Below are 144,179 nucleotides of genomic sequence, written 5' to 3' on the forward strand. Positions count from 1 at the left end.
TACAAACAATATATTGGCCACCCTTTTGCTCCACCATCACTGGTCGGGACCACTTCTTATGTGGTTTCTGCTTTTCACAGTTTCACAAAGCAGCAGACTCAACTGTCTGGCATGTTTGAGCCATCCCTTTGGTCACACAAGCACAGTGCTGCCAAAGATGCATTGCAAAAGCTGGACTTGAAATTCTTCTATTGTGATCTCTCACTGAAGAGGTCAACTGGAGGAGGAAAAAAAAAATAAATAAATGCTCCCTTCAGCAGGGTTAATGGTGGGGTGGAAACCCCGCAGGCTAAAGTCAATGTTTACCTAAGGCTGTAACACCTTTTGTGGCCACTGCCAATCATGAAACCCACCCCTGGTAACACCCTGCTCAGGGCTGAAGCACCCTGGGGTAACTGGGAGAGCTGGGCAGCCCTGCCCCAAAGGAGATGGGACTGCACATTTTTGCAGTTGTCTCCCCATCATCTCCCCACAATAGTGTGGGAGAGGATGGAAAGGTCTGGGAGAGCCCAGTCAGCACACTCCCGCAAAGCACCAACGCAGCAGACACAAAGCCCTGAGCACCAAATCTTCACTCCATGGACTGTTTCTACAGAGGAGTAAGTTCAGCCAGGTTTGGACCGGATTTTATTCCATTTAAAAGGGACCAGCACGAGGTATCCAGGCACACGCTGATATCTCTGCGTAATTCACTCATGCCTTTCTTATAAAGTGCCAAGCTATTTCTCCTTTTAAAGCACAGATCATTTTGTGGTTTTCACGTTTTTGATCTCCTGCAGGAGGTCAGACATTAGAGTGAGCATGACTAATGTCATCATGAAATCTTCAAAATCAATTTTGTTCTCTGGCTCCTCATCCAAGTCAGAAATTATCTCTTGGTATTTTGGTTTGTTTTCTTGGCCCTATGTAGGATTTTAAATGAAAAAAAAATATTAAGAATAAAATAACTTTTTTATTGCATTGTTAAAAAAAGAGACATCTACCTATGTAAACATTAATGTATTTTTCTATCTTCCAATTCATGTTTTTATATCAACATTTACAGTAGTTTTTCTGAAGGTATACCAAGGAGCTCAAACAGACGCATTATTGCAATCAGACAGGAGAACAACCAGTCCTCAAAGTTTCCACCAGAATCCAGAATATATCTTTTAAAAGACACCTAATCATGACTGAAAATCTGACAGTGATGATGACATAGATGGTAACTGCTGGAAAAAAAGGGAGTCCTATGTCTTGATAAAACTGGGGGGAGGAAACAACCAATCAACCAACCTCCTAAATTTAATATTTAAATATATACAAATATATACTGTGAAGGTCTCAGAAACTCTAGATTTTACGGGCATAACTTCAGTACTATTCCCTGTCCTGTTGAGCATCACTGTTGGAATGGATTATTAAAATTACGAAACTATATATCATGTTTGTTATTCATATTTCCTTATAAAAAAACCTTGCTAGAGTTCCAGGATGGATTTTTAGTTTAATAATCTCCAAAACATCTCATGATCTCAAGTATGATTGGCAATTGATATTTTTAATTCTTTTTCTGTAAGGAGCCTAGTTTCTTATTTAGTGCCAATTCCCCCTCCCCAACGAGTCATGTGATTTTGTTCTTTTTGGAAGCAAAAGTATTGTCAAGAACGTCTTTAGTACTAAATACCTTTCTTGTTTACTTAGTTGAGCTTTTTTTATTAGTCCCACTAAAGTGGTAGCTTCTCCTACCACTTGATAAAACTGGTTTTTGGTTTTCTTTTTGTTTTGTTTGGGGTTTTTTGGTGTGTGGTTTTTTTTTTCTTTTAATTTAGGGAGGGGAAAAAAAAACATGCAAGAAGTTTACAGCCACAAGTGCCAATATGGCTGTTTTTCACCATACCCAGCTGGATGGGTGAGGGTTTTCTGCCCCCTCTATCCCAGCAGCCCCACCAGTGACCACAGTGCATGTGGCTCCACGGCATAGGGTTGGCTCTCACAGTGCTGGGTCAGCACTCTGGCAAATCATCAAACACCTCATTAAATGCACTGGGTTTCCCATGGACTGATGTTTGCCCAGCTGCAGGACAGAGCCTGAGGTGCCATCCCTGCACCCAAAGTGCCTGGTCAGTGCTGTCACAGTCCCACCCACTCACCCAAACTCTCTCACCTGTATGAAGTGCCAAAACTGGGTTTGCAGCAAGCTCTTGGTTTCAGCTCTGCTGAGCTTGCCCTCCGGGTCAGCATTGTTGTTATACACCAAAGCCACTGTAGCAAAAGCTTTTTCAAGGTCTGAGCCTTGTCCTAGAGCTGGAGGGAGGAAAAGTTATCAGTCTACCCAAAAAAGCGGCATTTGGGATGTAATTGAAAGCTATCTGTTAGAACCATCCTGGGTGGGTGGAAATCTGCGTAGTTTCACTAAAGTTAATGAGACTGAAAGTGTTTATACCACAAAGGACCCGGCCCAGATTTTATTTGGAGTGGGCCAGCAACATGCCTCGTCCTACAGAGTCACACCCTGAAGGAAGCTTTCCTTCGGAGCTAGGGCAGTAACACAGGGCAGTGTGTGAGACCCTTCTGGTCTACCCTAACCCTGGGCATCCAGCGAGGACCTGCCATGCCATGGGGACAGGCCATGCTGGCTGTCCAGGTGCATTTGGACTCCCAGGGTCCTCTATCATGGAAAACATGACCCAACTGGGAAGCCTGGCTGCACAGAAATGCCCGTGCCTGAGCACCAGCAGCGCATTTCAGCATTATGGTACACTTGGGATTTTGGCTGGATTCATTGCCCCTGCTCCTGAGCCTCATCCTAAAGAGTGCACACTCACATCCCTCAGTTAGTATCAGGCACCACAGACAAGTTGGGTTGTGATTTTTAATGAAAAGGCAGGGGAGAAGTGATCAATACAGGAGCACATTGCCCAGGGACACGAGACTCTCATCTTGCCCCAGCTGAGGGTCCGCACAGCCTCCGCAGCTCTGTGACATTACTGGAATTTTCTGCACGTGGGCTGTAGAAGACCTGAATCCCCAAGGGGTGATAAATTGGTGCCCTTACCTTTTATTGATGCCAGCTGCTTGGCTATGGGTATGCTGCTAGCAAGAGAGAAGAGAGGTACAGTTATCACCTGGTGAATTGTGTGAGGGTACATAGTTTCTCCATGAGTGAGATTTATTTAGTCCCCCAGGAACTCAGGGCTTCCCAAGGGAGACTGGTTTTCCTTCACAATGGAAAGTGGCCTCTACAACCAGCACAGAACATCACACAGCTTCTAATCCCTCACCTAAGCAAGTAGGCTGGAGCTGTTATTACTAAAGCTGCTAATTAATTAATTTTAAGAGAGGGGCCCTGCAATACACTTCATATAATTTCTTCAGAACGTGAAAGAGGTCCAGGAAGTTTCTCAGTTTTAAGCCCACCCCCAGGAAAGTGCAGAGGGGTCCATCATCCCCTCCTCATCAATGCTCTCAGTTTGGAGCAGACACATGACTTTTATTCCCAGCAGGACTCACAGCTGTGAGAAGGACATCCTTGCTTTCTGTTAAAATCTAAAGCCTGCTTACCTTTTGCTAAAGTGTTGAAACTAATTACAGAGCAGCCAGCACAGAGCAGAGAGGTTTGGCTTGTGATAGAGACAAACACATCCAGATAATGAGTTTCAAGACAAATGGCAGATCACCAAGATGACAGAACAAAGCAGTGACTTACCACTTGGGCATGCCTGCAGCAGACAAAGGGCTTTTTTTGGTGGAAGCAGGAGCTGGCTGATTGACCGAGTACTGTTCCGTGCTGGGAATGCTTGCTCTGCAGCCACACATCTCGAGGCCAGGGTGTTTATGATCTCCAAGCAACTCGAGTAATAGCAAACAGGTGTATTCAAGCTCTGCCCTGTGGAAGCAACCTGCCTGCAGCCATGCCTGTCAATAATGTAATCACTACTTGGCTAAATACACCAGTCTACAGCAGCCCCTGCTGGGCTGGCAAGTAGTGTGGCTGGTATTTACACGAAAATTTGACAGAAACAAACCAAACTAATGGAGCCTGGATCCTCTTAGACCTATAGGGATGTAACTTTACATCAAGACTAACTAAGACACTGAATCCATTCAGCCATACCATTATAATTTTAATGAGAAACTTCCCTGGCATCGGCTAATGTAACTTGTCCCAGGCTATAAAGCGAGTTGTTCCTATAACTAGAGTCAGAAACCAAGTGTTTCTCAATTCCTGATCCAGACTTTATCCTAGGTGAGCGCACTCCTGCTCTAATACATTCTATTCCCCTGTCACAGTGCAAAGAGGAGATCCATTCTGCTTCCAAACTGCTTCCAAAGCAGCATCCAGCACAGAGCCTCTGCAGATAGTGCCTGCTTTCAAAAGCAGCACTGAGCCATATGGCAGAGCAGTCACACATTAGAGGAACTGGAAGGGTTCCGATGAACTTTGTTATTTATTGGCATGGATATCACTATTAGAAAACACACAGCTTGTCATGCTGCCTATCTCTGTGCATGGTCTCCTTTCTGCAGATCCTTTGCCTAGAGGTGTCTAGACAGGATAACTTCAATCTAGAAGATCAAGCAGCCATTTTAATCCCAGGGTGGTCTTTTAATAGGTAGTGACTTCAACTACCTCATCCAGCTCATCATTCCTGGTGAAAGGATACAATACTGATGTTAAAACTATCCAAGATGAGACTTTATGTAACAGGACACACAAAGGAGACTGCAACAGATGGCCTAGAGAATTAAAATGTTTTCCTCATTTAGTAGAAGCTAAATTACTGAAGGCTAATGAATAAGGATGTTCACCACCTTACTGTTCCTGGATTTTAATTATCTTAAAAAGCATGGGAAAAGAGAACCTTTAATTTTCCATCTAAGAGTGTCATTACTCAAACAATTCAGAGCCTTTTTCTGAGAGGTTTAAGCTGTCTTAGATCTCTAGTGAATTCTTTGGGACTGGCTCATGAATAAAACAGAGCCTGTAATTGCAATGACGCAGCCAAAACACATATAATCAATGCTCATTATCCCATCAATTAACACACTAAAATTAAACAAGAATTCAGGCTTAGTAATCTCCCATCAGCTAAAAAAAAAAAAAAAGGAGTCTTGATATCATGTTGAAGTGATAATTCCCTTTCACATCTGTTGAACCATACAACAAGGCATGAAAAGCCTTACATCCCAGTTAATCCATGGAATGAGAATGTTTGGTCTTAGCATCCAAGGTAAAAAATGAGAGTGAGAAACAGATTCAGTTTCATGTTTATCAGCGACAGGCAGTGCTGTGAGTGGGCTGGCAAACCCAGCCCTCTGTGTTTTGGGCACTTTTCACTGTAGATCAGATTTCAGCTCACAGTTGTTTTAATCTCACCGACTTTTGAGAGCCTGAGCTCTGGAACAGGTGATTTGCTTTGCTGGGGTAGTAACAAGTTCAAACAAGCCTGGGGTTCATTATCCCTCTAGAATACACTAATTAGTGTATGCAGGAGTGTTTTTGCCTGACAGATAAAGGGTAGCATGAGGATAACCCTTGCCTTTGCAGATGATCAGCTTTGAAGACAGCGAGATTTTTGGCTGTGTGTGTTGCTCGAGTATTCTGGTCAGCAAGGTGTGCAGGGAGCCAGGCCATCTGCTCTGTAGCTATTTTGATACACACTATTTATGTTTGAAATATCCAGGTGCTTCTATCGGTCAATTTTTAGCATGTTTCACACGTTAACAATCTTGTCTGCACAAAATACGCAACCTGCCACTTCAAACTGCAAAATCTTTACAGGCAGCCACTGCAAAAAGCTGCAGCCTCTGCTTTGCTTTCGGTATGTTCCCAGAATTTTCCCATTCTTTCTCAAGTGCTTCTTGCATTTCAAGGTGACTTATGTTGTGAAGGGTATATGTGACAGAGCCCTGGCTCCCTTAGAGATGACCCTGGGCAGGGGCAGGTGCGGGCATGCCTGCAGCAGGCAGGCAGAGCCGAGGGACACAGGCACAAGGGAATACCTGAAACAGGAGATGCATTCACATCATTGGCCACTCAGAGTTCATTTCCTCAGCAAACCCTTCAGTAGCTGCAGGAGAAGCACTGCTAACTTGCACCCAGGGAGGCAATAGCTTGATCTCTTCACCCAGAGAAGCTGTGGATGCCCCATCCCTGGAAGTGTTCAATGCAGGTTGGATGGGCCTTTGAGCAAGCTGGTCTAGTGAAAGGTGTCCCTGCCCAGGAAGGACGGAACTAGGTGATCTTTAAGGTCCCTTCCAACCCAAACCATTCTATGATTCTTTGTAAACAGAATATGGCCATTTTGATCTTACATGATATGTGCAATATCTTCCCAAGAGCCAAGACCGAGAAGCCCCCCACTCCATCTTAGCCCAAAGCAGGACTGGCTTCCACAGCCCAATACTACTTTCCTGTTGCTCCATTCCTTTGAAATGGATTACTTAACATGGGAAACACTAGCAGAAGCAGCAGGTCTGATGTGCTCCCTGCAGTTGGTCTCTCAACATCAGCCACAAGCTGTGGTGCCCCCATGGGCTCCTTCTCCTCCTCTTCTGCTCAGTGACATGCAAAGAGGAGACACAACCCATCATTGCAGCTTAATGGGAGATTTAAGCAGTCCAAGGAATTGAGAACTGTGCTGCTGCAACACACAGGCTGCTTTGGCAAGTATTAATTAGCTATTGGCCATGTACCCCCACGGTCACAGAACTGGCTCCTGCTCACCCGTAGCTGTTTTTCCCATGCTAACATACTGCTCAGCACCCTGAAACATGAACTCCTGCATTTATTCCAGGAGATAGGGAATGAGAAGGATAAATAAAATCATGGAGTGAGTGTTTCCCACTCATTTATCTTTCCATCACCATGGGGTGTATGCTGCCTCCACCTGTGCTGGGATGCTGTAGGGGTGTTCTGTGTGTCCCAGAACAGTTGCCTCTTGGCCATCACTGTTTTTTAAAAGTATCTCTTCATAGTCAATTTGATTTCAGTCAAGGGTGAAATCTGCACCAGTATTTATCTGCTGGGAGCCGTTTGCTGACTGGTGCCTGGTGCTGGAGGTGTGACCAGTGCTCCCCCAGGTAACACAAGTGCTGCCATGTGGGGTACGCTCAGTGGGTCTGTGAGGGGCAAGGAGGGAGAACCCAGCTGGGAGCCACAGATGGATCAGCCCAAGTTCCCTGTCACACATACAGGAGATAGCTCAGCCTGGAAATTCAGCTCTGGAGTCATGAATGACTGAAATATTTATGAATCCCATTGCTGAGACAGAGCAGGTAAAATGCCATTTAAGAAAAAGCTATTAGAACTGGTCTGTCTGCAGGGAAATACGTTTAGTCACATCAAGTCCAGGCATTTTTCAGAGGTGGTACAGCATTTTGGCCAAAAATATTCTTGTGCCTCATATGGGGGCTGTCAGGGTGGCTGTGGGGGTCCCCTGTGAGGAGGCACACAGCTCCCTCAGTTTCTTTGACAATCTAATGGATAAGGGAGGAGCCTAACATTTTTGGTATTGTACTAATTTTCAGAGCAATGCCTGAAAATAATATTACCAAATAATTTTTCCTCTGAGAAATGTTTTATTATAGGACATTTAGACTTTAGAAAGGCAGCTATACTCCTACAAACCTAAAACCTTATTAAAGAAGGACACAATAATAAAAATGTAAGGACAGAAACTGGTATCAAAATGCAACAAATGGGATGCCTCTCTGCTTAACTATTAAAATTTCATATCAAAATGCTAAGATCTTCATACTAAGGATATATAGCATTGACAAATGATGGGCTAATCAGCACCAGATATTAATAGCAAAATACATATTATTGCTGATGTTAGAAAATTCCAAGAGGAAAAGCTCTTGAATTTAGCAAAAGGAGAGAATAAAAAGAAATTCTTAAAAAAGAATAGTTAAATCAGGGAGAGTACAAGCTAAGTAGCCCATCCATTCCCATATACAAAGACTTTTGACTCAAATCTATCTTAAAACTAGTAGACAGAGGACTAAATGTTTGTGACATGATATGGTGTAATATGAGAAGAATTTTTTCAGAAAAGGATAAAAGAGTACGTACCGGTTTTTACTCCGTAGTTCTTCATCTGTCTGTCATATTAACTGTGAAAACGGAGATATTGTCAGGAGCAGACTACAGGGAGGTGCAACGTGTGTTGATGCCACTGCCTCTTTCATCAGTACCTCAGAGTTTCAGCCAAGAATGATCCAGGGCTATAGCCTGAATTGCTCATTCAATTTGAGAGCATATAAAGATTGGAAATAATTAACCTAATCAGGTCAGGCAATTGCAACATGAATTCATGCAACAGGAGCACAAACTGTCTCCAAGTCCTGGCCATCACTGAGGCTCTGTTATGGGCAGCTCAATGGCCACAGTGAAGGAGATTTGATCAGTCATCAGGAAAAATATCAAGCATAAAACCACCCAACCCCATCAAGTCAGGGCAAACTCTGTGGGCTGGGTTTGCATCTGAACTCATCCTTGTCTCCTTGATGTGCTGGGCAGTGAAGCAGGCTGCAGAGCCACTGGTATCCAGAGTCATCCTCTCTGCCCTGTCCAGCACCTTCCCATGGGCACTATGCTGCAGCTCTGCAAAGTGCATCCCCTCCCCAGGCAAGAGCAATAGGGAAACCCCAAACCAGCAGGTGAGTGTGCCTCTTCCTTGGCCTCTGAGGCACCTGGAGAGAAAGACCTGTGCTCCCACCTCCCCAGATGCACTCACAGAGGTACCTGCCTCTCCTCCACAGCTTTGCACTTGATAATGCAAACATGCTCCCATCTTGGGTACTTTGAGAAACGGGCTATAAAGAGAAACACACTGGAAAACAGGAGGGACAGCACAGAAGATCAAGGAACATGGTTTTTTTCCAGGCTGACCTAGTTATTTAACTAACTGGCAGAGATACTCACTAATGATGAAGTGGGAAAGCAATCAGGCTGCCAGCAGTAGTCTCACAGAGGATGCTTGAGTTTGCTTAGCTATTTGTCTGAAACCCAGGTAACATCAAATACAGTCTTTCTCATCTCCTGCTCAAGCCTTTGCTATACAGTCACTGTCTCCAGTTCAAATAAACTTCCAATTTCTCAACAACTGCAAAAGGATGTGATAAGACTTGAATCCAGAGGAACACAGAGGAAACATTCAGACACATTTTCTTATATAACACAGACAAGTTTTTGTTTTCACTTTTGCTGCTGCCATACTATATTAATCCAAGAAGATATAGATGAAGAGACTTTTCTCCCCTTGTAATTCAGAGTGAAGACTACAGTCCCCAAAGGGTAACAACCAGCTCAGCTGTTCTGCATGGCAGCAAGGATGTACCTGTGAAGATCTGGCCAACTGGGTAAAGCAAACAGCAAGTCTTTCATGAAAACATGTTGACTTTTGTCAACTCTTCCACCAGCTCTGCCCTTCATGAGAAAAACTCATGAGTTACACAAATAGTACCCAAAATAAGACATAATCTTAATTCTGTTCCATTCTGTTCCCAGTCTTGTATCAGAAACTGCTCTTCCTCCAGGGGTGTGAACTCCTGAGGGTTTGAAAGCTGCAGTTCCTGTGTTCAATGGTTAAACAAGAATTTCAGTTTGTTGAAAATGCAGGAATAAACTGAAGCAAAACTTGTTTCCAACCCCCAGCATTGGATAGAAAAGTTTGGCAATGGAACCCTGCTGGTCTGGGGAAAAGTTCATGAAGTGAAAGCTAGCTGACACAAAAAAACTATCTATTTCTAATGGAGAGGCTTAGACAAACCAGCTTGAGATATTTCTGATCAACTAATAAGGGAATTTGAAAGAATGACAATAAAAAAGAGAGTGGGAGCAGGAGGTATGAAGAGCACACATCCCATCTCACCCCTTGCCACACACACGTTTCACTTTTTCCTGACTTGCCTGTATCTAAATTTTTTACAAACTTAAAAAACCCCCCAACCAACCAACCAACAAAAAAACCAAAACCAAAAAAAACCCATCCCAAACCAAAATCCCCAAAAAAAGAACTGAGAGTCAAAATAAATTTTTTCATTTTACCCAGAAAATTGTATTTTGCTGTCATTTGAAACAGGAGGACATTTAGATATTCCAGTTTGTCTTCTTTATAACTCAAACACGGCTTTCCAGCAACCCACAGAACTGGGCTGGTTAGCACAGTACTGGGCTAGTCCTACTGACCGGGGGAAAGAGGTAAAGAGGCAGGCAGGTATTAAACTGCACAATTTTAATTTTTTTTTAGAACTTGTGATACTGACCTTTAATAACAGGTGTCTGTAGAAGTGTTGTACTCCACTGTACATTAAAACAGTCTTCATAAAAGTGTTGGAAAACAGTAAGAATATGACCAATAAGGTCAGGCACAGCAATAGTTATTTTTCTTTAATAGCTATCTTCATCATTTTGCAGTGACATTTCAATATTAACATACTCTGAAAACATGCATTGTATGCAATAACTTTATTAGGGTCAAATAGATATCACAATATAGATTCATCCACCGAGTAGCCATAAATTGGTTACAACAATCATAGAAGAGACTAAGCTGTTTTAAGCTAAGATGCTTTCAACATTACAGCTCATACAATAAGATTATATACTGATACACTTTGATCTAGAAATGCAGATGATCAGTTTTGATTAGTATATTGTGCTTCAGGCTTTCATTCGTGTCAACGCATCCCATATGCCATAGTGAGGGAGGGTTGAATTTCCCAGGGAGGAATCCAAACAGGCTACAAGTCTGGCTCTGGCTATTTTAGGATGAGTTCCTCTGAGCCTGGGTTATTTGGTCAATCCAGTTACATTCTCCAGTAGCACCAAGCTAGCGCTCAGAGCAGCGACCTAACAGAGGGATATCTGACAACCTCGAAACAGCACGGACAGAAAGGTTTTCTTCTCTTATAAGAGGGCATAAAGAAATATTTATGCTTTGTAAGGTCACAACAATACGTGCGGTTTTCATGTTGCTGTATCAAGCAACAGGGCATTTTCACATGGTTTTGTATACTGATATCTGCACCTCTGTTATCTTAGTTAAATAAATACCTTTGTAAACATATAACACAGTTACTTGGTCCTTATTCTCCACAGCTCACGTTAAAAGATTCACAAAACATCCATAGAAATAGTGATTTATAGAATGAATACTTAGCTGAGTTAAATGGAATAAACATTGGTCAGGTACCATATATACTACTGAATGCCATTTCAAGGAAAAACAGTTTAGTTACAAAGCATTCAGAACTTGGGTAAGCCATATATTCAACTCTGCAAAATATATAAAAGATGCATACTTCTTTTAAACAGACATTTAACAAAATGCAATGGCAGAAGTCAAGAAGTTCCATTTACACAGTCCAGACATTTGGTAGTATGAAACTGCTTATCCATGCACTAAATTACGGATGGATGTCTCAGTTAACTGAAATAATAGTAAAATCTTCTGAAACAAAAAGGTATAACCAAAACAAATGCTCTGAAGAGTCACAGACAGGCAGTTTTGAAAATTTAGGTGCAATGTTACATGCATGGATATACAGAATAATCTGTAGAAATTATAGTAAAACACTTCCGTTTTTCACCAAAATGCAGAAGGAAATTCAATTATATTATGCATATTAAATACTACAGACTTGAGGCTACAAAATGCTTCTACCATCTTGACACATACAAAACTACCATAAAGTTATCTCTACGGTACGTACTACAACACTGACTCCAGGTCACCACCTGTGAGGAGCACATCCCCTGTATCTGGCTAGTCAGGGAAAAAAGGCCAACTCCAGCCCATCAACCACCTCCCATCTGCCACAGGAGGTGGGCTTAGACCTTCAAGAGAGATCGATCACCGTGTTGTAGTATTAATTTATGTAGAACCCTTAAAAATCTGGTGCCACTGAAACTTGAGACCTGTTAAACTCTCTACATGTGAGGGATGCAAGAGCTTGCGCTGCGTGAACCCTAAATTTGATTAGCAAAGGAGGTTGGCCCGCTCTGGCCGTAGCTCTGGGACTGGCCATATTCACCCACCTGGCCATAGGAGCCTGGCTGGTTGTAGCCACCAGCTGGCCCGTAGCTGTCTTGGTTGTAGCCACCTTGGTTGTAGCCACTGGGCTGCTTCTCCATGGTGTCCGCAGGGTGCCGCTGGCCTGAGGAATGCCAGCCCGTCTCCTTAAACACAAACCAAATGTTGCCTGCCCAGAGGATAAAGTTCAAGTAGCCAAAGACCTGGGTGGGAAGAAAAGGAGCTCATCACCAGCAGCCACAGTCTCCCAGCCCAACCTAACATTATGGACCCTGCACGGTCCTGGGAGAAGTCGAAGCTGCTCCCAGTCTGTCTTTCTCAAGGACAAGTGAAAATGTCCTCAAGTTGTGCTAGGGGAGGTTCAAAACTGATATTAGAAAAAATCCCTTCACTGAAACAGTTGTCAAACACAGAACAGGCTGTCCAGGGAAGAGGTGGGGTCACCATACCTGGAAGTAATGTAGATGTGGCACCTGGGGACATGGTTTAGTGCTGGACTTGGCAGTGCTGGGTTAATGATTAGACTTGATGATCTTAGAGATCTTTTCCAAACTAAATGATTCTATGATTCTCCCAAAATCTGATGGAAAATCTTCTCAGTTTTGGAGCAAATCCCCAAATTTACCTCCCTTAGCTAGCTGCAGCTCACAATGTGCCTGCTTTCCTCTTTGTTTCCAAAAAAAAAGTAGAGTTTTTGGGCCAAAATACTGTTTTGTTTGAAAACATAATCTAGTTTAAAGAAACTGTGGAAAGATAAAATTGAAAGAAACTAATTAAAAAGAGAGATGTTAATTGGTCATCTGGCCTGGAGGGGTTTTTTTTCTGTGTGTGTGGGTTTTTTTTAAATATTCCAAAGACCAATTTTGTGTTGCTTTTTTGAGGATTTTTAAAGGAATCTATAAGGCACAAAACCTTTTCTTCCTAAAGGAGCTCACAGACTCCTTTTCAAAAGCGTTGCAGCGAGCAAGTTAAAAGCAGAGAGGCAAATCAATGTACTTGGACAGACACTGCTTCCTCCCCATCCCCATCCCAACCCTGCACACTCATCCCGCTGCCGCTCCACGGCAGAGCTGCGGTGAGTCACAGCCTGCCTTTCCCCGCAGCAAGACTGTACTTCCAATTAAATCATGTCAGCTAACTGGTTTGCACCAGCCAATTTAGGTCAATACACGGGTAAAAGATGAAAATACATTGCAAGGTAAGGGTGAAGAGCAGCAGTCAAAGTCACTTACAACCGAAGTGTTGAGGCTTGACATAACAGGGCTGCGAACAGGCAAGCATTTGTTGGACTGCTGTTTGCAGGCAGACATCAGCAACAGCACCTCGTCAGGGTCAGTCGCAATCTTTACATCTGACAGTCCTTTAGCCCAAGCAGATGAGCTCACTAGCCACAAGAACGAGAAGACCACTGTCACAATGAAATCCTAAAAGACAAATTAGTTAGAAGCATTATACTGGTGTGTCCGTTGGGAGGAAAAAAGATATTAAAAAGCACCAGAAAACTGAAAGCTTGTGTCAGAGGGGAGAGAGAAACCAAGAGCTTGTTACTTAGTGGAAGGTTGTTTTACCATCATCACCCACAGAGCTAATTTTCAGGAGTACCTGACATGCCTAATGGGACAGGGCCCTTTGGCTGACATTTGCATCTCTGACCTTGAGGCCATATTTCCACAAACACATGGCCAGTTCCCAGGATGCTGAGCTGCCTTGAAAATGTTGCTGTTCACAGCACCTGGACAATGAATTGTAATCAATTACATAATGCACATACCTGTAAGGGAGCTGGGACCCGAGGGCTGGGCCTTGCCCTGGGTGCTCCTACAGACAGCCAAGGTGGGTTTCCAACGGGAAGTGTTTCCATCTCAGGGAGAACCTGAAACTGGCTAATCCTCAGCTACCAGATGAGGAGTTTTCTCACCAGCCACAGGTAAGGCCAAATGTCTCTGCTGCACAAGCCATGCAGCCACTAATTATCATGAGTGAGCAAATAAACAGCAAGACTTGCCAAGCAGAGACTCCTCAGCTCCTCTCTGGCCCGGTAGAGCATTTGTTCCTAATTCCCACCCATGTGAAAAGAGGGGAGAAGGTGTGGCAGTCCCTCCAGGATCGAGCACCTCTGAGCAGCTCTGCTCTGATCCACTCTGCTCACTTTCCCCTCGGAAGACTCTCAGGAGCATGCACAGGCATAAACTTCTCCTTGTCTTAGCCAGAACAAGTGGCCAAGTGACACTGTTGTTGTGTGGGTTTGGGGGGAAAGGAGGGAGGAGGTGTGATTTTTCAAGCTTTCTTGTGTCTTGCTAAAACAGAAGAGCCTTTCTGCTGTCATATTTCATCCCATCTGTCAGCCCACAACAGATGGCAGAGGTGCCAAAGTCTAACATACCACTAACTGCATCGCTGCGTCTTGATATCCCACCTCCCATGGGGCTGCTTCCCCTTCCCCCTGGCAAAGTAAAGGTGTACATGGAAGGAAGGGAAAACGCTCATTAAGAACACAGTGTTTTGGGTCGCTATCCAAAGAAAGAAATGATCCCTAGGAAACATCATTCTCATCTTCTACAAGCATACCTGACATTTGGGAAGGAGCTCTCCAGGGCACTGCAGGAATGGAGGACACGAGTCTCCATCAAGAGGGAAGAGGCACCAGTCAAAAAACCCACTGCACAAGCAAGCCATGAACAAAGGATGTCTCTGCTCACACAGATGGGATTAAATTAACTGTGCTTGGATGCTTTCCCAAAGGATACATCCTTCTCTTTTAACAATTTGTTTTCTGCAGGCCTGTATCTGCCACTGAGCTTTGAGTTCCTCTGACCTCCTTCATGCTGCCCAAATGGGCTCTCTTGAAGAGCGTGAAGCCCAGGAGCTGACAACTATCTTAACACCAAAAAAGACTCTGCATCAGCAGAGGCATACAGCCCAGAATAATTTTTCTTCTCAGGGAGATTTCCAGCAAAAGAAATTATTGTATCTCATGTGTCTTAGTGGTTACTGAATGAGAAATGGACTCCTAGAGGCAACAGCTCAATCGCAAACGTTTCCTAAAAATTCCTGCTGGTAGAAACACCAGATATCTGCTGAGCTGTGGATCATGATGGGAGATGCTCTTTATTTGCTGTGAGGCTTGACATGCTATCGACCCAGATGCCAAGCCCCCATACAGGTTCTGATTGACAAAATGGGGATACAACAGAGTTTTGGGGACTACATTTTTAAAGTGACAAGCAACCCTCTCCCAATGTCACCATACTCAGAGCCTTTGCAAGCTAAATTCAGCTCTGCAATCAGTCCACTGGCAATGCCAATAAATTAAATGCATAACAGCAGGTAGAAATTTGAATCAAACAGAGACAAACTGACTAAAACTAATGCAACACAGGAGGTTAAACTTGCTAAAAAGAGATAAGTTTTAAAAGCAAGCCAAGTTCTTCAAGCAGGTGACAACAGCAGTTCAGACCTGCTGTTGAACTCACAGACCCTGACCCCATATTGGTGAGGCCTTTGCACAACTCATGGCACAAATGACTGTATCTGCAAGAGCCCCTCACTAGCTGCTGGTAGCCCATGTCCTGGGCTGCAAGTCCTTCTAGGAACATCCCATAGCACTGTGCAGTTGAGGGCTGGTTCTACAGGCATTAAGTATTTCATGTTATTTCTCAGGACTTGTCTTCTCCACCACACCCCAAGCTCCAGCCTTCTGCTGACTTCCTCTGTTCCCCTGTGCCAGGGTGTTCACAGAAGCCTAATCCTGCCCTCTCTGCCACTAATTCCCCTATTTCAGAGCAGGTCAGAGCCTTAGAGAAAGGGTCCTTACTCCTGGGGTGCGGGGATCAGCCCTTGTATAGATGAACTCCCAAAAACTGTAAAGTCTGGCCAAGAGGGAGAGATGGCACAGTGGGACTGAGAGAGGAAACCATGCAGCCTGTTTGCCAGCCAGACAACAGCTGCTCAAGAAGACAGGACAGGAAGGCTAATGGACCACTTGGATTTCTTTAGCAGGTGCTCTCAAAAAGGCTATGTGGCTGGACTCAGGCTCTTGGAGAATTTGTTCTGCCTCCTCTGCACTAGGGAAGGAGCAAAATGTATAATTCTATGATTCTATGACTAGAGTAAACTTGCATCTTCCTATTTATTTTGAATCTTTGTGAACCTTCAGCTTTGGCTGGAACTTGAACCTCTCGTTTTCAAGTGGGTTTGGATTTCTGGCTGAACATTTTCACAGCTCTGGGTGGAACAGAGTTACAAGATAATGACATGCTGAAAATAAAAGTGAATTTCAAGCTAAGCTGTTCTGTGGCTTAATGTCTATCTGGGGAATTTCTCCTTGGTAATTAAGGCCAGAGTGCCTGCATACTAAAACAAATCTTGCATTTCAATGTTTAATATCCCTATAGCATGGGTGAGTCTTTTTTTTCCTTCGGAACAAAGTAATTTTTGTAGCTGCTCTCTTGAAGTGGTGTCTACAGATCTCTTCAGTGTGTATTGTTATACGATAGCACTACATTCCTAATTGCAAAGTTTCTCTCTCAGATCTCAGCTGAGATACTTTGCTCTGCCTACAGGTGCCTTTGGGAAGGAGGCAAAATAAGAACGTGTAGGGAAAAGCAAAAAAACCAAAATTTAAGATACAGTGAATATCCAAGGAGGGAGTTTTTAAGATCCTGAAGTATGTGCAATAACAACAACAACAACAACAAATTCTTGCTGCCTTTTTCTAGTTTCTTGAAACTTGTTATTACTGAGTTATCACTGAGTTTTCCAAAAACATCTACTTAGAACAATTTAATATATGTTTTAGAATAGAACTGTGCATGCCTTTTCTTTTCACAGTAACTGAAAGATTCCTTCTTGCTATCAAGCCAGTGGCTTTTGCAAAATGTCCCTCTTTGGAGGAGGCAGTCAGAGTCACTTAAGCCTCCTGAGCACAGTTTTGGATTCCCCAGTGTCAAGCACAACCTCACCCACACAAAAGCATCTGCAGAAGCTGCTTGTTCACTTGGAAAGGGGATGTGTTTCATCTGCTCCGAGCTGGTTGGTGGCTTCACCAGCCCCTGGAGGCTGTGACACACATGTCCCTGTGTGCACTCTGTGCCCTGCTCTGCCTCCCAGCCAAGTCTGCCAGGATGATCTTGGCCTGTTATGCCTGAAAACCAGCAAAGCCTCAGCTCTGGCCTGGCTGGGGTGTGTGTGGCATCCCTCCTCCCTTGCCAGCTCACAGCTGCTGCCTCGTAACTGGCTTCCATGTAGGGTTCCTGCTACAAAACCTCTCCATTCAAGAAAACCTCTTGTACAGTTACAGCATCTAAGGGAGCAACTCCTCAAATGCCAAAGTCCATAACCCCTCCCAGCCAGCGCCTGTCTAGTGCTGCCAACAGGTTTCATGGCCAGCCATGCAGGAGCAGAGGGACATTTCTTTACCCTAGCAGTGGCAAACCACTCAGAGGATTTGCTTTCACAGTCACAACCAACCTAAAAATTCAGGAACTACCCCAGCCAGAGCCACAGTCCCGGTCCCAGCCCGGGAAAGCGGCCAACAGCAGATTGCTGCAGGCAGCAAACACCTTCCTACAATGGCATTTTAGCTCTTTTCTGGTTTGAATGAGGTCCCACCACAGATTTTCTGCCGAATGAAGCTCTGAAAGAATTACATGCTTCTTGCAATAGTGTAGGGCCTTGCAAGCTTGCTTCTGGCAGAGAAGTGCAGGGTCCTTTGGGAGGCACCAGCATGTACAGCAAGGTCACCCTGGCTTGTGTTTCAAAAAGATGACAACAGCAGGCTGAAACAGCTCTTTGAAATGCAAAGAATTATTCAGATTCTTCCCAATTTAATTTTTTTTAACTGCAAAGTATTCAGTCTTTGTTTTCACAGACGGCTCTTTATTCTTTTTCTCTCTGTTTTCTAGAAAGCTGGAGAGAGGTGAGGAAATATAACATGTTTAATCAAAGAGATCTCCAAAGAGCAAACCAGGATGTACTTAACTCACTCAATCTGCAACATACGTAAAGAACCAAATGCCTTTCTGCTTAAGGTGATTATTCACAGGACTCCAGATGCAAAGGAAAGATCTCATCTTCTTAACATGTAAGCATCTTTATGCACCATAAGAATGAGATTATCAAGTAATCACTATAAAAATGAAATATCTCTTTTCAGGGCTATATCAGTCACCTTTCTTGGCTAAATAATTTTATGCTTCTATATTAATTGATTGGAATATTAATAAAGTGATTTACACTTACATTTATACCTGACTGCATGTGTTTTTTCATGGCCAATCTGTAACTTCCCAAAGGCAAACCTGAAGGCACATAGGGTTGTCAGAATGGGGATTTTAAATAGAGCACATATGGGGTAAAGAAACTATGGAAAAAGTAAGAAATCTGAGTGATGGGGACTACTGATACACATTGATTGTGACTATTCTTTATTTTCTGAGAGATATATGGAAGCATCCTATCCTGATGCCCTAAAACTTCAGCACAGGACTGTTGAGTTGGTTACTCTCTGCTTGCAAGCAGCTCCAAATGTACAGATATGAGGCAGAGCATCAAGACAGGTGTTAGGGGAGGCAGTCCCATGGTGCAGCTCATCTCTGCTCTCATCATGAACCAGCAATGCCCCCCCCAGGCACATGGTGTTATGTGAGTGGGAACCAGCTTAGGTCGGTGTGAGAGATTGGGATATAAAGAAAATTGGTGGGATTTTGTACATCCCATTCATTAAAATCTAAGTCACCATCTCCAATTAATTTCTTTAGAACGTTTCTGGCTCTTGAGCACTTATCAGTCATTTGAGAAGCTGCCTTGCACTTGTAGTAACCACCGAGGCGAGTCCCCAGCTGTACCACGTGCATTATGAGGGAGTTTGCAACAGAATTAAAATCACAGCTGTGCTTTGTAGACCTCAGAAACACATTGCACATATCTATTAGGTATTTAACCCCTGGTAACCTGCTTCTTGCTCCTTTAGAAACTGGGAATCCAAGGTCCTCTCTAGGGCTCATCTATCTGTACAAACCCCCCTACATGACCTCTCACAGAGCCAGTGAGGGAAGCAGAGGGTGCACATGGCAAGGGCTTGCTGCTGCCAGCCCCAAGGGATGGGGAAACTCCCACCTCCATCACAGATGAGCAACACAACCAAGGCCCTGTGAGACCAGAAGGAAGATTTTTTTATCCCCAGAACCTGACAGGCAAAGTTAGCAACAGAAATGGCTCACTGCATAGTGAATAAAACAGGCTGGTGCCATTCAAACAGGCAGAGAAGGAGTTAACTGCTTCTCCCACTGGAAGTATTTCCTTGCCATGATGTCTCACTTCACACTGAACACTAAAGTATTTTTCCACAGTTAAAGTGATACTTTGCTGATATATCAGCACGTGCAGTTCTTTTCCCTGTATCTGTATAAACAAGGTAAACTTGAAACATTTGTGACTGAAATTTTCCCTGCAAGTTTCTCATGACTTAGTGGTCATTAAATTCCTTATAATCTTATTTTTGCACCCAGTCAGGCTGCTGCAATTTGCTAATACATTGATAGTGCTCTGACTGCCTGTGCAAGGGCTTTTGAAAAAATATTTAAAGATTTCAAATGAAAGGGTTTTTTTTTCCTCTCTCCATTTTTTCTCTCATACTCGTTTTTCAAATCCCAAAAATTCTTTAGAAGGAAAGGCAGCTCTGAGAGGCTGCTGCTTAAAGGCAGATGTCATCCCAGACTGAGGAAATATCAAGCCAAGAGGAAGTACAAGGCTTAAAGCAGGAATGGTTTTAACTATGAAATTGTAATCAGGCACTGGAGTAGAAGCAAGGATGGATGAAACTATCATCTTCTAACTCTTCACTAAGAGGCAAAACACTGCTAGTCTGGAAACAGTGCCTGATGCACAGATTCTGCCTGGTGATGAAAGGGAACAAGGGCTGCCCTGCCTCCTGCACCAACACGTGCTGGGGACTGGCTGCTGGACTCAGGAGTGCACGAAGCACCACGGATTTCTGCAGCACTTTTCTTTGGAAGGAAAAATCTCAGGGATGAGACATACTCACACATCTGATCTGATACACGTCAGTTCTGTGCAGCATCTGCCTGGAGCTGGAGGATACATCGCCTGCCTCCTTCGCACAACGCGTGACATCCCTTAGGTGAGCACTGCAGCTGTAAGGAACTGGTTTTCACTCCTAGTTCTCCTTGACCCCTGAATTCCTTTTAGCTACAGCTGCCAGCTTTTTCTCTGCCTGGGGCTCTTCATTTTGCCTACAACTCTGCTGCACAGAGGGACTCACACCCTGTCCCCAGTCAGGCTGTGGTGCTGCAATCAGTGCACTGGGCAGTCTCCAGGGAGACCAGCAAGGATCTGCTCCAGGCAAAAAAGGTTCTTTTTTCTAAAAATACCAAATACAAAAGATCTGGCAGTGCAAAGGAGATGCTGGAGTGTGTGGCTGGAGCTGATGGGACTCCCCTCCTGTCAGGCATAAGCTGACAATAACCCTCAGCCACTTCCCAACACCACTGACCGGCAGGAAATGCTCTTGCTGTAGAACAAACTCAGAAGCATCTTTATATTCTGAACAAATAAGATCATTTAGGCTTGGTTTAAAGACTGGAAAATTGCAAACAGAGGCTTTGGTAACAGACAGTGGTTAAATTTAACCTGTAGATTGAATTATAACCCACTATGCAGAACAAATCAAATCAATGCGAGGTTAACGCTGTAGCGGATTGTGCCGTGCATCCTGTGACAATCATCACTGCAGCAGCTGTTTTGGGAAAGTTCTGGACACAGGGAGATGGCCACACTGTGATCTGACATATAGTAGTGTTTGTCTTTCCTTTTCTTATTGTGACAGAGGATAATGCTGCTGGTCAAAAGAAAGAATTATCTGCTGCAAGAAAATTAAGATGGCAGAACTCTGCAACTTACTCTTTGATGGGACAGTTTGAAATGAGATATTACTTGATGCCAACTGAATCAAGCAGAAGCAAGGCACTTTATTTATTTACTCTTTCGGTAGGGATCCCTTCATCTTGCCTCTTCTCCCCCTTCTCTGTGAAGGTTTTCCCACCTTTCCTCACCATTTTCTAGGAGAGGAAAGGTCCCAACAACCCCCAAATGAAGAGGATTAATTTCCTTTGATATGAAAGCAGAATTTTTTTGTAACAATTCATCAGTTCTGAATTATGCAAACTTCAAGAAAATAGCTCCTTGCAGCAGGAAAATCTTTCACTCAAAACCCCATGATGCTAAGTCTACCTTCCTACAGTTTAATCTTTTGCTGACTGTTACTGTAGTTATTTCCTTTAATAGGTTCAGCTTTCCTGCACGGGTGATTTATTTTTCTTCCTGTTATACTTTTCTGATATTCTTTATTGGTGGCTTTTAGTTACTTAAGGCACAACTCTCAGCCAAGTGTCTGGTTTCTGTTAGTCATAAGCTTCAGATTTTTCTGAAATCCAGGACTAATTCTTTCCTGATACTGGTCCATGATAAACTCCCCACATTCCTTTGGAATCACTCTCTTCACATCAAGACTTCAAGGAAGTATTTTCTCTCCCTTAGTGTAACCTTGTCCTTGCAGTCATGGGGGAGAGGGCTGTCCATGGAAGAGAGATTGTGAGGCAATCCACAGATGAAGAGACCTGACCCAACTTCAGAGCAGGTGAGGGTCAACACACAGCCCTCAGCAGCCCAGCAAAACATGGGGTGTACCGTGGGGCACGATACACTGACAGGTAACAGACACCTGGAACAAAACAGCCTTCACTGGCTTTACTGTCTCAACCTATGAGAAAATAAATGCACAGCAGCACTTGCTTTTTATCACAAGCCTTCAGGAATCAGTAAAAGAAAAAATTAAGGCACGAACAGCCACAGCTTGATGGGTGCAGATGATGATAACTGGAAGGCTCATAAACCAGCACAGAGACACAAACATGCTGGGAGCTCAGTGTCATACTGGAAAAACAGCCACATAATTCTCCAAAGCAAAATAATTTGACTGAACCCAGTAGTAATTAGCAATAAGCAATCTCTCTAGCTAGGCTTTGATCAGGGCATGTTTTCATCTGTCTGCCAGGACATGCCCAAGATCTACTCTTTCCTTTTTTCCCCACCAATGAAACTCCGCTCTCAGAGCCATAGGGCTCAGACCCTGATCCTGCAATCACTCAGATACACGTTCATTATTTGTCTGAACATCATCACTGCAGGCAGTGGGAGATAAGAGGGAATTGCATAAGTACATACAGGATTAGGACTAAACTCCATCTGCATATAGACTCTGTTACCCTTTGTGTTAAAATTGTAAGTCACCATTAAGATGAAAAAAAAAAGCAGATGAATGCAGAGATGCTTTGGGCATTGGGCCACCTGGGTCTCCCAGTCCACGCCACAGCCTCAACCACCAAAAAAGCAAGAGGTAAGACCTATGCCCGAAAACACTGCAAATGCACACTTACAATTAGAGGCCCTCTGTTGTTTTCACGGTACTTGTTCTGGAAGAAGATATAAACCACAGTGGCAGCCAGTGAGTAGAGGAAGGCGAAGACTGCAATGGTGACGAAGAACTCCGCCGAAGACGAGAAGTCCCCTATCAAGGCGAGTGTTTCTTTGCGCTTGCCTTCACAAGTGGGAGCCTCGAAATTTACTTGATGCAACCTGGAAAACAACCCAAAGAGCAGCAGGTGAAGTATAGAAAATAGAAACTGTCATCTGAATAAAGATAAATACGTTTGCTCTGTCTCCATCTCATTCCTGATGCGCTTCGACCCCCGTGAATAACTGGCCCTCTAAGTAGCCTTGTGGGCCGCGCTCATTCAGAGCTGCTCGTACACGTGAGGTTACACGTGAGTGTCGAGGTGAGACTGAGCACCTGAACATATCTTTTAATCAGTCCCAGAGAAAAGTTGATGTTCCAGTGGTTTGGTACAACCCTCCCCGTCCTCTCTGGGGTTTTGCCATGGCAACAACTGAAAAAGGATAAAATGAGAAACAATTTGATTCTCGAATTCTTACAGTTAAGGCAGCAGAAAACAGGTCTAATCCTCTGCACTAAGCCCATGAGATGCCCATGTTTGCATGTTCACGGATTCCTTGTGTAAAATTGCCTAGTACAGAGCTACCTGTGGCTGTTAGCCCATAGGGCTAAGCCATACAGTGCTTCTACATTAAAGGCTTTTAAAATCAAGCTGCAGCAAAAATATATAACTTAGATCAAAGAAAAGGTCTGCATGCCCTCGTTTAAGCAAGGTAAGCCCTAATCTTGTACTCATGTACTGATTTGCAATCAGTGACCAAGCTAATAGATTTGTGGTTCTGTACAAATGCTTCTGCTAGAGTCTTATTTTGCTTCAATAATTTTAATTTCTGATTCAGAAGAGGAAAGAAGATCCACAGAAGATGCATTTTGGCAGGTCCTAGTGGATGGCCCAGATTAACATCAGTGGGGACGAGGGACCCGATAAAGGATCACACTTTTCCAAGGGGATGAAATCAGCAGCAATTACAGAACTGATGATCTGGTGCTGAGAAAGGATTAGGCCTTTGGGGAGACATTCCTCTGCTCAATGGCAATTAATGTGTGCAACAGCAAGCCAATGGTGGCAGCAGCCATGAATATACACCTAAATAAAAAGCTAGGTCCCCAGAGGAAAACAAAATACCCACAGCAGAAATAACAGAAGATGGATTAATGGACATTGGAGGATTGCATGACTTTTTGCTTTTGCTGGTCCAAACTAAATGTACCCAAACATGTAGGCAGAACTTTTTCATCAGCAGCTGATACATAATGCCTGTTATTTGCCTCAGGCATTTACTTCTCTGAGCTTCTGTCATTGTTGTAGTGGTGGGATGAAAACAAGAAACAAGTTTGCCCAGATTGTGGAGATGAGCAGTGGCTGAGCTGCATTCCCTGTGCAAACCCAGCAAAGCCTGATGAAAGCTGAACACATCAGAGAGACCCGAATGCTCATGATCAGTTTCCTGACTTGTTTTCTAAGCTTCCTGGCATCACTGCATACACACTTTCTGTCAGGGCTTATTGTTCGTTTTAAAAATTCGGGGAAAAAAGGGAAAGGAAGATTTCCTACTGCTTGTCATGCCAATTTTGCAGCCTAGAGAGAAAGTGGCTTTGTTTTAACCATCACCACGATAATGGAAAGATTTGCATGGTCTAAAAATAAAGCTTTCTCTGCTTCCCTCATGCACAGCTGCTTGGGTGCTGTATTGAAACAGAACGAAACCAGGAATCTCTTTCAAAGCCCCTTGAAAACAGCCTTTATGAAGCTCTGGATCAGTAAGAAACGTGGCTCCATCCCTCTTTCCCCAGAGGAATGCAATGCTGTGCAGCCAGAGCTGTCCTCACAGTCCTTGTCAGGGCTCAAGGCCAGGTTTCACATCCCATCCAGACCATGGGGCTGCAGTCTGGGGTAGGAAGGACACCTGCAGTGGGGAGCCAAACCAGAGGTGGGGATCACCCTGTGCTCTCATCTACCTGCAGAACAAAGGTCTCTCTGTCAGCCCAGACTTGGCACCAAAACACTTAAGGTTGGGTGGGTTTTCTTTGGTTGGCTGTTGTTGTTGGTCCAAACCTCCAAATGCTTAATCAGCCTTTTCTGGTTCTGACATTTGCTATGTTTGAAGGGTCACATTCAGGTACCACAGCTGCTGTTAAGGGGTCCTGCTGTTGGATGCAGGATCTGCTTTTCCAGCTGAGCACAGCAAAAGCCAGGCATTGCTGCAATGAGGGGAGTTCTATGGTTTTATGTATGCTACCACCTCCCCTCACGTCACTTGCACAAGCACTACGAAACTGGGCTGAGCTACATTAAATACAATCCAAGTGCCCTGGGAGGAAAAAAAAAAAAAAAGGCAATTCTGCATGCATTTTATTGTGTAAAACACGTCTTTGTGGTATTTTTTTTTCCTGTACTCCCCTGGAGCCCTGAAACAGTGCACCAGGCAACACATGGTGTTCAAACTCCTGTGCATATCAAAGAGGAAATAACTTAAGGAATGCTTCTGTCAAGGTTTAGACTGGGAGTTGATGCCCATCCCTGTCCCTCTGACTGTCCACAGTCACCACAGCCCCATCCAGTCTCATCATCAACAAACACCAGCCTTTACAAAACATGGTAAAGTAACTGGGACTATTTTCCTTCTCTATCCCCTGTTTTCCTGACTTTATCTCAGTTCTGAATCATAAGTCAGAAAAAAATGTTAATATATGAACATCACACTCATATCTTCCCAGCAGTGCTTTTGTGGCCAGGCATCTGTCAGGGATACAAGATCACAGAAACCTTCTTCCATCAAGTTATTTTTATTCACTTCCTTTTCTTTGTAGATTTCCCCATCCTCTAAGAATATGTGCAGTAATTGGTGCCTCTTGTGGCCACCTCACCTCTGCCCAAACAACGGAGATCTCTGTTGTGCAAAGGGCCCCAAAACAGACCAAGATTCAGAGCTGGGAAGAGGAGATGTGGCAGGGAAGAGAGGTGAGGGAGCCAAGCCCTGGGGTGGTTAGGGTGGATGCTGACTTTACAGGATACATCTGAAAAGTTTTTTTAAAGCAGGGGAGGATCAGTGACAGAAAATCCAGTTTCACTAATAGAAACCTCTTTGATCTGGAATGGCACCTTGGAGAGAAAGCTCTGACTTTTTCACTGATGTTGCTGAGTCAGCCTTTCTGGGGGCAGGATAGTTTGGTGATGACTCACAAAAAATTAATTACCTGTACCTCTGCCTCCCACTTTTGATGTAATTCTACCTGTTGTGCCTCTTACTTCCTCTGACTTATTCTTCTTTCATCTTCTCTTATCTCTCATTGTTTACACCCCAAGTCATCCTTGGTCAAGATCTTCCTCCCACTGCATTTCTGATTTCCAGCACCACCCCTGCGTTCCACCTTTGCCTCTCCATTTCCCACACAAAACCAGGAGCACCAAGAGTGACCCTTTGCAATCCCATCCTCTGCACTTTGTTAACATCTGACAGTACTGTTGGGCTGCATCAGCAGAAGTGATTCTTCACTGATTATTGGACAATGCAAATAAGGAACACGACAGCAATAAATTTACTTAATTAGGGAAACAAGTAATGAAAAACCTTTCCCCCTCTAAGTTCCTCCAGTGTTTTTTGCTTTGTACCGCCTTGAGCATTGCTATTTACTCAAAAATAAAGCTGCTGACTTAGGAATGTGACCTTGCACTCCACACTCAGCAGAGCAGCACTAAGGTCATCCTCACTGCCCATTGCTACTGGCATCATCCCCTTCACTAACATCAGCTGCCATTGCCAAGCCATCCAGGCCTGAATTCCCTCAAATTCACTTCAGTCTGAAGCAAGTCCACCAAACGCAGTCAAGTTTCACTGATGAAGTTACAGTAATTAAGGGCTTCTGAGGTTTCCTCTACCATTTGGCAAACTTGCCGTTGCCGTGGGAAATACGATGACAAGACAGCTGTATTGTCTGGTTTGACAAGATCAAAAGAGGGCAGGAATGTTTTACAGTGAAAAAAAGGATTTTTACATTGTTCCACAATAGCAAAGAGCAGTTACATTTTCAGACACTAATTACCCCTGCTCTGAAAACAATATATGAAGCCAGACACACTGAACAAAGCTACAGCTGTTACGTGTGCGTGTGGGAGCAGAAGCTGTGCTCTCTCCATGTAAATGAAAAGTTGCCTTTCCTTCTTGAACTTCCCCAGCACAATATTCAAGCCACAGCTTACTTTAAATCATAGCCCCTCATTTTTTCAAGCAGTCTAGTTCCATTGATGATCCTCTAGCACAAAAATGGTCAGACCCAACAGCCCCAAAGACCCTTCCTGTCCCATGTCCCACTCCACCAGCAGACACAGAAGAGCCCAAGCAGGGGAGTAAGCACCCAGTGATCTAATCATGTCTGACTCACCAACCTCTCCCTTCAGCAATGCACCCAGGGCTTAGACTTGAAGCCAACAGAACACACAATTAACAGCAAATATGTGCTCAAGTGGTATTGATGAACCAGCACAGATTTCCACTCCTGGGCTTTGATCAGTGTGTGGATTAATAAATAACAGATAAAGTTCTACTTTCAAAAATTCTCAATGAGGATTAGTGTTTATCCATTCCTTTACTAGGACATGGTGAAAAACAGGCAGAAAAAGCTTTCTGTTTTGGCAGGTTGTCCTATTTTCTGAAAATAGCATCTTGTAATCCACCCCCCAACCCGTCTACAACATGCTGGAACAAAATCTGCAACACCCACACACGTGCTTGCAAAAACCTAGAGATCCATTATCCTTTCATTGGGCTTTATTTCCCCCTCACTTGTTTCTGGTAGTCAAGCTGTCAATTGTCTTTACTGTCTGCAAAGCCCCGAGAGAAATACATCGCTGGAAACGAGTTATTGCAGGTGGTGCTCACAGAGGGGTTTCTTGGGAAATGTTTATCTTGGCTGATAATCTCCAAAATGAGGGGAAAATGAAATTTCAAAATACAGTAGTGAAATGCTGACATGCACAGGGCCCCTTAGCAAATCAAACTGTTCTGTCGAGGCACAAAACGTGACAAGGGTTTACACCTTCCTTTCTCTAGGATGCAGAGTAAAGGCATTTCTTCTAGTTAGCCCTGAAAACACTGGAATTCCCTCATTTCAGAGGACTGTGTTGATGTGCTTTCACATCACTGCCTCCAGCCAGCCAGTCCCTGGGCAACTGTCCCTTTTTGAGGTGCCATATATGGATTTTTTGAAGGTTTAGTGAAAGAACAAAAACAAATGGGAGCCTTTCCTCTCACAGCAGAGCTCATCATCCCTGTAAAACTTCTCTAGAGATATTACCTGCATTAAGAAAAATACTTCAAAAGTAATCTTTAATACTCAGGTGAAAGTAGAAATCTGTCTAAAAAGGAAAGGTCTTTTTTTTAAACGAAAATTGAGGTCCATTGACTCTTCCAACACTCTTCAATACCTGTTCCCAAGGAGGAAGTAGCCCACACAGTGCTCCTCAATACAAAGAACATTTCCTGCAGTGCTGGGTATCCCTGTATACTCAGTGCTAAATCCTGGCTATCTTCAAGGCTGCTCATACAGTAAGGAGCAGGTTTCCTTCCAGCCTTTGGGAAGATGGATGGAGTAAGCTCTGCAGCTTTCTTTTCTTCCTCCTCCCCTCAGATCTGCTCTCCAAGGACAGACTCCTAAGGGGGGGGGAGCCCTGCAGTGATGAACCCATGTCACAAGCTCTCATACACACCACAAACTCTTGCAGAGGGAGCCACTGCTAAGCAGCTGCCCTCAATCCATATTTTCTGCAAATTATCAACATTATCCAGCAATTCCCGTAGGACCTGAATTTTTGCACCCAGGTATCCTGGAGCTGTTGAAGTTAGTCTGAGGCAGCCAGCCTGCTAATACCACATTTGAACAGCTTGAAGTTATTTATCCCAGCACTGCCTGAAGGCATTTGAAACAGTGAGGTGCTTATCCATCCTTTCTAACTGTCCCAGCAATTTTCCATACCTCACTCTTCCAGCAACACCCCTCCAGACTCCACAGCACCCAAAGGTGCCTTCAGTATCCTCTTCTCCTCAGTCTCCTCCCCTTCCACAGCAGAAGCACTTGCCCTTATGAAATCAATTCATTTTTCTTTGGAGGCTGAAAACAAAACTAAAATTCTCCAGCTGACTCAGCAATCCAAGCCTGATCTTTTGTTTATTTGCTTTCTACAGGAAGAAAGAATACAGCCGGCTGATCAAAGAGTATTTGAAAATATTTCACTTTCAGCTTCTGTGTGCCTGATGAAACTTCTCCATTTATTAGAAAAAAAAAATCCCAAAAAAGCCCACATCACTCTAGATTTATTCAACACTACCAGTAGTTTCACACAAATACATACTTCATCTTGCAAACATTTAATCCTAGCTCCTATCCTGGGCATCTGAACATCCTAAAGATCTCCCCCTTGTCACAGCTGACTTCAGTGTCTTATACCCATCCAAATCCATGTCCACAGCAGCATCACCAGAAAACCCCCAGAAGATGCTGGTGGGAAGTTGACCAGGAAAGCTGTAGCAACTTACACACTCTTCTGGTTTATGTTTAGTCTAAAGAATGGAAAGTATTTCCCCTCTTCATATTTCCAATTTCTTAGGTTGTCAGGTTCCCAGCCCTCACTAGCACACCACTGTGGTGCAGATGTTTGGCCAGCACTGGTTTCACAGGACAAGGTGCCAGGCACAGCTGCTGTCCCAGCACATCACAGTGTGTGCTGCACTGGGAGAGGGGGCACACCCCCATGCCTATCCAGAGCTGGGCACCATGCACATCCTTCTGCTCCATCCCTCTCCACCTCACATCTCTTCTCCTGCTAACACAGACCCTCCAAGGTGCTCAGGCCTCCAGGAAGGGAAGCTATAAAACCCTTTTATGTTGAGATCTAAAGACATTGGAAGGAGGACAACCCTGGTGGTGAGGAGAGGACACCAGTGCCACATCCACAGCTTTAGATCCCTCCTGCAGGACCTGCTCCCAGTGACTGAGTTCACAAAGCTCTTGGAAAACAGCCTGAGCAAAAGTTTCATCGCAATCCCAGGGGAAGAAGTGTCCCTGACGCGTGCCAGCCGTAGCAGTGAACCTCCTCAGACTGAGCACGTAGCAGCACTGCAAACCCTAGTACTCCATCGTAGCACCAGAAGAGGAAAAAAAAAGGCTCGTTATAGAACACATGCCGCCGGGAACGCTCGGAAAGCTGAGTGGGTGATCCCAACCCCACTTCCAAACCTACATCCAAGACCCAGATTTATCTCCCAAGATATTTTCACAGCTCTTCTCAGGAACACATGCCTTTACTTGCTGTGCAAGCAGAGCACAGTGCTCAAAGACCAGTCTTTACAACCCAAATACCTTCCCAGATTGGGCACTTACGTTCTTTGTGGTACAGACTGGTGGCATTATGCTCTGATTTCCCCTTGCTGAGCTATATTCTTGGGGTGAACTACTTCCTAGTCCCTGGGAAGTTTAGCTACTACCTCTGAAGGAAAGTAACCCTTAATTATTCTAAAAAAATGTCATCACATTCATGGAATAAGGCAAATTAGGAAGCCTGAAAACACCACAGGCATGCCTTTACATCACCACATACACAACCATCCAATGTTACCTGGTCCCACCATGAGATCCTGGCTGAACACATAGTAATTTTCTCAAGTATATTGTCCTAATGTGCTCTGTAGAGTTTTTGTGCATGACTCCAATGAAACTCCCAGTCACAATATTTACATTGGAAGGACATGTCAAATCCTTTTCTCAGGGAGCTGGTGGGTTCCAGTGCAGACTGAGGGGCCCACGGGGCAGGAGCCAAGGAGACCTGCAGGTCTGCCAATGGACCTGTGGACAAACTGCCAGCACCTTCATACTCTGAATAGCCCAGGAAGTATGAATCCAGAGAGGACAGGCACTGAGTGGGGCTATGCTGGATGGGGTTGGATACCCATCCTCTCCAGAGTCTATTGAATAAGAAATATTGCATTAATATTAGTAAATAAATTCATGTAGAATCCAGGTGTGAGAGGAGATCAAAGATATCCCACATATCCCATTGCCTACAGTCCTGGTGAAACCTTCAGGGCTGCTGCACAGTAAATGCACATTTGGGAGCAGGGAAAAGGGGAAGGACATGTTTGATTGTTCCCTAGCTGGGTCACTACACGCCATCTGGGGTATGGGATCAAATGCCAAACAAAGCAAAGCTGAAAGGTTTCTGCTTTGGTTGTTTCTGTACTGACAGCATGAAAATGTGCAAAAAGAAATTTGCAAGGGAAGTTGTCTAAAGTCTGACTTTTAGGAAAAGCCTTTGTGGCAGGCACAGATAAAACACCATCACTGCACAATACCGCAGAGACTATTCATGAATATATATTAAAAATTCAAATTGTGAAAAATCTGCATATATTAACAAATCCAACAGTGACTTCCACTTTAAGAACAAATTTGGCCTAAAGAACTAATGAAGAATTTTTCTGGCACTAAAAGAGTATTAAGCATAAAATATAGCCTCTGTGAAGAAAAATCAGCCAAATTCATCAAGAATCCAATGGCTTTGAGTGCCAAGAGAAAAGCTCTACAATTTAACAAAGATTTAAGAAAGTGTTCTCCCTTATCTGCAGCAGACACCATCTCCAGAAAGTTGCTACCACTTTTCCCCCCACCTATGTGTCCACGGGCTCTGTGTCCACACAGTGTTTGTATGTGGACATCCATAGCAGAAGACAAGAACTGACAATTCTGAAGGGCAGCAGAAAAAGACAAGTCTCCTCTATGGCCCCAGTTCATCACCCAAGGACATGTTTGCTTCAAGTTTTAAGGAAGTAAAAACTACAAAATAGAAGCTGAGGATAGCGGCAACTGAGACAACCTCAACACCTGGAAAAGTCATGTTGTCTGCAGAGCTGCTGCCTCACGACAAAAATAGTGCCTGGGCCAATCAGCTTGTCCTTGGTTGTGCAGTTGACTGGAGACTTCACAATTTTACACATACCAACAGCCAGACCTTCTCCTCTGACCTATTCAAGCACTGCCTGAGCAAAGGCTTTGCCACCCTTGGACTGTGGCTCCTTGGCTGTGTACAATCCAGTTTGGCCCAGAAGCAAAGCCACTCAGACCAGCTCTCAAATTGTGGGGGCAGAGAATGATGTCTTCCTTCAATGGCAGTGCTGAGGAGCAAATGCACAGGGTCAGCCTCAAAGAGAAGCTGAAGATGTGGCTCTATCGGATTTCTGGTGGTTTCCTATAGATCTCAAAGGGTCAAGTGACTGGAAGCATCTCCCAGTCCCTCACTTGTGCGAAAAGGCTACTTGAATTTATCCACAGTTCAAACAAAACTGCAAACTGGCAGTAATGACCATTCTTTGGCCAAGTTGCCAATCCTGAAGATTTCTACTAAGTGGGTTTTGAAGACTGTAATTGGGGTCAGGAAGAGGTACTCAAAACTAGAAAAGTCACAAAGTCATCCTTATTTTTATCTGTTGTAATCAAACCAGCAAGGATCTCATCAAACTCTGACAACAGGAATTAAATTGTACATTGTGCTCTTGGACAGCTGCTATCACAGACCACAGCTGTCCAAGTAAAAAAGCACATTTTCTTCCATTCTACTGTACTCTTGGTTTGAAGATAGTATCCCCAGAGCTGTGAAGACCCATTGGAGAACACTGATTTGCAATTTTTAACTACTTCAGTAGTCTGTAGCCATGCACAAGCAAGCAAAAATCATATCATGGCATTCACTCTCTAATAACTAGAACCAGTTACAAAAATGTGAAATATTCTTTCCTAAACAATGTTCACTCAAAGCTGAAAAGCAAAGTATTTATTCTGCAGACCTTTTCCCCAGCCCAGGAGACAATGTAAGAGCAAACAACTCTAAGCCAATAGCTCATTGATCAGGGCGCTCAGCTTGGCTTTGAGAGCTCCACGTTCAGGTTGCTCATGGGCTTGTTTCAGTACAGAGACTTGACCAAGGTCTTTGATGCCTTCACTGCCAGGGAGGTGCTGGGGCCATACTTTAAATAGCTCAGAAAGCTCTTGCATTCATGTCACAACGGAATGAAATCTTTTTACTGGGTTTCCACTGGGGAAAAAAAAGATTTTGAAAAAATTGAGCTGCAATTTTCTGGTCAGTCGTACAAATTACCAGAATGTACAGATCACAACTGAGGGGGAAAAAAAAAGTCTGTATTTCCTAGTTAAAAATACTTCTAATGCTTCAGCTTGCATCATCAGGCCACATTAAATATGAGATAATTTCATGAAGGTGTCATGATTAGAGATATCTGTGTCCTGAAGGATTTCCTGAATTTTGCTCAGCAGGATTCAATGTTAGCTTCCTCATCCGCGTAATTTCCAGTTTCCACTAGCAGTAGTTAAAACCTAGAAGCCCTGGTCAGGCAAATTATTCTTTAAGAGGCAAAAATTACGTAAAAAAAGCACTGATGAGATCAGGGGACCAGATGAAATTCCAGATGAAACTTATGAAAGATAATTAAAGCCATGACCAAGCCCTCAGTGTCCTACAGAGATAGTTTACATAATCAGGGTATTGGTGAAAATCTTCAGCTTCACTGATGTACTGTTGAAAACTTTTCCTCTGCAGTTCAGCTGTTAGCCCCCTGTCTGCAGTGCTAGACAAGATGGTCACAGTTTGGCAAGAAAACAGACTAAATTGATGCATCTTTCATGGACAAACCTATTGCAGATCCAGAAGGAACCACTGTCAACAGACAGCTTGTGCTCTTCACTGCTGAATTCCACCCCACCGTCCCTGCAACTCCTGCTTGTGCAAAAGCACAGCTTCTCAAAAGCACCAAGTCTTGTTCAGAGTTCCAGGATGGAGATTTCTCCCTTTGTTAATCAGGAATGGGTCACGCAGAGTTTAACCAGCCCCTCTCACCTTCCTGGGAGCTCTGCCAAATTCACCTGGGAACTGGGGCATCTGCATTTTGGCACAAAGCACACCTGCAGCCAGAGCAACTCCTGCTGGCTTGCTTTTGCTTCCATCTACCCCCAAAAGGTTTATGAGGCCCCAGTTTGCTTTTCTAGAAGGGGCATCTTCTGTGAGATGAACACATCCAAAAAAACCACAAACCTTAAGGAGTTCAGTTCAATCGGTGACTTTATTCCTTCCTATCTCTCGCCCTCCCAAGACATCTGGGAAGACAGCCTGCCACAGTTGACTGAAAGTCAGTGCTGCAGGCAACTACTTGGTTTAGAGACTATCCATTTATCCTGGTCTCCCAGCCATAATAAACACCTATAATCTTTCAGCCAAAATGTTTTTTCACTAAATTCTGAAGCAAGATTTACTACAAATGGATGATAAAAAAAAAATAGAAGGCTAGTACATTCTGGCACAGCAATGTGCTAACGTTAACAGAGGCCTTTTCCAAAGAGAGATACGTGCAAAGCTCAGAAAGTTAGATGCTTTCTCCTTAATTATAATTTGTAACTTCTAAGTAGGCAATTCAGATCTGGCTGTCATATTCCACATGGAAGACTAGCCTACCCATTGCATGCAGATGAGGTGAACACTTTAAAGAGTGCTCAATGGGAACTTCTTTATTCAAATGAGACACTTAAAGTGAATGAAAAGCTCCCATAAAACACAATTTCCTTTTCCTTCAAAAGCAAGGATTACTTCAAGAGACAGCTTTACTAGCACACTGAAAAGATATTAATAGGTGATTTAGAATGAAATGGAAAACATTTGTTTTGCTTACTTCTGTGACACAAAGATGTGCTCAGATATATTTTCATTAGGTTCTCACATTAGCACCACCAGGAAATTCCATTCTCTCCCACCAGTAACTGTGACTCAGTGCTCCCAGCACCTATGCATATGCTTAACTTAACCACTGTCTTAAGTGAGACTGTTTAAAATTTAACCATGTCATTCTCCAGGCCAATATTTTCCAAGCAGTTTACAGGATGAATGCCACAAGAAAAGGCAAGAAACACTCCAAATAAATTCCCATGCAGCATTTAACTTGGGGATACACTGTGCATGTAGGCTGGGCTTAAGAACCTCCAAAAACTAAAGACAAAGATTTTAGTCCAGGACCTCCTCAAGACTTTAAAGAGAGCAGAGTTATGGGATTGTACTGAGATAGTTCTCCTTTCCCATTGTCCTGCAGATCCATCCAGCACAACACCTCCACTCTGGGGACACACACGAGCCACAGACCTCACCAGCATCACCCACAGGCAGGGTCTGGGCACAGCATTCCTCCCCTGGTCAGGACAGGAGGTAACCACAAAGCAGTAAAGAATACCTTTCACAGCACATCATCTTGAGAGCACTTCTACTGTGCAAAGGTTCATTTAAATCAGTAGTTGAAGAAGCCCAAACCTTTCAGTGCAACTCTGCCAGTTACAAGTAAAATGTTATGTTTGTGAGACAAATAATTATGTAGCAAAAAATCTCCAGTAGAGACTCAGTAAGTCAGGCAACCAAAAAAATTAGATTTTAGGAGGACTGGTGAAAAAGCACCTTAAAACAATGAATACTATCAACAAATATGTGCAGAGTAGGTATACTACTCCATCACTTGCTATCAAAGCAACACCAAGGAATAGCAAAGTACAAGATAAAAATGTTGCTGGGATCAGAGAAAATAATAAACGAACAGGACCTTTACCAGGCCTCTTATTACAGAAAAAAATATTGCTTCAGGGCATTTGGATGAGTGACAAATCCAATCTGAAAGGGTGATGGACTGCAAGAGGAACAAACAATTCCAAGATGCTGATTTCCTCCCCCCTACCCCTCAAAGAATCATTTCTGGGGTGAGGGTAAAGCTGATGGACATCCTAATATGTGCCAAATTTACAAGATACTGTACTAAACACAGATTCTAATGCTGACAAAAACTGCTAGTGTGGAATCAGAAGTTTTTTGAAGTTGTAAAGCCTCTGAAATGCCTATACAGGTATCCAGAATAATGGCTGATTTGTGCTTTAAAGCACAAGGAAGGAAAGAAATTCTTCATAATAAAACTAGAACCAGAAAGAAATGAGAAAAAAACTTCCAGTGAATATTTGAAACATCCTTATGAATATCAGCCTGGGCATGGAAGGCTCTGGCAGGATCCATAGAAAAGTGTGGCAGAGATCCAGGAGACACCACTGGAGGGTATTAGGGTTTGGACTACAGGCTTATTTCCACATTACAGGGTGACTACAAGGTCATGGATGTGGATTGCAGAAAGCTTAAATTAATTAGTTTAGTTGTGGATGGAAAAGCATTCACCTCATCTCCTTTTCCAGAAGAGATGGTGGAGCCAGATTTGGGGGTCAATTACCCAGCAGTGACATTGGGGAGACTCTTCTGTGGTTACCACACCCCAGCAGCACGAGCCCAGAGCTCTGTCTAATAGTATTAATGATTGCTCCTGAATTAATTTATATTGCTTGCTGGAGACTTTTGAAATTTGTAGGTTGGAGATTCAAAAAAATCTCAGTAAGAGGGTATGAAGATGCTCCTTTGTTTCAGGAGCATCTGGAGCTACCTGCTGTGGAGTGCAATGCTTCTTCAGTACCTTCAAGACTGGCCTGGGACTACATGAATCACTGGTTTGAAGTCGCCTTGGCATTCAGTATGTTTTAATCACACATCCCCAGACCCCACGAGAACTGGCTTTGCCCTCCTGCACCTTCCTTTTCTTTATCTCAGGTGATGGGCCCCAGAAGCACATGGTCACAAGTGCAGTGCCCCTTCTATTTGGTCTGGAAAACTCAGTCCCCATTCTGATCTTGCTCTACTGGGAACATTTTCAGGCTCCTTCAATCTCGTTTCCAAAACATCCAAGTCTTCTTTGCTTTGCCAAGCTGCCCTGTTGAGCCTCACCACTTTGTTTATTTGCTTAAAGCTCTTGACACTTGTCATCTACTTGCCAAGGTCTAGCAGTTCATCTTCTAGGAGAAGAAAACAAAGCCTCAAACCCACACCAACAGGAATGAAAGCAGCTGGTAGCACAGCTGCATGGCTTTCTTCATTTCAAGTCATGCTGGAAGGAGCAGCTCATAAAAAACAGTGCTCAGGTATTCAGCTTGTCACTGCTGACAGCCACACCAGCAGTGGGGTGTCAGGTGCTCAGCAGCATCCCTTCCTTCCACCTACACCTCCCCCAGCTGACAGCCAATAATCAGGACTCTGAAGGTATTTGAAAGGAAAATGCCATGTGAAGACGGACTTGTTCAGATCTGAATGCAAGACAACTGGTGGGAAACTCATCCTGTCTACACAAAGCCTACGTGCCCATGCAGGGATATGAGCCTCAGGAGCACAGTCTTGATGAGGGAGCCTGGACTTAAAACATGTCTCCTTTTTCCAAGGGTATTTGCTCCTCTACTATGAGATGTTACCTTTCCCAATTAATCTCATTTCTGCTTTTTAGAGCATCCCACCTCCGCTCTGCGGAGGGAGCGCTGGAGAAAAGCAGAAAGAGCAAATACACGAGGAAACCACAGGAATATTTAGACGAAACAATAAGACGACACCAAGTTCCACAGGTAGCACTGGGCCAGATTTTCCAGGCACACATCTGCTGCCCCATCTAGTCTGCACATCTTTGGACACTTTTTGCACGTGCCTCAGGTTCGCATACAAAAATCCCAAATTGCACAAAACCAGAGTATCTCTATGCTTCTCCCAAAATAGCAGCTGGATGAGTGTCATCTCCCTTCTCATCTGCACATTCCAGGTGTATTTATACCACGTAGCCAACCACCTCACTGTATATGCCACAGACCCCATCTGTGCATGCTGAGTTCAAGGGCCATCTAAAGCCTCAGTTGGATCCCTCCTGCAGATAAGCCCTATTTTGCATCATCTTTGCAACATGCTGGAATGTAACAATTACCCATCAATTAATCCAGTTTTCTAATAAGCAAGACTGTGGGAAATTGCAGATCCAGCCACTTCCTTCTAGGAAAGATGGTGAACCCGCCTGGTAAAACACCAGGAGATACTTCATGGCTACTTCTCTCCCTTTTATTAACTTTTAACATAAAATACTATTTTATAATCATGCAAACTAAAAGCACTTCACTGTAGGGTGTATTTGTAATGAATGTTGGAGAAATGACCTATTTGGAAGTGAATCAAATTACAAATTCACATAACTCAATTTTCAGGATCTCTCTTAGGCATACCAAGCAGAAATGAAAGAAAATGTAGACAAGTTCAAGACAAAAATAAACATTTGTAATACTAGAAAACATGACTTTTTTGAGTAATAAATATGTGTCAAACAAGAATAACGTTTCAAGGAATCAAATTCAGTTCCCACTGTTTGGAATTTGCTATATTTTAGAACATGTTAAAGAAATAGATGTGTTCAAGTCTGGTCTGTGCATAATAATCATAAGCAAAACAGCATGTGATTTCCCAAAGAAGCATAATAATTTTAGAGTCATAGTGTACTAGACTTGAGATTGGATTATGCATCCTCTTCTTAATCATATCAATTCCTTGAAGAAATCACTTATATAGAAGTGAACAGTTTCTACTGACATCTCTAAAAACAGAAGACTGTCGATGTTCTTTTGAAGTAGGATCCTAAACAGCATGAACATTTTATATATATATATATTTAAATGCACTACAGCTTTCAGATGTACTTAAACAACATAAAAACTGTTTTCTTACATCACTAGGTTTAAAGCAGTCAGGCACCGAAAGATGCAGACAGGCAATTAGTAAAATTTTCAAAAGCATTTCAAAATTATGGTTCAAACTGGTTTAGGTTTTTTTGCTTCCCCTTCCCATGGAATAGCTATTTCAGACCCTTGCTACTCCAACAGATGGGAATCCTCCCTCATTTCCAGCTTAGCTAATGGCTACACTACAGTTAATGGATATTTTATCCCCATTTTTTTCCTTGGGCCGATGTGCCGTTTTGTTTTTCCTTGCCTGCCATTCTCCACTCCCTGAGCTGTCCTGGCCTTCACAGGGCTCTGCATGCTCTCTTCTCCTTCGCTGAGCCCCGATTTCCCAGAGGTTCCCACAGCCCCATCCAGACCAGGTGTGGCCAAGTTCATTCCTCCTTCACACCCAGAGCCTAAACGACATTGTGAGGAAAATTCAGGAAGCCCAGACTGGTGTTTAATCAAAAGCTGCTATAAATGATGGGACACCCCACTGCAGCCGGGTTCCACCCCAGCCCCCGAGTGCCTCCCTGCCAACGCACCGCCGCGAGCCAGCCGGGGTTACCTGAAGGGGTAGGCAAAGGCTATGTCAATGCTGAGGTCACTCTCTGACTTGTTTGCACAGTCCACACTGAGGCGCAGCTCTCCAGAGTACCCACCGCATGTTGCAAACGCAAAGATTGCAAAAAGCTGTCAAAAACAAACAACATTTTTATTTTATTTCATTACGGCAACCCCCACAAGCAGATCCATGCAGTAGCTCTTGCTGCAGCACCAGCCCCCTCAGGTCAGGTTATCCATCACTCCCTGCATTCAAAGCATTGCCACACAATACTCCTGCACCCTTCCCAAAAGCAGATGCAAAGAACCATGAAAAGTGGAGCTCTGTTGCCACGCAGACAGAAGCACCACCATTTGTCTATGGCAGGCATCTCAGCCCTCCCCTCCTGTCTTAAACCTCATTTGGGATTCACAACCCAGGTAGCTCTTTAAATCATCCCACTGACAGGAGAGACTGGACAAGAAGAGAAGGATGAATATTGACTGAGCATAATGAGTCAGTCTTAACCAAACCAAAAACACTGGTAGAAGTATTTACAAGTTGCAATCAGAGTAGAAATAGTAGACCAAGAAGTGGCCGCCATCCCACTGCCTGGCAAAACACAGAATTGTGTTCCCCCTCTTCCAGTTGATGTATGAGTTGGCAAAAAACCCACTTTTTAAAAATTATTTTTACTAAATCAATACCATAATCCAAGATGGATATAAAGGTGCATGAAACTGACAGCAAAGCAGAAAAAAAATTTCCAAACTTCGGATAAAAATCAGGCAAACTGGAAAGGAACAAAGAGCTTGGGTGGGTATGATGCAAACCCATACCATATCTTAATCTTCCAGGAGAAAAAAAAGTGAAGGAGGCAGTGTAAAGGCCACAGACACATCAGCATTTATACAAGGGTTCAAACAGAGAAATTGGAACCAGGCATAAGTGTCTTAAAACATCACTGACATAGACTTCCCTGGAAGACCCCGAGCAGAAGTAGGGACAGTTTATTTATGCAGTTGTAATTTAAATTAAAGGACAACGCAGTACTATAGCTCTGAAGTAAGTCCATCAGCTTTAACAGAGTTACTATGAGATCTACAGAGGGGCTGATATGGGAAATGACAAGCAAATGCCCGATTCCAGCCACAATTAAATAAGCTAAACATCAGCAACCCTCAGGAAACAAACAGTGGACACATCTGGGAAAGAAACTATGTTTTTAGACACTGAAAAATTATGTTGCAAGTAGATGTATTGGCAAAATAAAAAACTAAAAAGTAAAATAAATAGAAAAAATAGATCTATTCTTGCTGCACAGGGCTTTGCAAAACACAACATTAATCTTAGTTCTTCCAATTCACAGCACAAGCAAAGCCCCAAGTTTCAGCTGCTGAAGCAGTTTAGCCTGTGCACTTTTTCCCCAGAGACTGCCAGATTATAGGGGTGTCTCCTATTATGGGGAGACCCTCCCCAGCTGCAGGGTGATGTGCTGGGCATGATGGAGCACACAGCATAACAGGAGAACAACGCAAGTTCTCCTCCACTACTCACTTCCAATGTGATCAGGGCATATCACATACGGAGGATAGATTTGCAAAGGTATTTAGGTACCCAATGAGGAGGAAAGTTGATAAAAACTTTGACTGAATCAATTCTTCTTCCTGAGCTCGCTGAAAAAAAGGAAAGCTGAATTTTACTATGAATTGACTTGTTAAGTATGTGCCGCTATAACTTAAACAGTGTTCTCTCATCCTAAATGAGACGATTCCTCTGTACACAAAAGAAGTTTCTGCCCTTACATGCAGCACAGCACTGAAAATCAACATTAATCATTTCAGGTTAATTTGTGAGGTGAGGTAAGAAAACAATATATTAAGGAGAACAGGAGAGAAACCTGACCTGCTTTCTGGCCTAATTAACAGAGTTGCAAATGCAAATGTTTTGCAGGTACACAGAGAGGCACAAAGATTAACAGTGATATATAAAGCGGGAACTGAAAGCCTGTGTGTTGAGACCAACCTGCCTTAAAGGAAGAGCCATCACCTCTTAGCTACAGCTCTCAGCAAGGGGACAAGTAGAGGAAAGAGATGAAATTGAAATGCATTGGAAATCAGCATAATGACTGTCACCATGTTTTATCACCAACGGCATAGAGCCATGCCCAAAAACACAGCTCAGGCCAGTCCTTCCCAGAAAGTATCTCCTTCAGAGTTTCCAGTTTTTCCTCTCTCCTATTGAGAGCACCTCTGACAGCAGACTCGGTCACCTGGAGTCTCTGACGCTCAAATAGTTCAGATCTAGCCTTTACTCACCCTCTAGCCCCATGTTCAGCTCTTAAACAGCAGCTTTTTAGATGCCTTCACTTATTCAGCAAACCCTCCAGGCACAACCACCAGCTTCCATCCTTGCTCAGTACACATTCTGCTCCACTCACCCAGTCATCACCCACAAGGCAGGTGGGAAAGCAAAGAGGACACAGCTGGAGACTTTTATACCAAACTTCAGCAATGCCTCAGCCAACTCAAGCTTGGCTCCTTGCCATGGCTGGATCAGAGGCTGTTGATGGATGGGATCACCCAGCTGCCAGTAATGCCCAGCCAGTCACCACAGCTGCATGCTGAGGCCACGAAGCAACATTTGGAAGCATATTTACATTTTGCATCAAGGGAGAACAGAGTGAGGGCTGTAAATCAGTGGTATTTCCCTGGGGTATCTTGGTGAAACAGCGGTGTAATTCTCCTTCTCCTCTTGCCTCTGCATTTTCCCTTTCCCCCCCACCCCACCCCAGGTTGTGCTGCTTGATGTTGTTAGAGGAGTGCCCAGTGCAATAAGCCAAGATTTACTTGCTGTTTTTTGTGCACACAGTAATTGTGTGGCAGTTTCAGGGATGCTGTAAACACCACTGTATTTTATTATAGCAGGATTTGTGTAAATGGCAGTTGTAAACCCCATAATGGGAGCTTTATGGGCCAGATTCAATAAAACCTCCATCTGCGAGATAATTTTATTGAACCTGGCCTCTCTGAAATTGAAAAGTTTATGGAGAAAGGGAAAGTGTTTCCCTGTGTTCCTATTTACTCTTTGCCTATAAATCCACACGCAGCACCACTCCTATCAGCAGTGTGCCTGCACACTGCTTCTCCCCTTCACATGAGATAAATCTCCCCCGCATGCAGTTACCCCCGGTTATCGCATGGCTGCTGCCTCCCACAGCTCAGCCCCGATGGCCAGTTCTGTGCTGGCTTCCCTGGAGCAGCCATGGAGAAACACGGTGCCCTTGAGGCAACAAATCCTTGTTGCCATGGCTGTGCCAGGCTACTCCTGCCCGCTGGCACGGGAGCAAGGCAAACCCTGCCATCCCCTGTGCACCCCGTCCCTCCTGCAGCTGCAGGTATTGCCTTGACATTGCAATGCTATGGGGAGGTTGGTGCCTTCACATGTGCCTGGACTCTTTCAGGGAAATGGAGAATGCCTGTCCACAGCCTGGATCAATGTTTACCCCACATTCCGTGGGGGAGAACATGCCAAGCAAGCATCCCACTCGTTCGATGTACACTGTCGAAGCAGTTACCAACAAGCCCAATGTGGTCATAGACTGATGGGAAAGAGAGAGGAAGGGACATTTTTTGTTCTCCCTAGCACAGGATGGAGCAATGCACGTCTCCCATGTCCAGTCCAGCCTGGCTGGAATATCACCCTTCTTCCTCATGGACTCAGACACATCTGTGACAAGGCAATCAGTTTCTGTATAGAGATGAGCATCCCATCCCCTGTTCCTGTTACAGTGATATTCCCTCTATGACTTCCAACCTTGGCCTGGACTTTGCTATATTTTTGTCAGGAACTCAGGTAAATCCCATAGTCTAACTTAAACCAAGAGAAATTACATTTTTTACGATATTGTGGAACAATAAACAACCTTCCCTGTCAAATCAGATGAACATGTTTTAAAGTTCAGTTGGCTCCTTAGCACTTTAAGAAAAAAACAGCAATATAATACCCAGCAAAGCACATGCTTCTCACACCAGAGCAGGCCAGGGAAAGGTTCATCAGGTGATTTATGGCATCAGCTCCTTTCTTCCAATGCCAGGCTTCAACGCAATGGCAATAGATCCTCTAATTTGGTATTTAGGTGCTGCTATTTATCCAGACTCAAGGCTGGTCTCCTTGTTTCCCAACCCAGCCATCCCTGGTGGCCAGGGACTCAGGGCATGCAATGCCCTAAGGGAGCCAACGTCCCAGCTGTGCATGAGACAGTTGGTTGCATCTCAGCACTCAACCCTGGACATCACTCATCCCACTGTGGAAAGGAAAAATGGGATCATTTTCCATTGCTTCTCCGTGTTTGGCTTTCCGACAATTCCCCTCAACGCCTGCTGAGCGACAGGTTCACTCTGCACACCAGGAGAAGGCAGAATGACTCCTGACAAGGCGAGTTAAAAGGCTTATGTAGCACATGTTACAGCTAAAACGTCCCGGTAGGAAGATAACGCTGTCATTTAAAATTGATGAAACTTCTATATAAACCACTTGCTTTTTCCGGGAGCACGTCTGCCCTGCGCAGCAGCCTTTGGCAGCTTGCTGGCAGATGAGATGGAGCCATGCTGAAGGCGCACCCCAAATCTATCCCACTGTAAAGAGGAGAACCCTGCTCCGCCTGAGGGCTCCTCGGTGAGTCCTCCAGGAGGGCAAGATCTGAAAAAAAATGTGTCAGTCTTGCCTGGAGCTGTGGTGGCCAAAAACAAGCTGTGAGGGACATAGTTCACTATGTGGGTTGGTCTCCGATGCTTTCCCTTGTACTTGAGGGAGGAAAATGGGAATGAACCTGCTGGACACTTTCCCAGAGAGGTCTTACCCGCAGCCCCCTACTCCTGCCCTAGCACTGAAAAGCCAAGGGGAACTCCTGACACTTTCAAAGAGCAACCTGAAATATCCAAAACGCCTACTCTATTATTAGTCATTTTACATGTTCAGAGTGTTTTAAAAAAAGACCTATTTTCCTGGCATCATTTCTGGATGTAAGACTTCCCTTTCTCCATATTGCCATAATAAAGAGACTGCAAAACCCTTGCCAAATGTTCTACTGCTTTACACTTTCTGCTGCTCACTGTGGCCAAGGGCATGCATGGAGTAGGGAGGGAGTGCATTGCTCTGAGGGCTCTGGAGATGTCCCCCCTCAGCCAGCATCACTCACACAGCAGTGTCTTGTTAAACCGAGATTATTTATTTATAGGGCAGACTAGTAATTGAACATTATTATTAAGGCTGTAAAGGGAAGGTATGAAGGCACTAAATGACTGTACGGGAAACATTTACTGCAGAGCTGATGGCCCAAAATATGTCACCAGTGAAGGATTAGGAAGCACTCTCTCCTCCGGGTCTCTGCCTGTTTCTTTTTTAAAATCTGGCATTTTTCCTGCACGGATCTGAGCTGCAGACTTCCTGGAATCACTTCTCCTACATACAAGCCTTTGTGCACTGGAGATTATCAGATTATTGACTTTGGAATTCCTAATTATATCAACTTGACTGGTTGATGAATTGGAGGTGGATGGCATCGCAGCCGACGCAGTGCTGGGGGGGAGGCGATGACTAGCAGGAGTCATTTTCCTCCAACAGTTATACAGGGAGAAAGCTGAAATATATTCTACTCCTGCTGAGAAATAAACCCTAAAGCAATACTTCACTAATTGCTGGGATTTGGTGTCCCCTCCTCATAAATAAACAGCAGCATTGCTAAGAACACTCCTGTGCCTGTCCAGACCTGGTCTGTGTGGAGGGAAAAGCCCAGGGATGAGGGAGCAACTCCGAGTTCGGGCGTGAAGAACCACATAGGCCACTGCCACCCACCTGGAGGAGAGACCAACCTGCTTTACAACTTCCTCACATGGCTGTGGGGTCTTCGCTGGGGCATTGCAGCAGTAAACCCTTGTTTGCCATTTTAGGGCACCTGCAGAGAGCAGCCCTTGATGCTGCTGGATGGATGGAAAGACCTGACCCCACGGCGGGCAGGAACCTCGCAGCATCCTCTGTTTAAAGCACAGCATTTCACTTAATGCTAAGCATTTTTAAAATGAAAAAAGCCAAAATACTTAATTTGATTTTTAATGGAAAGATTTATGGAAATGAAATTGGGGCATTTTTAGTGAGTAAAGATCATGTTATAATAATTTGGTTCCACAATACTTTAATCCCAAAAAGACAGATTTCTCTCTTTTTCTTTGAAGAAAACCTTTATCTTTTTTATTCATCTTCCATTGATTATTCTAAAAATCCCATTTAGTTCCACCACATAATGGTATGGTAGTCTTTCCTCATTATATTTTAATAGAATAAAACCCAATTGTATATGAGAGGATTAGATAGCCATTCGTTGGGGTAAAGAACATTGTTCCTCCAGATGGCCAGACAGAATCTATGTAATGCCTTTCCTATTTATTAAGTTCAAAATGTAATGCAAGCTGATGAGATGTGTTTCATCCAGTATTTAATGGGTCAGCCACACAGTTGAAAGCTAATGCTAAGGTTGGCAGCATGCATGGAAGAGTTAACAGCCAGAAAATAGAGACACATTTAGAGCATCTCTTCTTGGACTCAGTGAAATAAAAAAGGGGGAGAAAGGTACTTACACAAGCGGGGCAGAGATGCTGAGCTCTCCTAGCCCCTCTAACCATTAGTCAAAGGTTCGAGGTAAACATTTACAAGGGCCTGAGGGTTATTTTAATTTATTGTATAAATTGCTTTCTGCACAAGGACACTGACAGATTGGCAACAAGTCTTCCCTGAAACAACAGACACGGATATGTGCTGCAGACAGGTTTAGGAGTACCTGGAGTAATTGGTGTACGTGGCCTCATTTGGGATATATCACAGGTGTATCTACAGCCTGCAGCCCTTTTCCCCTCCGGCTGCAGAACAGCCTGGAAGTTATGGCTCTTCCTCTCCACAACTCCCCCTTTGTGTCCCCTTCTTTTAAGGACATGGGAGCACAAATTGGACAGACATGTTTAGAAATGCACATATAATCCCCGAATGACTCATGCTGTGACATATGTCACTGCAGCAGAGACATGTGCTCTTTTTTGGGCCTGAGAGCTTTTCTAGTCCCAGACAGCAAAAAATGACAACTATGGTGGTCTCTATGAGGATCCACATTGTGACAGTGCCTAGAGCATCACAGGTGCCCAGAGTCCAGGAGAGCAGCCACTCCTGGGCTGTGCCCCCTTCCTCTCGACCATGCCAGCTGTCCCCCCACATGCCCACATTGTCTCATGAGCTGCTTTGGCATCAACCAGATGTGATCACCATGGGCAAAACCAAGGAAAGTCATGGTGAGGTAAAGGAGAGGTTTTCTAACAGGTCATGTTAATTCTTATTTTAATAACAGGTAATGTGCAACAACCTAGCAAACAGGTTAATGAATAAATGTAACTCTGTTCCTGCTTCCTCCTGAAAACACAGGTTTTGTGCAGACTTTACAGCATCATTATATGGGATTTATTGTGTAACAAGTGTAAACATTTAATTATAAAATAAAAAAGGTTGGATGGCTGCTTGTTTCCCTGTTTGCTGGTGGGTTTAAAAGCATATGGGTTTAAAATGGCCAATGATGTAATATAAATGCATACAGAGCACGATCCAAGTTATTACTAAGTAGGATTTACTCCCTCTAATAATCACAGGGATTTACATTATGGCTGAGTGACATCCACACATGGGAAGCATTCTGTGAAGAGAAAGTGCCCACGAACTTAATGTCGCTAAGCCCCTGATGATCGATAAAGCCACAGGGGCTCGGGGACAACCAAGACTACACCATACCCTGCAGCACTGGGTGGCAGGGGACCACAAACCCAGCTTGCAAAAGCAGTGTTGTACATAGTGCACATACTATCAGCCCTGGGCTGGGGCTGGGACAAGGCACCTCTCCTAGCTGGAGAGACCAGCCCCATCCCCAGCTCTCCTAGCATCACCACCAGGCACCACTGGGTGGGTTGAGTCCCCTGGCAACACTCTCTGATGGCTGCTGGGACTGCTTCCTCACCTAATTTGTGCCTTTTTTCTTTCCATTAGCTTTAGCTCCTTTCCCAGCACTACTTGGTAGACCTGGGCTCCAGAGGAGAATTTTTCTGCTCTGGTGACAGATGCACACAGCGGAACTGAGAGGCTGGAACACTCCTCTGACCAGAAAATGCTCCGACAGCTGGGTCCCCACACTGTGGCACAAGGTGGGGGCTGCAACCAAACTGTCCCCGGGTCAGCACCCACAGAAAATGATTATTACAGGAAAGGCTCCTGTCCTTCAATCATGCTGTATTATTTATGACCTAATGATTGCCCATTGACCAGCTGGGATTATACGTTCTTGAAGATGTTTCTGGGTGAATGAAAGGGCATTAACCTCATTATTATCACGTCTGTGCTCATCAGAGGCCATTAGTAGCTTCCTCTCAGCTCCCTGGGCTGCTGTGTAGCTCTCTGGTGTCATCTGCTGCCTCTTCACCTGACGCCCCATATGCTTGCACCAGTTCTGTCTCCTTTCTCAAACAGATTTAAGGAAATGGGTGAAAATTATTTAGCTTGGGAAGGAATCCATAAAGCCCTTGGGATTAGTAATCCGGCGCAACAACTTTTCCCCCATGAGGATTTGAGAGTGCTTTCAAATTGCTAAGCACTGGAGCCTCCAATCCCTTCTCACACACCCAGCAGCCCTATTTCAGTTCATGTCTGGCCCTTTTTTCCTTCTTTTTCAGTCGCACAACGCCTGTACAAGCAGGACCACTGGGAACAAGGCTTTGCTCTTGGAAAAGCACATCTGGTTTTCTAGGCAGTATGTCTGCAAAGCCCTCCAGGGACCACCCAGCCCTGGCCACTGATGTCCATTAAGAGTGTCCCTCAGTAGCCTGACCTTCACAGATATTCCCTTCTTGCTCCAGACCCAGCCTCACCATGATATCATTTACACTGGAACATGGTTTGAGCCCTCCATACCAGAGTATCCCATGCATGTGGGACCCAAACATGGGCCACATTGCCTCATCTCAAACCAGTTTTGGATGGAAAATTCCATGGGAGATGACTTTGACCTCGACACCCACCCCTGCGCAAAAGGCTGGAATAAGAATTTGCTCCTGGCTAAATATCAGCCCACATGGTAAAAATAATTTATTTTTTAATAATTAAGATGATGGGCTATAAATGAACATTTGCTTTGCTGAGCTCTGGGAATTCACAGGGAACATTTTGAGCAAGAAACATTTTTAAAATTAAAACCTCCCTCTCCTCTTCTTTTCCACCACTCCTATTATACTCTGTCCCCAGAGATGGCAGTGCTCTCCTTCCCACATGTAATCATAAAAAGCAACACCTAAACACAAACATATTTAGGAAATGCTAATAACAGTGTCCTTAAATTGAAATAAAAATGTTCTCTATCTCACTAGCTCCTGACACACTTCATCCGGATACCTTAAGTTGTCCTCTTTCCTCTGCACTCTTCCCCTTACTGTTCTGCTCCACACCTCTTGCCTGTCTCTTTTTTTTTTCCATGTTCATTCACACTCCCTGAAATCTGCACCCATATCTGCTTCTAAACACAAAAAGAAAAAAGCTTTCCAAAAATCTCACCTGAATGTTCTCCATTTCCTTTATGGTTCAAAATACTTAATTCTGAGACAACCAGTCATCCTTCCCTTTCTCTCAACTGTTAGCAGCTGCTGCACATCTTCTGTGCCACTTCCCAACATACTTCAAATCCTTCCAGACCCCAGGAAAAAAAGCAGGCACTTGTATAAAACCACTAATGCATCAATATATTTTTGGCTATTGCAATCTTTACATCTGCACTGCTGGAGATGATTATCCAGCTTTTTTTTTTTTTTTAAATCAGTAGATTCAGGCCTATGGAATAAAGCCAGGACCACTAAAATAAGGAAGGAAAGAAAACACAAGCAGAATGGAAAAAGCAATTGAACATGCTATAAACTCAGAATCAGGTGAAAGCTAATTATGGCCATGCTCACTGAAAAGATAAGGACACAGCAAGGGAGATAGACTTATTAATTATTTGTGTTATGGTAGCACTTAGAAGCCCCAATCCTTTATCTGGGACTAGCTGTGCTATACACGGCAAACACTCAAATATACCTTTGGGTAAATGTACAGGGTTTTAAGGAAAATGTGCAAATGCTCTCTTCTTTCGCCTTCAGCAGTTTCTGGTTTGTTAATGCTGTTAAAGGAATCTGAGTCCACCATCAGTCTCATTCTCAGCAGCTCACAGGATGGTTTCATGGGTCAAAGTACAAATAATTCAGCATGAGGGCAGCCTCTGCCCATAGCTGGATTGGGGAAACCCCAGCAAACCCCCCAAAGTGGGCATGAGCTACATCCACTGCCCATCCCCATCCCTTGGCATGGGGGACAGAGTACTCACTCTTGCCAACAGGGATGTTTCATCCTTATTGACTCCGTGCAAGTTTGATTGCTTTTCTAATTAAGATACATTTTATGGTAATCTACCAAGCCCCTTTGACTAAATCACTCACTTAATCTGTTGTTAGTGCCCATATGTTTACAGCTTTACAGCCTGCTGCAGCATATTTGCTTTGCCACGGCGCCAGGGAATTTCGGTGACAGATGAGCTGCTGTTCAGCCGTTCAGGTGGTGCAGAGCTCCTCCACCCAGACAGCCCGTGCATGGAGGGACGGACAGACAGCCCTGGCACCCACCCCGCAGTCTGGAGAGGAGAGGGAAGGCACAGCACTGCAGATGCTCCATGCTGTTCACCTGTCTCTTCCTCTGTCTCTACAGAAGGGCTTAACACATCTTCCTCATTTTCTTTTCTTTCCTTGCCTTTTTTCTTTTCTCCTCCCAAAATAAGAGGTTGTACATGACAGCCCTTTGGTCACATCTGCAAACTAAGGCAGAGCCAGACCCTCCATCTGCACTGGACACTGAATTAAATAAAGGCTGAGCAAGCTCCACAGTTCTGCTCTCACTGCCCCTGAGAGCCTGGGCAGGGGTGTATGTCCCCCCAACCCTGCCTGCAGCCCAGACACACCAACAGGTCCTTCCAGCTTCTTCAGGGCTGGCACTGTGCCACCACATGCACTGCTGAGGAGCCGGATCTCTCCTGGGCTCTGTAGCAGCCCTGCCTCCTGTGTACGGACACACGTGTGCTGTGCTGGCAGGCAGCAGCTTCATCTCTTCATCTTACACCAGGCTGCCCACACCAGCTCTGGATGAAGGAACGGAGATGTGCTGAATGGGGATGTGGTTCTTACCTGTGCCCAACCCACGGCTCTCCTCCCACATGCCTGCATCCCACACCTGCACGGGCAAAGCTCAGGAGGAGCCCTGAGACCCCAGTTCTGCTCAGACTAGCTGGGCTAAGTTCCTAGCCCACCACACACAAATGTGCTGAATTCACTAGGGTATGACTGTTTGAAACAATTTGTGTTCAGCTTGCCAAGGGAAAGAGAGCCCGAAAGCCAAACCAGGGAAAACCAAATTCCAGGTCAAATTGCCATCTGCCATCCTACGTACAGGGAAATATTCCCTGGAAAAAACGGTCATATAATTGTACCAGAACTCTTAATCAAGAGTGACATGAAGAATAAAATACCACCTGCCATCACCAGCAATGACAGGCAGCTGCTATCCAATATCAACACAAATACCTTTCCCCCTGTAGAGTGTCCATTGATCTGAAAAGGATTAACAGAGGTGAGGAAAACACTCATTAAGTCTTCCAAGGACTTGGCTAAAAAAAGCGTATCTGGCATTCAGGAGGAGCCAGATATTTAAGAAATCAATGTCTTTAAGAGTTTAAGGAATTTCTCTAGGAACTGTTTGAGCTGCTAGAGGAGCAGCCAAGAAGACAGGTCTCAAAGGAAATGAAGCTCCCAGAATCCAGACACCCCTAAAATAATGCTTCAAACCACTTTCAAACCCTGATGCACCTGCTAGAAGGGGACGGTGACTCCTCTATCCCACTGGCACAAATCTAATGTTTTTAGCCATGAGGCTTGCAAAGCACAATGATGTGAACCTGCAGACACACCAAGCCCTGGTTTGCACGTCAGCCTGAAGTCACCTTGCAGATATCACACTCCTGGGGAGGTGATGGAGGCTGCTCCAAGGTCTGAGAGGTAAGTGGTGATTGAGGGTACTGGCCTGGGGAGCAGCTGCCCCCAGACCTGCTACCACCAAGCAACTGGAGATGAAGGAGCAGCGCACATTGTAACGCTAGGATGGGCAAAAGGCCACAGATGGAAAACACTGAAGACTTCTGTATGAACAACACAAAGCTTGCCTTGTCTCCCTGAGTTTGTCTCCCCATACTCTGTAGAGATAGCATGTAGGGCTGAAGGGATCATTTCTCCTCAGCCAAAAGCCAAGGGAAAGTTTTGAAAGCAACGGACTTAACCACATTTTCACTTTATGCCTCACAATCCCTTGGCTGCTGGAGACCTGCCCTCAGGGACAGGGGTGAGACTTGCCCCCGCCTGCAATCAAACAAGCCATCCCAGGCCACCTTTCCTGCTTTAAAGCTACTAGGATGAGATCAACTGCCTTCCCTAATAAACCACAACCAGGCTTCAGGGCAGTCTGGCACCCCTGCTATGATGAGTTATGTGCCACGAAAAACCCTAGGCCCTTGGTTTTGTGGGATTGGAGCAGGAACTATGCTCTTCAGTTCACATTACCCAGCCCTGTCCCCTCCAGGGTCACCCAAACGTGCTCTTTGACCATCACCCTGCTCACCTGGAGGACACTGCACTGAGCCAGATACCAGGGCTTAGCAAAGTCAGAAATGCTCAATGATGTCCTCAGGCAAGAGGGAGTATGCTTAGAAAGTGAGACGTGCACTGCTCAGACACCCATGCCCTCCACACCTGAGGAGTTAAATGACTGTGAAAAAGGCAATTATTGTTTTGTGCCGTGTTCTCTAACACTGTGGCACACAGCACATTTTATGTACCATGTTTTCTGACACTGTGCCAAGCACATGCATTCAAGCTACACAGCTGGTCTAAATATACATGGTCCTTATGAAACAGCAATCATGCAAACACCAGAAAGTCACTGCACTGAGTGCTTACTAACTACATTTTCAGGAACCAAGTGCATGGGCTCGCCTGTGGAATGCCCTGTGCCCAGTTGGCTCCCTGTGGGATGCTGTGCACTGGCACTGGCTCACCCCAGCCAGGGCACAGACGCAGAGGAGCTCATGAGCCCACTGCTGAGGGGCACACCACCAAATATTCCCATCAGCTGCTCTTTAGGCAGGTGAGAAGGCAAGTGCAACTAATACATTAAAAAAAAAAAAGGAACAATTAAACTAGTCCAAAAGCAGCTTAAAATGACTAAGCAGTTATTGCCAATCTGAAATTTCTCTCTGGTAGAGTTTAGCTCGGGCTGGCAGACACAATATCCTTACCCTCTCCTGTGGGTTTAATAAACTCAGTTACAGACTTCTAATATCTTATTCAAGTACACTTCATATACCTATTAGTGTACCCTTGTATCATGAGCGTAGCAGATTACTCTGGGTCTAATCTGTTGATTTTCTGTGCAGATACACACTCAAGCATGTTCTCACAGCAGCTCCAGCTTATGCTACAGCTGGAGTTCTTAAAGACTTCTGAAAAACCAAAGCGATCGACTCCCATGGACGTGATTCAAGTATGAAAGAATTAAAGTGCCAATAAATTAATCAATATAATGCTGCAAATTCAAGTATTATGTAGTCTGAAAGTATTACAGCTATATATCTTGCTTTCCTCAGCCTACTATTGCAGTCACTGACTTGTGCTGCCTGGAAAGCTCACCAGGAGCTGTGACGGGGAGAGATAAATAACTGCACCTCACTGTTATTCACAGGTAACAAAGAGGTCTCCAAGTTAGCCAAGAGGGCTGAGGAATGAGGCTGCTGAGCTGTACAAAGCAAAGGCAGGGCACCAAAAGTCAGAGCAACAGTCTATTGACCTGTATTAATGATGTTACACTCTGAAAAGCAAACTATTTTCTTAATTAAAGATTTTCGTTATTTCATTAACACATTTCGATGAGAAGCATGTTGCTGCCGACCTGTCATACTTTAGATTGATCTTTCTAAGGTAATAGGCAGTCAGATTTCATACTTCAGCTTGATTAATATTAAATAGCTCTTATTGATTTTTTTTGTATCAAATATTGCTGCATTATTTTGGAGGCACCTTTGATTTAAAATGCCGGAAGGAACACGATAAATCAGAATTTCTTTTCCCTTTAATCATCACTGTCCACTGTCTGCTGTAAAATGAAGTGCAAAACAAGTTTTCAAAGCAGGTATCCCCCTCTGGAAAGCAAAATACAAATTGAAAATATTTCAACGTATCTAAAAACCATGGAACAGTTTGGCTCAGCATGAGACTACAAAGAAACCAAGCCTAAAAACAATTTTGTGGGCTTCACAATTCCTGAAAAACCCCACTTTTCCCCCAACCAGTACAGTAACACAAATAAATAGAGATGCATATAACTTACCGGAGCAAATATCACCATACACATTTACAAAAGGATCTATAATCCAACTTGCTTCTCCTGAAATAAAGCAAGGTTTGTCTCATACTAAAAATAAAGGCTCCCAAAAGCTTCTCACAGGAGAGAGAGAGAGAGAGAGAGAGGGGAGGGAGGGAGGGAGGAAGGGAGGGAGGGAGAGGGAGCAAGCGAGCACCAGCTCCTTGCCTCGCTTTTTATGAAGCAAATAAGAGGAGCAAGAAAATCAATGCTGAGAGAAAGTGAGATGATATACCAATCAGGCAGCAGCCTCAGCCTTGTTTGCAGAGGGATGGCAAAATGCTCATATTATTAGACACTGACTACATACAGCCTAAGCAGAGAAAGCAAATACTTTCCCCTCGGTGAGGGGCTGATTGCTTTGCTGTGGTGCAGGTACCACCAGGGTGGGCTGGGAGGTGCAGCCCCTTCCCATCCACTGCTAATGCAGCATCACTTCAATCCTTAGAAAAGAAACAGTTCACAATTCTGGGCTAAAGTTGAACTAAGCTTGAAGACCCTCCAGAACGCTGCCACTTGTAGACTGTCACCAGAGCAGTGCTGCTCCATTGTGCGGTTTGGGGGCTGTTTGGACTCTGTTACATTTTGAGATGTCTTTCACTGCACCTCAGGCAGCCACCCTGCAGCTGCAGCAAGAAGCCCATCCAGGAGGGGGAAAAGACCTCCTAGGTCTCCCATACTTTCATTTGTACTGAGCTCTGCCTGTGCTTGCACAGGAACAGACCTTCAAAGTGCCCTTGTGTAATTTGGGCTTTCATCCCATCAGAGAAAAGCTACGGGAAACCCATGGGTTCCTTTTCACCAAAAGGGAAAATTTTTGTGCTATTAACCCACCCAAACAAAACTTCTGCTGTGCCCCATGTGTGCTGGAAGGAGGAGGAGGTAGCAGGGGATAAGCTCATTGCCTCGACACACAGGTACCTGTTTGCTCATAGGACACGTCCGTGGCAAACACACATCACTTCTTCGGGAAGGTGCCACATTTGCTCCCCCCAGCAGCTACACACAGACACAAACCTCACACACTGTCACAGCAAACCTCCTCATGAGAGGGGTTTCAGGCCAGTCTCATGGTCCCAGCTCTGCATTCAGGATATCAGCACATTAAGGGCAGGAATGGATTCACAGGTCTCTCTCAGCAGAGCCTTACCTTTGCCCCACCACCACTGTGATGTTTACTGATCATTGTTTTGCCCTCTTTTCTACACATGGCATCAAATATTTTCAACTACATGTGAGTTAATGGCTGAGACATAAGGTAAACTTTCCCTTTTATTTGGAGACAGAAGTTACATGCTGGTATACAGAAACACCTGCAGGGTGACAACAGTTCTCTGCGCAGCAAAATTGCAGTACAGTTACTTCTCTCCAGCAGTTTCGGATTTATGTTGTACAAGAAGTGCTGGAATTCACAGGGAAAATCCTGAAGACAAAACCAAGGAGGCTGAATTAATCTGATAATTCAGTTCATGTGTTGGGGGCTGGCACTTCTAGCACAATCCAGGCAGAGGAGGCTCTGACAGCTCTTTATGAGCACAGTACTCCAGGCCCCTTTCCCACAAGCAGGAGCCACACTGCCAGGCTGACAGATGTCACTGCTGACGATGTGGCCCTGTGTTTCCAACAGATACAGCCTGATGCTGGCTGATGCTGTAACGAGGAGACACTGCGATGCTCAGAGAGTTCTCCAGGATGAAGCACTGCTCTGCTGCGTGGTGCATTTTAACACACATGAAAACATTCACCAGCTATCTGCACGCTGCCTGAGTCCCATCCATGAAGGTTAAACTGCACAGCAACTCTGGTCTGCAGAGCTGGGCAGTACTTGCCTCCCCCTACACCGTGAGCAGCCCTTTGATGCCTTATCACTGCAGGAGCTGCACTCTGCAGTGACGCTCACGCTGCACATGGGCAAAGATGACCAAGGACCACACAAAACTTACCACCCACTGCATCAGCACAAGGGGTGATGCTGGTTCTCCCACACCCCTGGGAACTCTTCTCCAGCCTGCGGGTGCCTGGGTTGCTCCCACACATTGACGGAGGATGGCAGGAGGACGCTCAGCCTGCCTCAGCTCCCCAGATGATACATATCATTGCTCCTGGCCCTCTTCATTGCATTCAGCTCTCCAGCTGGCACTCAAATGCGCTGTATCTCATGGTGACCAGCCTCTTGATGCAAGGTGTGACAGTAAGTGAAATGCAAACACCTCTCGTATCATTTTCCAGTGAGATAATTTTATTTTCCCTTCCCACAGCTAACAACTGCTGTTACTTACACTCACTGAAGTCTTCTGGAAACTTTAAAAACATACATTAAAACAGTTTTGCAGAGCTGAGAGCTGCCATTTCTCCGTCCTCTAAAACATGTGCCCACTTGGTCACCTGTGTGGGATGTTCGGGTACAGGATGCAGCTTTAGCCAGAGCATGATGGGTTGCAGCAGACAATGGCCTGTCCTGTTGCCCACCTCTTCCAAATAATGCTGCAACACGGACTCCATGGCATACAGAAAACAAAGCCTGCTTTTTTTTTCCCAAGTCAGTGATATACCACGAATGCTGTGGATCTGGTCTAACATGAAAGTGGACATGTCAGTGTTTGCTGACAAGGCAAAACACTTATCGGGCTGCGGCAGACCCTGAAGCACTGTAGGCTGGTCCTTTCCCCAGCTTTATGACATTCCTTTTCAAAAATTCATCTGAAGTACTGGATGGGGCATCTGGCATCACTAAGCACAGAAAGAACTGCTGCCAGTGCTATGCCACGTCTCTGCTGTATCAGAGCTTTCCACTTTTGATTTTTGAGTTGAGAGTTTCAAAGGAAACTAAAAATTTCTTTGGATTTAAGCCCCAAACTACTTCAGATACTACTGAAAAGCAGTACACATCCAGCAGATTTCCATCAGCTTTGCTACATGACCTCTGGGTCTCAAGAGATTTAATCACTGCTCGTGTGAGGTTCATGGCCAATGCAGCTAAAAGGGATGCAGTGACACCAGTAACAGGGAGGGCTGCAGCCTGGGGAGAGACTTCTCCCCAAGTATAGCAGGACTCAGGGGAGGCATCTGCAGGAGGACAGCACAGAATCATAGAACCATTAAGGTTAGAAAAGACCTCTAAGATCACTGAGTCCAACTGTTAACACTGCACTGTGAAGTCCATGACTAAACCATGTCTCTGAGCAGCACATATGTGCCTGTTGAACACTTCCAGCAATGGTGATTCCACCACTTCCCTGGGCAGCCTATTCCAATGCTTGACTACCCTTTCAGTGAAGAAACTTTTCCTAATATCTGGCCTCTCACCCCGATTTGCTGTTTCTTCTCACCATCCCAGCCCAGCACAGGGTACCCAGAGCCCACACAGCAGAAGCCCAAAGGCACTGGTTACACTTAGACCCTCTCATTGCTGTGTTGCTTTACTCTTAATGTGCTTGCTCATATTACCCCAGGAGCCCTGTTCATGCCTGTATGTGTGTGTGTGCAGATTTACAGATGCCTCTAAAATCATGCACTGCATGGTGGAGATGAAGTTTCATTGGTTTAGTCATGGAGGATCTGAGCTGGAGATTTTCCACATCACGGTCCTCAGCTCTGCCCAAGGGTGCATTGCACCCACTTTCACCCTGGCCAGGTGAAGGCAGGAGCAGCGGCACCACTGCAGGCTCTTTGGGCCATGCTACTACATCTGTGCCCACTCCACATTTGGAGGAGCTAATTAATAACATCAAAGCCTCCATCCCACCTGTGCTGCAGAGAAAGCATCAATTAAGGCAGCAGCAACAGCAGCGTGTGAGCAGGTTGGAGCCTGGGAGAGGGGCTGGAGGCCCAGCTGGGAGAGGAGAATCAGCCAACCTGGAGCTGCTGCTGCTGCAAACAACCAGCACAGGAAATATTAAGACGGGCTGCCTGTTTGCCAACATAGATTTTAACATTTCCCTCTCAATCTTTATTTAAATTTGGGAAGACAGAAAATTAACGAAGTCTGAGATATATAACTGGAAACCATTTGTTTTTCTTGTGGAAATGGAACGTTTCCTAATGAACCTCCCCTCCCCCTGTGCCGCTCGGCTCCGGATGCAAATATTGCTGCGAGTTTATCAATCTGCAGCTTGTTTCACGCAGTTTGCAATGCTAATGAGTAAACCAATTTTGACATATTATGTAAGCCAGTTTCTGAAACAGAGATTCTTGGCAGGCCAAATGTAAACACAGACACCCTCTTGCATCCAATTTAAATGAGCATGTTGCTGAAAGCACTAAGGGCTTGATTCTGTTGACTTATTCCTGATTTACTCCAGTGAAAAAGAGGGAAAAAAAAAAAAGAAAAGAAAAAACTGACAAAAAGTACCCCTTCAATTCAATTACTAGTGCAGCAGCAATTTCCAAAATGGATCTAATTTTGTAACAAGGAAATGTGCTGGAATAAGCTAATGCAGGGTGGTGACTCGGGCACTGTGTGAGCATCAGCACAGCGCACGCCCAGGAGCACACATACCATTCCAGATGGAGCTAATGGGGGAGATGACAGCTCTCCTCTCCCTCATTCTCCCAAGCTGAAATTAGGTCCATGTAGTGACCCATGGGAGGGACCAGCCACAGAAGGTGACTCCTTTCAGCTTCCTGCCCTTCCACCATGACTTTGCAGAAGAATGTTGCCTAACTGGACAGCAGACAAAGTCCAAGCACAGCACCAGCTGTTTTGAGCCACATGCTACCCCTGCTTCAGTTACACTGGGAACTCAGAGCATGAGGGAATATTTGTTTTAGCACACACTAAATGTCTGCACCTCACCAGTACATGTCCAGACCCTGTGAGCCACTCTCTACCTTGTCCACCCGGCCCAAGCCTGGCCACTGGCCCCACCACAGAGACAGCTGGACACCCTGATTAATGGATTATATCCTGTTTATACAGACTGTGATCTTAGCATTAGAACAACATGCTGGAAGGCACATGCATTGGATGACAGTTTGCACTAACCAGCAGCACACCTTCCAATGATACAGGGATGAGCTGAAGATCACAGGTTCTGAGGCAGAGGTAGAAGAAAAGAGAAGAGATGCGTTTTTAAAAGCCCCTTAAAAAAGAAGGCTCTATCAGAGAGATGAACAGGATTTTATTAAAGTGAGGAAGGGCTGAAATCAAATCTTTCATTTGCACTTTTCCCAGCACCATCTGGACCATTTGCATCTGCCAAAAGCACAGCGCACTCCTGTCGACAAGTGGAAGCAAACGGCACAGAGGCATACCTGGAGGTGGCCTTTGCCCTGCTATCAACTCTGGGCATTTCCAGAGTGCTTTAAAACTAACACACAAGTGTGAAGTTGAACTGTGATGCTCCTGCCATGACAGAGAAAAAGAAATAAAATAGGAGTCATGTTCTGCTGTGAGGTCAGGTGAGCTGCCGCAGAACACATTTATTGCATGCGTCAGGGACCCCATCAGGCACCAGAGCTGCAAAACACCACCTCATACTCAATTCTCTGCACAACATCACGACTAGGATATCATTCATCACACCTAGCTCTTTTACATTATAAGGTAAAGGAGAGCAAGAGTAAGAATACTTTTAATCTCCAAGCAAATATCCCATCCTGATCTTTCAATAGTGAGAGCACACCTGAGAGCACTTCCTTTTGTGCTGTGCAGCACTTTCAAGCTACGATCATAAGCAGCCAAAATGCTACTTGCTGGCTCATCAAGTTTCACCTTGTAAGTTTAGCAACTGCATATTTCCAAAGTAATTCAAGTTTTTATGGCATAAGAGAAAACTTACTGCTGTCTAGACACAGAAAAAAAAATGCTTGAAAGGAGGGCAGCAGACAAGGAAGCATCACTTGGGATATGGACAACAGGGACATAAGATGTCTCTACAGTCCCAGCACATCAGAACACATCCCAAGCACTGCCAGGCTGGACAGAGCAGCAAAGACTGGGAAGAGAAAGTGCCCCACAGACCTGACGGACCACACAGGCTCTTGTCTAATTCCAGCTCTTTGCCAGCCAACAAACCCCCATCACACTGCCAACCCAGCACAGAGCCCAAGGTGGGAGGAAAGCCCAGAGTCAGATCATGACATCCCACCAGAGAGGTGAGGGCAGCAAGCAACCAGTGTACAGACTGAGGCATCATAGCACCTCTCTCCCTCCCTCCTGCTTATCTACACCTGGCACATTATGGTAACAGGCAGGCAAACGAGGGCTTAATTTCTAACACCTCATTTTTACTGTAATTTTAAATGATTTGGAATAACTCCTGTAGTTAGAAGTCCAGCTGTTAGTCAGGATTAGTCAATTTGGAAAGCCCTCACTGTCCATTCAAGAATCTCCTGGATTTCTCATGTTCAGAAGTTGTGTTACTGCCACCCCTTTATTCCTAGCACTTTCTGCATGTTTTTCAACATTAAGTCCCATTTTTGCATGTCTTAAATACCAGATACTAAAAACATATAAAAGAATAATCTGAAGGCCAAATGGACACAGACTGGATGATGAAAACAGCATGAAATAAAAGAGAATCAGATTATTTCCTCTTGTAATTTTTAAAGCTATTTAACAGGAAGAATGAAAAAACCTAATTACTGCCAACTGTAAGTTTTCAGCTATGCAGCCAGCAGCACGCTGTTATTAAACTACTGTATAATTGCCTCTTTTACTCTGCTTCCCACAGAAGTTGTGTTATTTCACTCATAGTTAAACTCATAATATTGGCTTCATAACTAATCCTGTCAATCGAAATCCCCGGGGGCTGGTGCAAGGATAAAAATAGCAAGGAGTTGTTTCTTCTCTCAGCTTTCCTGCAAAGCCCATTTCTGCAAGTGCTGGGGCTGTGGCTCAGCGGTGCCACAGACCTTTGCACCCACCACTGGCACGTGAACGCTGCTGCTCCGGCTCCAGCGCAGGGAGGGACGGACGGGTCCTTCCAGCAGGTGATTCAATCTCTTGCTCTGCGTCTATCCCAGGCAAGATACATCCCACCCCTCTCCCCCTCCCGACCCAAGCAGCTCTGCTGGATAGTTGAACCCCACCTCCAAGCCCAGCCATGACTGCCCTACCCTGGGGCTTTGGGCCAGCACTGAAGTTCAGCTGACACTCATGAAGCCTGTGGATGCATAAGACCCACAGGTTTGTTCCTCCCCCAAACACCAAGCACTGGAATGGCCTCTCACACACAACTTCCCCCCTCAACTACATGTTCAAGCACTAGAGATACCCTGATACGCTGACATGTCTGTTGGACTCGACATTCTTAAAGGTCTTTCACAGACTAAGTTATATGATTCTATGAGATTAGTACAATTTGTCTATGCACTTATACAAGACTGCATAAAGCACCAGATTTTACCCTCCAAGTTTTTAAGCTCTGTCTGAACCCATACTGTGCATTGGATTGATGTCCCTTCCTAACTCATGGCATGGTCATTCCCTGGAGATGGCATTGGGTTTGCTGCAGAAGACCCAGGGAGGGTCTCCTGCTGGAGCTTCACATGTCAGCATGTTCCCCCTTCCCCGTGGGATACTCCTCTCACCCAGGACAGTGTGCACAGTGGGGTTAAACTCACTGCTCAGCTCACATTAGGGATGAGGCGATAGGGCTGGAAGGGGTGAGGGAAGATGGATTTGACCTCACACCCAGACCTACAATCCCTATCTCTGTCTCTCTGGAGACAACAACCCTGTGCTGGGGTTGCTCCCTGGTGGGCACGCACAGAAACTGCTGAGAGCTGGTGAGGAACAGACAGGAAACAACAAGTTTCCCAAAAGTGGTGTCCCAGAGCAAGGGCCCTGGGTGCCCATGCCAGGAGGGAGCCAGTGCTGGGGTTCTGAATGCACCTGGACCAGCTCTGGAGTCATCACACTTGCCTCAAGGAGCCCCTCACTGTGCTGGAACTGACACACACAGACAACAGCACAAAGCACACCAGCACACGTGCTTGCACCACTGGGTCCATGAGGGAATCATGGGAGACTGGTTCATTCAAGGTGTTTTTCCTCCTGGAAGAGCCACCACCCTGCCTATTACAGCCAGAGACAGGTGGTACAGCACAGCAGTACCACAGTCTTCACTCATAGCTGCACCTGGAGCCATCCTTGGGATGGATGGCAGCAATGTCCATCAACCCAGGAGTGAGAAAGCCAGAGCAGTAGTTTAAAAATGTGCAAAAAAAAAAAGAAATATTAAAAAATTGCTCACCCTTTCTCCCACCCCACAGCAAGCACAGACTGGCCCCAGCACAACACTTTGCAGCTACACAGAAACTACTGCTTCCCACGCAAGCCTGAGACACCCTGACCAGCACTCCAGAGGGACCCCAGGGTTAAAAATCCCTTTGTGTGCACTGTAAGAGCATTGACTGTGCCCAGAACAACCCTCTAAGAACACAGCTCTTCCCTGAGCTGCATTACTCTGTCCTCTCTCCTGTCACTGAAACTTACTTCACTGTTTCAGACAAAAAGATAAAAAAATAATTAATGGCATTGCCTGGGCTGCCAAGCAGCACCACAGTGCTACTAGGCAAACCAGGAGAGCTCCCACCATGTCCACCCAGGAGAGTCCTGGTGTTCCCAGGGGCTGAAGGACTGCCTTGGTCAACACAGCTCTCAGCAGCCCTTAGATATAAAATAAACATGGCCCAACACAGTGTTAGATTTCTCACCCATGGTGTTTGTGCAAATGAACCCTCAGGCAGGCAGATCTCCTCACCCAGAAAGATCCAGAGACCCAGAGAAACTGTGTTATGGACAAAGTCACTCCAGTGATGGCTCTGTCAATGAGCTGCCAGCCCCTGGACAGCAAGCAGAGCCCACAGTCTCCTCAGCTGAGCCAGGCATAGAGGGGATGGAGGAGGGAAGCACCAAAATATCAGGGCTGAAGCGAGCCCACGAGCATGACTGAGAACTACCCCTGTGCCCAAGGACAGCATGAGAGAAGGAGAATAAAGAGCAAAAAGGGAAAACTGAAGCTGTCAGGCACAGGAACAGCAAAATTTCCTATAGGAACAAGTATTGGTGATGGCACAGCATGCAGAGGAGTTCAGCATGAGCATGAGCCAGCCTGCCTCAGTGGAGATGATAGCACATGCCCCCTATTTGGATGCTCAGCCAGGTCCTCAAGGAGAACATGGCAAAGCACTCGCTCTTATAAACACAGGCCACACAAGACATCAAGATGAACATCCTTGGGCTCTGATTCTTCAAAACTTCAGAACCTGACTGGGCTCCTGATCTTCCTCCGTCTTCCCTAGACTCTAGTGCTTGTGGTGTGTCCATTTAAACTTGTCAACTCTTCACTGTCAAAGAAAAGGAACTAGAGTCCCAGGTTGTCCTGTGCTTCTCCTGAAGTGGCTCAATGTGTTTTGAGAACTTCCCATCAAACAGCAGTAGATCCTTCAGGAGGAATCTGGAAGAGGAGAGCACAGGCTGTATAAGCACTGGGTAAATCAAGGTCAGTCCAACTTCCCATTTGCACAGGGATCCATGTATGCAAGAAAACATGTGCACGATCTCACTAGTCCCCAAATTAAAGTACTATGGATAAAAGGATGAAAATGTATTTCAATTGACTCATTGGCCAGGGGAAAATGAAAAGAAAGTACATTACTGCTTCCATGAGGTCTAATTATCAGTGGATTTTAGATGCAAGAGCAAAGCATTCATCTTGCTACCTACTTTTCATTAAACATAGTGCAATCAAAGAGGCCATCAACTTTCCTAGATGGAAGTAATTAAGGAATTCAAGGGCTATTGTGTTTGCAGTGGAGACAGGAGCCTTTCCTTTGGCATTCCTTATTCTCCCAGCCAAATCCAACCCACCAAAAGCTTTCAGCCAGCTGTTAGCCCAAGGCTTGTTCCCAGATGTGGGGCACCCTGCTGCTTAGGCAATCAACCCCCACAGCTCCAGCTCCCTCAGAATGTGCAACCCCCATTGCACAACTACATCTATTATGGGAGCAAAACGCAGCTGCTTCTGGCAAGGTCACACCATGCAACAGATGTGCCCTTGTGCCTGGGCACAGCAGAGGGGAGTGACCACCTCATGATGCACTTTGAATCTGTAATGGATGGCTTTCTAGTCCCACCCAAAGGAGAACATGGTTCTATGTAACAAGATCAGGTACCCCTGAAGAAACTCCACATGGAGAACAAAGCTAAAGGAAAGTAAGGGCTGGGCCAGAGATTACATCTCTCCAACTGATGCTCCTGCAAGTGCAAGACTAAGAAGGGGGCTATGCCACCGTGCTGGGTATCTCTTTAGTTCTGCCTGAGACATGCTGACCACTGAGTGTCATCAGGGTATCTTGTATTGTCCCAATGCTCATAAAAATCAGTCATGCACCTAACAGTGAGTTATATGCCTGATGCAAACACCAGGCAATGTCTTACCTGAATCAACATCAGCAGGGGTCTTCCAAACTTCAGCTTCAGGAAGGTCAGGGGGTGAGGAACTGTATTTCCCCTGTGAATGAAGGGGAATGGTGCATTTTTTAAGTTTCACCTTAGGCAGCCACGCAAGTGCTTTAGGCCGACCTTCCCTGTGGATTGCAGAAGACCATCCTTGTCCAACAATCAGAGGGTTTCTGTGCAAATCAGCTCACTGTCCTTGGGCTTCTGCACATTTTGAGCATGCAAGGTTCAAATACTTGTTATTATTTCTCGAAATGAGGAACCTGTGGGAGCAGCACTTAGTAGGTTTGCATGGAGGACAACATTCTCACAGACCAGTCATTTCCAGTAAAGTATTCCACAAAACTCTGGGTGTTCAGTACATGCTTGTTGGGAATTTATGCAAATCTATTCTACAAATAATCTTGACAAATAATGCTAAGAGTGAATTTGAGCTGAGGCTGTCTGAGATCGAAGGTGTTAGTTAGGTTATCAGACACAGTGGGTGGCATGTTAATGAGTTCACTTCTTAACTAGTGGGTATAAGTGAGAGGCTTGATCTACAACTGAAAGAAAAAACTGAAAGAAAAATTGAATTTAGAGCACAACAGCTATTGCTGAACAGATTTGCATGTGAGTACTTGTTTTATCGCAATGCCTACATAAATATGTATGGAGCAACTGTTTTGCAGTAGCCCTGTGTATGGACAAGCCTGTAAAATTAGTTTTCTGATCTCAATATTAAAATTGGCCCTCAGCAAGTAATATAAGGTAACAGTCTCTCACAAAATCACTGTTTCCATTAATTTTACTGGCATCACCTTTGTTTATCTGTGTGAGAAGGAAGCATCAAACAGGCCTGGAAGCCAGCAAAATAAATTCAGAGTTATTTTCAAGAGGTCTTCCTGTCTCACAGTTAAGAAAATGCACCATGAGATGGAAGAACAAATGTAAATCCCATCTCTGCCAGGGTCTAATTTTTCTGCGTAGAAAATCAGGATGCATTTCTTGCAGCAGACACAAAGCATTTTCTCTTACAAAAGTACCTTCCCTCTTCCTTAAAGCCATTAGAAATGTCATTCACATTACTCTGTGGATGTGAATTGAGCTATTCCCAACAGCCACTCAAAAAATACATAATCACCATAATTACTGGTGGCAACTAATTAACATTCAGCTTCCTCTCTACAGCAGCTACAGCTGGACAACCCATTTATTTCAACCTAAAACTAATGCTCTCCTAATTATTTTCCGTCACGCTAAGCAGCCCACCTGTGTCCGTCTTCACCGGCCTCTCCGTCTGGCGCAGTGCGAGGGCAGAGCCTGGCGAGCACCTCCATGTGCACCGTGTGTGCTCAGCCTGCAGCAGCCTTGCTAACAACTGCCCTGTGCAAACACAGGGACCTGCTCCCACTAATTATACAGCTGCTGGCTCTATTAGCCTGCTTGAGGGGGAAAAAAAAAAAAAAGAAGGAAGAAAAAAGGCAAAGGAGTTGCCTACATCAAACATCCCCTGCTTGGCACCATCGCTGGGGAAAAACCCTGCAGCCACCCCGAGGTGCTTAGTGCTCTGGATTTGACCTCATGGGAGAGGGCAGAGGATAAACAAGCCCATAAAACACACGTGCCTCTGGTTTGATGCTGGGGGCTATTTTCCAGAAGGGAATGGGGTCAGGGTGGGCACACCGGTGTGTGGTCCCAAACCTTGAGACATCCTGGTGCTGGTGTCAAGGCTGGGGCAAACCCCCTGCTGCCACCTTTGTTCCCCCTCCCCAGCCACTCTGTTGCAGCAACAGGACCAAAACTGCTCAACCTAAATATTATTTTAAAAATAAAGACAGCTAAGGATGAGATTGAAGCAGTCTGCTTTTATGAACTGCTCAATATCAGTCACTCACTCTGAATAAACACATGGAAATCCATGATACGTTGCTTGTTTCAGTCTACTCCTCGTTCTTTCCTGTAGCCCTTTCAACCCCTACACCACTAATCAGGCAACTTTTTAATCCTCTTTTATTCTCCAGACATACATCACCTCTCTTGGTAGGAAAAGCAATGCCTGCTGCTGCCATCTAGATGAGCTCCAACTCATTAGCTCCGTTTCTTTCCAAAACTCAACTGAAAACTTAATTTCTCTTTTGCTCACGCCTCTCTCTTTGCTATTATCTTTCTACTTATATTATTTCAGTCTGTAATGATTGTAGCACTCCTAGGAACGATACTCTGCAAAATTATCTTGTATTTGTATTCACATTTAAGCTTTTGTCATTACACCAACTACATAAATAAATGGGGATGAGAAGGGAACTGACAGTTACCAGGGAAGCTCTGGCTGAACTTCTCCTGAACTCGGGAATTACTAATGCCTCTTTCTTTCCCTTTGCTCCCACTTCCATTTGTCAGCTTTAGAGTGAACCTCTGCAGACACTAAGAGGCCTCTGCTCAGCCCAGCCAGCTCAGATCATAAAACCCACAGCGACACGGTGTTTGCCCCCAGTCAGTGTTGGTTAAGACAGGCTAACAAAGTTCAAAATCTATGGGGAGAAGGAAGGAGCTCAGACAGCACAATCTTGTAGGTTTCACCTGCTTCAGAGATCAAGGAGAAAAATAAAGCAGGTTGAGAGATGCCATAAGAGTTGTCACAGATGGCCTGAGTGTCAAGGGAAAAAAATAAATAAAATCAGTGCATGCAGATTGGAAGGGTACTTATAAGTAATGTTTTTTATGCCAACATAAGAACTGTGAGCCCCAGTTAAGCTCAGAAATTCAGCTTCTGCATGAATTTTTCCTCCCAGTTTTTCCACCCGCTGAGTGGTAAAGTGCCTCCAAATGGAATTGTCCAGCCTTCCCTAAACAAATTTCCAACTCCACAAAAGATAATCGCATCTTGGCAGCTGACCTGCAAAACATTTTAGACAAGGCTATAAGCAGGTGATCAAAATTTATGAAAATGCCCTAGTTCTTGTCAGTGCAAATCAAGCTAAGATAGATCAGAGAATTGAAGTCTCAGCATTTGATAAACCCAAGAGCTGCCCAAGTGCTCCACTGGCTGTCCAGGAGCACTTCTGTTCGAAGGACTAACTGCAAACCAGTGTATTTTCTTTGCTATTTTTCCAGAAAAGAACTTAACACAGTTATCACAATGATGTAATTCTCCAGCTAGCAAAACACTGCTAAGATTGCCCAGGTGAACCTTCTGCATCTTGAACCTTTACCTTCTGGGTGCAGCCAAGGTTTGCAGACACCAGTAGCTTATGATGCCCAGCCCAGCATCCCAACCCACAGATCCCCACAGCAGCCAGCTCACACCTCCCACTGCGCATCAGCTCTCTTGGAAAAGGCACTCAAAGCACCCTTTGCAAGAGCCCTTGCAAATCCCAGAGCCCCACAACTGGCCCAGCAGAGGAGGAGGAATGGGTGAAGGTGTCTGGCACCACCTTTGGGAGCACTGCGGCTGGGGAAGCCCCATGGAGCTGCCTTTCCAATCCTCTCCCCTGTGGATTCCCTGGTGTCTGGTTGCACATACACTATCTCTGAAAGTACTCTCAGCAGGGGCAGCGTGAGACTTGTGAAGTTTCATTTATTTATTTAGTTACTTCTACAAAACTTCCAGAAATGGAGATTTTTGAACCCCCACCATCCTGCCCATCAAGCTCTGGCTGTCCAGCAGGTTCACAATGTATTCATCCCCCTTGTCAGGCTGCAGGGTACCAGCAACAATGGAATTATTTCATCTGATGGTTAAAGAGGGGACTTACAGATGATAAAACAAACATCACCTTGGAACTAATGGCCCTCTCCAAAAGCCAAGCAGGCAGGAACCTATCACTTCCAACCTCAGCTAGCACTTGCCTGCTTTTCTAATTGCTTTTAGTCTCCTCTTGAGGCAATTAACTCCATACCCACCCCCTGACACTTTCTCACTCCAAAAAGCAGTTCCCAGTGTACTGGCACAGGGCTCTGCATTTGGATCTCAAGCTTCCCCACTTATTCCCTTTCCTCCTCAGGGCTCTGCATGTGTTTGTGTCTGGGCGTGTGTTTTCTCACCCTGATGAATTCATTATTTATGGGGCTGAAAGAGCAAAGCTGCTGAAATCATTTAGCTCTTCTTTATGTCTCTCAAAGGCATAACAAACATTATGGGAAAGCAAATATCAGGCTAGACTGGGTTGTTTGAGGGAAAACACAGAAATCAACTTGGGGATGCTGTGCAGCAGATATGCCAACATGTGCCACGCTTTACTGCCTGGCATGGGGCTAAAACCCTCCTAAAGCCACTCCTAGGCTCACTGCACGATGTTCAGATCAGCCAGGACCAGCACAGGTCAGTGAGCTCCACGGGTGCTCTGCGTGAGGCATGTTCCCAGGATCACTGATGTGTTCTGCTTTAACAGATTTGGCAAACGGCGCTAGAGGGCAGAGCTGTTTACCCTCAGCATATCTGAGACGAGGAAAAAAAATACCCAGGGCTTTGAAGCAGCTTCTGAATTCTCCACAATCCTGTCCAATATCAAAAGCCTGTTAATACAAAAAAGCCACTGAACATATTCCCACTTAGAGTGACAACCACAGGCATTAGAGAGCCAGCTGAGAACCTGCACCTCCTTGCTCTGTCTTTACTAAGACTGAAGACCTCCCGGTGTGGGACAGCCTCTTTCCAAGGCAGCAGCAGCAGCACTGCCTGGGCCTTCCCCAGCTCTCTGCAGTCCAGGATGCACAGGGCAATACAAACAACACAGGGCTCCCTTTGCAGCAGGGAGGTAACAAAGTCTATCCTCTTCCCATCACTGACATGGATAAAAAGGCTTTATTCAACAGGAAGCTTTGATCACAGAGATCTGAAATTACGGATGACACTGACACTCTGCTGAGCAGGCTTGCTGCTAACTAAGCACCTTGAGAGATGGAAAATGCTTCCAACCAGACAAAACCTCCCAGGTTTTAGCTTTTATTCTGAGCAGATGACCAGAGCCCAAGAGAACCCCTGTAGGTGGGCAAGCAGGACTGTTTCAGTGCACATCCACCCCATGAACCACAGGATCAACATTCCAGAGAGCACCTCCACCTACCATCACAACATCAGACCTCAGCTCACTGCACCCAGATCAGGAGGGGTGAGAGGGACCACAATTCCCAAACCTGACCCTCTTATGCTGTTACTTGAAAAGGTTTTTGGACACTTGCTAACTTTAACACACTTTGCTGCATGTTCCTGGTACAAACAGCTCCCTCGGACGAGGATGCTGACCCTGAGACTCACACTCCAAACCACTCATAAATCCTCATCTTATTATTTCCCCAGTGCACACAGTGTGCTTTTCTTTATTATTACCAAAATCAGTCATCCTGCAGGCCTGCCTACTGTTGAGTAAGGAAGCAAAGGGGTCTTGCATCCAAAAGTCACTGTTCCTTCCAGAAGCCAAGGTACTCGTTCATAAAGTACCACACTGCATCATATCCCAGCACCTGGCTCCACTGCCTACAATGGTATTCATAAGAAAATCTCTCCTGAGAGGGGAAGAAAAAGGCCTGTAAAACATAACTCAGAGCACAGTGCATTAATGGCTTAAGCAACAGCTTAGAATAACGCTGGCTATCCTGAGAGCATGAAAAGTAAGTCTATTAATAATTAAAGAGAAGGACAGAAATACTGGTTTCAGGTCTTAGTCACATGTTGCTCCTTGCCACAACCACTTTATTCCACATCTCTTCCTCCAGGGCACACCCTACATCTCCTTCCTTGCAGAGAAAAGGCAACAGGCTGACTTATTTTTGTGCAGAATTTGATTTCAATGTCATCATTGCAAAGAGGGTTGGAAGGACCCTCAGAGCAGAGGCCAGGCAGCTCTTTCTTTTCTGGCAGATGTTTGTCTAACTTCTGACCCTCAGTGACTGCAACGCTACAATTTCCCAGGGCAAATCTCTCCCAGTGCTTCTCCACCCCCTCCTTAAAATTATATATCCCTTAATATCGTGTCTTTTTCCAACCACCACAGAGAACTGCCCATTCCCTTCCTCTCTGCAGCAGAACTAAAAAATTACCTCATCTCCTTCCAGTTACCTCTTTTTTTCACAGTAAATAGCCTGAGCCCCACAACCTTGTTCTCCACAGCCTCTATTCTCAGTTAATTTTTACTGTACCTTTCTTGACTCTGTTTCCCCAAGTATCTCTTGCTTTGGGGATGAAGCCCAAAATGTGATGCTTTGCCAAGGCCTAACCAGTGCAGAGCAAAGCAGGAAGGATTGCCTCACCTTCCATCACACAGCCCTCCCAGTGTGCTGTTGCCCCACACCTATCTGTCTGCTTTGCAGAAGAATATTTGTTATTTCCAGTCTATGAGATACCCTGTCCTCACCAAATCTTTTCCTCAGAACTCCCCTCCTTGCAGAGTCCTACCACAGGGAACTTGTGAAGCTCTTCCTACACCTTCCCAAAGGATGCTTAGGCAATATCAGATACCTCCAGATATATTTCTCAGCATCACACTCATCCTTTAAGTTACCTTAAGGAGCAGCCTAGCTCTTTCCAATCACTACATAAAGAATCAGACTGCACAGCACAATTTAATTATCCTAAAAAAAATAAAAATCTCTTGATCTTCTATCTGACTAGTTTCACTGGCTTGCCTTGTGCACGTTTTCAGTCCTGCCCCATAGATCTCTTCACAGGAGTCGTGCTGCAGAGAAAGCAACAGCAAGGACCAAGTAGGTCTCACTTACTTGAGCACATCACTTGCTCAGCTCACACCTGCCCCAGCCACTTGGTCAAAATTGCTGCTCCCTCCCTCTTTATCCCTTAAAACCAATGGCTGATGTGACTCTGCAGCTGTGACTAATGTGAGTCTCTTAAACTTTCAGCTGGGTTGACCCGAGCTCACCTGCACTGACCCCAGGCATGCTGGGCTTGGTGATTAAGTCCATGCTCACAAATCCCAAGTATGTCTGGGTTCTTCCTCAGCCCATCAATCACTGCTCCTTCCCTCAGCCCTGTCTGGTCTCACTGAGAGTCTGTGTACAGCACTGGCAACTTTGGGGTTGTGTAAAATCTGAGCAATATTCAGATTTGCAGGTAAAATACCTTCACTCCCTTCTGTCTACTTAACAATTTAGCATGCAGTTATCCTCTTTAAACACAGTTGGGCAGTAGACTAAGATGGATACTGTTCCTGTTCTTCAAATAATTAAGTTACTCCTGGAAAGCAAGAAAGTAGTATACTAATATTATAGGCATTTCTTTCATCAGCTGCACGGTCATCCTTTAGCTGTGACTGTGGCTATCATGTACAGTGGTGTTGGAGCTCTGTGCTGGGCTCATTAATTTACACTTTATCTCTAAGTCTGCTGCAAAGTCTCATGACCAGTCTGAAAAAAACAACACTTAATTCTTTCATAGATGCTGACTCTGAATTACAGATCACCCTGGGAAAAAAGCTTATGAAAATGAAAAGTGACAAAGAGTATACACATATGAGTAATAAATTCAAAAACAATATAAAAGGACTAGCTCTCTACCAAGGAGAACATAAAATACTGACACCCCTGCCTAAAATGAAATTAAGCCAAAGAAGGTTTAAGCAGCATTACAAAAACATCACTCTAATGTTAATGACCAAAGCTGAACCTGGTTTCAGCTACCCTTCAGGTTTTTAGTATATAGCAATTCTTGACTCTAGCCCAAATATACCTGCCAAACCTTCCTGGATGCATTTACAACAACTCAGATGGTGGTTGGGCAACAAAATATCTGATTTGCACATGCAAATTCTCATGAAAATCATAAACAGACAATTAGCTCAGACAATTTTTCAGTGTGTGCTCAGAAGCTGTTTGACAATTTAATCATTTTAAGTGTGAAGCAGCCTTTTTGTTACTGCAAAACTGTGGCCTGTCACGTGGTTATAAATGAAACACATACAAATTGCAATCTGAGGAGTATGAACCATCAAAGCCAAAGGCCTGGATGGATTTAAATCAGAGCAAGGCTGGCATGAATCAATTGTGGTAAACAAGAGTCTTCAAGTAATTTAAAGGATGAATCTCTGTGTGTGTGCATTTGGTTATACATATCATCATATTAAACATGACAGGTATAGAATCACAGAATGAATCACGGACTGGTTTGGTTTGACAGGGACCTTAAAAATCCAACCTCTCTGCCATGGGCAGGGATGCCACCCACTAATATATGCTTATATGATAATTAGGCATAGCTGGCCATCCAGGAGGATCCTGTGGAGGAAGGATGCAGGTGCCATTTCATGCAGTGGTTCTGGAGCAGACTGTACTCATCCTTGCCTGTGTGGTGCTTCCCACGCCCATAAAAGCTGCCTCTCCCAGCATCTGTGGATGCAGCCAGTGTTGCCTCCCATGGCAGTGAGGAAAGGGATCCTTCCTGGGGTCTCTGATACAGAGGATCTTAAGCAGATGTTGGATTGCTCTCCCCATGTCCCTGGGTCACTCCTTTGATCATCCCTCTGCCTTGCATCTGCAGCTCACATCTTCTGTCTCATACAGCTGCCAAGTATCTTTAAAGAATTATCTCATCAGTTAGGGGACAAAAAAAAAAGGATTAAAGAGTATCAGCTGTGACATTTAAAAACTGAGATTCACCTTGTAGCTGCAAATCCAGACAGTTAACAAACCCATTTTCTCCTCTTCTGTCATGCAAGCATTTTTAAATTCAGGAATACCAGCTTTAATAAAAAGCACGTTCCATATGAAAGAAAAAAAAAAGTCGTTTTATTTGTAATATAACAATTTGATCATCTACTCAAATATTTGCATAGTTTTAATTTTGTAGAAACCTAAAACTGAGACTGAGATCAAAGAGACTGATTTCACCAGAGAGGATAGGTTTTATATAGCTCTGCAAAGTTCTACTGTCGCCTGAAGATGTTTCAATGCAGGAAAGACCAACATATTTTCACCCTGCCAGTTTCAGTTAAGGCTAATAATAACACTTCTAAATGGCCCGCTGGTTCTTACCTGAACTGCGATTTTAAAACCCAGTTTGGAGGCCACATCTTATTGTTCATACTGGGAAATTTGGGGCAGGGTTAGAAATGTTTCTGTGAGACAGGTCACTTCCAGTGGGTGACACCAGACCTCACATTCTGCAAATACTTCACTACACCTCAAGAAAGAAAGAGTGGGGAATAAAGAAAAATCTCCAGTCCTACGTTTATTTCAGCCAGTCACATAGCATTATATTATTTTCTTAAATTTTCTTTTAACTGTTTCTTATTAGAGTTTGCTGGGTCCTCAGTGTAAGGGTTGTCAGTGATAAAATTCAGTCATATTCTGCAGTATATGATTTCAAATATACACAGGCTTAAATGAGACTTTGTAGACAGTGATACTAAGGAGTGTCAACATTATGGTGTTCAGGGAATTGGCACTGTGACTAAAATCAGTAGCATGGAAATCAAACACAAGTCAGACCCTGCGCTCGCTTTTACATTCATTAAGTGCTGGAAGGTGATGGGATAAATGGGCCATTACTCATAAGGCACAAGATTTCAGCCCTCTGAAATAACCTCAGCACTGCAAAATTAGATGTCACTGACCCAGTGGTGAGCGATGGTCTCCTCCAGAGCCCGGTTTGCTCATCAGTCGTCTCTTCTGTAGATCCGTCTCCTTCTCCCCAGGTTTCATCTCAAGCAGGTTGGCAGTTCCTGTTGCCATTAGGGTAAAATGCTGCTCCATCAACTCTGGTCCCCATTTGGGGCTTACAGAGCTGCTGTTGGACCTGAGCTTCCTCTGGGAAGGTCAGGATGGATGTGCCACCTGGGGCACAGGGTTTGGAGGAGGTGGTATGAATAAACAAAGAACAAAGGTTGCCTCTTCCACAGAGCTTACAGCAAGTAATAACACAACACAGTTATTTAGCAATCTTGTCATTGCAGGCAAAGTCACAGCTGAGTCCTGACGGTGCTTTGATTTTAAAGCTCAATCCTTGTAAACAGGTTGGCTGAACTAAGGATATGGATAAAGGCAGTGGGAGTCTTTTCCTCTGCAAAGAGCAGAAAACAATTTGTCTTGAAAAAATTAATCACAAAAACATGCCTCTATTTAAACAATTCTTTCCAAAATTCTGGAAGGGGTTTCATTTTCCCTGGAACTCAACATGAAAGCAGACATTACATTTGGGTTAACGAGCACCAGAAGTAAAACCAATTAAAATTTTACTGTCAGTGAGGACAGAACCAACAGGGTATAACAGCATTCCAGATTTTCATTGATATGGTGATGAAACACAGATATTTATGAGCTGAATGCTGCCTCCAACATCATTCAGAAAGAGCCCTTTCTGTGTTCCAACCAACCTGTCAGGATTACAAGAGAGGAGACTTGCAACAGATAAGCTCTTCACCCCAGCTTGCCCTGCAAGTACTTTATCACCATGTATCTCTTCTTCATCAGTGTTAGGCAAAGGCAAATGAAAATGTGAGACAGGATAATGCTGCTCAATAAATAAAGAATAAAAAATCTGGAGATAACCTGGAGTGATGAATCAAACTATTGCACAGAAATATACAAAAGAATCACACGGTCCTTATTTATATCATAGCATTGAGGCTGGTGCATTATTAAAAGGAAAAACCTTGAGCTCCTGATAGAGGAACAGAAGATCCCCCCATTCACAGCCAAGGCACAAGAAGGAACTGCTTGCCAGCATCTCACAAAGTCTGTGACCCAGCCAAGAACTGAGCCCAGATTTCTCAGTGGCAGTCCAGCATCATGAACATATCCTTCCTATCAAAGGAAGGCTGGAAGAAATGCCCTGGCAGTGCAAATCAATACAGGAAAATTAAATCTACCTAATTATGAAAATATTCCTGTGTCTGTGAAATATATTACTACAGGTCAAAAGGAATTTGTCTCATCTCATAAATGTCACACATGCCTCACACTGCTCTGTGCTACCTCAGCAGTGTGTTGGAACGTGGAGAGAAATATGGCAATCATGGCACAGCACCAAGCAGTGACTCCAGGACATCCTCCATAGGGCAAACAGGGTTTGCCGACAGGTCCACCTCAGTGTCCTCTCTTCACACTGCACAGCTCAGAAACTCTTCACTTCAAACATCCTTTTCTCCAGTTCTCAGTCTGTGTCACATATTAGTAGTTACAAACCTTTTAGGAAAATTATTCACTTAGTATCTATCATAATACAATCTACAGTGTCCTCAGAAGGCCGTGGAAGAATACAGCAGACAGAAACTGGAACTGAGCTAGTTATTAAGTTTGAAGCAACATGATAATTAAGAAAAAACCCTCCAAACCCTTAGGAGGAATGGAAGAAAACCACTCCTCCCATGTGCTGGGACTGTTCAATATCCAAATCTGAAACAGGTACAAGTGCTGTGTTCTTGCCTAGGATGGCACAGGACTAAGCTTTTGCTTCCTGCCCAGGTCATTCCCTTCTCTATATGGAAGAAGGAGGTGTAACCACTAGAAAATATAAGCAAGAAACTTCACCCTAAACTAAGGGAGGGAGGTTCCAGCTTGACTTAAAAGGGAAGAACAGAAGGTTACTTGCGATGCTGATCAAAAAAATCTTTTACAATCACTGTACTGCTTTGCCCATTTATCAGTTTGCAGTTTTGTTCTACTTTCATCAATCAGAATTTGCTATCAAACATTATTTTATGTATCTATGTGGGCGACATATGAACCTGAAGACTGAAGTGTGTCACACAGTCATACCTCACCTGCAGGGTGGCTGCTCAGCTTAACACCTCCCCAGCCCACATCACCCCAGAGGTGCCAGACAGCAACAGCATGAGTCTCCCTGCAAGATTCACAGGCAAGGTAAAGAGTGTAGCACTTGGGAGAAGAATAGGAGTTTTCTGTTGATCAGCAGTGAGAAGGAAACTCATTTGATGTACTACAGGAAAGCAGGGAGTGCACCTGTAAAGCCAGGGAGTTTGTCACAGTTGCTTAAACAAACACAGAACAGAAACCAGATGATTTGCTTTAAATTCTACTGTAAGGGAGCACTATTTGTGCACTCACTGAAAAAACACACTAAAACACTTAATAATTATGGAGACTACTGAAATTAAACTGTGCAGTGTGATGTCAGAACAGGTAACAAGGAAAAAATATTTTCAATTATCATTCCCTTAACCTGAATTGATACATAAAATCTACAGCCAAGGTTCCCAAGGTGTGACCATGAGATTACACACAGGACTTCTGCAGTGCCAATCTTACTTCAGGGAGCATCTCCCCAGGTACTGCTTTGACAGCTGAGCCATGAAAAGTTGGCAATGCAGAGAGGCACTTACCATGAAAAGCCCATGCAGATGAGGAAACGATGGCAGAGAGTTTTGCAGAGTAAACCTGTGGCAGGTGGGATGCAGACAGTATTGTGCCACCTGCCAGACCACGGGCATCCTGCACCATCCCTGCCTGCATCCCTCTTTTACCTGTTGGGATGAGCAGCAGTGAGTGAGGAACAGCTGGAGAATGATGTCTTTCTTGTGACTGACTCCAGACAGGGCTTCTTAAGTAGTTGCTTAAACTCACTTTTACCTTTTCTAACTCTCACAATGTGCACAGAGTGAGGTGCTTTTGGCACATGCAGAAAGTTTGGCATGGGATAATTTGCTACACCCGGAAATGTCAGTGTTTACCTCTTGATGGTGCTGATTTCACATTGTTCCATGGCACTGCAGACAGTGGGTAATATAATAGCTCAAAACACCAAGAAGCACTGAAAGAAAGTCTATTAAAAGCAAGGGAAGACTCCTAAGCGAGTTACAAAGCTGCAGTCACCGCAGAGCCCATGAAGGACAGACAGTGAAGTTCATTAAAGAGCTCTCAGCAAACATTCCTTGTGTCAATCCCACTCTGGAGTTATCCTCCAGCCTCCATCTACGCTGGCTGTACACCTGGTTCCTCTCAGATGTTTCAGAAACAAGCAGCTCTTGGGACAAGGCACTGCCTGCCTGCTCTGCCCAGGACATCAGCACCCTCAAGGATGTGAACCCGGCTGGGGTAGAGCTAATTTAGAAGCATTTGATTTTCTCTAACCTGCCTCACAAGCAGCAGCAGCCAATTCCAGCAGCTGAGCTCAGGCTATCACAGCATTTTTCTGAGAAAAGAGCATTGGATCTGGGCTGCATCAGGGAAAGACACATTTGTTCTTTTTGTACTCTCCATCCAGGAGGAAGACAGTCTCCTCTGAGCCAGGCTTCCAGTGTGATCACTCCAAATATACACATGTGGAGGAATGGCTGGACACAGTCCTGCTTTTACCCACCGTCGGTCATTTGCCATCAATCCTCGCTGCTAGAGAAGGTCAGGCTTCCTCCTCACTCACCCCTGAGCTTCTGCATTAAGCCCTATGCAAAGAGTATCCTGGTACCTGCCTTTAATTATCAGGGTGGTTGACGTTCCCCAGATAAATGCAGATTCTGCTCATGTGGAATTATCCTCCACAGCTTACCTTTGGTTGTGACAGGAACAAGAGGACTGAAATGAGTCTGAGAGCTGTGCACATTCAATATAAGGCTGAGCATTTAAACTATTCCATATTCCTTTCCTTGTTTTGGTTTGTTTGTTCGGTTTGGTTATTGTTTGTTTGTTTTGTAGGGTTTTTGTGGGTTTGGGGTTTTTTTTCTCTTTCATATTCTTATACCACAGACAGCATGTGCATTGGGGATGGGGACATAAACTGTGGCAGTAGGTGAACAGGCAAGGGAGTGGGGACTGAGGCATTTACCACATTTCAGATATTACAGGAAAAAACCATGCAAAATTGTGAGTTTCTCAAATCTTTACAACCTCACAGCTGCTGCCAAGCACAGGCGCTTGATCCCAGCAGGGGCAACAGCTCACCCCAGAGCAGGGGTGGGTGGCAAGCAAACCTGCACCCTCAGCATCGCACTGTCTCACTGCTGCAACACAGGCTCCTTCCACACAATTTAAAATACTGTTAAAATGCCATTCTTACCTTACAGTACACATAAATATGCACTAATCTAAGCATAGGAACACCTTTGACTCTCTCTGATATAGCTATAACTGATGACACAGCAAATGGGGACCGCTGCTCCTCATATCAAATAGCTTTTCCCTGTATTCAACTTCATTACAAGTAGGTTCTTATATGCTAAATTTATGCAAACAAATGCTATTTCGGCAAATTCTTTTGTCAGCATTTTTATGACAACGGATACATAGAGAATGCAATGACTCCAGCCCACTGAAGTCAAAAAGCCAGCATTTCTGAGAAAATTAGAAAGATTTAGGGAAAAAATATTCTGATCTGGAATAACTGTCAGTATCTTCATAAAATTATTCATCAGTTCCTTCACTGGTGAAATATATTGCAAAGGAAGGAAAAGAAAACACGATTAAGTAGAAGCAGATAAGTTTCTTAACGACCACCCCCTGCAGACATCCCCTCAAAGCTTTCTTGCCATCCATTCCCACCGCACCAAAGTAGGCAGGGACAACAGGGCTGGTTTCAGGCAAAAGCTCGTTGTGATCGCCAGCAGTGAAGCTCTTTGGAAGCTTTCCAAGGCCCTGATTCACCATCACACACACATCTGTAGCACATTAAGCTGTGCATTTGTTATCTTGGAGCTTGGAGAATAATGTTTCCTATCTGACTAAATAAAATCACATTACTGCTTCAGAAGTCCTCCCCGTAAGGGCTCAACACCCAGGCACACCACGTTAGTGGCTCCTCAAACCAGCGCCTTGCAAGAGCGCAATCCCTTTGGCCAAGCCTCAAAAGACCAAACTGCCTGCAAAGAGCAACCTGTTGCATCTGGGATCTGATCAGTGCAGGGATGTCTGTGGATGGCTTGAGAGCAGGACATCTTTCCCCTGCAGTGGCATTTCCCAGCACCAGCCACAACCGGTGGCTTTCTGAAGTGGTTTCTAAACTGCAGCTGCAGGGAGACTTGCAGCCTTCCAGGGCTCTGTCCCTAGTTCTCATGAGAGTGCAAAGCAGTTTGTTGCATAGATAAGGCCAGATATCTGGGTTTTGGTTTCCTTGATTGGTTTTTTTTTTTCCTCCAACTATGCCGTGAGCTATTGATCTGTGTAATGCAGATTACAGACTCTGCACACACGTAAAAACAGCCCCTTGCTTGGTCAAAAAATCAGAACCACAAGGTTGCCCCAGGTCATGTACAAAAAGGCAACGTCTTTCCTTAAAAAAAATATTTAAAAAGTAATTGAAGTAGTGCCTTTCATCAACCTGGTGATGCTGCAAGAGCTGTTCAAGCTGAGAGATGTGTTATCAAAAATACATCTGGGAAACTCCCATTCGAAATAAGCTCGATTGCCAAGGTGACCCAGCTGCAACAAAGCACAGTGAAACACAAATCCAGAGAAGGAAATAACAGTTTTGCCTCTACTCCATTTTCCTGACACGTGTGCCTGAGAGGCCACCTTCCAAGCTAAAACCAGGACAAACTGCCAATTAAACATGGGCTTTTAGATCTTCATATTCAATCTGAATAATGCAGTATAGAAATGAGATTCAACGCTTACAATTTTACCTTTATTGGTATGAAGCATCAAAAACAAATATCTAAACCAGATTCAGAACAGGTCCAAAAGTTTACAGTAATTCCAACAAACACCTGATGGATCTCAACAGATACACTTGGCAAGCGTGTTATTAAAAAAGTCACATAGAGTAGACAATTTTACTCACTTTGCCCATTGCCCATCTCTAAGTGTTTAGACCAGGAATGCTCTTTATTGACTCTTTCTGGGAGGTATATATAGACTTGACCTTGACTAGATGTTGTCGTTTTCATCCATGCACAGGCTGAGCTGCTCACACACTATTATAAATGTGTATACAGTAAATATGTCAAAAAAAAGTATAAATATTATGGTTCCTTAAACACACATGTATATAAATAACACCCTGAACTTCCCAGAACAAGCTTACACCAGTACATGCCTCCCCACTGGCCTCTGCACCAATAAAACTGCACAAGTAAGATGTTGTACACTTAATAAACGTGGTTACACTACTGCACGGAAAACAGCAATACATGCAAAAATGGACACAAATCTATTTTCAGCCCACCAGAATAAACAAAAAGATATATGAAGAAGATAGACAGAGTGATTTTGATATTACCATGCCTGGGAAAGCAGGGAGATAATGAGCTGTCACAGCGAGTAACAGTTTGGCACCAGTGATGCGGCTCTGAACGGTTGCAGTTACCAAATAATAATGTTTACTTCAGCATTTCTGTCGAGATCAACTTGATGCCTTGGGCAGTTTGGAGGAGAATGACTTAGTCAACAAGCAAAATCCAAATTCAACTGGAGGAAACTAATTAAACTGAGCATAAAAGTGTTCCAAAGCATTAAATAATGTCTGAAAAGACACCTTAGTACAACTGAACTGACAGGATTTTGGAAAAGTCTCTATTTCTCTGATTTTAAAACATTGTGGTCTTAGGCTGTCCAAGAAATATGTTTTATAGTTAATCTCTTGCAATAAAGCCATCACATCCACTGGAGGAGAGCAGCAACAATACCTTCTGAATAATCCTTTTATGTCATTCCTCTGATATAATGATGCTACACTTCTATTGACCAGTACATTTGACTGTAAAGGATGAAAAGTCACTTTAAAGACATCTTCAAGAATATTTTAATTGGTTTTCATTTTACAGAGTTTTGAGACTGGAACCATTTTATTCTTTGAGATGCACAAGGATCCTGACAGCAGCCTGGCTGAGTCACCCTTTGGCTCTGCAGGGGTGAACACGACCCTGAACAGTGGCTGTTGCTCATCCTAAATCGCTGCTTCATACAGACATCATCCTGGCAGGTTCCATCTGGGCACCAGAAGGATCCTCACACCAAAAAGGGTCAGGTTTGGACCCCTAACTGGGCAAAAATTCTTCCAAGTTAGACACTGGCAAGCATAGCAGGGACAGATAAATGCAAGCATGCTATTATCTTCTTTTTAACTGATTCCCTGTGGCTCTGTAATATGAGGCAGATACTCACAAATGATACAAATCTTAAGCATCCAGATATGCAGAAACGGCATTTAGTTTCTCCAAAGTATACTAGATAAGAAGCCAGTTGTACTTAACCTCTGTTACAGTCTATTCTTCCTGAAATTTCTCATCCTTTACAGATAACACACTCCAAGTGATGTGAGAGGAGGAGATCAGCTAAATTTAAGCAGCAAGGAAAAGGCATGGATGGTCTCAGGGAGCATCATCCTGCCTGTGCAGCCAGGAGCCACAGCAGAGCTGGGATGCTCACGACACTGCACACAATTACCTCGACCAAGTTTTATCCCAGAAAAACCTTGGAAAACAATGACTCTGATGAGGAGCATTTTGCCCTTGTCAGAGAACAGCAGTATTTCTGCAGCAGCCCATTTAAAGGGCAGTGGTTGAATCTGGGTCAGGCGGCAGAGCCACGGGTTTGGCCGGCGCCCGCCACCAGGTGTCACCAACTTCTTGATCAACGCAGATCTGATCTCAAAATGCGCCCTTATCAGTTTTATTTATTACTCAAGGGGACGGTTTTCACAAGTACCACCAATATAAGCAGAAAAGATGGGCACTTTCCCCTCCAAAACCGTGTGCTGTTTGTCTCCGTTCCTGTGCAGGTGCCTGTGGGTAACTCCCTTGTGTTTCCAGTCATTTCAACAGCCTGCCACCTTACAGAAAAAGAATCCAACCTGACTGTGAGGTTTAACTCCCATTACGATGAAGGATGTGGGGGTTTGAGGGTGCCATGTGCTATCTCTGAAAAAAGCAGACCCAAGCCTGCCACAGCCTCCAGGGAAACTGAGTATTCCAACCTTTGCTTTACTATCAAAAAACAACCCACTGTGCAGTTTTGGTCTAGATTTCCAGAAGGGAAATGGTTTGGATAAATCCCACAACCCCAGCTCAAGGGCAGTTACCCCCTAGATGCATAAAACAAGGTATAAGACATGAAAGTTAGAGTATCTTGGAAAAAGGTAAGTGATAACTGTAAAGAGCATAGTTACCTATCCTGGTGTCTCAAAAAATGGTGCTGAAACAGAGGTTTCCTATGTCAGCCCAAAAGATGGGAGCAACATGTTGAAAGAAAACTAGCTCAGATGGGGAAAATCATCTTTTCAGTCTCATATCTTCATGTACATGCACGGCATTTCACAATCAGCACAATGTAAGAACTAGAGAGAAAACACGAGTTACTAATACTTCTGTATCAGTTACAAAAATATTGGAAAAAAAAAGTTATTGCAGGAGACAATCTACCCCAGGCTCCCAGTGCAATGCCATATGTAGAGCAGGAATATACACAAGCAGCACCCAGCACTAGCTCTGGTAATGCTGCCACCATATTCAGTGCCTACAGAGATTGCCACACTTTGAAGATGATCAATGAGGAAATATTCTTGCAGCATCTGGACACTGCCTCAGCATGTGAAAGACACTCCCGGAGGGGCTCGAAACTCTCTGTTTATTCTGATTTGAGCTGCCATGGATACAAATGCCTTTAACTGGGAACAGACCTTCCTTACTGGTCGATAAGCCCCAGGTCCTTTGGTTGAAGCAAACCCATACTGGGTGAAAAAATTTAACAGCAGCCTGAAATCTTCAGTCATATAAAAATCAGGACTTTCTGTTCCTCTTCTCTCTCCCTCTGATTATCCACTCCAATTTCAGAGCCTTGTCAAACACCTCAGAACTCAAAGCATCCATCTGGCAGGTCCTCATGTCATCATATTCTCTCAGAATGTCACTATAATGTCCACTGAAGGCCATCACTGCAGACACTACACAACAGGTTCAAGGTAGATGTTGTCCATATCTTCATATAAGACAGTCGCTGGAATCTTTTTTTTTTTCTTTTTTTGTAGATTAGGTCATGCAAATACTAAACTTGAGAGACAGACACAAGACCAGAAATGTTTTACTTTGTTTTCAAGGCATCACTTTATATGGCACCCATTCCAGGAATATTTTCACTTTGGATAGCCACCAAAGCCCCATGTCGTCTACATCAAGCTTAAGCTAAGATATTCATACCAAGGCTTCAAGAAATCCTTCAAGTTTTTCAATTGTATTTAAAAAACAGGAAATTTTCAATTCAAAGGCTGTAAGTAAAAATCCCTCCGATCTGTATTGATTTCAATGATGCTATGTAGAATTTGCAGCCCAAATTTCCCTAATAGCAATGAAAAATCTCAAGGGTATTGTATAAGGTGTCAAAAAAAACTTGTAATCTGAGACAGTGGAGATTTTCACAGTCTGAAGAGCAGAGGTGATAACTGCTGTTTTAGGACAGGCATATTAGCTGAATTGTTCTGGTGAGATCTTGGATAGTGAGTGACCTTGGTGAGTTCAGTTCATTTATCACCAGGAGTCACAAGTCTTCACCCTCTCTCTGGTTCTCTGCAGAGCCACACAGATGCTGTATTCTGCACAAGGATCCTGCTGTGAAAAATGCAAAACACCATGGAAATGCACAGTGAGTGAGGCAGAAACACCCCAGGTTTGGTCCTGCTCCCACAAGTAGATCAGAGCATAAGCTTCCCCACAAGTCTGGGATAAGGCCCTTTGCATGAAGAGCCCTCAGAAATGGCTGAGCCATTTTCTCAGGGAAGGTATCTCCTCCTCTGACAGTGCCTGGCTCAAGTAAGCAGAGAGGGCTTGTGCTCTGCTTTGATTTTGCATCTTGTTATCCCACTCTTCACAGTGAGCAGATGTGAGGAAGCTTTTCACTTTTTGGAGCATTGCTGTATCCAGACTAGGTAGAAAACACTGCTCGACACCAGACGACTGCCCAAGTACATCAAAGTGCTATATCCTCTTATCCCTTAACCAACTGGTAATCTAAAGGTAATCCCAGAGCTCCTCCTCTATTGAATTGTTGTTTTTCTTGCTGTATGATGAAATGTAGCTAATGTTCACAGCATCAGTAGGGGCAGAAGGTCATTCCACTGTTAAATCAATGATGGGAACTTGGGAACCCTGGATTAAATTCCCAGCTCAGACATCCCATTCCCTGCATAAGCAAACTCCAGCTTTTCCTGCCCCTTGCTTTCATGCATGAAACAGAGGTGGTGACTGTTTCTATAAAAGCAGGGAGGATGTTTGGCAGCAGTTACAACAAGCCACATTTCAATACAGCAAAGGGTGAAGTGAATGCCTAACCCATACTGAAGGGGTTTAATTGTCTTTTTATCAATGGTGAGGCACTGCAAGTCAAGAGCTGAGACAATATACCCTAAATCATACAGGATTACCACATTGTGTCAAACAAACATATAATTAAGCAGCTTTAATATGTTAACAGTTTGGAATCAGATTAGTGTTGTATTAGGCTAATAGAGTTGGTCCCCATTAATCCAGATCAATTGCTCAACTCTGTTTATTTAGATTTATTTTTTTTTCAGAAATTTAAAAACATAAATCTAATTCTCAGCAGAACGTGCACATGCTGTAGGGCAGGATGAATTCATCAAGATATCTGAGCACGTGGATAAACCAAGTGCAGCTTAACTGGTTCAACTGCACAATGCAGAACTAAACACTCTAATCCCTCGTGATGAGATTTTTGTACCAGAAGAAGAGATGATGTATCTGTGCAGAGAGGTGCTGAGGCATCTCTCCACGTGTGCAAATGGCACTGAGAGTCCTGTGTGGCTTCACACCCCCTCAGGACCAGTATTAGAGCCCAGCACCACCTCATGTTGCAGACACGGTCCACAGAGGGAATGCTGCTTCTGTAAGCAATGCAGGGATACAAGGCACAGATGCCTGTAGAACCTGCTGCCCAGCTTCCCCGTGCTGTCCAAGCTTTAAATATGGGGCTTTAGGGATCACACACGTCATGAGAGCAATGCTGCAGTGTCTGCACATGTCCATCAGGGATGATCCTAAATGCAGAGCTCACACTACAGCAGCCTTTGAGTACCAGCAAGGGTCTTTATTTCCCACCCATAGGTTGCTCTTAAGGGTGACTACATGGAAGCATCCAACTGAAAAAGAGCATGAACTGTGGGGCATGGAGGGCAGCCAAGGGCCAATCCATACTGCTAATGACCTGTACAGCACTGATGAGATTTAATCCAGCCTTGTTTAACACAGCCCACTCTGGGCACATCCAAACACAAACTGCAGCAGAGTGACACCTTTCCACATTAAGGTTTGGTTCACATTTCAAACTCAGAGGTGACACTTCAAAGTCAGATTCCTACAGCCACACACACACATGCTCTATACTTAATTTCTGTATGTGTGTGTGCATGTGTATGAGTAAATATATACATTTCATCCCTACATATACATTTTTTAATATTTAATCTATCACAGAATGGTTTGGGTTGGAAGGGACCTTAAAGATCTTCTAGTTCCAACCCCCCTTCCATGGGCAGGGATGTCACCCACTGGATGTATACACAGATGTATTCTATATTGTAGCAAGGCAATGTCAAGATTTTACTTCTTAACTTAATCTGGCTAAGTCAAAATCATACCTTATAGATGCAATTTCTTTTAAGTCAATTGTATACTGCTTTATACTTGCAAAACACAGAGCAAATTTAGATAAAATCAATGTATACTTGTCTTAAGCTGATCAATTGTCACATTTTTCTGCATCCCTGCAAACAATTAATTTTAACGGTCAATTTATGCTGATAAACAAGGCAATTTCTAAGAAGACAATTCCTGTTACTGTCTACAATCAAGGCAGCACTCAGCCAGAAAGAGAGAGATTTGATTTACATTGCATGAGTACTAGTGAGTCACCCAAGCACCCACAAAACAGACTACATGTGTAGAAGCTGAGTGTTGAAGCATTAATTCATCATACTCATTCCAAGACAAATCCTGTGGTGCTGAGGGCAGGATGCTGCAGTCACCTGACATGTGGACCCTGAGTTTTCATTCATGGCAAGATGTTATTCTCAGTACAGAGTACCAGCCCCGAGTTACAAAGCATAAATCCTAGTACACAGTGTTTATGCTACTGGGGACAAAATGTTTGCTTAGAAATACTGCTGGAAAAATGTCAAGCAATGAGTTATCTGTGATGGACTGACATGGAGACGATGGGGTTTGTGCTGAGAGTAAAATGGTAAAAAACAGAATGTAAATAGGTTTGGACAGCACTGTTCCTCCTGAAGTCTGAAGATCAGCACACAACACTGAGAAGAGAAACCACTTGCATCTGTTCTGTTTACCATGGCATCATAAGCAGCAGTCAGATATTTTTCTTTGCTATCAAGCAGTTGTTGATGTGTAGCTCAATAAGACGAAAATGTTTTATGGCAAAGACATTGCCAAGCATCCTTGCACCACCAGAACACAACACTGTCTTGGAGCAATAAGGTGTAACACTTCACATTTATTGATATTTACAACATGCAGTAGTAAATGACACATAAAACTATGGCCACAGACACTTACTTTCAAGGGCAGCTTCAGAAACATGTGAAGCTCTACCCACCACCTTCTGATGGCCAGGCATGTTTTCTCATTACTAGTAGCTACAACACTAGTACTGCAACAGTTACCCCTGAGGGACATGTTCCTCTCCATGTGGGAATGAACCTTTGGTAGGGTGCACTCACTCATCTCTTCCCTATAGCTGATACAGAGGTGCCTGTTCCTTTTGGAGGGAAACAGGACCCAAGAGGTTGCACTGTGTGAACCCATACTCTCCAAAATCTGGCATCTCTCCCAAGACCACTCGGTGAATCATATTTCTTCCCAAAAGCTGCCAGCCTGACCTGTGCCCCTCCTCACCTTTCCATTTGCAATCAGGCACCTGCACAGAGCCAAGGCTGCAGAGCTGTTGGCTCCTCAGTTTTGGCTTTGCCTTTCAAAGGCCTCAACATTTCTTTTTTCTTCAGAAGATAAAGCCACATGTCCCACTGGGACTGTGACAGTGGTGCCATCAGACACGTCATTCTGAAGGCTCCTGGCTTCTGCTAAAAGGGGTAGTGGTGAGAGATATTCCTGAGAGTGCCCCCAGACGCTGCTGGGACAGCAGAAGATCCATCTTCCCCTCCCATCAGTAAGAGATCAGATGACTGAGCCTCAAGAGGAATTGCCATTGATTGCCAAAATATGCTACAGGTCTATACCAGTCCTTCCCTTTTCTATTAAAATTGAAACAATATAGTAAACGATGCAGCTGGAAAGGAATTTCCCAAAGAACTATTATTGCGCATGTGTGTTTTTCCCTTAAAGCTTTGATTTGTCACACATAATTGTAGACAGGAAGGATGACATGTTCTGTACAGAAATTTATTACATTGTCAAAATCCTTGCTCTGAAGTTTTCAAAATGAACAGTTTTGGTTGAAAAATACTGTGTTACAAAATTTATACACACATAAAAAAGACAGTATAACGCATCAAAATCAAAATACTTCAGTTGACCAGATCTGAGTTTTGGGGTGTTGGTATCTTTTTCAAGGCAAACAGACTTTCAAGATTTCAACATTTCTTCCTGACTCAAAACAGACAAAATTTTGGCAGTCTTGCCTTTTTTCAGTGAGACATGAAGGCTGTTTCACACGTGGCTTTGCCAAGCATCACTGAGGAAAAAATTACCCTCATGTGTAGAGAGAGGGCAGATTTTTCTCCTCCCATGCCCTACACTCTTCAACAGCCTCTTGAGAGCACAGTGGTGGCCACAGAAGGAAATGCCCAGCTGTGGTGAGCAGGGCATCCCAAGGGAAATCTCAATCACTGTGTTCTCCTGGCTCTCGCAGGGCTGGAAGCAACTATGAGGGTCACCAAGCCTCGTGCTGCTGAGGAAGCACAGCATCATCACTCTCATTAATTCCTTAGTTTTCTCACAAAACTACTTTTGTTTCTTTTCTTCCCACCACGTTTGCAGAGGAGCCTCGTCTCCCCAAAGGCAGTTCTCTAACCTATATGGTGCCTACAGCCACACCAACTTGGTTCATTAGTTCAAAGAGCTGTTCTATTCATGTGTTTAAAGAGCAAGGTTATTTTTAAGTGTGCCCATTACACCTGAAAAAGGCAAGCCCTCTTTTGTCTCCCTCTTGTACAGCAGTTTCTCATCACACCAGTGTTTTTCCGCACCTTTCCCTGCTATCAGAAAAAAATTTAAAATCAAGCACCAGGCAAGACAGCTCTCACTGGCCACCTCTTTTGCTCTTTTTTCAACGTGTGGTCCAACCATAAATGTGTAATTTCACAAAAAATGCCTAACCTCCACAAATGCAGAATATTTCACAGCCTTTTCAGTGTGGCTGCTAACAGATTTACCACCTCCATCTATTACTCAGTTTTACACTTACTATTACACTTAAGATTAATCCAATTTGTCATACATTGAGAAGAAGACCATGTTGAGGCTTTTCCCCAGAAATTAAACTTCCAGCAGCATGCAAAAGAAAGCAAGGTACAAATACACCTGATAAGGACCCTGCTATCTGCTCCAGAGAGCCAGGCACGGGCATCCACCACATTCCAGCATCCATATGGCTCAAGGGGAGACCAAAAGCCCTTACAAAGGCACCACAAACCTCATTTGGTCTTCATGCTCAGCCTGGCAAACATGGGTTTGTTTTCCTCATGAGCTTTTCCTTCTGCACTTAAAACATGCAGGAAATGCTGCAGTGCCTCTGCAACCAGGATGCTCCTTACACCAGAATCGTGAAACCCACAGCCAGGATCATTGTATCCCACAAAGAGGTAGAGGTTGTGGCCACCATTCCCAGTCCAACCTCCCCTCTTCGGCACTTATGTGTATTGTTTCAGGTTAATGAGCCTTTAAATCATTGCTTTCAAGAGTCTGCAGTTTTCAAAAAATAAGATGGGATCTTATTTTTGGTTTTATATTTCGGGAAGGAGAAGGAGGGAGGCTCTGATATTGCCAAAATAAAAAAAAAAAAATTAAAAAAAGGTCCAACAAAGTAAAAAAAAAATTGCATATCAATATCAGTAGCTTGATCCAGCATTTTATTTTATTTGTATATAGTGACAACATTCAGGTGAGAATAATAATAAAGTACTAAGTGTCACAGGCCCAAAACTAATGTTTTTTAGGTAAAAAGCATTTACAAAGAGAAATCGGCATCACAATTTCATTCATGCTCAAATGTGAGGAAATGAGTTGGCACAATTGACAACTCCATCTTTTTGACATATTTGTAATTTGCTTTAAAAAAGTAATGCAAACACGAAGTAAAAATGTTCAACATAGAGGATAAAGAAACACACGGTCAATGTCTCCCACTCCCCGCAGCTGGAGGTGACACATTCCCTCAAACACGGTATTTATCTTGGCATTTCTAAATTATTCAGTGTTATTACTATTTTTTTCCTAAAGACATGCCAAGGTATTACTTTCCAAATTACTGGTCTCTATTCTTAGTTACCTGTAATTTCCATCACCCGTGCAAGTCAGGGCAGTCATGTGGAACTAAAGGCTGAAGCGTGAGGGACTGGTTGCTCATGAACCCCATGGCCTTGAGGGTGCCATGGCTCCAGGAATCCTCCAAGAACACACCGTGAGAGCTGCTGCCCATATGAAAGGAGCTGATATCAGAGAGAGGGGAAGGAAAGCCAAGTCATGGGGCTGCCACTTCTCAGGGATTGTCCAGGAAAAGAGGTGAGTGAGGGGTTCCGGACATTGACTGACCAAGGCCCACACTCTCTCACCACCCCAATGAGCAGGTTGTATGAGGAATTCACCACCTTGCACACGGCTAAGGCCTCTGCAGAACATATTGCTTAAACAAGTGACAATCATTTGGCACTTGCAAGAAATTTGGCCAAGCCCTGTTAGAAGATGCTGTTTGGAATCATGTTGATGCGTCATCCCCTTGCCATGGTATTTTTAGAGATATGTGATTTCTAGCCCTTTCCAGGGTAGAAAAAAATCCCACTTTGGCCATGATGGGCACATGTCAAGGAAAAGCAGCCATGTAGGCACCATTGTATTATGAATATGTAGCAAGTGCTGGCTTACTTTTGCTGCAAAACAGAGGGAGCAGACACACAGAACATTTGGATCCAGATCTTCTTCCTTCAGGTACCGACTTCAAACACTTTGCAACAGCTAAAGCAGCACAAGGACTCCACATTCAGTTCTGAACTTCTCCCTAACCTTTGTGGTGGCATTAGCATAAGGCAAGGAGACATATTTTGACTCCCATCTGTGCAAATCCTCCCCGCGCTGCAGAATCAACATTCTGTCAACCAATTATTTTATGCTGTATCACAGCACCGGGGTAGGGGGGAGAGATGAGGGGGAATCATCACACCTACAATCAAAAGAGCAAGGTTTTGCAACATAGCATGTACTAAAGATGTCTGTCTTAAGTCAAACTAGCAGCCATATTTTATTCAAGAAGCATGTAAACAAATCTGGCACATTCATTATAAAAAAAAATTGTGTACCTAGCATGTTCATCACATTTCAGATATTCCATTCCTCCCTCCCCACTGAGCTCCATGGAGACAAGTCAATCACAGTTAACCATCTGGTAATCCTTAGCCCAGGCTGTGCAGCTGCTACCTACCATTTTTAATCAGGGCTATGTCTTCCATTCATGCTAAATAGGAGGCATGAACAGCTGCTTGGCCAACACTTTCAAGCAAGCTCTCTCTCTCTCTCTTTAGTATTCCTGGCTTCTCTTCCTTTCAGCTTTACATTTTGCCCATGTTTTACGAGCATTCATTTAAAAAAAAAAAGTAATAGTGAAACAAGAGGAAAACGCTTCTGATCATTAAATCTTTAGAGGGTGTATCTGCTCTAAACAAGGTCTTGGGGGACACAGAGTGCAATCACAGTCTCTGATTTTAGAAAGTAAAAATCAGCATGTCCATGGAAATACACTGTTTGGGTTTTTTTTTTTACCTACAGAGCACTGCAGAAAGGTTCTGTTCAAACTCCATTGCACATTTCAGGTAAAGAAGTTTCAAGTATGTGACAGGTAAAATAAATTTAAATTAAGAATATAAGGATTAATCTTTAAAATGGGTGCAGTAATTCCCTATCTTACAGGAAAGGTTTCCTGTTGGCTTCCCTGTATCCCAGCACCCAAGCAGAAACCTTCCTGCCTCCTGGAGATGAAGGGGAAAAGGGCACATGCCAAAAACTTGTTATCCAAAATCACCACCCAATCAGGCTGTCTCACCTCCTTTGCTCAGATTCAGAGGAGACGCTCCTCTGTGAACCACATCTTAAGCTTCTCCCATCATCCAAAACCCTTCAGGTTTATTTTTGTAGGAAATCCAACTGTTATGGCAACCAAATCTTTTCCAGAGATCTAAATAGTGTAGCATCAACACGACAGTATCCCAGCTGCAACTGCTCCAGAAAGCAGCACGGATCCTGCCCAGGTGATGGGTACCAGCCCAGCTGCACGCTGGGCACACACACACAGTCCCTCCTTCTCTCCCTTGGATGCATCCAGAGCCATGGCTGCAAACATCTTACCACAATAATGTGAAAAAAAGATCAACTTTTATCCATTGCCAGTGACAGATTTGCTGTAAAGTCAGGGAGATGGTCATGGCAATCTGTGGTGATGCCACCTAGTAGGAATGACTCAGAGAGAATCAGAACCCAGCCCAGCAGGATTTCCACATATGGATTTTTCAGGTGCAGACACTTAGGTGTTAGTTGAGCCTATTTGTTTAGGCCAACTCCTCCAGCATAGGTGCTTCTCTAAAACATGTCTTTGCATTTGATTTTCCCGAAATCCTCCTTCAACCACAAGATGTGTTACCTATATTGGCCTTTTAAGGAGAGTGGAATCTTGGGGTATGGAAATCACCCATACACCATGCAACAACAACAGTCACAATTTATACTCCTAGAGCATTAGAGATAGTGTTGTAACACTGCAGAACATTGTTACTTGCTCAGCCTACCAAGACAAAACCAACATGGTCATACTGAAAATAATAATAACAATACTAATAATAGACAAAATGCTATATCCGTTAGAAAACACTGTCTTTATTCATGACGTGTCACTTGAGAGGTAAAACTCTTACATGGGTTAATCAATTAGTTTGCCTTAACAGAAGATAAACAGAAGACATTTTCAGTACTGAACAGTGCATAATAGTTAATGCAATCATGCATCCCTTCGAGCCCACCATGAATTCAGCATTTAACTTCCAAGAGTTTGCCACAAGTAAAAAAATAGAGAAATAAGTTAGATGACAGGATGGTGTTTCATCTTGCAGAGGGAAAATTCCTCCAAAACATAAACATGTCAGGGCAAATTTTAAGAGAAAATAAAAAAAGTCTAGAACTGTGGTAGAAGGACCCTGTGAAAAAATAGCTCTAGGATAGTAAGTGCCATCAAATCGATAAGGTTCACTTCTCTTTATGGCCTTTATGCATTCATACACAGAAAATTACTGCAAACATTCTGCTTTAATGGCATTTTAGTATTTCATCGGGGATAAAAACAGTCTTTGCTGTATCTAAATGTGCAGATTCACTTCAGTTCTTACATCAATCAGACTAGATTGGAAGAATAAAATATGAACACTATGTTAGCCCTTTTGAGAAGACTTCTTTCAACCAAAAATATCCTCCTCATGAGTGATGGACCAATGTATGTACATCTCTAGGCAATGATCAGGCTGAGAGCAGGGAAAATGGGGCAAGAGAGGTGTGCAAAGAAGATAATCAGCCAGTGAAAAGCACGAGTATGGATGATTCCTTGACTGGAATAATAATGCATAATACAGCAGAACAGTATTCTGCCAAAACAACCAAACTAAACTGGAAACGTGCTGTACATATTAAACTGGCCCTTGCTGCCTTCTGCTTGTAGGTCAGTATTCCCAGTCCACAAATTCTGTGTATGTTCTCTGATAACCTCTGATGCACTCCCCCCACTTGTGCATCCCTTCATAGAAGTGAATAAAATTTAAATTTAGGATAGAAAACACAGTAAAAGCCAATCACAAATTTGCATACACTGACAACAGGCACCAGCAAACTAGAGGAGCATTAGAAACCATGAGAGCCAACCCATTTTATGGTACTTGCTCTGATTGTGCCAGCTGCTCTATGGACAACACTGAGAACAACAACGCTTTTCCAGAAGTGATGATGCACAGAAACTCAGGCTCAGCATCTCTTACACAAACTACCACATGCCAAAAAAGTGCAGAAAACACCTCCTGTGACTGAAGAGAAGATCAAAAGATGTCCTCAGTCACTATAATGCTACAAAGTTGTAAAAAGCCCAGCTTTGCAGTCAAATACTCTTACAAATTATCCTAAGCAGCAATGCCCATGCTGTAGCCAGTGGTTGCTATTTCTGGCAGAAAAGCTCATTCTCTGATGACACTGCTGCTACAAAGGGACCATCTTTTCTGGTGAGAAACCACTTCCCTGAGCCTTTGATTTCACTGTTACAAAATGAGGCAACTTTACCCCTTCCCCAAGCTCATGGCTCTTAAACCCCTCGATAGGCAAGTGAAACCAGTGAAGTACCATTAATCCTCACAGCAATTAATTCAGTATGGGGCAAGCCCTGGACAGACACACATCCACTACTGAAAACACTCAGAATGGCTTCACGCTTCCACACAGGCATAAAATGTGCAAATCTATCTCAGATTTTAAAAAGTCCAGTGTGCAAACAGGAGACATGCTGGGATGCTGAGCACAAAACCCATGCAATTAAGGGCTTGGACTTAAAAATTGGAAGGGTTTGGATTTAATAATTCAATCACATGAGGGGGTTTGTCATAAAATAACACCTTCTCTTTGGAAAAAATCCCATTTTTACAGAACATGTTCACAATAAGGAATGCAGTCTTCCTTAGATTTACTCCTGAGTAAAAACCAACTTGGAATCTTTGCTGGTTGAGACAAAACCAAATCAAACCTGCCAGATGTGAACTATAGTAACAGTGGTGGTGATGATTTTGAGTTTGTTTCTTCCCCTCCCCACTAAGTATACTAGTTATGAAACAGAGAGTGAAAGGCCTGAAAGTGAATTTCAGCATCTTCAAGTAAGAAAACAGAATGAACTAGAAATCTGGAAAAATAACTTGTGACTAATATGCAGATTTTATCAGCTTGTGGATCGGAAGCCACAGTTTGCTGGAAGTTGTCTTCTTTTTTTGCTAATTTGCCTCAGATGAAAAAGGCACTTGTGTTCTCTCTAAGTGAATGCTTTGCCTCAGTGCCTTTTGCATCATATGCTCAAGTTAGCAGTTACTATTGATAGAATGGGAAAGAATTACAATTCTTAAGATTTCATAAAAATTCTTCTTAAGCCTAAATGCTGTGGAATTTAATTTATAATTCAGATATTTGCACTCAAACATCAGTTCTGGAACCTTTCGATGCAACATAGATGGAATTTAATTTAAATAAAGGCTGCAGCGGTGTGTGTTCCGGCTGTGGCCCCACCAGAGCCTGCACACAGGCATGAAAGCTGGTGATGACCATAACACAGTGGAAGTGTTCAGGCTATTTTAGGCCAAATGTCCAGTGGGACACGTGAAAACTGCTAATTTGGAAGAAGACAGACATGTGACTTCAGAGAGAGAAGAGAAATGTGCTCTGTGGTCGTTAGCTGAAACCCTGGGAGTATCTGTGTGAGGAGCAGAGAGAATTGGCTTAGCAAGAGGGCAGAGACCATTCCTCACAAGTGAAGGATGACCACACTCTTCATCTCAAGTATTTCTTGAACCCACTAGCTAAGGTATGGGGAGCTGAAATCATCAATCATAGCCTACAAAAGGGGCAAAACCTGTATCACAGTATTAGTTCCTGCAGGACTCTCAACCACAGGTTTCTGCAAGGATCAAACCCCTTGGTTTCCTCCAGAAAACCCCAAACAGACACAAAAACCCCCAAGCCTGGAGAGCATCTCAGAGGGTCTGTGACAGCAGGGACAGATCCCTACCCCAGGTGTCAGTGCAGCACTGGGAGACTGGGGGAGAAAAAGTGCAGGAGATGGTGAATCTGGAACTAGCTCTGTTCCTGCCCTTCCTCCCCTCTGAGTCTGCAGCCACACCACAGGAGATGAGATGTACAACAGGGAAAGTGTAGATAGGGCATTACACTGCCCATTTCTCTGTGTCTCTTTCTACCACTCTGATCTTAGAATTTTTCCAGGCTTTTCAACCAGAAAATGCTAACTATGCCAAACTTTGATCCTATCAGTATAAACACAGAATATAACTGATTTCCATGTTCTTAGGCATGCAATACACTAGAGGCACCACAACTGGGAAGTATATGCATCTAGCCATAGGAATGCCTTTGTTACACTCCAGGACTGTAACTATGAATTAGACCTGGAAACAAAATATCCATATCCTAGGCTTTTTTCTAAAGCACCATGCTATGGATAGAGGCAGATACACGAGCTCACGCAATCTCTTAGACAAAGTGACTAAAGCTATCAAAACATGTATGACCGGGTAAGCAACGTGATACTGTCACTCAGTTAACAACACCACAAATGAGAACGTAACACAGAAAATGTATCCCTGAGGAGTGTGAACATAAGTTAACTCCTTGATGCTCTTCACAATCCATTATCAGCTACAGAAGGCAGGCCATAATATCCAAATCGCCAGCATCAAAGATAAAAGACACGATACGCATCCATAATCAATTTTAATTATAACAATCACCTTGCAAATGGATCAGGAGCTAATTGGATCAATAAGTGAATTCCCATCAAGTGCAATGAGCTGCACGTTCAGCAGGGTAAGTTATACCTTCCTATGGCTACAGAAAGAGAGTTTGTTCTCAGCATTATTAGGACAAGATCACTTTTAAATTGGCTGGAGCTGCAGATCCCAGCACTGCCAGCCCTTTGTGTCCCAAAGGCTCACTGCAAAGGGCAAGCTCTCAGAGTGGCTGCAGAGAGCCTACGTACCCACCGCAGCGGTCTTCATTATAATCGGTATTTGAAGCATAAAACATTCAACAACAGGATATTTTAACTCCTAAAACCAGTCAATTATGTTTGCTGAATTAGACTGTGTGACTGAGTTGGTAAGTGCAATGAAGGAATAAGAGTGAAACAAAAGCCCTGTTTAAAATAGGTCGCTCCTTTAGAAAATTTTGTAATTACACACTGCAAATACATTTGCATGTTCAATGAGTAGTACATGTTTCTTGCGATGAGAAAGCCTAAAAGAGCTTAATCAAAGCCTAGCTTATCAGTAAAGGCTAATTGGCTTCCATAGTGCATCATCCAGCAGAATCTAGCATTAGTGCAAGCTTCGCCAACCATTAGTTGGCAGAAAATCCCAATTTATTTTGATAACAGAGGTCTTACCTCCAGGGGTTTCCATGACCACATAATCAGGTGGTGCATCAGTGGCCCGTCCCATGCCCTCCAGTCAGCATCACCCAGTTAATCAACTCGACAGCCAGGAAAGATGGGAACTGACCATGATGCAAAGTAATTTGGGAAGGAAGAAAGGTACAAGGGTGATACATAATGAGTTGGAATCTTTGTCTTTTAAGAAAGAGTGCAAAACAGAAACTAATTAATAAACCGCCACAAGTAAAGCAACCCAAAAATGCAAAATAATGATGGACTGAAGTTTTCCCTACAGCAAGTTGTCATCTCAGTTTGTGAACTGTAAGGCTGATTTCCCCAGTGCCATGCAAAGAAACAGCCCTTTTTTCTTTTATTTAGACTTCATATTTTAGCTTCTCAGTCTTCTTTACACTAAGTTGGGTTTGCAGGCGAGGAATAAACTTAACCCTTCTATTGCTACACATGATCTGACTGTGCAAAAATGTGGAATTATTCTAGGGAAGCACATCTTAGTGCTTCCAGACTTGGATTTCCACCAAGATGACACATGACAACAAATGACAACATCTACAGAAAGTCAGACTTACGGCGGGTGGGGGTTAAACACATTTTATGTAAAGATGAATTTATTCATATAACACTTCATCTGAAATCATCTTACATCTGTGCCACAACTTGAAATTGTATAGTAGAAAGTATCACGAGATATTATTGGCCTGGTGCAAACCAACAGCAAGGAGCTAGAACCAGAATTTATTGCCATACCAAACCTTCTGTCCAGGAAATATTTACATTTCAATTCAGTGACTAATTCAAGGGTGAAGAATCAAGTCCCACCGGGATCACCTGTAATCATCTTGTGGCTGTGTGCCACCAGGTCACAGCAAAATGTCATCTTCTTCAAGTCTCACATAGCTATCAAAAAGGCAACAAGACAGCTCTGTAAGCATTATACTCATCAATATAGCACTTAATTGCTGAGAACCTGAGCTAATTAGCACTGCTCCACTGACAGCACTGCATTAGGATCCAACCCATCCCCTCCACATGGCACTGCCTGGTGTTGAGAAGGTCCCCACCTCTCATCCAGCACCAGCCAACTGGGTGGTATTGGGGATGACACAAGGCTCATGCCCCAATTGTGTTTGTCATTCAAATCACCCAACTACAAAACTCAACTACAACGGTTAAACACAAGCAAAAACAATCTAATTTTGTGCTTCAGAAGATCAACCAAAAGTCCCCTCACCGTCAGTAAATCCAAGAGCCAGACCTGGGCGATTAGGACCGTGTGTTTCCTAGGTGATAAGCCTTTCATTTTTCTGGAAGACATTTGAAATAGAGCATAGGAAGATTAATCCTCCCCAGAGAAGGGAAAGTTCACTGACTAATTTCTCTTGCATTTAGATGTAATAATTAGGCATATTGATTCTTCTGCTTTGTTCCTTACCATTATAATGAAATAATTAAGACAAGTTCAAGGAAATATTTGAAAGCTCATTTCACATTGTCTCTTCAAACATGGGCCACCTAACTTACGTGCACGCTCAAAGGGAAAAGCAAAGGCAGGTTCTCACCTTATTTATCTCTGTTATTCATCAGGCATCAACTTCAGGCAGCAAAGTGCTGCCTCAGGCTCCACTCCATTTGCTGCCTATCATGGCCATGAACAGCAACACAAATGAGATCCATCTGGTGCGACCAGGACACACATTGCTCTGCTAAGCTCTCACAGCAGCTCATTATCAAGGGAGACTGGAGAGAGGCTGACCCACTCCAAGAGTTATGAAGAAAACAGAGGCAATGTTTGTAATTCCCCTTGTAGAGTCTCGTGGTAGCATCCTTACAAAATACTATGCAAATGTTATTTCCAGTTCAAATGTTTAGGTTTAATATTCTTGGAAGATAATGCTGAACTGTCTAAACTGAAGAGTACGCACGATCTCCACTCTCTCAGACAGCAGCAGGACCAGGTTTTTCAAATACAGGTATGAAATTATTCATGAAGGGTTCAATCTTTGCACCCACAGGGAAAAAATGACCCCCTGAAATAAGTGGTTTGAGGTGTCCCTGATGGTTTTCAGAGATGTACAGCTAGGGTAAATGGATCAGGGTCAGAACTCTGTGCATTGTGCACATCTGCATGGATACTCAAGGAGAGCAGAAACTGGAACAACTATTAGAAGGATGAATGAAGACATTAAATGTAAAAAGTTATGAGAAAAGCCACTTAAACTGAAAAGGATTTTCTCATGTCTAATTCAACATTACTAATTCAACAGTTGATAAGAGTTCTCTGATCTCTCCAGCATGTCTCAGATTTAAATAATTTTCAGCCTTTTTGTATTAAATAGCCTTTCAAATATTAATCTTGTAAAAACACAGGGAAATGCATACACATTTTAAAACTTGCTTGCTTCAAATATACCACTAAGCCAAATGATAAAAAATCATGGTCTCCCAGCCCCTGAGGGGCAAAGCCAATGACTGATAAGAAAGAGATCACTCCCCTAAAAGCATGAAGATATGCTGTCCTGAAATATGACACCAGATGTGTTAGATGTGGATGAGCATTTAGGTCCAAAGTGAGCACTGAACTTTCCAGAAGTGAGGCATTTACTGCAGACTGTTATCACTGGAGTATCCTGACCCAAGAAGTGAAGTCACAGCATTCTCCACCTTCTCTTCACGTAAAACTCAGCCAGACCCTGAGGACTGATGTAGCTCTGGCAGAGTACTAGCTGTTAACATTTAATAGGCGTCTCCTGTATCCAGTGGTCACCCTGACAGCAGGAAACCAACGTTTATGATTGAACACTTCAAACGGAATTCTTAGATGTGGCTACCTCTCAACAGGAGGAAACATCTGAAGAATGTGTTTTTCTGATATTTTTACTCCCTGAGAAATGAAGGGTGTTTTCTGTATGACTCATATCCATGTTTTTCACTTGCGATATTTTTAAACTGAGATCCAGCACTGATTGAAGTGCAAAAAGTATGACTTTTCTCCTGTCCTACCCTGAAGGGCCCTTCAGCCAGGGACAGGTGACAGTAGGAACTAGGAATGGGTCATGTCCAGGTTTATGATGTGGACACAAAGCCTAAAAGAAATACTTTGGAATTTAGGAATGTCAGCCATATGTGAAAGCTAAAAGGTTTAATGATGAAGAAGTACATAGACCCATTTCCTATGAGAATGGCACGTATATTTGAAAACAAGCAGATAAACCCACCCACAATAAGGGCCCCTTTCTCTTCCCTCCAGCCAAAAGTATCTTTACAGTGCAGATGAGAGCTAAATTTAAAAAAACAGTAATTAATCAAGTACACAATTCAAGGAGATATTCTCATGACAAGTGATCCAATGCATATTGTTTACATGAATTTCCTCTCGCTGCACATTCCTTCCCAAATTCAGAGGCTTATATGAGGGCATCATGGAGAAACCCCTGCCTGTGGTAGCTGCACACAGACTGTGCGGGTCTGAATTGTCCAGGCCTCAAAGAGTCAAAAGATGCAGAAAAAAATCACAATGAATAATGATAAAAGAGTTTCAACGCTTTGAAACTGCTCCCCAGAGTCCATCTTCTCTTTCAGCTTGGAGAAGGCTGAAGGGCTCCTTGCTAGAGCAAGGCTCACCATGAAATCTTGTTGGCTGGGCTAAAATGTCTTTAACATCAGGCCAATGTAAAAGCTGCCTTTCTTTAAATACAGTTTAGTTTCTTTAAAGCATCATTCGAGAGACCTAAATGCCAGCCTCGAGCCTAGACACAACTAACTGTTCAATTGAAAATCATGGGCAAGATTTTGCTCTGGGCAGGAGGAGTTTGATAATGGTTTTGCGAAACATTTTTTTATGCAGGAACAAGAAAGAAGAGGAAGGTTGAGGCAGAAGAACCACACAGTCAGTCAGAACAACAATAAAACCTGGAAACTTGAGAAATTATAAGAGAGGGGCTTCTGCCCAGCCAGGGGGAAGAGGGCTGCAGACAGTGTTGCTCATGGGACACACAAGCACACCAGGCTCCTCTGTACTGCCAGTTTGAATAAACAGGAGTGAATCACCAAAACATCTGAAGCAACTTCTTCTTTTAAAAGAATAACCTGCAAAGCACTGAAAACCTGGCTAATGATTAAGATCAAAAGGGGTAACGTCAACAAAGAAACCCATTCAGTCTACACAAAAATGTCTCCAGCTCTCCAAGCAACAGGGAATACGATGTTTTCTTTGCAGTAGCCCAGAACTGTAGAAGATACAGAGTTTAAATACATTTCCATTCAGATAAGTTATCTCTTCCCCTCCCCACCAGCAGCTTTTAAAAGATGCATCTTGAACTTACAGCACTGGAGGGTTTTTTCTTCTCAAGATTTTTAATTCACTGGCAACATAAAGACCTTTAGCAATTTACAGTGTGAAGAGCACTTTCTCTTCAGATTGCCCTGCTTTGAGTCAGTTTGTACATTACGGTTACTTCATTACTTACATTGCATTACACAGGGGCAGACGAAGCAGCCTGCACATCTCTTGCAGCAGATGTGCCCCGGGGCTGGCACGAGCCAGATAAATAATAAATTCCCAGGGCCCCACATCAGGAGCAGAGACTGGGCTGCTTTACCCCAACTGCCCCTCTGCAGTGCTGAGCCAGATAACCCACCTCTTACCCTCCTGCTAGCTTGAAAATGGGGTAAATTGGAGATATACTGCAAAGGAGGCAGCCACATCATCAGGCTACACTAATCAAGGTGTTGCAATTAGCAAAATTAAAAAAAAAACCAGAAAACAAACCAACCAACGAAAGAAATCAACAAAACAAAAAACCCCAAACCTGTGGGAGACATCCAAATTCTGTTGAACTATGAAAGGAACACTAGAAGAACCAGAATATATTCCTTCCTGCCTCTTGCCACGATGGCCTCAGCTATTTGTCCTCCTGTGAGTCAGAGGGATGCAAGCCAGACTCCTCAAACCTTGACACCATGCTCCCTCATGTAGTTTTGGTGACAGTTGCACCAGGGGTTGAGTCATAAATTTCAGGTTTAGCAATCGTGACCAAGCAATGCACAAAGCTTTTACCCCGTTACTCAGTTTTTGCCTAACAAAATGGCATCTGGTCCAGAAAATCTTTAGACACATTCAAAGCATAATGTTCCCACAGCTTGTTGCCTAATTCCTGACTGCTGCTTCTGCGAGATGCCTCTTTTCCATGAGCCCTTTCTATCTCTACATGCTACACATTGGCTTCAAACATCACAGACAATATAGGTGGTAAAAACCAGAATAGACTGCAAGAACCTCACTTTCCTCTTTGAAGGCACCTGTGCTTTCTTGGTAGGGTAGTGAGCTGATGCAATTGCAGGAGGCCAGTCTATAGGGAATACGTGTGCACTATACGTGGCACGTTGAATCTGATTTCACTGCATACCACCATATGGAACAGAATCTCAGCGGCATCAAACGTTTACCTAAACTCCATTAATGTCTTCTGCAAGCCAATATTTATAGCATACACACCAGTAGCTGCTGTCAGAGTGTGTATAAATGTTAAACTGAACTGTTAAAGAAACATAATGACAGATGTAGAGATGCTGAAGAGTGCAATCTATTCTAATTTATGATAATTTATTTCCATCATCTGGAGCCCTATTCAGAAGAGAAAGCTGAATGCATCCCAAAGCGCATCACGGGGTGGAGTTTAAAAATCCCCAGGAAAAAAAAAAAACCAACAAAAACTCTTTTAAATAAAGCAAGAGTACTCTTGTCCTAACACCCAGGACATGCTTAGCAATCTCTCTGTGCAGAAGCAATACAGATGTGAGGTACTCAAGTCCTGCCTCCTGGCAGCCCAGTGACATGCAGGTTTTTAAAGCAAGTTGTGAATAGCTGGGAACTGTTTGTCCCGTGAGAGATGTCTGATCATTGCTGAGTCACTACTTTTGGGGGACTAAACTGCGTAATGAACATTTATGAGCTCTGTCAGAGCCTCTCCAGCTGCATGAACAACCAACACTGCTGCACCCACGGGTGGCCAGAACTAATGAGCACATAAACAAAGAGATGGAAAACTTTTTTTAGAAATGAGTGACCTATGCCATGGTGAGCTATGGCAGAAAGAGCTTTTCTGTTTCATTAATCAGCAGCACAGTCTATGCTGGATCAGTTCTGCCATGAGATCCAAACCCCGCCTCATTCTACTGTTGCTGTTGTTCTGCTGTGAAAACCAGGATGAAGAGGATGGAAAAAAAAGGGAGGGGGAAATAGCAGTGACAGCACTTGGTGACAGCACTCGGTTCCCACAGTGGGGACCACCACTTGGCTGCAGAGGACCGCAGGCAAGGATCTCATTTTCATGGCATCACCCCTCCCTGGGAAGCGCCGTAATGCGCGCGGCGGCGGCAGGAGGCTTTCTGCCCCGTGGCACAGCCAGTGTCCCCTGCATATGTCGGCCCGCCATGAAGCCAGCTCCTGCTGCCTGCCAGGGCCTCACAATCTGGACAGGCACAGATTTTGTGCTGGAACAGGCGCCCTCTCTGCAGAGCTGCCTGCCACGAGTTACAGGCTGCCACGGCAGCAGCGGGACCGCGCGCAGCCCATGGAGCCAACGCAGCAAAACAAGGAAGCTTAGGAATGCTGATTCTCTGCTAAGTGGACTGTGATGCCTCAGTGCAGCTCCGGAAAACTCCACCTTTGGCGCCAAAAAAGGGCAAGGCACACAGTATACACATAGATTACAACACCAGCTTGCGCACATTGACATAGAAGTCAGATTACAATTGTCCACCAAAACAATTTTCTAAATTTTAGATGCACTGTCTTGTTCAAAAAAAGTTGTCATATCTCAAAAAATGTTGACTCTTTTTTGCAAATCCCATTGCTAAGGGCTTGCAGCATCTACCCTGGAAGCATCACTGCTGTGCCATCAAGGTGTTTGGGTTGGCCCCTCATACTGCCCCTGCTCTGGAAATCAGGTGCCACAGCCAGACTACACCATTCCAATGGGCAGCAAGGCCGCCATCATCAATTCCTCCAGAAAGAGTTAGCCTGGGCCATCACAGCAGGCTGTGCAGAGGAGAAGGAGAATATGACCTGACCACCATTTTTGTACTGAATATTTCTTTACAGAAATATTTGCTGCTGAAATGTTGTAGTTTCTGGCACAAATATTTCTTCATTCATGATCTCACCGCGATGCTGGATTTCCAAGAAAATTTACATTAAAATTTATCTTTCCCCTAAGGAAATGAAATTTCTTTTCCCAAATCAGCTCTACCAATGACTCTTTTTGATGTAGCAATGACAGATTCTTCTCTGACGTCTTAGGTACAGCCCAAATCACGAAGAATAAATATTCCACATGATCCTCAATCATCTGCCCCAGCCTATAATCCATGAGGAAACTCTCTCTAATACCATTCCTTGCCATGAACACACTGCATGCTTCCAGTTCACTTCTCTCCTCCTGCCAACACAGAAGCCCAGCCACAAACACCACAGGGGAAACAACGTGTAACCATGTCTTATTTGAAGACTTTTCCACACACTTAGAAATGGGCTGTGTTGGGGCTGCTTGGCTGCACAGAAAGGCAGCTGCTGCCAAACACTCCCAAACCAGGCACTTGGCCGGGACCAATCGATGGATGTGCCCAGTCAACATCATACAGCGTTGCTTCTGCTCTCTGACTGAAGAATCAAAGTTTATTAATTATTCCACTTGAAATTAAAACTGTTTTGCAATAAAATCTCCACTCTTGGCCTCAACCCTCTCAGTGAGTAAATCCATCAAGGAAACTCTTCTCGCAGCACCGTTCACAGAAGTAGATTAAAAAGAGGGAGACAAAATGTTCGGAGAGAAGCTCTGCTGAGCCATACTCGTGAGTAATCTCACTGTCCACATGCCTGTGGTCACCAGTTGGAAAAGGCAGCTTGCAATGCGCTCGGTACTTGGCAGTGTGCAGCTTTTGCACTTTTATCCATCCTCAAATGCATCCTTGTGTCTGCATGCAAGATTAGAACAAAACGCTGCTACGACACAACAGCACACACCACGTATATCAGCTTGCTGAGATCAAAGGCACACAGCAGCAAAGAATTTAATTAAAATGTTAAAATTAAACAGGAAGGCATCCATTGTTTAATTTTTTGGCAGGCGTGCTCTTTCAAACCGGGACCTAATTCCATTCCAGCATGCTGACTGCCCTTGGAGATGGCAATCAGGAGAGCTCTGCCGGATTTATCGGCTGCTGGATTCGGCGGTGGGGGAATCCCACGCTTGCTTTGGCTTTCAGGCACAGTCCCTAAAAAAGCACTTGGAGAAATGGCTCAACTTCAAAGGATAATTATTGCAATATACATATTCTGCAGTAATAAGCCAATTTTCAGTATCAAACCTAAGCCCACTGGGCTGTGCATGAGATACCCCCCTGTTGGGACTGTAATGGGGAATGATACCCACAGGGGTGTGACCTTGCCATAGTCAACTGCTTCAAGCCACCCCTCTCTCCATACAAAGGCTGTTTTAAATGGGGAACAAAACTGATACAGAGCAATAAGTTTTTGTGTGCAACACGGCCTCTGCATGGGAGGAGCAGGGGTAAGCAAAGATGTGGTTTGAGACTCACACACAGATGGGGGACTTGTTTGATTTTGCTTCAAGCATACCTCCAGCACACAGCCAGGGAGAAGATTTTCTGAAAACAGTTCAAGCAAGGCTCAAGTTTGCTTGTTAAATAACTGTAAGATATTTCCTGGCATCCTGAGGTATTTTGATTTGAATGCTTGAGGCAGCCATAGGCCCTAATAGGGCCCACTTCAGGGAGGCTGAACCAAGAAGCCAGTTGTCTCCTTGGTTTTTGGGAACCTAGCAAGGAAGATTTTGCTACTTCTATAGTATTATTTCGGACATCACAGAGGCTTTTCACCTAATATTATGAAGATCATCAAATGCAGTGTCAAACATGGAGTTCCAATACAAACACCCAACATGCATGTGACAAAGGATTTGAACTGAGGCTTATCACTTCAAGCCAAAGACACTTTGGATTTGCATCACCTGAGAAATTCCACATGTGGGCAGAGCATTAACATCAGGAAAAGGGAAGACTAAGGACTGACACAATAAACTTCTCTTTGAAATTCAAAAGGTTACTGAAGAGGTGTTACTATAAATTACTTCCTGATGTATCAATGATCTTGCCCATGTTGGGCAACAATTCTTTTTGAAATCTTCTGGGCAGACTTTCACCCTCAATACTTCAGGTTTTTGAGTACTTCTAGCAAATATTCAGTACAGGCTGTTTGCAGCAGGCTCTGGTATTTCTCATAGAATAAAGATCAAGTTGACAGGTCGGGACTTTTGCAAGAGAGCCAAATCAGATTTATTTCTGACAGTGGGTCTGGGACTGTACACCTCTCATCTCAAAATGTATAACACTTCATTGAAATCTTCCTGCTTCAGCTTTTCTCCTGCTTCCTTAACATGGGGAAACAGGAGACTACGTTCCCAATGTACATCTTAGTGATCAGGATGCTTACTGGGCTCTTCTTATCAGAGGCATTTCCAATCCCCCAGCAAAAGCCCTCTGTGTAGAGTATCATGGTTTCTGATCACTCTGAAAACATCCTCACTAACTTCTGCCTTGTGCTGTCCCTGACAAACGGGGGCTGGGACATCTGCACCAGGACTTATCCAGGAACAGGAGCCCACAGAGCTCCCCCCAGCGTTTATCCCAACCTCCAGGAAGAAGCACTTTCTGCTCCCCACAACATTAGCCCAGTAGCTCCCACAGGCTCTGCCTCCAACACAGCCTTCTCCCAGATGCTAAGGCATTTTGGAAAAGGTACAGACAGAACAGCTTGCTCAGGAAACACATTTATCTACCCACCAGAACATCACAAACAAAGGATAGGTAAAACAGTAAAGGGCAATGAGCATATTACTTCAGCCTTTTCTGACCCATTTTCCTGGATCTTGCATTTACCCCATTGCTTTAAGGACCAAATTTGGCATTATTCTTGTGAGACCTTTCTGCTTTGCTCTCCACACTGAGGTCCATAACATTTGCTTCATGCCACAGATGGCTGCTCATCTGGAAAACCCCCTCTCCTGAGGGGCCACATCAGTCTAATCCTCTGCTGATCCTTCTCCCCTAGCAGCATTATGAAAATATTCCACCGCGGCGGTAACCGAGCTGTCCGACACAAGACTCCCTGTTCCATCTCATCACAACCAACCCCAGAGCCTGACCCACAAGAGTTCTCACCTCACTGTCCATTCCAGCTTCGGCTTGAGCACTTTGCAAATGCAAGCAAACACTATATGCAAAAATCTTCTGGTGCATGTGCTCACGGATGTGCACAGGCTGCTAATGAGGGAACACCTAATATTTCTTGTTTATACAAAATGTCCTTAGAGAATACTTCCTTACTTAAATGAACGTTGTACACCAAAGCCTTTCAATGCCATAAATAGTACAGTTATAATAATTGGAATCCCTACCATTTTATGAGATTTAAGCTTTTCCTTAAGAATGGGAAACACTATAAGCTTTTCTAACCAAGTGAAGTCTTCTGAATGGGAAAACACTGCTTCCAAAGACAAACCTGAGAAGTCTCTATCATGGCCAGAAGATAAAATGCTCAAATTAAAGCAAAACCTTACAGTTTGCCTATATTCAGTATTCTTTTGCTTTTGCCAAAAAGCAAGCAAGCTGTCACCTTAGCAACTATGTCACACTTTGCAGCACATATGCCACTTTGAACAAACACCTTAAATGCAGCACCTCCACACTGTATGTTCCTTTCTATAATGTTCTTAACAGCACTCTGTAGATCCCCCCTGAGAGTCAAATCCATGAAGACCCCTCTGGCAGTTGCTAGGCTGGACAGACAGACAGACAGCTAAGTGCTGTTTTCCACACTGCACCCCAGGACCATAGTAAGGCAGAACCACTTTTATTTGGTGCCCAAGGGGACAGCTGAGCTTGCAGAGGTGCCACCACCAGCCCTGTGCAGAGCCCAGCATTACCTGCTTTCTGCCTCTCCCATTCCCCTGTGTCAGGAGAAGGTTCTCTCCCCTGGAGCAGAGTGGAGAACTTCAGTAAGCGACCAGGACGACTCCTGCCCCTTGGGATCACACAGAGTGCCATGAATCCTGGTTAAGCCAGAGACCAGAGCATCCAAATGATGGAAGAGTTTTATCAGAAGCACCTCCAAGCCTGTCCTCCCTTGTCTGCAACATCTGAATCCAGAGATGTCAACATGCAGGGCTTTTACCCGGGGCTCCAATTATGCAGATGCTGATTTACAGGAGTGATGACTGAAACATTGCCCTCATAAAAATTGTCAAGGAGACTTTAACTGTGTTTGTCTAATGGCAGAACCCTCTATCTCCACACATCTTCTTGCTAGTTTGAAAGTCAGATCATTTTTGTTCCTCTTGTCATAGAAACCTGGTTTGCATATATAATCAAATTTAGCATTAATGAGTCTCTTTCCTCATCTTCTATTCCTAATGCTTCAAACAGCCACATTTGGATAATGGCAGCCATCAAAATTGCTTACCATGAGACTTTACCAGTTTCACTCAGGTATTTCCACAGCAGCAGCACATAACTCCAAAAAGTCCTTCCTCCTGGAGCCCTGTCTCTCAACCATATGTGCTAATTCTACACAACTATTTTATACCAGGTCACACTCTGGGCTGCTTGAGAGTCACCAGGATTTAAATTAATTGTTAGGCAACCTTTTAAAATAAGCTCTTCCACAACCAAAACACAAGCCTAAGTGGAAAATGGTCGGCACTTTCCAGATGAAAGATGTCATTTATTTGCAATGTGGCCAGGCACTGCTGACCTTTTATCTTTCCCTGTACCAGAATTTGTACTATTTTAACAGCAACTTTGATGAGCACAGTTCTCAGTTTCCAAGAAGATATGCATGCAGATAAACATGCATGTGAACAGCAAAGCAGCCAGCTCTCTGCAGACTGTGTAAATCCATGGGATCACAAGACAGATTTCCTGCTCTTTCACTTGTGTTCTGGCTTTTCAGTCTTTAGAGCTTGCATCCTTCTTCCGCTACCTTGATCTAAAACCATATGGTTTATCAAAAGCAGAGGTTTCAGAATCACAAGATTCCCAGAAGTTGCAACTTTCAGACCACAAGGTATAACACCACGTGGGCACTGTTAGTGCTTCTGCTGCCTTTACCCCAGTCCCACTGGCAAAGTTACATATGGCTTTCACATCTGCCTTCAGTCAGACTACAAAAACTTTTCAGTTCCTTCCTATCACACATGACAGAGCCTGATGTCTAATGGCAAAATCCACCTCCCAGTTCTTCCTAATAAAAATAACTTGTCCAGCAGAGTTCCCTACCTGCAGATTACCGATGCCCTGGTGTGTGCTCAGAAGTTGCAGGTGCAAAGCCAAGGACTGGTGAAGCCTGTTGGCTCAGGTCTCTTGGACACTCACATCCCGTTGGTTCACCGTGGCAATTTTTGCCTGTACAGAGCTGCAGTGTATTTTGCATGCATTATGCTAAGCTGCCTATAAGAAATCATCCAATTAATGACAGCTTACAGAGAAGGGTTAGTTACACGGTAATTATCTTTCTAATATTAAAATACCATAGAAATGGATTTACATTTTTTGATTAAGTGGCACATGTTTTATTGACCTGACACTACATATACAAGACTTTTGAGGTAGCAACTGGGACCAGGTTTCAAGAACAGCTAAGTATCCCAAGGCAGGCATCAAAGAACTGACAATACATTTTTAACATGTTTGTGTATCTTACACATCAAGATGGATGGTCTGAACACCAAATGCAGAAACTGATCCTGGCACTGTATAAGCAACATCAGCAGGCAGTAAGAAATATTACTTTTTTGAAGGCTTTTCTTTCAATATGAGGGTAGAGAAGATCAAACACTCAACTCTTCCACCCTGCATCCATGGAGCATTAAGCTTCAGCAAGGTTACCCTGCTCCATCACCTAAAGTCTCTGCCCACACCAGAGTAGACAGCAGCCTTCTGGTTAAACAAAAAAACAAACATAAGCAAATGTGATGAAGACTATGAAGCAACTATAAAATATTTCAGGCCCATAATAAACTATGCAGAGCAAACTACTAATCACACATGCTTTCACGCAAGCATTACCTTCTTATTTCTTTTCCATTTATTTTTGGCATCTCAAGATATTTAGGCTTTTCTAGGGTACACTTGAAAACATGCAGCTACTTATGTCCATTCATATGCATGCAAATATAATCCAACAAAAGCACCATGGCCAGATGAGCAATCAGCACTACGACAAAAGACAAGACTTATCATCAGTCTTTCAAGACTCAGATTCCCTTTGCCTCCCAAATACGCATCTGTTTGCAAGGCAAGGGGTGCTAACCCTTTCAGAATCTATACAATCAAAGCAAGCTTGACTCTTGCCAGGCAGGCAGCAGCCTGGCCTTTTTCCTGTCTCACCAGTCAAATGATCACAGTGTGAAGGCAACCAAGCAAAGCAAGGTTAGCTCAGTCCATGTACACTACACACAGATTTTTCAAACCACCTTTGTACAATTTCCACCAGAGATTTGATGTCCAAAGGCCCTGCAATGCTTTGGAACTCCGTGGCACATCCCATGAAGATACTCATGAGCAGTGATGAACTCCACTCATGCAATGTCTGGAATGTATTTTTTTCTGCACAAGAATTAAAACAATTCCTCAGACACATTTGGGTTCACCGATCACCCTAACGTCCACTTCCAAGTTGTCCTATCAAGAAAACCCACAGTGTCCATGAGATCTGTCCTGCAACATAAATGATTTACATGTGCCCAAATAAAAACAGCACCGGCTTAGACAGAGTTACTGTGTGGCCTTTGTGCCAAAAACATCCCTCTGTTCTGCCCATACCAGACCAGACAGGGCTGCAAGCTGGTGGAGCAGGGAGCTCATTGCAAGGTATTTTAAAACACCAACCTGTAGATAATCATCAAGGCAATCACAGCACCTCCTGACTGGCAAAATGGTGGAGTTTCTACATCCTTGCTATTTATGATGGAATACATGGAAAGGCATTAAGGACAGCGCTGCAGCTCCTGTTACTTCACGTGGAAACAGGACAAATATCAGGTTGCTTTGGGTTTGCAGGAAGAAAGTTGTTTGTGGCAATTCACAGAGGTAATTAAAAACCGCAGCCCAGGGATACAAAGTTTCCATTTCTACAAAAATATATTTGCCGGTAACAACCTGATTACACCAGGTAGTTCCTATACCCACCACACTGCAAGGGCAGAGCCCTGCTTTTCACTTAATTTCCTTTTCTAGGGCTCCAGAGAGGCAGCAACTGCAAAACAAATAGACCAAAAGTGACAAACTTGCTTTGTCTTGCTCACTTTTTGTGGACCCCAGTAAAAACAGTCTAAACACATCAGAGAGTTGCAGGACTGAAATTAATCCAGGGAGACAAATGAACATATTTCTTCTCTTTCATCCTTCCTTATTCATTATTGTCAGGTGCATGGATAAGAGAATCATTTCTCAAGTGAAGTTGTAAGAGTGTTTGTGACATTGCTACTAGTTGTAGTGCCACAGTAGATTATCATGAGAAATCAGCTTCAGAAGAACACTCTTCTCATGCAAAGATCTGTGGAGTAACAGCCAAGGGAATAAAAAGAAGCAAGAACAAATACAGCTTTTAAACAGCTCTTCCCTGCCCCCAGCACATGCCATGAAGCCAGAGTTGACTCAAAGCTGGAAACACCCAGGGCTCACCCAGTACAGCTGTGTGTAGTTTTCCAAGCTCAGATTTGTGATCCACAAACTTTATTGCCAAGGTAGAGTTCAAAAAATGCAACTTCTGCTTACTTGCTGCAAGTCACTCCTTGGACTTTTTTCCTTCTCTTAACCTTTCCTGGGCTTGAGCCAATGTTGCCTCTTAATGGCTTCTAAATGCAATTTCTTGGCTGAAAATAAGATTACAGAGTACATGGGAAATGCAAATGAAAACATATTACAGTGCTGTGAATATTCAAGAATCATTCTTATCTCAGCAGCTTCTCTCTGGGTGTTAGGTGACAGTCAAAGCAGGAGATTGAAGAAGGTCAGATAAGGTCCCTGCTGCTCAAGATAGAGGTCCATGATGCCTGAGCCAGACTTCAGGCAAACTGGCATCCGCACACAGATTAATTCTTCAACAGTTACAGTTTCACACCTGAGAAACCTACAGCCACCTCAGTTGCCTCCAGACCTGCAAATGTTTGCACTCACAAACACACAAGTTTCAACAGCATCACTGTACAAGAGGTTTATGAATAAAGACATGCTCACCCCAGAACCACTGTGAGCCAACCCAAACGAGAGCACAAATTCAAGGCTGGACTGCCTGGACCAGCTGAGGACATTTTCAGCCTGCACCACCTCCACCCTACCAGCCTTTCTGAGGAGCCCCCACAGCTCTGCCATCTGTGCTGCAACACCACAGAGCCTCCCCCCAGGCACGAGAGCCACCCAACACCCAGAACTGCTGCGTCACCAGCTGGGCTATGAACTTTATTTCTCTGCAGATGCAATCTAGGACTCAAGTGGGAGGTGTTAAAGGGTGTAATTTGACTGTTCTGACCAAGTGCAATGAGGTCTGCAAGGCTGCCGGGGGACATGGAAGTGGACACAGAATTGGCTGGAGCATTTGGTCTTCTTTTAAAGTTTAAAATTATGATTAGGCTGATAAAAGGAGTTTGAGGGAGAGATGGACAGTTAGTCAAGACCAGAGATGGTAGGGAGAGGTAGAATAGCAGTTGGGAGGCATGGTAAGAAGAGAAAGAAGATGGGAGCAACAAGATTAATTGAACAGAGATGGAATTTGCGTAATCCAAAAAGCCTTTCAAGTATATTAAAAAAAAAAATCTGAAACATCATACACTAAAATATGCTTAATTCTACTTACACATACATGTCAAAAGGAGAAAAAGTAATTTCTCAGATCATCTCAAATGTTAACACACTCTGCACCCTTGTCCCACATTCCCATATTGCCAAGGACGGGCACACCTTGGCCGTGTCAGAAGAGCTCTCTTTACATACCGTGTGTGCATGTACATGTACACAGACAAGCCATGTGCACTTAAACCAGCCAGAAGAGTTCTACACGTGGCTTCCAACCATGACAAAGGCAGCTTTTGTATTTGGCTGTTGGAAGAAGTTACAGACCCAGGAAACTGCCAGGAGAAGAGTTCCCACTCACTGTCCCTAGGACGTCAATGCACCGACCGGGGCCAACAGCTTCCTTGAGGGCACAGCCCATGCCCACCAGTACAGAGCCCTTTCTGGAAGAGCTTGCTTCCCAATTTCCACCAGACATTGCCTCATCAGGCAGACAGCCAAAAGACCATACTCCCAGTGACTATTTGCCATAGGAATAGCTTTGCTCCCCATTCTTCTGCCCCACGGCGAGCGCTGCAGAGTGGCTGAAGCACCCTCAGATCAGTGGCTGGGGCTCAGCCCCCGGATGTCCTGACTTCTCCTTGAAGCAGGAGCAGCAGCACCATGTGGGTCTGTGGAGTTCTGGGCTAGGAATGAAAGGGACCTCGTCCATCCATCCAGCACTACATGCAGGTGACCCCATTGTGGGGCCACCTCATCCCAGGCCCATGGCTCCACCACATCCTCATCACCCAGCTCCATGGGACCCGGTGCTTCGAGGAGCCCAGTGGGGAAGAGAAGCTGCTGCTGGTGAGCAGGACAGGGTCCGGGGCGAGCAGCTGCCCCCAGCACGCCAAAACACCCCCTGGCAGGCACCCCGCGGCCGGGCTGCGCGGGGCGGGTGCGAACATGTGGATAAACGCACCCGCACGGGGACGCGCCCCCCAAAATACGCGGCTTACATAATTCCCCAGCCAGTCGGCGTTAGGGGAATGTGATTAATCCTCCATGACATGTTCTGAACTTTCCGTTCAGAGAGGCTCTCTGCTCCCGCAGACCTACTGGCGATGGATGTCATTTGACCTGCAGACTTCACTACGAATGAGCATCAGAGCAACACACAGTGACATTGCTCCGCACACCAATTATCTGCCTCCTTCCCCGCTCGGCCCAGAGACAAGTTTGCTAAATGCATAATGAGGATTTTATTTTCCTCGCTTTTCTCTTTTTTTTTTTTAATTCGTTTACAGCCAGCACAAGGATGAGGGGGGGCGCACCCACAAACCAGCCCCAGCCCGCCCGCCGGCCACAAGCGCTGTAGGACGCGAGTCTCCAGCCCCGTGTCCCTGTTCCAGCCCCCGCGTCCCCTGTCGCCAGCCCGGCCCAGCTCCCACCTGTTCCGCGGGGCGCGGACTTTGGGGACAGCCCCCCCGACACCCCCCACGCCTCGGACTCACCCACTCGAGCACCCGGAGGAAGGCCAGCGGCTCCTTCACCACGCGGAAAGTGCCCGCGGAGGCGAGCTGCGGGCAGAGAGAGAGAGACAGACAGAGAGAGAAGGGTCAGCACCGCGCCCGCTCCGCGCTCCCACACCGCGCACCGCCCGCGGGGCTCCGCGTACCTGGTCCACCGCCTCCATGGCGCCGCAGCCCCGCGGAGCGAGCCGAGCGGCCGCGGAGCCGAGCGGAGCGGAAGCCTCCCGCCCGCCAGCCGGATGCGCGGCGCTGCCCCCGCGCAGCCGGGCGGAGCAGCCCGGGCGGGCCCGCGCCCCCCGGCACCGCCCCGCGGAGCCGCCCGGCCCCCCGCCCGCTGCCCCCGCGGAGCCGCCCGGCCCCCGGCAGCCGCTCCGGCACTTTTTGGATCGGCGTTAATTTTTTTTTTTTTTTTGGTTCCTTTTAATTATTATTCATTTTTTAAATTCAGTATGTATTTTTTAATTAGTATTGCTTTTTAATTAATATTATTTTAAAATATATATATATTTTGAATTATTATTTCGGGACGGGAAAGAGAAGGAAGACGTCGGGGAAAATAATAAATAAATAAATTTAAAAAAAAAAAAAAAAAGAAAGAAGAAAACAAACTGCCTCCTCACCGCCCGCACAGAAACTATTCATATTTTAAGGGATGGCACCCACCACCCCCTGTCCTTCCGTCCCCTCTCGCCCTCCCGGGACGAACTCGCCCGCCGCCCCCGCGGCCACAGGGCTGCAGCTCTGCGCTCCCAGCCCTCGCTCCCTCCTGCTTTTCGAGCATTTCCTTGACAGCAGAACAGCGTTTTCTCTCTTGTTGTTGTCCTGGCCTCGTTTCCCAGCAGAGCCTTAATAATTCTAGTACATCTTGGGTGGCACAGCCTGGCAGGAGCAGAGGTTCCCTGTGTACATCCACACTCACTGACAGCGTTTCCAGGTCCTTGTGACATTAAAACATTACAGTGAGGATTTTGTGATGGAGTGAGTTCCTGCCCCAGCAAAGGCTCAGGGTACAAATCCATCACCCCATTTAACAGTAAAACACCAAATAGATTTAGGCCCTGACTCTGCAAACATTTGCATATTCAACTTAACTGCCACCCTGATAACCAGTTGTGCCACCAGAAGGACACCGGTGCTCAAATAGGATTTGGGCTGTAAGTAGGTCAGAGATCTGCCTAAAAAATACCTGAAGCTTTTACGCCCTGTAAGGAATCAGCCATCTGCAAAAGTTTAATAAGTCAATTAGTTTTGCTGAAACTGAATCGCTACCTAAAAAACCCCAAACAAATAAACAAACCAAAACCAAAACAAAACAACAAGATAAATGTATTCTTGGAGTAAACAAGATGCATCAGGGTGAAGATAAATTTGTGAAGTTTTCACTGGAATTTGAGGCAAACAATTTTGTGTCAAAGTCATATATCTGAAACAAACCCACCTGAAGTCTGTGATAGTGGTGGCACTGGGTTCAGATTTTTCTTTAGCTTAAATAATTTCTTTTACCATATCAAACCTATCTTTGAGGCTAGAATTACCATTACATTTAATTTTTTTCGATTTAAAACTGTTGTTTTTATGCCCTGCTTTCTTTCTGCCCTAGGAGAAGAAAGCAGGAAAGAAAAAATGGATAATTTTTCCTTACAAAACGATGCCAAGTGTGCTTTTATTTATTTATTTAAATAACAACCTCTAGGAAACACAAAACACTTCTCAGCAATTCCAGTAACTGCCTGCTGGTGGCTCAGTGCCGTGGGAGGCAGTCCCCTCACAGAAGCATGAGGGCAGAGCACCCCTAAGCCTCCAAGAGTCACAAGCAGGCAGGGACACGCAATTATCCCTCTGACGTTCATCCAGGACTTCTCTCACTGGTGCAGAGATGCCACACTGCAAGCCACCTGCCTTCAGCTCTCATGCCTGAAGAAGAAATTATCATGCAATATCCTGAGTTGGAAGGGACCCACAAGTATCATTGCCTCCAAATTAGTCCAGTCCCCAAGAGCAGCAGGGTAACCATGCTCATTCCTGCAGAGATTTCCAGCTCTGGTATCTGGTATTCCCACCAACAAAACCCTCGGCTGTGGGAAGTTTCATCACTTGCTGTTTACTGTGACTCTCATGTGCTGTTTCCTTTAATAGGCTTCTTTCATGGAGAGACTTACAGCTGTGGATGTATTGAAGCAGTTCAAAAACCTCCCGAGGGATTCAAAAAAATGCTGAAACATTTAGTAAAGGCATAACTGAGCAGTAGACTAGGGAAGATGTGGAGAATCTTTTTTTCCTTAATTTTATTAGTATTATATTCTGAAAAAAGACATATGCCCCATCTCCATTGACTGCCATGGAGAACTGGAAGTCTAATTCACTAACCCTTTATTAATTACCTCCAATTATAAGCCTGAGATATTAGTAGCACCTAAACTTCAGTTTTCAACAATTGTCAAAGACAGAAAAACAAAAGCAAATATTGCTAAAACCTTCACCACTGCCAGGTCAGGCCTTCTTGCAAACTGGGATGGTTTCCCCATTGTTCTCTAGCTCAGCACACTTGTGGTTTCAGCAGATACCATCCCACTGTATTTCACTTTGGTGCTCTTAAGTGCTCGGCCATCCCTCCTGTGGAGGGCTCAGCTCCTCCTGTGGCTGGAAATCCTTGCAGAACCATGGCAGCAACCTGAGTTTATAGTCAGTGTTCAGTGCCTCTTCTCACCATTATTAACTATTCCAGATGGCTATTAGCATTTGTTCTTTGATATGGCAGTGTGTCTCTGGCCTTCCCAGCTGCTCTCTGTAGACACCATCCCAGTCAGCTCAGAAGTAAGAGCATCTCCCTCCCAGTTCTTGAGCCTCTTAGTACAAACCTTGCTCTGAAAATGATGTTAAAACTCCACACATTTTTGATCCCACGTAATAAAACACACTCTGAAATGTATGTTCAGATTAGCAGAGATGATACATTTGCAATTACTGGCAATACAGCAAGAAGCTGTACCCCAGCAATGCTACATTATATTCACTCTTCTCACACCTGGATGACTGGGCTTGATACACATAAGTCACAAAAAGCCATAGAGGTGCAGTTGCAAGTATCTGTGATAAATGAAAAATAGCCTAGAGAGAACCAAAGTGTTTCATAGGGACAGAACCTCACAATGAGTGTACTTCCTAAAGGCAGAAGCCATCCACTCTTTCCTTTCCTTGGAAAGGGTCCAGTAGTGCTGTAGAGGAAACAGCAATACCAGTCCTGCATCACTGCTGGGGGCCAAAGTCCCCCCACAGGACACTAGTGGAGCTTTAGTGGAAGTCCTAATTTCAGGATTAGCATTTTGTCCAACTACATGCAGTTATTTCTTTCCTGTTTCTAGGAAGCACATGCCCTGATTTTTCACTCGGGTAGAGGGAGGGAAGTTTCCCTGGTTAATGGCAAGTGTAAGAGCTGCATCTGTTAGATGTTGTGCATCAGCAGAAAAAGCCTCAATATGTGCCGACCTCTCAATTTTACCTCGGAAAGGTTTTCTCTCAGGGCTATACCAAAAGACATGTTCAACTTCTCCTGGTCTGCCTAAACCCATGGTAAATAATTTCCTAGTGTCCTCCAAGCACCAGGCCAAGTGAATTCAGGCTTTTGCTTCACACCCATGGACTGCAGACACACTGGATCAATGCAAGCATGGCTGTGCCAGCACCTCTCCAGAGCACATGGCTCTGGGTCAGACTGTGCCTGTGGGAATGGAAAAACCAGCCACTGCAAGACAGGGACACCAACTTCAGGGATGGTAGAGATGCTGCCCCTGTCCAGGGCTGCATCAGGCAGAGCTGTGCCAACCTTGAGGGGCTTTAAAGGACAGTGGGGATTAGTTTTTCCTTGGATATCTTTGATTTAAATCTCATTTCCGTCTGCTAATGGGGAAATGGTAAGGGTTGGCCTCCTGTTCTGCTAGGGTGGATATTAAGTGTGAGGCAGGTGTATCTACATACAGGTGTGTGCACACTCACCTACAAAGGGTAGTTCAAAATGCATCTCCCCTTGCATGTGGCAAAGCATGAAGCCTATGACCCGTAGGTCATCCAGGCTGCAGCAGCAAGGACCAGATGGTGGGGTCACCCAGTTTGAAGGGAGTTTGAGGCAACTGGTGATAGCACCAGTGCAATTTTTTTGTGAGCAGTTGGGTGTGGAAATGAGGTCTCGCACACGCGCTAGGAGGACCATATGGCACTTAGCACACCAGATTTCCCAGCTCCAGCCAGGCCTCAGTCTCACACTCTACCTGTCACTCTTCTCAAGATCCACACTGTTGAGGGTCAATTCATCCTCTCGGGGTCACCATCAAACTTGCTTGCAATACATTATCCCCAGAAAGGGAGAGCTTGGTGCCATCTCTTGGATCTTTCTGTTGTTTTTAAACCTCCCAGTCATTTTGATTAGGTTACAATATTTTCCCCTGGGGCTGTATTCTGCACCAGGGAGCTTTTTACCTTTTCCCTGGCACAGGAGAGTTCACACCACCATCCCAAAGTCAATTGCCAGTTATTTCATCACTTGACTTCATTTGTTTGGTGTATTCACTGTAAAATTTAATAACAGAAGAACAACAAAATAGAAGGCCTCGGGATAGCCAAGAATTGCTTTCCATGTGACCAGGAATCACATATGTCAAACCATGGGAGAGACCAGTCTCTGTCCCTTAGGTCCCAGCCAGCTTCTCTACCACATTTTCCAACACCCATGAGATTCCCCCCTCATTCCATTTTCAAATTCTAGGTCTGCACCTCTACCTATAAATAACCCTTCATAAGCCTAATTTCCAAAGGAACTTCATTTCTCAGTTTTCCCTTGGTGAAGATGATAGGGCCAAGCATGGACATCAATACCCACCCGCGGTATGTTAAGGCCAATAACTGAAATGCCACAGTACTGCAGAATATTCCATCCTTGGAAGCTGAATAAAGTCTGCATACAAGCATGTGCTTGTTTCAGAGAAAAATAGCTTGGAAAAAAATGCACATCTCAATGTGTTGCCAGATAAACAACAAAAAGTCTTCAGGATTCAAATCAGTAGAGCAATGAGGCCATTGCTCATTATTAAGCTAAAGGTACAAAAGTATTTTTGAAAGGAGCTTTGTTGAATCAGCATTTGTTTTGCTAGCAACATGCACAATTTCTTTAAGCAGAGTTATTTTCAGAGTATGGTATGAAAATAATTATGGAGCACTTTCTAAAGGTTCAGTGATTAAGGCAAGAGCAGCCAGCTGTTTGGTTGCACAGCTGATGTTGACCAAAAGTATCATGTCTACAAGTCAAACTGTCTTAATAAGATTTCTAGATCTCACACAAGACTCGCAATTATTTCTCTTCTGGTCTCTAAGAATAGCTGCAGAAATAGTCTCTGGTGTTTCTCTTTGGATTTCAGTTATGCGCCTGTGAAATGAAATTAAAAATCATATTATCTAAAGTCAAGTTTCTTCTAGTCCAAAAGGTTTGCCTGACTTGGCTGCAACCTTACTTCCATGTACAAAAAGCAATCCTGATTTGATTTTAAAAATTAATCAGTCATTTTCTTTTTCCTTCCTAATCCTTCTCTGCCATCCAGTCTTGTCATTTTTGATCCTAGCTTCCAGAGCGCATTGTCTGGCTTTAATCAAAAGCATTCTGTAATTAGGTTCCAGCTAATTTAGCTTAGACTATTTAAAAGGAAAAAAATAACCTCACTTCCTGGTAAAATCCAGCTAAGTTTCAAAGGAGCTGAACAGGGATAGCTTCATTTCATAAACACATTGCTGGTAACAAAATCCTTCCCTTAAAATCATGGGCATATAATTTGTCCTGGGCATTTTGAGGGAAGGATTTTGTACACAAGAACACAAAGAGCACAAATGAGCGTGAGAAGCACCGCTGCAGTCATATTCTGTCTCTCTCCAAAAACCTGGGTCTGGAGCTCTAGAAGGGACACTGTCAGGGCTGGGATCCTTCAAATCCGACCTACTTTTCCATTTCATCCTTTACCAAAGCAAATGTTTAAATGTTAGATTTTTTTTTTTTCCTTAAAGGAAGAGGGAAAAATGTCAGTGCACTGGCTCCAAGGAACAGCTGCAGAAGCCTGAGCTGCTCTGGGATAACCACAGAGGAAGGGGCTTGTACTGCACCCTGCATGGAGATGATGCCATCAGGTGTCCCAGCCCCATGAGGGACACGTCCACACATCCATACTGTGCCCTGGCCCAATGCCCGTTTAGGGCACCAGAGCAACAGCCAAACCCTAAACCTGCCTTGCTGCTGTTTTGCAAGAGAAAAATCTCTTTTCAGGGTAAGGAATTAGAGGGTCAGGGCTAGCCAGTGGTGGAGAGGACCTACCTTGCCAGCTCCAGGATTGAATGAGAAATACCACAAACCCAAACTTCGCTCCTCAATGCTGGTATAAAGCACATGCACACTACTTACATGCTTAGGAAGGGATGAGGCAGGCATACTGCATGCACATCTGTGTATCCCAAAAGGTATCTCCCCTGTTCTTTCCTTGCCAGGGAGCATTTACTTGCCTCTCTCAGTCTGGATTAAAGCTTTCACAGCACAGTAGGTGCAAATCTCTCAAAACACAAAGTGGAAAAAACAAATTCACCGAAATCCCCAAATTCACATCAGCACAGCCCTGCAAGTTGGAAGGTGTAAGATAGCTAATAAAAATGGAAAGGATAGGAAACATCCCAAACTTCCTGACCCTCCAAGGGTAACCCATCTAACTCCATGTGCACTGGAGCTGTAGGAGCTGGTGCCCCATCCCTTCGGAGAGCAACAGCAGCTCCTTCTCCTTAAAATACTACTTGCTGGTTTCAGCTCTCACACAAACCATGTGAGAAAAATTCAGTCTCTTCTCCAGCCAGAGAAAATTCAAGCTCACGTCATCCTTTCCAGAGGGTGCCCCAAGCACAGGGCTGCAGATGAGGCCAGGCTGAGAGGCAAAGCATCATCTGGTGTGCAGCCCAGGCAAGGTCACAGCAGCAAGGGGGGATGTTCCAAATCAGATCAAAATACTCAGCAGGTTTCACTGGTGGAAGCCTGGGCATGCAAGGCATTAAAGACAGTGACCCACTTGGATGTTCTTGTAAAAGACACCTAATTAGTATTTGATGGGTGGATAGAAAAGTTCTAAGCACAGCACCAGTTCCTGTCATCTGCAACAAGATTTCAAAAAACTTTTAGGAAATGAGCAGTTCTCTACATCCTGCTTTTGGGCATCAGAAACATAAAATGAACTAGACAAGTGTAAATTATGGGAAAGCAAGAATCTACAGCTCTCAAAATGACTGCCTATAACATCCCTGAACATCAGCCCCCACTCTTGCTCTCCTTGAAGGCAATTCACACATTATCTTTGCTTTCCTCACGCTGACTACAGTTTTCCCAATTGCTTTCTCAGGCTTTGGGGTTGAGCAAGAAACAGTGCTGTAAACCTTCAGGTTTTAAGAAGGTATTTTCTGGATCTAATTGGAAATTTTGCTAACAGTATGAATAGTTTGCCAGCATGTGCTAAAGTCAGATTATTAGTAGCACCTCAAAACAGGAGATTTACTAATGTCATAAAGTGAACTTTTTATAACAATAGATAATTTGAAAAGTCAACCAGAGACTTTCCTTTTCAAAACAATTAATATAACAACCTTTTCTCATGCTAAACATCATCTGAATTTCCTTCAGATCTGCAATCTGTCTAAAGCTGTTGCAACAGTCTTGCTGGTTGTTGATGTACTATTTATGGCACTGTTGAGAACACTGAAATCCATTCCCTCCTCCTAGGATTGTGTGTTTTTAAATTTGTGTTTCATCAAATTGGATTGAGGAGGGAAAAAAATTGGTTTTGAGGTTTGTGGAAAAATTAAAAATAAAATTAAAAAAAGGCACTTTTTACTGCCCGTTTCATCAGCCTGTTGAGTTCATTTTTCCTTGTGGTACTGCGTCTTGCAGGGCTCTCAGAGGGAGAGGTGAAGCTCCCCCAGCACAGAACCAGCTCTCCCCAGCCCGAAATGGGCTGCACTGAAGTCCAAGTCCGCACGAAAGAATTCACAGAAGCTTCACAGGTGCCTAAAAAGGTAGAGCAGAGACTGAACCCTCATTACTGGTCAAACCCTGGCCAGGCTCTCCTCTGCCCCAGGGACAGTGTGAAAGGGGAAAGCTCCTCCTCTCAGTTTCCAAAGGAGTCTAATTAATACTCCTGAAGTCATTACTTGAGGGCTGTAAGACACAGAGCTAGCCAGTGTGTTATTCCTACTTACCAACCAACACCCAGTTTTCATGAGGATAAATTAGCCTTCACATCGGGTTAGAAACACCCTTTCAGAGTTGTCCAAACACCACCCATCAGTCCTTGAAGCTGCAGAGAAGGTGACTATTTTTTGTTTTGAAGAACTTGAAGCCCACTCCTTTACTGGAAAGAGAAACACCAGGACACCCTGCAGGACAGAGAGCAGGCAGGGACCACTAACAAAAAAACCATGGTGAAAGGGTGTGACCAAACAGAAGAAGCAGCAGGAAAACTAAAGTGGAAAAATGGGGATGGAAACATAATAAAAAGGAATTAAAAAACCCAGAGATATAATCCAAACAGGAATTAAAAAGAAAGCAGGCACAGCCCATCACAAAAATCCCAAATAGCTGCAGTTGATCAGAAGGTAGAAAGGGCTTTGCTGGAGCTAAAGGTTATATTGAGTTTGCTCCTCCCAGAGGCTTTGTTAAGTCAATCAGCAGGGGGTGGGAAAGGCCAGGGGGGCTACTGGATGTTTTTTTTTAGGTAAATGAGAGTGGTAGGTAGGGCTTTGCATTAGGCAGCAGTGGCTTATGGACAGAGCTATTCCAAAGTCTGGGTAGATCTGCTGAGCGTTTCCTGGTTTAGTCATCTTTATAGCTTTGTGCCTCCTAAGTGAAATAAATTTTCTTTTCTTGCTGAAGGTCATTTTTCTTAGAAATGTCAAAAATCTTGAGTTTTGAGACCTTAAAAAATAGTAGCAGAAGGGAATTCTGCAGCATCTTCTTTCTTTCTGTTCTCCCTCTTGTATGTTATCACCTCTTGTCTCTCTTCCTCAAACTTTGACTTTTGGCTATATTTCCTGCTGCAGTTTTCAGAAACATTTGAAGTCCTTCAAGGACAACTCTTCAGGTGCAGAAGGAGCTGGGGGCTATGGAAGCTCTCACAGAATCAGTCTGGGAGATGGAAAACAAAGGCTTGAGTCTGTGAAATAACCTATCTGGGTGAAATGATAAGCTCAGGCTGTCTGAAAGCATTTGCTAGGTGTAAGGAAGAATGGGAGGCTGGAGAAGGAAATAAAAAAGTTCTTTTCCCCCCAGGCTGTTGTCAGCAAAAGGCGATGTAGTGACATTGTGCCGCTTCTCTCCAAATCTCCCCTGGCAGAAGCAACTTCTAGAGCAGCCTGATCTTTATGAAGGCCGTATGGTTTATTTCAATGACCTGTGTATATCAGACCTTCCCAGAGAAGCTGGAGATCTGTGGAGGACCTCCATATGTGCATATACATAGAATCACAGAAGGATTTGGGTTGGAAGAGACCTTAAAGTACATCTCGTTCCACCCCCATGCCATGGGCAGGGACACCTTCCACTAGACCAGGTTGTTCAAAGCCCCATCCAACCTGGCCTTGAACACTTCTAGGGATGGGGAAGTGTATATATATATACCCACCCATATATACTTATGCATATAACTTAGTGGGTGACAGTCCAAGCACTTAAAAGGAGCAGTGACTTCACTGGTAATGTCTCCCCATAGTGTAAGCTATAAGGGACACATGTCACAAAAGGACTAAACCCAGCTGTTCTGGTCTTAAGGAGGGAGTTCAGCAAGTGTGAATAGAAGTACTGGGCCTGACTATTTATGTGTCAGATAACAGCTATGAGCCAGTGGTGTGATATGGCTATGAAAAGGTTCAAGTCTCAAGCTCAGTGTCTCTGGCCAGGAACAGCAATTTCCACATACCCGCTGGTCCCTGGTCTAAGAGGATGGAAAGCAGCCCTTGGTTGGTAAGCATCCTTGCACCTCCCTGGATGGATACCACTGTCATTACAGAAAAAAATGGGCAAATCTAGATGGGGAGTTTGCCACATGGTTCTTCTCTATTCCTTTTCCCCTGCCTCTGGCAGCTGTAACTGAGAGCAACCCTTGTGAAACGGTGGTTGCGGGGTGAGAGTTTGGTGCTGGAGTTTTGGTTCAAACCTGCAGCCAAGTCTGGCTGAATCAGTTCCTGACAATGGGGTGCCCTGGGAGGTGTTAAGATCCTCTAATGAAATGTAGTCTGTTTCATGGTTTCTCTCTGAGGCTGGATCTGACAGTGCTGGTAGTGTTTAGACTGAAAGCTCAATTGTGTTTTGACAACAGCTTTTCCTGGTGTGATGGAGAGGAACATATCCCAAAATCTGTTTTGTTTTGCCCAGGCTTGTGTCTCAGCAGTATTTAATATTCCGGGTTTGGATGATCTATAAATAAAGCAAAAAGCTTGAGTCTCCCTGAGACAGTCTCTTTCCTCTCCTCCTGATTTTAACACAGGCTTTCTGGAAATCCAAAATCCAAATATGTGCTTGAGAAAACTGGAGTGTAGCATCCAGCATGCTCTGCCCCCTAATCCTGCTGCTGCCCCGAGGGAGACCAGGGGCTCAGATTAGGGACAAGCAGTGACCAATGTGACCAGGCTCTTTTGTCTTTGATGGATGGATGAGACACCACATGAAATGAAGAAAAATAAGATTAAAACCTGAGGAATTTGTTAAAACAATTAAATTTTAATCCTAAAATATTAAGGAGATCTTAAGCAAAGTGGATGAGTATATGTGTGTGTACAGGTACCTGAGCCAGTCCACTCGTGCTGAAGGAAAGGATTTAAGAAAATCCATCAGGAGGAGGTAACAGACTGAAGGAGCAAAGGCCAGGACTTCCCCAGCCGAAGGGCTGATCTCCCCCACAGTTGTTACTCACTGAGTGTTTGATCCCTCAGGCCCAGAACCAGCTACATTTCAGAAGTAGAAATCATGGTAATGGCTGTGAAAAAGTTAATATTAAATGCCTTATTGTGACTTATTGATTTAAAAGCGAAGGCCATATCTACAGTGACATATTAAACACACTATCAATTTAAATAATTGGATTAATTTAAAAATATCAAGTCAGGTGATTAAAATGCTTTTCAAAAAATATTACATAACACATTCCTTTCCTTTGATGTGAAAACAGGGAGATAGCTCACTTTGTCTAACAGTAAAATCTCTATTGCCACAAACAACCATGTCACTAAATGAAGAATGCATTAAGCCATTGAATGAACAAAAATAGAACAACATTTTTGTGTTTTTAAAGGGTATTTTCCTTTTGATACATCCCTTACCAGTAAAGAAAATTATGTGCACATAACAACAGGAGGAAAATAGATTCTTAGGAAGATTTTCACAGCTCTCAAGCAGGACATCTAGTGCAAAATCTGCTCCATGTGAATATGAGTGCTGCAGGGTTTGGGGATGGCTTAGTTGCCTTTCATCTAATTCTTTTACAGCAACTCAGTTTGTTGTGAGGAAACCCATGATCACTTTTGTTTTGTAAAAGCAAAACATTTAGGTCATGGGGGAAAGCATAAATTGACGACTATTGATAAGCGATAAACATTTCAGCAATATGTGTTAAAGATCACGAGTTCTTTGATTTTAATGCGTTGCTTCTCTGATATTTGAGCTATTTTTTATATCTTTTATAATTTAGATGAAGTATAATTCCGATTCACAAAACAACAGTTCCTTCTCGATCCTCATTTGTACAAAAGCCTTTTTACACCTTTTAGGTGAAGCAAAAAGGGATGAAAAATAAGATTCATTTGCTGGCACAACATAAAGAATGCATGAGTGAGAATCAGACCCTTACTTAAAATGTATCAAAAAGAAAAACCTGCCTGTATTCCATGGTGACAGGATAATTTTTGCCTGTAATGGCCTGATTATACGCGTATTTACATGTTAATCTGAGCTTGCAAGAAAAAAAGTTCAAAGTGAAAATCAGGGAAGCCTAAATATTTTTATAAATATTAATTTGTTTTGTTTTGTTTTGTTTTACTGTGCAATTTGTCACAGGGGATGTTTTTAGCCAAACTTCCTCTGCGTTGCCATCATAATTCCTTGACATGTCTGGCCGCACGTACCAGTCACCATCTCCATTCCTCCACTGCGTGGACAGAGCTCAAGGGCAGAAGGGGGCTTTCCTCCACTTCTGGTTTTGAAATTCTAAGTGGGTTTGGGATAGCAAAGAGCAAGTGAAAAACCCAGTGTCCAGCTACTGATGAAAGCATTGGGGTGAGAAAGCTGTCACCCAAAGGCTTTAAGTCAATGATACGAGCTCCAGAAAGAAGGACTTTGAAACCGTGAAATGGAGCTGGCGGGTAACTTGCAACCCTTCCCACTGCCCATTCCCAGTGCAGTTTGCTGCTGCAGGCATGGGATGTGTGTCAAGAAGTCAGGGCAAGCCAAAATTCTGCCTGGGGATAATTCATTTAACCAACGGAAATTCCTTTCCCGGCTGCATCCACTCCAGTGTAGCGTAAGGCACTGAAGCCATCCAGCAGTACCCAGTGCCTCCCAGGCTGCCCTGGGGGGCTGCTGGCCTGGGGGATGCTGCAGCACCCACCCAGGGCTGCTCAGTCCTTCAGGGCTGGCAGCATGGAGCAGCTGCAGCTGGTCTCGTTCTGATCCCACACGGAGCTAAATCTGGAACAAGTCCTCTGAGATCAGTGGCGCTTCCCTCGCATAAAGCCACTGTTCGGAAGGCAGATTATCCCAGACCAGATGTCACTTTCTGCAGGCGCTGCAGTGCCTGCACGGTGTGGGTATGACTGTCTGCACCTTTCATAGCTCTTATTGGGTCCTTGCCCTTACCTTCAGCATGAGGATCCAGCAGGGCTGGCTATCACTTCTTATTTGTCTACCTTATTTTTTCAGGATCTCAGTTTCATTGTGCATAAGCACAGGCCTGGCACCTTAAAACATGCTTTGCTAAAATAAAGCTCAGACTCTTCACAGTCAAACTTAAGATACACAGGGATCAATAGTTTTTACAATCTTGGGAGCGAAATCTTTCCTTTCATCAAAATAGAGCCTGAAGTTGCTTCTCAAGCCACAACAACCCTAGGAAAATCCCTAAGTATTGTGAGGCTTGTGATTAAACCATGAGGTCTGTCAGCACCGGAGCGTGCAGAACAGCCCTTTTTAATCTCTCAGCCAAAGACAATTGCTGTTTTTCATCTCCCATCCCTAGTGCTGGTGCTGGCCACAGTCTGGCCACATACAAAATTTTCTCCTATTGAACAGACCCTTCAGCAGCACCAAACCACCCTGAGTTCCTGGATGCCTTCCAGGAGCATCTCTCTGCCTCTCCCAGAGAGTGTGAGCAAACAAGCCTCATACCGCCCAAAACTGCTATCTGGGCAATTCATCTTTTCTTCCTGAATAAAGGAAAACCTTGCCTGGCTCTGCATGAGCGTATGAGTTCCAAAGCTGGCTGTGTTTAACTTGGAGCAAAGTAGAGATGGGGTTTATTGCTTGTATTGGAGAGTAATTTACAGCCTTGGTCATGTGGTGGGAGCTGTAGGAATGGAGGACAAAAATGCTTTTTTTTTGAAAGCTTTGCCAAGAACACCAAGTCCATATTGGATGTTTAGCAGATGTGACATTTGATTTTCTTCAGTTGCTTTTGCCATAGGTAATTGTGTCATTGCTGAGGGAGAAGACATAGTTCTGTAAGAACTTCTGCACAGACCAGAACACACTCATGCAGGAGCACTTGAGTTTCCACAGAAAAACCTCTTCCTAAACATCTGTGCAGTCAGACCCTGTCACGCACATTATAGTGAGGAAAGCAAAAGAGAGAAGGTAATCCAAACATGACTAGATATCATCAAGATTTAGAGATTGCAAATCATTTGCACACAGTTGGTCCCACTCTAATCAGCAGCAGAGCATCTGGACCTCGGTTTTTCGGAGGTTTTGAAGAGCAAAACACCTGTATGTCAAATGAACTTCCTTTTGCTTTGGTTTCAGACATAAAAAGACATTAAAACAACACCAGGGATAGTAAGTGGCTAAAGAATACTTCATTTTTCATTGTATAGACTCCCTAATCACACTATGCATGTGCTTTCTCTGGCACATTTTATAGCTATGGCATGAAAAGCTCTATTTGGAGCTATTTTGTGCAGGTAGACTAATTCGGGGGAGAGAAAAATAGAGCAGAGGTTTGTGCTCTGCTGTATAGCTGGAGTTTAGGTCTGTGGAGAGATGACAGAGGTCTGTCTAAGCAATGTTCTTTTCCCTGAAAGTTCATACCTGTTGTGCCACCTGAGAGAGGCAACTTTTTCCCATGTTCCTCCAATGCCTGCTGTACCTTGACAATATATAATCTCATAGGGAAAGGAGCGGGAACATCTGACATTCTCCTCAGGCATATGTGGTATTTCACAGCAGGAGTTTAATACCTAGCCATAATATTTTTCTATAACCCAGCATGTAAGTAAAAATTCCCAGTGCTTTTAATTACTGGACACTTGAGTGAGGAAACTGCTGCTGATGGGATTAACAGTGGTGCAGGGTAAGTGGCACACAGTGACCCATGGGGACCTCGGAGCAGTTCCAGGTGCTGATTTCTTCATGGGAGCAAGGCTGTGCAGTGAAGGCTGAGTGTCCAAGGTCCTACTCGTCCTATCAGGGTGATCTGGGCAGTTGTAGCAGCTGATTTCAGCAGGGATGGAGCATTGCATGCTTGCAGGAGTGTGAGAGCAAGCCCAGAAACTATTGCTGGTGGCAATAGGAGTCCCATGAATTTCCTGGGGGCAGGGTTGAGTCTCTCATTCCCTGCATATTTCAAGCCAGATATTGCATCTTCAAGCTGCCACTGAGGGAGACAACCTACGATGTCTCTTGTGCTTATAGATCCAGCGGTATGAAATCTTATCTGATGTGATAATATGCTACTGGTTGTGGGAGCTGTGGCAGGTCTCCATACGTGACTGAGCAGCTCGGTCGCGCACCGTAAATGTCAGGCTGCACCAGTCATGGCACTCCTTTGGAATGATTCCGTACGTCATGACACGTAACTATGAAAAACAACCCAGTCATCGCTCATTCGAGATAAATGGTGCGATTGTAGTGATCACATGGAACATACAAGAGTTGCCAAAAGGCAGAGCACAAGAGAGCTCACACAGTTCAGGCTCTCTGGCTTCGCTTGGATGGGAGTTACCTGTGTGGTTTGTGCTTCCCAGTGCACAAGGCATGGTTTCAAGCACGGAGAAAAAAAGAACTCTTTGGTTGGACTGATGCCTTTGTACTCTGAATTAAAGAATGAGGAATGATATATACCCTGAAGCATCAAAAGGAAAAGCAGCATTGATGCTCACCTGAGGCAGGAGGGACAGAGAGCTCTGACCACCACCTCACGCTGTCTGAAGCTGTGGAACCCCAGAGTATGGTTTGGGTATTTGGATTTTCCTTTCACTCAAAATTTAGGCAATTCCTGGGGCAATGAGTTTCCAAGGGGGTGCAGCAAGGGCTCTGAGATGCAGCACCTTGGAGGGGAGGAAAGCTGCAGCTCACCAACTTCATCCTTCTCAGTGTGTAACCACCAGAGGAAAAATCAGCAGAGGTAAAAAGCCTCTGCAGCCCTAAGCCCCTCATCTTCAGTCAAAACACAATCCAAAGAGATTTTTATTACAGTCAAAAAGAATAAAAAATTATATCAGTGTTGTAAGAAATAAAGAAAAAATTGATAGATGACCCACAGTCGATGATCGGCATCCAACTGATAATCTCACCTGTTACAGAATTTTCAAGTTACCACCAAATAAAATAACACAAGTACATGAGTGAAAAATGCCTTTTCAAAATCAATCATCTGGGAGGATGCCCAGAACTGGCAGCTGAGGGGCAGTGGAGCTGCCATGCATCAGCAGCTTCTTCCTAAAACTCCCTACTGCCAAGGCACCCCTGGCTATCCTTAGGTAGTTGAATGCCTTAGGGGTTTAACTGTAATTACTGGTCTACAATCTGTGTTCAGGAAAGCTGTGATTATAAGAAGTCTGTAAAGTATTCCTTAGTCCTGTGTTAGGCTGTAGCAGGTAGTTCAGGCTATGCATTACAATTACAGGCATTCCCAGGCTGCTCTTCAAGACTCCTTTTGTGCCTCTTTCCTCCATTTTCCTCTTATGAAATGAAAACTTTTCATGAGTAACAGTTTGAAGTGGAATAACTCACTCCTGGTTCATCACAGAATAACCTGAGCTCGTAACCTCAGAGCAGGGAGAGTTAAGCCTCTGTGTTTAATAAATGTGGCACTTCTTGTTACAATTCTGTGGGTAGAAATATCCTCTCAGAAGCAAAATCTGTATTCCCTCGCAACAATATTCAGCAATCAAGAGTTTGACTAGCTCTTAGTGCTTCCAAAATGGATGGCATAATTAAATGATTTAAAGCCTGCTGTAATCAGGAATGCACAGTCAATGAATATTCAAGCTGTTCTCATTGTTAGGGGTGATAAAGAATCATCTTCTCTTTAGGTGGGTTATTTTTTATTGTCTAAAGAGTCATCCAGAAGATGGTGCCACAGTTCTGCCTGTGAAGTGAATGCCAACCCAGAAGAGAGTCCCTGCACGGATAATAATATTTCATAGAAATTTAATAGCAAACTTATTTTCAAGGGCAGTTCAGAGCTCCAAACCTGACATTTAGTCTGTGTTAAGGCTCTTATTGAAAACTAGGGCAACGTATCTTCATCGCTTTTGCTCTGTGTCACTCCAGGCAAGGTCAGCCAGCACAGCAAGCAGGAGAAAACCCATCCCATCTCCCCATTCCCTTCTGAAAAAGAGAAAAATCTTTGGGTATTTGTTAAACTGCTCATTCTAGATAGCAACTAGACATCAAAAATGATAAATAAGATGAGTTGAAAATAAGTCTTGTGCTGGATTCTTTATGAGGCTTCTGTGGTAACAGGGAGTGTAGCATAAATAGAGTCTGTAGCTGTTTCTGTTGGTTAAGGAAGGACAGCATTTCTAAGGCTCTGTGTCACTGAAGAAAATGATGATGTCAAGCCTGTAGATCCTTATAATCAGATTAAATAATCTGATTTCCATTTCACAAAGCTTTGCACTAACATAGAAGGAAAAAATGAAAACTGAGATTGGTATGAAGCAAGATCTTTGCTCCTACCAAAAGCAGGCATTTAATTTTTTCTTCCATTACAATTTTCTGTTGTCTGAGGTCTCTTCTCTGTAGCTCAAGCAATTTGTCATCCGATTAGTCTGATGAAGCATAGAGAAGTCATTTGAACTGTAAATTTTCTGCAGGCAAAATAAAATGCAAACAAGAAGAGCTTCCTGTGCCTGCCAAAGTGATGATACTCAGAATACAAATAAGAAAAAGCCATGCTGACAGCATAAGCTATTTTTACATTCTGTCACTGGCTCCCGGGCATGGCAGTTTGAACAGGACCGCATCTGTATTCCCAAACCCAAATAAACCATGTAGTCTTAAGTGAAGTTCATGTCTTACAGAATAGCTGTTTAATCACAGTGAAAGGATACATTGCAGGAAGGATGAATCATGATGTTGATTCACACTCAAGCTGTACGTTTACTGTTTGGATCCACCCGGACAGAACAGCTACAGAGAGGAGGGTTTCCTGCCGCTGACAGGAGACGTGCAGCGCCGTGCAGGAGGAGCCAGCAGGGACTTCTGTGCTGACAGCAGGAGCTGACGACACTTCACATCACAGTTCAGCCCTGGCATTTTTAGAAGCCTACATCAAGACCTGGCTTGTTGTGGTGGTTGGGCATGGCCACACAGGCATGTTCAGGACGTGTCCTCTGCCACCCTCCCGTGGTGACGCTCCATCCTCCCCAGGATGGCAGGGTTCATCATCTAAGGGTTACCTCCAGGGCAAAAGATTGCCATAGGACAGCCCTCGCTCAGATGACAGGGATGGGGAGGGATGCTTGGCTGGGAACATAATTTCCCACAGCCTTAGCATCTCTCAGCCTCACCCTCACGTGGCTCCTTTCTGAAAAGCAGCTGTGGCCTCACTCCCTTATATAAAATCTAAGGCATTTAGAAAACACAAACACTTTTTCAGCACTCTTATGCTGCTGAATTATTGTACAGAACTACGTCATGTACTCATTACCTGCCAGGGTGCACTTAACAACTCTGGCTAATTGCAATAACATCTTGCTCTTACACAGTTTGCCATTGCTGGACCTCAAAGCCTTTTGGGAGGGGAGTGGCATTAGCAACAGGCAGGGTTTCCCACAGCAAGTGGAGCTGAAAGGAGCACTAATAGGACTGTAGCTAACAAATGAACCGTGCAGTGACACAGAGGTCTTGATCCTGCAAGTTCTTCCAAAATAATCCTCTGGAAAATGTTATTGGAGTGATAGGAGACTTTTGTGATGCAAAGGAACTGCTGCGTATGAATTTCTCTACTTTCTCTAGATAAGCATCAAAGGGGTACTTCTGCCAAGCCAGGGATTATTTTATTATCCAAGCACTATTTATTCACCACACTGCAATATTAATTAAGTAATTCTCACCTGCTGAATTAGAAAATTACTCTGATCTCTACAACAAACTATTTTGCAAAGCCAGGACCTTGCCTTGGTTTGCACAGACATTCCCACAGCACTTTGCACTTCAGGGAACCATCCTCTACCTCAGCAGAACTCAGGGCATCTTCCTTTTGAGGCGTGAGTTAAACTGAGGGGTATTAACCAAGCCTGCCATCAAACTTATGAGTTCTTCTCCTAATCAGTAATAGTGGCTGAGGGCTTTGCTTCTCCCCTCGCCATCCCCAGCATTTGCTTGGCTGACTGCTCAGCAGCTGCTTGGGCCATGTGGTTCTCTGGCAACTGCGTGATGCTCCCTCACTTGAGTGGCACCACCGGCCACGTCGTGAAGGGATGATTGATAATCTGATCAGAGCCACGACTGTGTTCCCACCCACACTCGCTGCCAGTCCCTTTCAAGAGCGAGACGCCTCTCTGCCATGCTCTGCTTCTGATGAGAGAGCACAGCAAAACACACAGCGGGACGAGTCCATCAGGCTTTTTACAGCTTTGGACAGGCCTGACTAGGACTGTATCCTGACTTTGCCTCTGAGCAGCTGAGTATGTTCAGGGATGTTTCCAGTGCATTCCAAAAACCAGGAGCTCTCTGGCAAACTGCCTCCCACACTGGATGCTCAGGGTGAATATCAGCCTGTATATAAAAGACTATAAAAAGCCTTGCCTGGTGAGGAGATGTGTCCTGTGTCCTGGGTGAGTGACCCAAACCTGGGGCCTCTTCAATGTCAGTGCTCTTCCAGGCCCCAGAAATCTTGTCGAAAGAAGATGAGGTGCATAATTCCCATGCACCCTTCCATTTTGAGAAAATGGGGCTTTTTGGTAGGAAAGAAGTTAATCAACAGATTTTTTAAAAATTATTTTATTTTAACTTTTTATCAACCATTTCTCTTCAGGAGGAGGTGAGACTGGGAGGCAGACCCTTGCTGGTGCTAGGGACTGGAAGATCCTGTGTTAGGAAATGTTAGTGTTGTGGTGACTTAGGCAGCAGCACAGTGAGGGCTTGTGGGAGAGCTCTGGACTGTAAATCCACTTGCTGAAATCCACCTTACTCAGGTTTGAAAGAAAGGAGGGGGGGAAATAATACCCAGAAAAATAATACCAATACTTTTGCCTTTTTCATTAGGACTTCATCCTGCAGGAGAAAAAAAAAAACAAAGGCAGAGCTAATGTCATGGATAAAATTGAAGCCCAAACCTGATTTTCACGCTCTATTTATTACAGCAGATCAGAGGTTTTGTGTGAGATACTTGGAAATGTAAAGAACAGTGAGTTTGTTAGAGCAAAGCAGCAGTTGCATATTTTCTCCTGCCTCAACACAAAATTCAGCTGTTTTCTCAGCCTGAACTTTGTCCTTGTTCAAAAAGTGACATCAGGAATGAAGTTCCTTGATGCTGGCTGGGAATCTGACCCCAAATGCTTTACACAAGCCCAGTCAGCTGTGGTTGGGCTGGAGAGCAGCCGCTTTCCCCTGCGCTGGAGGGAGGGTGCCTCTCCCTGGGTGCTGCAAGAGGTGTTACCTCTTCAGGTGGTGCTGGTGCCAGCGCCACGCTCTCCAGCAGTGAGGACACTGGGGAACATCCTGGATCACCTGGAGCCCCCCTGGCTGGGTGGGGATGCCATGAGCATCAGGCACCTGCTAGTGCAGGAGCTGCCTGTGGGCACTTTGTGGGCAGGTGTTGTGGCAGTGCAGGAGGGAAGCACTCAGTCCCAGCACCCTCGGATCACCTTCCCTCATCACCCAAAAATAGGGGCCCTGCCACCCCTCTCCAGGTAAGTGCTTTCCCCAGTGATGCCACTGCTTTTTGGCTGCTATTTCAGATGTGTGGTAACTTACTGGTGTAGCGGTTAGGAGCGCACATCCGCTCATTTTCTCTTTCTGGGATCCAGCTGGGTGCCTTGGGGGCGTTAGAAATCCTCTAACATGAAATTAAACCAAAAATCCCAGCTCCCAGTGAGAGGGCTGTGTTTCTAGCCCAGGCTTTGTCTTTCAGGGAAAATGGCCTCACTTAGCAAGTTATCTGTGAGAGCATGTAGGCTGTGTGCCAGGAACACTATCAGCCTGCTATGGGCTGTGTGCTGAATTACTCACTATTCAGTGACCTTTCAGCAGATTATTGGAATTATATTGAATTGCAATGGAGGATGCTGGAGCCTCTGTTTCTTTCAGGACTGCCCTCTGCTCTCTGATATATTTCTGAGCTTCCAGCACAAGCTATTGAATCCAAGGCAATGGGAACAGTTCTAGTTGGGTGGCTGACATGATGTCTTTCCATGTGTGTGATCCGTCAGAAAAGTTGTGCTCTGAATCCAAAAGCAGCAAGACTGTCATTATCAGTATCCAACAAAAGCAAGACTTTTGGATTTTGGTAGCAGAGGTGCAGGTTTTACTTGTGGGATACCTCATGCTGAGGTAGGTGCAAATGAGCTGATCTTTTCTTCAGGGATCTGCATTCACTTGCATAGAAGAAGTAGGGTTTATATTGATATTTCCTTAAACGAACATAACAAAAGTGAGGAGGAGAGAAAATAATTAACAGATGCAATCACAGAATTGCTTTCAAAGCTCTTCACAGGTACTAGAGAAGGAAAGTACCTGATTGATGGGAAGAGTTTGAGTATGCTGATGGTAATTACAAATGGCCTCAGGTTGGTTGAACTTGAACTGGGGATCTCTAGATGGAGATGGACCTGCTTTCCCAGCTGTACAGGCCCCTTCTAGCAATGCCAGTGCCATTTCATTTTTGATGGATCAGCATAAAGAGGAGGGAATGCAGCTTGTGAGCCACAGCAAGGGCTGCTGGAAACTTTCTCCTGTACAAGAATCTTGCAGACTTTCTCATGGCTTTCTACCCAAGGAAGATTTCTTGGGTGTATTTGAAACAGAGCTGAGCTGGGATGCAGGGACTTAACAGCAGAGCCTGTTCTCTGATCTACCCTATCTGTGTAGGCAGCAATAGAAATCAGGACATCCAGTTTGTCAACTCTGTGTCAATTCATTACATGCCCCAGGATTCGTAACCCTGGACAACACTCCCATGCAGTAACAGCATCATTTATACCCATTTACTGCTGTGACAATGTTCAAGTGCTGAAATACACACTGGAGGTTTCTAAGCCTGTGTTCATGTGATGGGTAGTACATCTAATAATCCCAAATTCATTTTGTAATGGGAAAACTGTGTTTGGAAGGTTGCACTTGTGTCCCTGCCTACACTGTGCTGGGGTGAGCGTCAGGGAAAGGGACAGCCTCAGCTGGAGCTAAAACCAACCACGCTGCCTTTCACCAAAACTGTATGATTTGTAACCCCCCTCTGCAGGACATAGGGTAGTTGTACACTCATCTGTGTGAGCACAGACACACACTGTAATCTTAGCTACGTTTCTAAGCACTACACTAAGTAATTGCACATATGTTACACTAAAGCCCCAGAAACCTGACAACACTTCCAGTGAAGAACAGCTATTATAAATAGTGGTACTTGGGAAAAAAAACCCAAATTAGTACATATATTAACTGAATTTACTATTGCAAAGCAAGTGAGCATTCCTAGGCTTCCCGTTTAGCAAGTGTAACCATTTTAATCGGAGATGGTACAAATGGCCAGCACCCTTTTCATTTGGCAAAGAGCATAATTCTGACTATGGCAGGGCAATAGGAAAACATGTAAATATTTAATCCTAAGGTACAAACAGTTTAGTTGCGTTTTCCTGCAATTTGCTGAGCTGCCACTTGATGGGGCCGAACGTCTCCTTTTGCGACAGGAACTGCGCTCTTGCCGGGCCGGGGATGCGCTGGCGGCGCTGGGCAGAGGCCGGGGGCGATGCGGTGGTGATGGTGGTACCCAGCCTCCGTCCTTCGGAACCCATCATCATACTGGGAGTCCGTCATTCCTTACGAAATCTCACTGTGCTTCCTTTGCCTCCTCCTGCGCTAATTCATGGCTGCATATATAATTTCTCTCTAAACCCTTCTGCTTTGCCCAAGGAAAAAGTGGTACCCATCCCACAGCTAATGGCAAAGGGCTGGAACAGAGCATCTGGCTCTTTTCTACGGGTCAAATGGCTTCACAAAATGCACATACATGGAGCTGACTTCCCTGAAGAAGCCAGGGGGAATTCTTTTACTAATTTTACTTGCTGAGTACGCCTAAAAGCTTTCATGAAAGCCTTGCCAGTATATCAAGGGAAGTTATCTTCCCCCTCCCCTCAGTGCACCTGATGTAAAACATCCAGTTTGGGCTCCTCCAGTTGAAAAGAGATGCGGAAAAATAGTAGAGGGACTCTTGGAGAGCTGATAAGATAGCAAGGGACTGGGGTATATGGTGAGGGGCAATGTACTGGAACACCATAGCTTGTAGATATCTGTCCTGGGGCTGCTGCTGACAGGAACTGTTGTGCCCTGCTCCTTTCTGGCTAAATCAAACCTGTGGAGTTGCAGGATATCAGCTGAGCTGATCACCAGCCAGCCACTTGTATGGCCTTAGGTGTTTTAGAACTAATATAAAGAAAGCTGTGAGTGTCGAGGATGAATGAGGAAAACAGCATCTTTTCATTACAGCATCAGGCTAGAGATGGTAAAGGGGCTGTTTCCCACACAGGAACCCAGCCTTGAGCCTGTTTCATGTATTCACAGCCTTTGCAAACAGTGCATTCTAATGAAATTTAGCAAGGAAAGAAAGCTTGAGGCATTTTCACCACAGAGAAGATCTGACCACTGGGGAATAAATATGGGACATAATTTAGTAGAATCAAAGCACCTGGTAATGCACTAAATGAGCACTTCTGCTGTAAGTCAAGGGCTTATTATTTGGAAATGATTGTTCTCCATTTATCTGTTGCTAACAGGCTGAGATACATGAAGTATTGATGAGGGAAATGAGAACCAAGGATGTAGCAGAAGAGAGCTTCTTCTAATGCTAAGATGGATCTGGTGAGCTCTGATCTTAAACAAAGACGTCCTGAGTGGGAGTATTGAGATGCTGGGGGTATATGAGAAAGGTCTGTAAGAGCTCAGCTGTTTTCACTAAACAAAACCAAGGCTGTGTGCAGTGTCTGAGGGAAGCACCTCACCCAGCAGCCCCAGCCATAAGCAGCACAGTGCCCACGGGACCTGCTCAGCTCCCAGCACAGCTCTTTGCCTCAGCAGGTGCTGTGGCTGGGGACAGGCAGCATGGCACAGCAGGGCACAGCATGGCATTTTACCTCTCTTTGTGTTACTGAGCACAGCTCTGAGCAACGCTGAGACCTGAAGGCTTTGCTGGTTGTGGGGCTGAGTGTCCAACAGGGAGGCACCTGGCAGTTTGCCAGCACCAGGGAGGAGGGATGAGCTGGAAATGAAGATAACTGGCAACAATAAGCAGTTGTAGATTAAGTTCAAAGGAGCAATATTTGGTTGATTAACTTTCTGGGACAGTGAGATTGGTGCAGCTGAAGGGGCAGAGCAAGTGCCTCCTTCAGACCCCTCAACTCCATCCCCAGGTGATGGGACACCATCGAGCCTGCAGGTGCCCATTGTGTTGGCAGCTGAGATCATCACTTTGTTCTGTGCCTCCATCCCTTCATATTATGGGGCTGAGAGGGAAAAGCCTCTGCAGAGGGGTGAGCCCGGCCATGTGTTCACATCCAGCTACAAGAGCAGTGCCTGGGGGCTCCCAAAAGCCAAAGTGCCTGTGATGGTAATGCTGGCTCTGCTTCTTCCTCCTCACACTCCTCCTCCTCCTCACTGTGCAGGCAGCTCATTGGCTGGGTGGTGCCTCAGGAGCAAGGGGGATGCAGGGAGCCCAAGAGTAAGGACGGATGGTGCTGCCAGCAGAGCAGGAGAGGCTCTTATCAGTGCAATGCAGCACCCAGTCATACATATTCATTTCATCCCCAGTCATTTTGATTTTCTCTGGGTTTGAGAGAGCTAGCAGGGGGTTCCCCCTTTGAAAGAAAGACTTAATAATATTTTTTTTCATTCCCTCTTCCAAAATTGCCTCAGAAACAAAGGATTTTTCTAGATATTTTACATACACAGTGATTTGCTCGGTACCATATCCAACGCTGACCTGAAAATTAACACATTTTTGAAAGGGAACTGTTTCTGATCATGTCATTCCAATGAAGGGCCACTGGGTGCCCGGTCATTGAATGAGTCCCAGGTCTCTGACTAGCTTATAATGCTTTGGTGGAAGCAAAAGGGAGTGTCTCTATGTGGGAGACCTTAATGAGAACATCTCAGGCACCTTCACAGCACCTTCCATCAATGGGAACTTGGAGTGTTTCAGAGTGTTTAATGAAAAAGGCTGTATTATCATCCATATCTTAACTAAATATGTAGAAATCATTAATTATATAGAAACCTCAAAAAATTTCAGCACCCATAGAAGTTTCTATGAGCCCCGCTGCACCCCTGTCACTGACTCTGCCAGTGCTAGCAGGCTCCATTAGTTATCTGCAACTCCTTTTTTAAAATGTTCCTAAAATGCCCATCAGATCCTATGGCTCAGAAAGCCCAAGAAACTTCAGACAGAAGCACTCAACAGCAGGTTTGGAAAGCAAAAGAAAAGAGCACCAAATTTGGCTGTTTCTCCAAGTGCCTCGATAGGGTACAGCTCTTGGGTGGTCACTCCTCCTCCTCAGGTCAAGCTAACACACAGCTGGAGAAGTTCTTTGTTGGGTGCCCTGTAAGGGCAGAAAATGGCAGCACAAGAGAGCACATTCCCAAGTGCCTGGCATGATGTGTAAACTGTGCTTTGAAAGACTTGGCACCTTGGTCAGGGAGATATTAGTTATGGCCAGTGCCACTAAAGCCCCCACTTGCTGGTGCCAAGTTGTGGGCAGGTGCAATGCCAACCACATCAGGGCAGCCCTGTGGCTGATGCCAGTGAGGGGTTTACTGTCAGCTTGACATGGGGCTCTTCTTTTGAAGTGCCTGTGCTAATTAGCTGAATATCAAAGCCTGTATTCTGAGGCACATTTATCATAATATTGGATATGTTGGATATTTGTTAGGTACTCTGTCACCTGCAGTACTGCACCATTGATTTCAACAGCAGTTGAGCATAAAATAACAGCGGAATATTTTTAGAACCTTCTATACAAGCACCATTCAAATATCTGATCATTGTCCAACTATTTGTAGCAACACTGTGCTGAGTTTAACAAAATGAGAGGTTCACGCACTAATGCAGTGACAGCTTGTACAAACTTTCCTTCCCCAAGCCTATGGTATGCTGTGCTTTCAGGGCTTTGAGATTCTCATACAAGAATGTATTTTTTTTTCTGACTATTTTAATGAAGCATCACCAAAAAAGTCAAGACAACACAAGCACATACCTGCTTTAAGCACTGCTTGAGTCTGTTGGTTAATCAATAGTGTGCATATAAAAATAGCACCAGCATGACCTATTTCTCAACTTCTTTTTGGTTTGTGTTTCCTCCTGCTCCCTCATCTGTCAGGAACCACTTCCTGACACTTGTCAGAGCTTTGGAGCAGGTCCCTTGTTACTCTTTGAGAGTATAGTGCAGTGAAAGCCTACTTGTACTCAGAGAGAAAAAAAAACCAACTCTTTTCACAAAAACCTGCCAAAATTTCCAAGAAAACTCTCTTGACCGGAATAGATTCATACCTTGGTTCAGAGAAGGCAGTTTTGGTTTCAAGACAAGGTGTTTAATTTGCCCCAGTTGAGTGAGTACATGCTCCTCTTCCTGTAGCTAGGGATGACGCATGAGACAGGGATATGGGAATGGCTCTGCATCAGAACACTGCAGAGGTGTCCTGCACATATCTCCAGAAAAGCCAGTTCTACCCTTCTTCTGTTTGTTTGTTTGTTTTTTTTTTTTTTGTAGGAGATTGCTGTCGTCATGGGAAGCATTGCTACCAAACAGTTTCTTGTGCCTGCCTTGCACAAATCCCTTTCAAAAAGACCTCTCTTTAGCTCTGACTGGGAAATGAGGATCAGGGGACTTCTGAAGAGTTGACATGATTTCCCTCTCTGAAGCAAAGCAAAATTTAAAACAAAGGGGAAATTCTTTGACCTTAAGGAGGCTGCCTTGATTTTAAACACTGATTTGTTAGTGGGAAGTAGAAAGAGTCTGAAGCTGGAAGGTGAGAGGTTCTTTCTGCCTTACATCTGCAAACTAATTTTTTTTTTTGCTCACCAGAAAGTAGACGCAATAGGAAGGGTCAGGAAATCCAGATTTGGTTCAATTATGCCCTCTGCTGCTACAGGGCTGAAACAGGGTCCAGCATCATTCAGAGTAACAGCATGAAGCTTCTGATTTGAAAGCTCTCCTTTGGCTTAGAGGCTTGAAGTGCTAATTAAAACCCTTTTCACTTAGAAGACTTTTCTGGCTCTCTTACATTCTCTTTCATCCACCTAAAAAGTGATGATCCTTCATTACATCAACATTATGCAAGAGGTATCACTTGACTGCTTTGCTCAGCCTGAGAGCAACTGCTGCTGCCATTCGTATTGGCAAAGAGTCTAGTCCAAGCCATGATGCATTAGTGAGGGCCATCAGCGAAATTCTTGCATAATTTATTTGAAGAAGTGAAGGAGAGTAGCTGAAGATGAGAGGGAAAAGAAGTGCCAAGGCTTTTATCTGGCAGAAGGGCTCTGCTCTGACAGTCCTGACAAATTTTCAGCCAAAACCACATTTTGAACTTCGTTCACTCAAGAAACACATCTACTCCTCTCAGAGCTCAACTTCTTTGTAGAATTTTAATTTATTTGAATTTTGATGTATTTATTGCTGTATGCAGGTGTTCAGCAAGCATCAGTGGAGAGTTTCACAGGAAAATAGCTGTTATGCAATATCCCACATTCAGGCATGGTTGGGCTCTTCAACACTACAGAGCAACATATAATGTTGCAAAAGTACACATGTCAAGGGAAAGAGGAACTCCACATTTCACCTGTGATTTCTCTGCCTCTGGCTTTTCAAGGCCCTCTGAGCACTTGGTTCTTTATAGGCTGTCATCGCTCTCCAAAGTATGTAAAGTTGTTTAACTCATTGCTATCTCTCTCTTGACAGATCTCAACACCAGCAAGTTTTCTTATGAAACATTACAGTACAAAGAGAAGACAACTCAGAAATACTGAAATACCACCCTTAAAACCCACGGGGATTTAGGAAGACAAATGGATAGACAGTCATGGCGCTACAATGAGCCCCAACCATATGAGCTGTGACATGTGAAAGACAACTGAAGGGAAAATAGGGAAGAGACATTAAAAACACTCTGAAAAATTATGACGATGTCTGAGATAGTGAGAGTCTCTTGGAAGGATAATAAAAAGGAAATATATGATAATAAAAGGTGGAAGACAGAAGCAGTTTGCCCATTGCTGCTGGCACTGCTGAGCTGTGAGAGACGGACGAGAATTATCCCCAGCTCGTGTAATGCTCGGGCACTCAGAGCTTTGACAAGCTGACGGCCAAGAGTGCAGGTCAGAGCAGAAGTTTATGCAACACGGGGACACACAGCAGTGACTTTCAAACCCAAGGAGACTTTGGAGCCTGTCATTGGCTTCTAGGAGAGACATTACCCCTTAACTGGATGATTGCACATGACATGACTTGGATGTGACAGCTTGGCTGAATCTTGAAATGGCTGATACAATGGGTGCAGCTGGGAACATATCTGAGAAGAAAGGGAGAAAAGATAATTATGTCATCAAGTCATCTCAGTATTTTACACTTAATAAACATCTTAGAAGGTTCCTGCTCTTACTTGTTTTCAGGAAATGCCTTTAGGAGAAGGACAGATCAAATATGACAGTAGGTGAAGAGGTCTTTTTCTAGCATTGATTCAGCAGCATAGGAAGCCCCTTGGAGCCCAAGATGTGTTAAGAGGTGCAGGGGAGTGATTTAGCTCATGAAAATTGTGGGTTTAACCAGAGAGCAGTTACAGAGAGATGCAGATGAAACTGGGAGCAGTCTGGCATTAGGCAAGATCCAGACTGTGCCCTCCCCTGTCCCCTCACACAAGGACACATGGAGCACACATGGAGCTACTGCCAGTACAGCTCTGTGATGCACTCCCTCTCCCACTCCTCAATCCTGCAGAGTGATCAGGAGGAGACAGCCCAGGTCTGCAAAATTAATAGACAATCAAGGTGGGATCGGGTGGTGTTTCTCATAGAAGAAGCAGAGAATGTGCTAAAAGAAAAATAAACAGCTATAATGAATTGCACCTCTCCCTCCCGTGGTTTCATGCAGCTGGTCAGATGCAGTCTCAGTGCCAGCAATAAGCTTCCCACTTCCAGTGGCTGGCAGACAGGTCTGGGTGGCTGGAGTTGGGGATACAGCCACTAAGTCTGTTGGTGCTGCTTCTGGCAGGTGTCAGACGCTGCTGAAATATGAGAAACTGAATGCACAGGTGGAAGTGGGAGCAAAGTAAAAGTGGTCAGGAGATGCCCTGGGAAAGCAAAGGCTTTTTGTGCAAGGATCTTGATGACTGTGAGCTTTGATTGCCTTTGCATGTTGCCTGCTGGGTGCTGAGGTGAGGAGGAATGACTGTGGTGGTGGGGAGTGGAGCCTCAGAGTCCCCAAGGTACCAGGGACATCCCTGAATCAGGGGATGATGAACTGAGGTCATGACTTCATTGTTTGATTCTGGGTACATTTTCCGATATAAAGCTGATTCCTTCTCACCTTCCCAGGGTGCAGAAAGTTTGTCCCAGACACTGTCAGGCAGCAGGAGTCATGCCTGGGGTCTCCCTGGGGAGATGCAGCAAGCTCCATAGGGATGTTTTATGCATTATCCACCACAGACATCAGCTCAGACACAGCCCAGGCTCCAGACCTTGTGATCCTCTGACCTGCTTGGGGGGCTGAGTTTTTCTCTGGCTCCTACCCATCAGGAGGCAGAGATGGGCTGAGGAGGTTGTTTCCTGGCATGACCTGTTTCTGAAGTCTGGGAACTGGAGGGGAATGTGATGATGCTGGTGAGGGTGGCCACAAGCAGCACAGTGCACAGAAAAGTGCCACATGGTCACCTTCTGCATCATCCCAGAGGCTACACAGAGACCATCATGGTGCTAGAGACTACTGTCAGCTTGGGGAGCAGCCCTCATCTGGTGCTCATGATTAACTAAGCTGCACTGCATTATAAAAAGCATTTCATTTATGTTGGTGTTTCTTGTCTCTCTCTGCTTTTCCCCCTCAAAGTCCTTTTTTTACGCTTCATATTCCTAGAAATTACAATGGAGAAATAGCTGCTATTTATGAATGGACAGGGCTTTCAAATTAGTTTTGAAAAATGACCATTAGATCCATGACATTTAAAGAATTCTGCAGTTACATCAGGTGATTGAAATGTACAGGCCTCTCCTCAGACCTGCTCTGTGCTCCCTTTTCCCAACAGCCTGTGAAAGAGCCAAGATGGTCTTTAATGTCTATAGAAAGATTACACAGGCCCTTCACAAGTCTGCAGGTGAAAATGAGCCCATTTCACCTGAAAGTCTGAGAGGATGCTCACTCTCAGTTTTCAAGCTGAGATAGCCAGCATTAAAGTACTTCAGAAACCCAGAATACAGCAGATTCATCGTGATCTGCAGGAGAAAACAAAATGTCTTCCAGAGGCTGATTTTCACTGCCCAGCTCTGTTTGAGTTCACATCTTCCTGGGAGATAGAATTTGGGTCCCTGAAGGGGACAGGCACAAGATCACCATTCTGGTGGTGCTCTCAGGTTTGCACAGCCTGCACCTCCCTGCTGGCAGCTGCCACATCCCCAAAAGCAGCAATTTCTGGCTGCTTATCATCTCTGCCTTAATCACCCAGCGACATGAGAGGCATTATTAATATCCATGCACCCAGATGGCTCCCAGCCGCCATCCCTGGCTCTCTGTTGAAGCTGCTTGCTCAGACCAACTGGCTGCACTGGGCATTATCTCAGAGACACTAGAGAACCAGGAAGACACATCAGACACTTTCCAGCAGTAAATGCCCAGGCCCCAAGCTGCCGAAATCCAGGCAATCACTGCCCTTCCCAGAAATAATCTTTGATCGAGGCTTTAAGCACAATAATTACCGAAAAACAGGGATTTTTATTCTAGAAGCACATTTCGAGTGTGATTCAGACTCTCTCTCTTCTGATTCATATTTTTTCTTTTTTTGAAAGAGAAAAGTGAGGGAGCAGGGTGTGGGAGGGTTGATGTCATGTCACAAGGGCCGGGCTACGGG

At 44.3% G+C, this 144,179-nt stretch overlaps 2 protein-coding genes across 3 annotated transcripts; both read right to left on the bottom strand.

Moving 5' to 3' along the window:
- Positions 1-743: 743 nt before the first annotated feature.
- SNTN (sentan, cilia apical structure protein) lies at positions 744-3,892 on the bottom strand. Its single transcript, XM_008925706.2, has 4 exons — positions 3,689-3,892; positions 3,038-3,072; positions 2,147-2,286; positions 744-902 (listed from the first exon to the last, which is right to left on the bottom strand). Exons 1-4 carry the CDS (start codon positions 3,796-3,798, stop codon positions 744-746), a joined length of 444 nt encoding a protein of 147 aa, XP_008923954.1. The 5' UTR covers positions 3,799-3,892.
- Positions 3,893-10,439: 6,547 nt separating this feature from the next.
- SYNPR (synaptoporin) lies at positions 10,440-113,623 on the bottom strand. Of its 2 annotated transcripts, XM_018068403.2 has the most exons (6): positions 113,515-113,623; positions 113,351-113,416; positions 38,774-38,898; positions 22,478-22,676; positions 13,256-13,447; positions 10,440-12,226 (listed from the first exon to the last, which is right to left on the bottom strand). In XM_018068403.2, exons 1-6 carry the CDS (start codon positions 113,530-113,532, stop codon positions 11,960-11,962), a joined length of 867 nt encoding a protein of 288 aa, XP_017923892.1. In that variant the 5' UTR covers positions 113,533-113,623; the 3' UTR covers positions 10,440-11,959. The 2 variants fall into 2 exon arrangements, with proteins under 2 accessions (XP_017923892.1, XP_008923955.1); XM_008925707.2 differs by lacking the exons at positions 113,351-113,416; positions 113,515-113,623 and adding an exon at positions 53,285-53,418.
- Between the last annotated feature and the right edge of the window lie 30,556 nt (positions 113,624-144,179).

The sequence above is a fragment of the Manacus vitellinus genome, unplaced genomic scaffold (assembly GCF_001715985.3).
Source record: "Manacus vitellinus isolate BGI_N305 unplaced genomic scaffold, ASM171598v3 scaffold_14_pilon, whole genome shotgun sequence".
Taxonomy (NCBI): Eukaryota; Metazoa; Chordata; class Aves; order Passeriformes; family Pipridae; genus Manacus; species Manacus vitellinus.

Bases quoted from the DNA above. Each gene is read 5' to 3' on its own strand.
- SNTN (XM_008925706.2), bottom strand. From the start codon at position 3,798: ATGTGTGGCTGCAGAGCAAGCATTCCCAGCACGGAACAGTACTCGGTC. The intron at 2,287-3,037 runs GTAAGGGCACCA...TCCTCCCTCCAG, and splicing joins GCAGCTGGCATCAATAAAAG to CTCTAGGACAAGGCTCAGAC. The intron at 903-2,146 runs GTGAGAGAGTTT...AATCCTACATAG, and splicing joins AGTTTTGGCACTTCATACAG to GGCCAAGAAAACAAACCAAA.
- SYNPR (XM_018068403.2), bottom strand. The intron at 22,677-38,773 runs GTAACCCCGGCT...GTTGTTTTCCAG, and splicing joins GCCTTTGCCTACCCCTTCAG to GTTGCATCAAGTAAATTTCG. The intron at 13,448-22,477 runs GTAAGTGTGCAT...TTTGTCTTTTAG, and splicing joins ACAACAGAGGGCCTCTAATT to GATTTCATTGTGACAGTGGT.